At 40.1% G+C, this 120,151-nt stretch overlaps 4 protein-coding genes and 1 non-coding gene across 10 annotated transcripts in view; 3 read left to right on the forward strand and 2 right to left on the reverse strand.

Annotated features, from left to right (window-relative positions):
- itprid2 (ITPR interacting domain containing 2) overlaps positions 1 to 6,398 on the reverse strand; it is a 53,829-nt gene extending 47,431 nt beyond the window's left edge. For 3 of the 4 annotated variants that reach the window (XM_085373854.1, XM_085373852.1, XM_085373855.1), the window contains exon 1: positions 6,299 to 6,398. The gene's annotated coding sequence lies outside the window, so the exon portion shown is untranslated. Of the gene's footprint in view, positions 1 to 6,097 lie in introns of all 4 variants that reach the window. The other variant, XM_085373853.1, reaches the window with a different exon arrangement.
- A 5,255-nt stretch (positions 6,399 to 11,653) lies between these two features.
- Positions 11,654 to 16,451, forward strand: neurod1 (neuronal differentiation 1). The gene is made up of 4 exons (XM_085374432.1): positions 11,654 to 11,758; positions 12,992 to 13,265; positions 14,580 to 14,809; positions 15,889 to 16,451. The coding sequence occupies exons 2-4, from the start codon at positions 13,003 to 13,005 to the stop codon at positions 16,449 to 16,451; spliced, it is 1,056 nt and encodes a 351-aa protein (XP_085230558.1). The 5' UTR covers positions 11,654 to 11,758; positions 12,992 to 13,002.
- A 3,928-nt stretch (positions 16,452 to 20,379) lies between these two features.
- cerkl (CERK like autophagy regulator) lies at positions 20,380 to 52,455 on the forward strand. 3 transcript variants are annotated; one of them, XM_085374770.1, is made up of 15 exons: positions 20,380 to 20,511; positions 21,524 to 21,570; positions 24,222 to 24,331; positions 32,399 to 32,629; positions 39,773 to 39,904; positions 40,668 to 40,731; positions 43,150 to 43,280; positions 43,402 to 43,476; positions 47,297 to 47,474; positions 48,067 to 48,132; positions 48,574 to 48,611; positions 48,711 to 48,819; positions 48,946 to 49,042; positions 50,850 to 51,046; positions 52,377 to 52,455. In XM_085374770.1, exons 1-15 carry the CDS (start codon positions 20,380 to 20,382, stop codon positions 52,453 to 52,455), a joined length of 1,686 nt encoding a protein of 561 aa, XP_085230896.1. The 3 variants fall into 3 exon arrangements, with proteins under 3 accessions (XP_085230896.1, XP_085230897.1, XP_085230898.1); XM_085374771.1 differs by lacking the exon at positions 21,524 to 21,570 and having other exon boundaries at positions 20,380 to 20,519; positions 24,216 to 24,331; XM_085374772.1 differs by lacking the exon at positions 21,524 to 21,570 and having other exon boundaries at positions 20,380 to 20,519.
- Positions 52,456 to 53,595: 1,140 nt separating this feature from the next.
- On the reverse strand, positions 53,596 to 79,980 carry itga4 (integrin alpha 4). Its single transcript, XM_085374186.1, has 29 exons — positions 79,706 to 79,980; positions 78,051 to 78,236; positions 77,517 to 77,635; positions 77,191 to 77,291; positions 75,773 to 75,905; positions 74,370 to 74,437; positions 73,938 to 74,073; positions 66,997 to 67,082; positions 66,795 to 66,857; positions 66,577 to 66,717; positions 66,195 to 66,300; positions 63,954 to 64,048; positions 62,997 to 63,087; positions 62,868 to 62,913; positions 62,451 to 62,605; positions 61,218 to 61,372; positions 60,942 to 61,094; positions 60,179 to 60,255; positions 59,696 to 59,837; positions 58,777 to 58,878; positions 58,396 to 58,472; positions 58,063 to 58,152; positions 57,795 to 57,882; positions 56,087 to 56,194; positions 55,799 to 55,924; positions 55,579 to 55,704; positions 55,398 to 55,496; positions 55,168 to 55,287; positions 53,596 to 54,969 (listed from the first exon to the last, which is right to left on the reverse strand). The coding sequence occupies exons 2-29, from the start codon at positions 78,221 to 78,223 to the stop codon at positions 54,868 to 54,870; spliced, it is 3,078 nt and encodes a 1,025-aa protein (XP_085230312.1). The 5' UTR covers positions 78,224 to 78,236; positions 79,706 to 79,980; the 3' UTR covers positions 53,596 to 54,867.
- Positions 79,981 to 118,344: 38,364 nt separating this feature from the next.
- trnae-cuc (transfer RNA glutamic acid (anticodon CUC)) lies at positions 118,345 to 118,416 on the forward strand. Its single transcript has one exon. It is a non-coding gene; the product is annotated as a tRNA-Glu (tRNA).
- The last annotated feature ends 1,735 nt before the right edge of the window (positions 118,417 to 120,151 follow it).

Raw genomic sequence — 120,151 nt, forward strand, 5'->3', positions numbered from 1 at the left:
AACATTTCAGCTTTTAGCCATTTCTACATGAAGGAATGGGTGAAAAACGTGACTTGCACAGCAGAATATTACATTTCTTAAAACGCTGTTTTAAAAGCTTCCAGACAATAAAGAACTAAACACATTAAAACTCTGGGTGCCAATTTAGTTGTGTTGTAAATCTTAAGGTCTTCACCAGTGTTGGGTAAGTTACTTTAAAATAGTAACTTAGTTACATTACTAGTTACTTCTCTCAAAAGTAACTCAGTTACTTCAAGTTACTCGTTACTTTCAAAGTAACTAGTTACTAGGGAAAGTAACTTTGGTTTTACTCATAATTCTCTTGTTAATGTATTGCTTCCATAACTTTGCCAGTCTTCTAGCTTGCTTACTTGCCACAAGTGCACTGTGCCACCTACCAATAGAAAGGAAAAGATAATGTGCATATTTCCACTAGAGAAATCCCACGCCTGGACCGTCATTGACTGCTGCCATGATTCTAGCCTACGTCACAGTGTCATGTGCGCCTTTTACATCAACACAAAAACTGCAGTCGTGGTGCTTTCGATTGTACTCAGAACTCGGAAATTCTGCCTTCTGAATAGGAAGATGTAGGTAACACCAGACTGCAGATGAGCTGCATACAGGGCTGGACTGGGACAGAAAACTGTCCCGGGCATTTTGACTAGAGACCGGCCCACCATTATAGGAAAAATCATAAAGCCTTTGAATGAAAACAAACACTGTTGTGACAGTGATGTACACTGTTCTGATGGTATATGTATCAATCTATCAATCGTTTGTTGTAAGATTCAGATTATTATTTTTTAAAAGATAGACATTTTAAATGAGAATAAGAAAGAAAAGTATTTCTTTGTGCCCCCCTCTCCCTGTTAATGCCCTACCTGGCCCCCTGGCAACACTTTGCTAGACCCGCCCCTGCACAGTTACCAGCTGTCAGCTGCTTAGAAAAGGATCCTGGTGTTATTTGTCTCTCAGAAACAGTTGATAACTTCAACTCATTCATGTCACCTAAAAGGTAAACCTGTTTCTCCATCACCTGTTCAGCTCTGATGATTCGGTAAGGACATCTCCTGGTTTCATCTTCATGTTTCCCTCTCACCAGATAACCAAACCATATCATGACCAGCAGCTTTTTTGCAGCTGTGGCTCCAGCAAACATCAGCTGATACTAGAAATTAATATTAAATAAATTCTAACAACAGCTGATCAAGCTTAAACGTGCTGCTGTTGTTTAGCGCGACATCCGCTGGTTTCCTCTTTCGGCGCAAAGTGAGCGATAAACAAACAAGAGAGCCGATCAGCTGATCACTGATCAGTTTTCATGATTGAAGTAGAAACGGGAGAGGGAGGGGGGAGAATGAAAGAAGAAGAGGCAGCTGTGCAGCGTAAACACAGAATAACTCCAGCTTTGTGCCTTTTCCATTGTAGCTGAATTACGGGACAAACTGTTCCTTTTCACCTCAATAAGAAACGCGTAATATTTTCTCTGAATACCAGACGGGACGGTTGGCAACTCTAATAACTTATGAACAAAATAAAGTTCAACATCATTAACTTCATAGCACCATCCAGCTGTATAGAAACTCCGTCATGCTAGCTAGCACGCAGTACGGAAAAAGTCAGCACAACGAAAATAAACTCCACCTAAACTCGGTTTATATCTGACCCAGAGAGACTGCAGGTCATAACTTCTTACCTGAAGTTCAGTTCACACTTGGACCGGCGGCCGCCTCGGGTCTCTTTTCCTTCTGCGTCCCTTTTCCTTCATCCACCTGCTGGCCTCCACCACTTGCTAATGTTACTGAATCTGTGGAAGCTCCGCGATAGCCACCACATGAAGTAACGAGTAACGAGCCAATCTAAATCCCAGTAACGAGTAACGCGTTCCTGATTTTGGCATAATAACTAGTTACCGTGCTCGTTACCACAATAATAACGTAGTTACTGTAACGCGTTACTTAATAACGCGTTAGTCCCAACACTGGTCTTCACTAAGTGCTTTATTTGTTAGCTAGCCTACTTAGCAAAACAGCTATAACACCCAGAATGCTAACAGGCAGGTGTGCAGTTTGCTAGCAATGTGGCTAATCATCAACATAGGCAAGTTAATGAACAGCTACCTCTACATTTCACAGTAAATAATACAGCTTCAAAAGGAATTTACTGACTTTCAGAATGTAACTGCATGGTATATGTATCCTGCTGCGCAGCTATTCATTTTTTATTCCAAATACTGACCTGACTTTACTTACAAGAGCCGAGTATTCACAATTTTAACACCTAGGACTAAATTTCTAACAGTTCTTGTGCTGAGTCACTTTTACTGATAAAGTCCACTGTGTAAAAAGTTACCCACTAAAAACTAAAGCTCTGAGGTAAAAGTCAAATAGTGCTCATGGAGTTATTGAAGGGAGGAGGAGAGTGATGGAGAGGAAGAGGCAGAAGCCTGGAGGAGCATGAAGCCAAATCTAAAAGAGAACGTGTGAAACAGGAAACGAGTGTTTAGAATGAAGAACAGAACAACTTCCTGTCCGAGAGAGAGACAGACGGAGAGAGAAAGAAAGATGAGGGGTGAGCGAGGGACAACTATTTTTAGAATGCTCTTGTAAATGCAAAACAAAGTGGACAATCTGAAAACAGCTGCAAGCACACAGACAGCACAGACAGAATGAATCAGCTGCTTTAAAACACATCAGTGACACAGCAAGAGTGACACAGGAGCAGTGGCTAGCAGGTCAACCACTCTCCATCCTCCAAGTCATCTTTAACTCAGAGTGCCCTCAGTTCCTCATAATTTAAAGAAGGTCATGAAGAAATTTTAGCGTTGCCCTTTAGAGATAACAGCAGTCATTACAGAATTCAGCTTTGACATTCGCAACACTTCCAGCGACAGGCTCTTTTGAATTAAGACTTTTCTGCAAATATAAAACAATTCCATTTAAAACTCAAGACAAGCTGATGCTGTGGTCACAGAGCTTCCATTAAAGCAAGTCATACATCAGACTGAACCAGCAGAGCAGGAGTTACTGTTGGCCTAAGCCTGCAGCAGCATTTATGAAGCTCCGTCAAGTCAACAATGCAGTGATCATGACAAAAAAAAAACTAGTAAATGCTGATGCAGGAGTGCGAAGTCTACATTTTCATACACCGCATGTTGACACTTAAGATGCAGAGAAAAGGACTCTGCATCCAATTTGGAATATTAATCACTAAACACAATTTTCTACCTAGAAATGCCAACGTTTTAAAGATTCCAATATCTGACATGATTAATTAATAAAAACTGAAATGTTTCAAAACGCTTACTTTTCCTCATATGAGAGGTTATTTAGTTGGTCCACAGTCTTAAACAAGCCATTGTAGCTCTAAGAGTCACAGCATTTTCCTCATATGACCATATTTGAAATATCGGCTCTCTGTGACATCATACAGATCCAGGAGCAGAAAAAAAAAAGGCCACACATAAGCAAAGGAGGTCAACCAGCGCACACCTCACGCTTATAGACAAAAGACGATCGAGAGTTTGCATGATTGCCGCCTTTTGACGGTCTTCTTTTAAATCGCTGCTGATGACTGATTGTGAAACGTTTTTGTACGTTTTAGCATAGATTTTATATATAAACATCTTTGGCTTAACTCCATCTTTTCTTTTACCTTACAGATTGTTATTGTTGTCTTTAAGATATTCATTATACTGGAATCACACTGTATCTTATTTACATTTTGATGTCTTGACTGTCCCATCTGAATTTAGATGCAAATCCTTTTTATAATTTCCTCCCACCTTGTTTTTTTTTTTTATTCCGTGTTTCTGTGAAGCCCTTTGTAACACTGGTTTCGAGAAGTGCCGTACAAAGAGATGTTATTGCTACTTATTAACATTTACACTTCATTTCTCCCTTTGTCCAAACTAAAGATTTTCTTGGTCAACACATAAAACAAAGAAAAGCAGAGGACGACCATAAGTGAGAATCATCTGGTCATTCTGCTTAAAAAACAGCATTATCAATTAATAACGAAATCATTCAAATGGCTTTATTTCAGCTCTATGTCGAGTTTAAATACGACACTTCTTTCGCATCTGCTTCACTGTTGAGAAGTGACTGCAGCGCAGATATTAATATCTAGTCTTCAAGATCTAGTTTTGAACAGGAATTTTATGTTTTAAAAAATGACTCAAGCACAGGAAAACTGTGAATGAGGAACTAATGAAATACTTAACACACTTAAAAATACTTTAAAAATATAATTAAGTTATTCTGGGATTTATTATCTCTATAATAAAAGTCATTTCAGTTAATATTATTTTAGGGTATTACAAGATCTGAGCTGGCCCTGGAAAAGGACGTTCTGGAAATCAAAACAATGCAGGCGACTGAATAATATACGTAAATTTATTATTGGAGAAAGGAAAAAAGACACATTTAGCTTTAAGAAATGACTCCTCTTTGAGTTGTATTACATTTCAGCAAGGGTAAATCTTGGTTGTCCAATAATCCGTTTAAAATATCAACTTTTTCTGGCTTTTCTGTTTTATCTGAAAGTAAACTAGTCATCTCTGAGAGAAGAGGATGACCCACTGACTGCAGGAATATCGGGCCTCAGTGTTAAGTTAACCTGTCGACTCTGACAGAAGCCAGACTCAGAGGTCGAACTGCAAAACGCAACACAAGCCTCCACTTTTTCCAGGATCGGCGTGGTCAGCGTACACGGCGTAATGATAACAGAAGCATTACTCTGTGGAACGCTCGTGAAGCATGTGAGGCGACAAATAAAGTCGGTGTGTTCAAATTGACATATCTGTACAAGGGACAGTTGAGCACTTGGATTTCATAGACATATTCTGTAATTACTTTACTATATTTAACACTAGTTTTAATGTAAATTCAAATACTGAATACAAACTTCACAATAGTTTTAATATATACTTTTAAAAAATGATGACTGTGGTCATTTTCATGCAAAAATATCAAACATTTTATAAATCGGGGATTTACTGCTTGCCCTGAAATAGATTTACTGAATAATTTCAAGGTTTAATGCAGTGCAGGTGAGAAACTGCCATTTCTTACATGTTACCAAGCAATCGGTGAATGCATTTGGATATTAACCAGCAGCCTGACATTCAACAATGCAGAACCAGAACAGAAACCAGCTCCAACTTAACCACCTGAGTTGGAGCATAATGTGTTTAAACATGAATGCATCACTGCTAATAATAGCACGTCATACCGCCACAGGTACTTTGCCTGCTTTAGACATCTCTAGTTTTGGCACTTAAAAATCTTTTACTCAGGAAGCTTCCACCACTTGTAGCTTTGGTACTTTTACATAACTGTGAAAGCATTTCCATTTTCTAAACTAAATCACATATTTCAACCTGAAGAGCATGATGGTGAGGTTTGGTCTTTTCAACATTATTACTACTATTTGTTAATAAGTTACTATATTAGCCTGACCAACAGCATTTACAGTAATGTGGACATTTAAAAACACAAGATACATTTTTACAAACAAACCCTGAAGTTATTAACATTAAAATGATCATTAGTAGAAAAAGATAAGCTTGGTTTTTTTATATATTGCAAAAAAGTAAGTAGGTAAACCAAAGATCATTTTGGTTTAACTAAACAAAAAGGAACTTTTCATAGATAAGACTTCAACAAGGAGGCTGATGATCAGTTGGTAAACTTTTCTGCTGTGTCGTGTCATAGTGAATTCTGTTATTTTGATTTTAGACTGATTGCATTTCCCAAGGTTCAAAAACACACCCGAAACTAAAACTTATTGATCAGCTCCCTGCAGGCTGACTAATAAAATCATCTGATGCTAAAGTTTCCTTCAGAAATGTAAGCCTGCATTCAGCTATGTGGATTAGGTACACCTTTAAGTGATCACAAACAGCAGCAGCAGCATTTCAGAGCCCGCAATTCACTGCACAGCCCGACAGCTTGTTAGTCAATAAGCATTTTTTAACACGCCACAGTTTGCAACGCACGCACGCACAGATGAAGACCTATCTGTAACCCACTGAAGGGTCACTTTTCTTCAGATATGTGCGGTTTGAACACCATCCAACCGACTTTAAACTCACTTTTCAAGCCTGCGCAGCCTCTCTTCTAAATCGTCAGCAAACTTTCTTCTCCTGCTGTAAAATCAAGCCCCCTTTCTGATCCCGTTCACTCGTTCCTGCTCTGTTATGACACGAAGGACGGGGCTGACAGCAGCCTCACCAAAACTCTCAAACAGCCGCAGAGCAGTGGGCAGCGGCGCCGTGAGCGCCCCGGTCACTCACCTTCATGTTCCTCCGCAGTTTGCGCCTCAAATCCCAAAGTGTCAAAGTTGACCAAACTTTTCTAATAAACACTCCAACATTCCCGCTTCCGCTTCCTGAAACCTGCTGAAGCAGTGACAAGTAGCGTGCGAGGAGGAGGAGGACGGCGACGGGGAGGGCAGGAGGAAGGAGGTGTGTCCTCAGAAGGGTACGGCGGAGCAACAGCGACCCCTGCCGGACCCCCTTTTTCTTCACATATCCTAGCTTGTTGTCGTCTGGCTACTGTTGTCTTTAATATTTACTGACTGCACACATAATGTAATATCAGCTAGAATCCAGTGAGGTTACAAGAATCAAATGCCTTGTTTTTGAAGTACAAACACACACACACACACACACATATATATATATATAAAATTATTTTTTAATTAAAAATATCCCCATTGCTTTCTCATATTTCTTGCTTTGCCCTCCAACCAAAGTGTTATGCAGTCTAATCGCTATTGATTTTTTCCCCCCAGGTTTAGTTTGAAATGTAGTTTTAGTTCACTGTAGATGTGTAGCAGCAATTGAAAGGTTGCTGGTTCGATTCCATCTCAAGATAGCACTCACCTTTGAGGGTGCATTAATAAGTGCACCTGGTGTATAACCCTGCCAAATCAAACATGGAGAGCTACCTGCTGTCGTGACCCTTCGGGGTTGCCAACTGACAAACACTCCAACAGAGAGAAAACCCGTTGGTGATACCAGTAAAATTTGTATTATTTTAGCTTAATAACTGTGAACATTTAAATCAAAACAAAGTGCTTTTATTTTAATTAATCAGCTGACCACTTCATCTCAATTTTTTAAAAGGCTAATAGCAAAAACACCTGCATAATTCTTTCTAACTTCCTAAGATTTTGGTTTATGTATCCAGAAGAAAAATACAACTTTTCCTAACTGTGACTTTGGGCTGCTCCTTCTGGCATGAACACCTTGCATCCACTGAGTAAACGTGCAAAATATCAGGATAATTTCAAGGTGGCAGTTTTATGACACGAGATTTGGGTCATGAAACAAGACAAGGACCCAAAGCATGTACGCAACCAGCAACAGAATGACTGAAAGAAGGAGAAAAAGCAGATTTTCCAGACTTTACTGGAAGAATTTTGCTTTAACTATTTCTGTGACATGACCTGAATATAAGCATTTGCTTATATTACCCAGCTGGTGCTGTGACTGATCACTTAGTGTGGTGAAAAAGAGCTATGAGAAGTACACTTTAATCAGAAAGCATTTGTCAATAATTAGACTTGGCTCAAGATCAGATTGATGAGAAATCAATTCAGATACTTCTCAAGTGTTTAGATTTTTTTTGTATAAAAGTCAGTGTAGAGGCTAAATGTTCACTTCTTGTTTTTATAATTCATAGATATTCTGAAGAATTCAAAGAAATATTTGAACTTTTTAATCTGCAGTACCAACATATGAGCACCAGATGGAAACCAAACACTATTGCAGTGCAGCTGATCTGCACTGAGAGGCTTTGTTGCTGCCTGTTTTCAAGTTCTAACACGTCCCCTCACACGTGATAAGGATCCTAGATTATTTGCATTAAACTATACAGATCAGATGGAGCACACCTACGCCCATTTTAGTAACCATTAGGGTCCGACCAGGTGGGGCATTGTCACCTGTTCTCATCAATTTGTATATTGATGACCTTTCTAACAAACATGAAACAAGCATGATGCTGGATGGATGGTTATTAATGATCCTTAGAGCACGTTTTTTTTTCTCTCATGGAGACTAAAGTCAGATATTTGGGTCACATAATCAGGAATGAGCTTTGTAATAATGATGATGATGATGTGCAATGCACGAGCACTTTAAAACACCTGTTTTTAGAGCTTGCTGTATTTGTGTTAAAAGCAAATGCTTCGGGTGGCATGTGATGACACTTTGAGGATCTTGCTCAAGCTTCAAAGATGAATAAATGGAGTCTGAGTATTTATAACTATACTGTTCCCAACTGTAATGCCATGCTGAGTTATTGTTTGTATAAACATACATGTCGAAGTGATTCTAAAAACACAGCCTATGCTTTAACTGGCACAAGATATTCCTCCTGCCCCTGGAAACACTGTAAACATTGCCCGTTTGTGCAGTGATCGCTTGTGATTGCATTTTTGCATTGCTGTATTCATACTGTTACTTTTTGTGTATTGAGATGCATCAGAAGTAAAGTTTCCCTATTTAAAGTTTTTAAAAATGTCAAGAATTTTTCAGCTACGCCTCCAGCAGGAATCTGCTGTTACTTTGAACGTCATGTGGGAACACGTTGAGTTATGACAGTTTGAGTCACACCTGCCAAAAGAATGAGAAAGAAAAAAACTTTTTAAAAAAATAGTGTAGGGGACTGACTGTGATTGGATGTTTGTTCTGCAGCTACTTCCTGTGGTGCTTCTGCTTTATGTCGCAACATGTTTCTAAAAACCAGTCTTCTTCCTCTTGGTGTCACGTGTAAATATGGAGCGGCCTTCAGTTTGCTTATTTATGACCATCATATTATTTTCAAATGCATTTTAACTACATTAAAGCTGAATGCAGTTCTGCTCTTGCAGAGCTGTTTGTCTTGTTTCTAGAGTTGTGCGATAATTTTATTCTCTATAATTTCTTCATTTCTTTTTTTTAAGGGGTGAACTTCTTCTTTGTTGTTATGTGTTCTAATGAATCTTTGTTGTCTGTTTACTTCTCTGTTTATTAATTCAAGTGTGGCCTGGATACTAGATACTATTGTGTGCGTTTTTTGCATGAATAAGGCAATCTGACCTTCTACATACACGCACAGACGCCCACACACACCTGGCAGTATGGAATATTGATGATTATTCAACAGTGAGTTTCTGTGCTGTTTGTGAGCTTTGCTCCAAAGAGAAAATTCATTCATTTCGGTCGCTTCTGCGTCCTGTGAACATGTCAGGTAAACATAGTACACCTTCTGCATTTAAAATGCAATAAAACTCTAAGCGCGGACCTCACTAAAATACATTTAAAGCAATAAAAATCCATCAAGCAGAAAAAGAGAAAACTTTGATTCTTTTTTTCATTATTATCACTGCTATAAATCTGATCGGATAAAGTTTCATATTTATTTAAAGCTGAACTAAGCAGCAGACAGACTGAAGCATTGATTGTGTGTTAACCATTACCTGTCAGATGGTTCAAACCGGTGGACAGACACAGGTCCTCCACAGTTACTGGGTAACCACCTAGCAACCATTCTATCATCACCATAGCAGCGTCTTTACCGCACAGCAGCCTGGTCCAAAGTCCTCTGCTTTTTTCTTATTGGCCTACTGGTTTCCTCCAGCTCTTCTTCTGTTCTCTATTGACTTTGTCAAGCATGTAGTGGAAACATTCCCTATGATTATGTTTGACCAAGACTGACCTAATGCTAGAAGATACTTTTATGGGCCACCTTTGAAGAAAAAGGTGGCCCATAAAAGTTGGTCTTAAGAACATTGTTCTTAAGACAAAGAGGGGAGACGCAGTAACTGTTTAAAACAGGGATAAAGGCAGAAATTTTTAAAGACATTTCTAATGTTGCTCCAGATTGTTCAAGTGACAAGACAATTCCTCCAACCTCAATACCCGACATCTTGGGGGGCGATTGTCCCTCAAGAGTTGGGAGTTCACCATGTAATCGGAAGGTTGCCGGTTCGAGCCCCGGCTTGGACAGTCTCGGTCGTTGTGTCCTTGGGCCGTTGTCTACTGGTGGTGGCCAGGGGGCCCGGTGGCGCCAGTGTCCGACAGCCTTGCCTCTGTCAGTGCGCCCCAGGGTGGCTGTGGCTGCAATGTAGCTTGCCATCACCAGTGTGTGTGAATGGGTGGATGACTGGATGTGTAAAGCGCCTTGGGGTCCTTAGGGACTAGTAAGGTGCTATACAAATACAGGCCATTTACCATCTCAGCCTCCTCATGTCCTTCTAAGCTCTCATTAAGACTGTTGCATTCGAAAGCACTATCACTAGCCATGAGTCATAATAAACCTCTGACATCGTAGATGAACATGGCAATATTATTATGTTATATTATATTTCTGTAGAGAGTCACGGTCATGTACGTCTGATCAAGCCTCATCATTAAGGCCCTGAAGAACTAGTATAACATGTTGTCCTGATTGAACTGATTGGATCAAGTTCATGTGCCACAGTTGCAGGTCTGTACACACGCCTTTTAAAAAACAATTTTAAAAGATTTCCATTTATACTGAGTTGTATCGCGTTCACTTAGCTCTACAAACTAACTGGCTTTATAGAGTAAGACGTTGACTATGTTACTGAACAGTAATGTGGGTCTGTTGTGGAGAAGAAAGAATGTAAAGTGAACTTGTTGAATGACTCGTTGTGTGACCAAAGGAATGAGTTTACAGATACAAGTGGCAAAGAGGCCCTTTGTTACTTCAGAGGGGTTTAGAGGAGAGCTGCTACTTTTCCACACTGAGCATCTTACCAGGATGCTTCCTGGATGCTTCCCAGGTGTTTCAGGGATCTCCGGCTGCGTGGAGACCCAGGGGCAAATCCAAGGCATGCTGTAGGGAAGGTCTGAGCTGGCCTGGAAGTGCCGCGATGCCCCTCAGTGCAAAGAGCTGAAGGAGATAACTGGGGGGAGGAAATCCCAGATCTGGATAAGTGGCACAAAATGGATGAATGGATGGAAAAGGACAGAAAATTTAAACTCAACAGTAATCTGAATACAAGTAATCCAGGTACAGACAAAATATTTACAGGCACACAAGTTTTGTTCGTTCTTACAGCTATTGAGTCTTTCCTCTACATGTTTATTATATACATAAAGAATCAAACAGCACTAGGACCCATCTATGAGTATCTCCTCAGCAGGAGATTGGAAGTATTTTTGTTAATTATTCATGAGAAAGAGACGGGGTCAGTCACATTTCAACAGCTCAAGATGTTGTTACCTGTCAGACAAGTAAGCTGTGATTCAGAGCCACAGGTGAGAAGCTGTCGCCTAATCATTTACAAATCATTTACGTTTAAAAACAGACAGCAATGATAAGTCTTTGAGGCCTATAGTGACCTCAATCATCACATGCAACACTTGCCTTCCAGCAGTAAGTTTAAATCTACGCATGCGTAGATGTTGTGGCGACAGATGGTCAACTCACCTCACAAAAGACAGAGAGAGGGAGAAAGAGAGAGACTGGATGGCACAAATGGAAGATTTGTCACGTGATCCCCGAGGCCGTTTTAATGACGCAAGCACCATATGGCGCGTGCCAGGAGGGCGGGGCCTCAATATGCTAATTACCCCCACCAAACCCCGCTGCGTGTGTGTACTGAGTATAAAACCAGCAGCATCCCACACACACCTCAGAAACCTCATAGCAGATCACGCACAATCACGCACGGACACGCAGACAGAGCGCGCGGGATGTGTGCGATCTGACATACAGCGGCTCATTACAGCAGGTAGGTTCATAACTGAATAATAATCAATATGCGAATTCCTCTGGTTGCTGGGTCTCGGCGTTGTCTGACCTTGGGAATGATGAATATGGTTTCTTATTTGTGATTAATTTTTTTAAATTATTTTTTAATTAATTATTAGAACGTTAATGATCACTTCACTTACCAATAAAATAGCCTATTTCCTCTCATCTAATGTATAGACAATTAGAAAGGACAGTTTAAAAAAACAAAAGCAAAAGCCTGTAATTTTTGTTTTGTAATAATTAAAAACAGTTTCCTTTTTTCTTTTTTTTTGGTTTATATATTATATATTTGAGTTTTTATCCTGTTTGTTGACCAATCTGTTACACACTTTTTCCTAAAATAAAAAACGTAATTTAATTATTAATCCTTTGAGTTTCGATTGTATTTTATATTCGTGTTAGTACCGAATGTCTGCTCACCTGCAGCCGTCTGTCGGTCTGTTAAACTAAATAATTTCCCCCAGGGATCAATAAAGTATTCTGATTCTGATTAACGGAACCAGTCAGCAGAAAGAAAGTCTTAGTATTATTATTATTTTATCACTATTATTATTGTAACTTCGCCTTATAAAAAAATACACTTTTTATCAATAAGCTGTAACACAATGCCTTTCGCATTTCGCACACTTTGTTAAATACTTTAAATGTTTTTTTAATATATATATTTATTTAGAGTTTCGATATATTTTAAACGCTTTCTGTTAAATCATTAAAAAAAATTCTGAACAGAGACGTGATTGCGTCTCTCTGGAGGCAGTTTGCGATCCTTTGCGCGGGTGTTACCGACACATTCTAATATCTAAATATGAAAACACGCCTTGTAGCTAATTGTGCAGCCATTCTTAACACCGCAGTTTTCTTTTATTACATTCTTTTTTCTTCTGTAGAGATGGTACCTTTGTCTGCACATTTTATGTTTATATTTGGCATTTATATTTAATATTGGATTCGGTTCAATAGAGGATCTTTCTTTGTGTCTTTCGGCGGGTAAATTAAAATGTCCAATTGCTCCTTTAATTTCATCGTCTTTGTTCTGTTTTATTTAAATAAAGACCGTCTAAATAAAATTCTACCCAAATGTTCTAAAGTCAGGGACTAAATCTTAAAATCCCAAACTGTTAATTGTTCTCTGTTCTGTTAAGCTTAAGTGTGACAGCAAACTTGCAGGAGTGTTTTATTATTCTTTAATATCAGCTAAAATTGTTTTCCATCAGAAATCAGCATTATGACGAGGTCTGTGCTGGAGGAGCAGATGTCAGTGGAGTCGGATGAGCAGCAGGAGCTCTGCAGCCCTGCAGAAAGAGAGAGGAGTGCAGAAGGAGTTACAGGTGGAGGAGGGGAGGAGGAGGAGGACCGCCTCCATCATCTAGAGGAGGATGAGGAGGATGATGAAGAGGAGGAAGAGGAGGAAGAAGAAGAAGACGGGGAGAGCAAACCCAAAAGGCGAGGGCCCAAGAAGAAGAAGATGACAAAGGCTCGTCTGCAGAGGTAGATTCTCTTTTCCTCTGCTTGCTCTCAGTGTGATGTGAAAGCAACACTTTCAAGTTAAACATTAAAAATCCAAAGTTGCACTAGCGGAAGTCTCACAAGGTTCAACCTCTGTAAAGCAGGACCCATTCAGTAGAAATCACTTGCATTGGATTAAACTATTAAAAAGACACAAAACCGCTTAACAGGAATAAAAATATTCAAAGGATGGTTGAAATTCTAGTTTTAATTTTGTAGTTTTCTGCATTTTTTTACGATCACACTTGTAGAGATCGATAGATAGATTTATGCTTTATAATGAAGGTTAGTGTTTTGGCTCACATACATGTAATTTTCTTTTAAAGCTCTAACTTAGTCTTAGCTCTAAATGCAGGAAATTATAGACATGAACAGGATTCATCTTTAACCAAAGAATTTTTTTTTTTTATCACATAGTATTAACATTTACTTTGCAGACACAAACACGGCACCGGGAAACTAAGAACATTGGCGTCCTAAAAGTGTGTCTGTGTACAGTGACATCTAATAGAAAATACTTCAAATTTTTCAAACTATAAGGAAAGAAAATGAAATAAGACTCACAAATTTAGTGACTAAACTGTGCTCATTTAAAATGTCCTTTGTAAGGCAACTTTCCAAACGAATGCCGATTCTGCGTTTTCAGTCAAGAGACGTTTCTGTCATTTTGTGCAGTGCTGTTTAGGAGTAAGATAGATGTGGGCATTTGTTAAAACTTACAGGGCCTGTCAATCATCAACATTCATTCTGTATGCACAATAATTGCTTTAGCATGTACTTAGTCTCATCCTCAGCACACACACAGCTGATGTCAAAAGGCTCTGTGTGTGTGTGCTGAATCATTGAAGAAATAGCAACTTATAGCTTACAAATTAAATAGAAACATAACTGGATACATAAATAAATAGGGGGAACAAAGAAATGTGCTGGGGGTCATTTTCACAGGTTCCTCCCACAGTTTAATGAAGTCCCTCACTGAACCTGTCACTACAGGCGGCTCTGTGTTGGAGCTTATATTGAATCAAGCCATCTGCCACAATTTTCTCTGGAAACATGTTTTTGTTCAGATTTTGATTAGCAGAAAATTGTTACGTACATTTGATCAGTAAGTGCTTGCAAAATACCAGAACACAGAGTAAAATCAATGTGAGACAACATGCAACGTTTTACATCTACATACAATTGTTTGCAAACTTATGCAGAAGGTTACTGAATAAAAACGAACACTACTAAGATGTTTCAGAGGAAATGAGAGATAACCCAGCTAACAATGAATCTGCTTCATGTATTTTGGAGGTTTAAGGTCCGTCGGATGAAGGCTAACGCCCGGGAAAGAAACCGCATGCACGGCCTGAACGATGCCCTGGAGAGTCTGCGAAAAGTCGTCCCCTGTTACTCCAAAACGCAGAAACTATCAAAAATTGAGACACTGCGCCTCGCCAAGAACTACATCTGGGCCCTGAGCGAGATACTGCGCTCTGGAAAGGCACCTGACCTCATGAGCTTCGTCCAGGCACTCTGCAAAGGTAAATCCCACCTAACATTAACAGACTACAATGGACTGGACCGAAGGCTGACCCAGTCTGGTCTCTGATTATGAAACATAAAGGGACAACAAGGATTTTTACCCAGGAAGCGTTTTCCCATTGGGCACAATGAGCATGTGTACTCCTTACACTCTTTAGTGTGACAGTTTAGCTGATGGTTGAGACTGTAATACAGCTTTTTTACAACAGATATTTATAAGCGTCACAGTAGGAGCAGCACAGGTAAAATTAATGATGTCTCATGAGTAGGTAGTTTTTCTAATGAATGAGTGTGGTTCAACGAGGTGAAGTCGTCAATACGTGTAATGCAAAATAAGAAAATTCCTGAAAAGTTTTCATAAAGAAATTAGTTCGATAAATGTATAATGTCTCGGGTGAATGTGTTTCGTGAGGTTTGAGGTTTTTTTACAAGCCACATTTAGCTCATTGGTTCATCTACTTATTCATAGTTTACTGGTGGATGCATGCAGATTTTTCTGGGATGAGGTCATCTGATTTCATGTATAAGATTATGTCTATTAAACTAGCCCTGTATGTGTTTAAAAAAAGAGAAATTACTTGACTGCAAACAGCAGTACTAATTAGATTTTTTTAAAATAACCTTGTAGGTGTCATTATGGAACTAAATTTTGGCATAACATCTCTGCGTTTTGTTTGCTTGTGTTTTTTTTTTTACATAAAATAATAAAATTAGTTAATTAGTCACAATTTTAAGATTCTCAAAAAATAGCATTAATTATTATGTACTGGCATTTATTAACAGCTATTACAGCATACAGTTATAATATTTAAAAACAACTTAATAAAAAACAATATTACAGTACATGGATGATTAGTTAACTAGTGCTTCTATTACATTTAATAGCAGGTTAATAGCAGGTTTTATTTATTAACATGTATAAATGAACCTCGTGACAATAGACTGATACCAATAAACTGTGTTTATAGTCATTAACAAGTATTGACAAGCACTAATTATTAACTATTTAATGCTATAAAGAAACAATGACCAGCATGTATTGATGAGTATTAACTAATCATTGTCCTTCTATTGTCAGGTCTGTCTCAGCCGACCACTAATCTGGTGGCGGGCTGCCTGCAGCTTAACCCTCGGACGTTCCTGCCAGAGCAGACTCCAGACCTACCGGCTCACCTTCCCCCTGTCGGTGCCAGTTCCTACCCCGGACATTTTCCCTACCAGAGCCCCGGGCTTACGGCCGGCCTGCCCAGCCCTCCCTACGGCACCATGGACCCCTCTCACATCTTCCACCAGGTCAAAGGTCAACCCTACGGCCCACTGGAGCCCTTCTTTGATGGCGTCCTCGTGTCGGACGGCCCGGCGTTTGACCCGCCGCTCAGCCCACCGCTCAGCATCAACGGGAACTTCTCTTCGTCCTTCAAGCACGAGGCCGTCGCAGCCACCGATTACGACAAGAGCTTCTCCTTCAGTGTGCACTATGGAGGCGGGGGAGCTGGAGGACACCCTGCCATCTATGGCAGCGGGGGTTCCAACCCACGCTGTGGTGACCTACAAGTGGACGGGCTGATGGGCTTTGACGGACACTCACACCACGAGCGGCTGATGAACGCCCAGCTGAACGCCATCTTCCATGACTCCTGAGGAAGAAGAGGACGAAGGACTGAGAGACTGATGAAGACAGAGAGACCTTTGTATGGAAAGACAGTCTTGTGTACTTCTATCGTTTTAAAGCTGTCTTTCTGTCTGTCCTTGCTTTTTTTCTTTCTGTCTGCGTCAGGCTCTGCGACTCATCCTGACAACGGCGACGTCGCAAAGATGTCACCTTGATGTAACCTTCTTTGTAGCACTTCATCCTGCGGGAGACGCTCTCTGAATGTCTCGTTATTATCCATATTATCACTTAAAAATAATCAATAATCAATGAGCAATAATCTGGAGTAAACTATGCAATTTTGTTAAAAATCTGAGTGACCCTCAGTATAATAATTCCAAATGTTGAAAGAATAAAGATTTCTCTATTTTTGGGTCAGTGTGTGAGGCAGTGTTGGGCCGGTGATGGGCCGGTGATGAGCTGAAGTGTTTATGTGATTTTTGCTTTTTATAACATTCCTGTAGTGTTCTGTTAACATTTCATGTGACTCTTGTTCATATTTTATAAGATAGATGTTTATAAATACCTTTTATTAAAAGGGATTCAATGTGATCCGTCTCAGAGACTCTCATTATGTGCAGAAAGACAACAAAACAAATAAACACAATGTCATTAGATACAAATAACATGCCAGTTTTGGTCCTGCTGTTGTTTTAGAGCAGTATATAATACTTAGTGGTTACTTTATAAGGTATATACTGTTAAACTGCTCGTTAATGGAAATATCAGCCATATTAGCAGCAACTCCATGCATCTAGCAATTTAGACATTTTCAAGATGACCTGCTAAAGTTCAAACCAAGCATCAGCATGGCCACCACAGTCACCAGATCTCAATCTAACAGAGCACCTTTAGGATGTGCTGGATCGGGAGATTAATGTCATAAAGATGGATCTGACAAATCTGCTGCAAATGTATGATGCTGTCCTGCCAACATGGGCTAATATCTCTGAGGAGTTTTTACATATTTGTGCCAGTCCTGAAGATAAAAGGGGGGTCCAACACAGTACTAGCAATACATACCTAATAAAAGTGGCTAGTGGGTAGATACCTCAAATGAAATACATCATTATATATATATTGATGTATTTTTAAGAATTTATTCAGCCTAATTAATGTGAATAATCTTTTGTTTTCTTAGTCTTTTCTGTTGGAAACACCCTTCAGTTTCAGAAAGTCTAGACCAGGGGTGCCAAACATAAGATCAGGCAAAAGACTACAACCCAGGCCACTGGACAGGTTTATAAAATGTGTAGAAGTGCATAGATTTGGGACTTTTAACAGTATTTTCACAAGTTATACACATTTTCCTATTGACAAATACTTCCATCCCCCATTGTATCTATACTACATCAAAGTACAAGGCTTCTGTAAATTACTGAAAACTTTATATTTAAAAATTTGGAATTACAGGACTGTCTGAGCAATGACTAACCAGAACCTTCTCTGTAAGGTTATACGTTTACTGTAGTTTCACTGGTTTAACCAACTTTGATGTGAAGTGGCCCACATTTTTAAAGAGTTTGACATCCTTGGTCTAGACAAAAACACTGAAGGTTAAATTTTGGAAACCAAATCAACATCCCGAAATCTGAGTTCTTATAAGGTTGCTGTTTAAGGGGTTTAAACTGAGGTTAGGTGTTTTTTCAATGCAATGTAATGAGTGCTTAGCCTGAAGAGGAAGAAATTGGCTGCTCGCAGCTATGCGAGTATTCTTGAAAAATTCCCACAAGATCTGATGTCATAATAACGTCACAAATTTTGCATTGACCGCTGTGTTTAGGCTCCTTGCACAACACTAAACACACAAGGGAGAAATTCATATCTCCTTCAAGAGGAAATCATGCTAATGACATTATCATGCCAAATAAAGGACAAAACTCAGATTACAGTCTCTCTCTCTCTCTCTGTGTTTGTGTGTGTGTGTGTGTGTGTGTGTGTGTGCATGTGTGTGTGTGTGAAGGGCACAGATGTTCGTTCTGCAAGCAAGATTTTAATTTATGAAAATGATCTTGTTTATGCATGAGAGCCCCCCTCCACACACTGCTGTCCTGCTGAGTATTGGTGTGTGTGTGTGTGTGTGTGTGTGTGTGTAAGTCAACAGGGACAATATGGTGGCCATATCCCACCATTTAGCCTTCCTGTTGGTGGAATAAATGGAATAATAATGAGAGAAACTTCAACTAAAGCATGAATAAATCCTGGTCAGAACTACAGAATTTAAACCACAAAGAAAAGATTATATAAGTAAAAAATATGTTTGGTTTTTTTTTTTACTTTCATTAGACAGGACGATGTAAAAGCAGGTAGAAAATCAGAGAAAGGGTAAAAACATGTGGCAAAGGCTCTTTTCAACAGTCAAACAGTGGAAGCTGTAATTATTGGTACGGATCCTAAATATCTGGAAGCTCTGAAAACCTCACTTCAAAATAATCATGCTTCCAGTAAAGGGACATTGTGAAGGCAAATGTGGAGCTCTGGAAAAAACCTCAATGACGGCTGCTTGTGTAAGTTGCTCACAGTGAAACTACAAATGCGTTATTACACTCAGAAGGTAGCTTTCGCTTTAGCAGCAGCAGCTGTATTATCAGTATTATTAATTAACAGTATTAGCACAAGTCTTTGTGATAGTGGTTTTGAGTTTCAGTCTGTTGGCTGATCATAACACTGATTAATGCAGCTTTAACTCAGCCATCTGTCAGCAACACACACACACGTTTGTGTTGTGGCTCATAATATGGTGTTTATACCAGAGTCACTTTCCTCTTTGATTGGCCGTCTATTATAGCATATAGGGGGACTCATGCCTTGACTATAATTAATTGGATGGATGGATGGATCAAAATGCAGCCAGTCATTTCAAAAGTATTGATGCTTTATGTTCTGTTTGCTGTTAACTGGCTTTTGCTAAATATACTATTTGTCTCTTAGTATGAGGGAGGATCTAAACGCAGCTTTTATTTGTGTCTTTAGTTACTGGAGAAGATGACAGAGTGAAAGCATCTATTAAGAGACGAATCACTTCCACTGGTTCCATTATACATGAAAGTTATATTATCATACCATATTGTGGTCAGAAATTAGCTGCAAATCTATGTTTGTGTATAGATTAAATTAGCAAGATATGCTAATATACATATTAATTAGTGAGTTTTAGAGGTGCTAGAATGTCTGTGTTTTCTCCAAGTGAACTCCAAGTCTGTAACTACAAACACATGAGAATGTTTAGTTGGCTTATTGGCCAGATGTATCACCTGTTTTGGAACAGATTAAACACCTATAGATGTGAAAACACAATAGATTAAAATGCTAACTTTACATAAAATAAAAGTTTAAATCCTCCTTAACTGTCATGTAGTACATTACAATTGCAATCAGTCTAGCTAGCCTGCGACAGTGCTAGCTTACTGATTCCCAGTTTTAAAAACAGTGAAAAATAAAAATCGAAAAATAAAACAACATGGAAACATAAAATACCAAACTCTTGAAATATCTTAACGCTATTTAAGGTGTCAAAGGTAAGGTCTACCTTTTTTAAATAATTGTTCTGCTGTTTAGCCTGCAATGTTAATTATATTTTGGTCTCCAGTGACTCCTATAAATATAATTAAAAAATTTGGACTGCCAATCACATTCACACTAAAATGCAGCAATAAACAAACCTGAGTTTTGAAGCTCACACAGGTGCGCGCGCGCGCTTGTTGATTACACACCAGTGAATCTGCCGCGTGCTCGAACTGTGCCAGTCCGCTAAACTAAAGCCGCTGCCCGTTGCCATAGCGACAAGACCCGGAAATACACCGTCATCAGCTTACTGCGTGTTTATCAGAGGGTATCAAACTCATAACCGGTAGAGTTTTTGTTGTTATTGTTTGTTTGTTTTTTGTTTATTTGCTCGTGCGTAAATAAACAGTAGATATGTCGGAGCCCGAGGAGCTGCCGCAGAGAGAACAGCGAGAGAGTACGAAGAAGAAGAAGAAAACGAAGCGGAGTGGGAAAAAGAAGAAGGAGCAGCGGGAAGGAGAGGAGCAGGTGGAGTTTGAGCAGGAGGTGCAGAGGTGAGTGGTTCTTGTGGGTTTCCTCCAGGGTCGCGTTATACACAGAACCCGTTTTGGACCCACACGTGTCTCGGTTCATACAATAAAGTGACATAGCAGAGGAGAGAAAGAACCGACTACTCGTAGTCAAAACCCGTCTCTTCAGGAAGCTTTTCAAAGTAAAAGCACAGCAGTTAAATCCTTACAAAGTCAATAAATAAATAAACGATTGTGCCAACGTGCAACTGTTACTCTTCCGGTTTAGACATGTTATTGAGGTACTATTTCCCGCAACCCAAATGATACATATTAAACATAAAAAACAATTTAAAATGGACTAATTGACCTTGCAAAGCACATGGCTGTGCACTGTGGTTATGAACAGACTCTAAACTGTTTATGCTCAATAAAATAAATGAAAATAAATTTCTATGAAGAAAAGCGAAATTGCATGCAAGTGACACATTTTAATCCTGCTAGCAAGCTATGATTGATGGACAGCAATTGGTACACTCCCACTATGTTTCATAAAGGGAGATGAAGTATGTCGACATAAATAATAATTGTTTGGCTCACAACTTCACACCAAACTAATTCTTGTTTTCAAAACGTCTTGGTACTTGGTGCATATCTTTGGTTTTCACCACAGACTTGTTTTTTCTTAGTTTTTATTCATTATTGAATCAATTTAGCTTAAGGATTCAAAGAGGAGCTAGAGAGGAAGTTTGATATTAGAGCACTTTTCAGAGAAAGTCTGATAATCAGTCCCCTTGTTTGCATATTTAATCAGGTTACTTCCTCAAACAGATAACATAGAATTAGCAAACACAAAGAAAGACTAAAGAGTAGCTCCTGTCTGTATATACACTCAGCGGGTTATTAAATTAGAAAAGCTATTTTAAAGCAGAGCAGAATGCCTGAGAGTCACACTGCATTATCTTCCATTATATTCTGAACCTTGCCTGATGTTTGTGTTGTCATTTGTAGAAATAAAGAATAAATAATGATGAAAAGGTACAAATAAGGTTGATGAAAAGGTTGATGAGCATTCATCAGAATTTACAAAAATGATGTACAATTCACAATTTCCCGGGGAAGGATCTAGAACGCATTAACAATAAAGTTACAGAATTAATATTGCATTGAAATAGACTTTTTTCTGTCTTTCTTTCTTTTATTTAACAGGGACAAAAATCTAAACATGCCAGATTATAGTAAAACTGCTAATTCACATCTGTATTCCTGGGGCAGATCACATAAAACTTTATTATAAACAATAAAAATACAGATATGTGACAAACACTTATAGAGTAAAATGATATGAAGTGTGCTGTTATGTTTACTAAACATAAACATGTTTTATATTAGAGGTGACACATCTAAAAAAAAAAAAAGAAAGTGCAGTGACACTAGTAGCTTTTCACACTCTGTTCATACATCGTGCAGTTTATTCCCTGGAAGTTGTGTCGTCAGGTAAAAGTCCAGTATGAAGTATGGTTTATACTTCATACTTTGCGACTGGTTCTACGTGACAAATGTAATACATACAAGTAAACTCTATCCAAGATTATTGAAAAAGGTGTATCATAGGGAGGATTGCTTGGCTGTCATGCAGTTCAAATGAACAGAATTTGGGATTGCAGATGTTTAGTTCCTGTAAGGACAGCAAGACATCTGAGCAGAAACATGCTCAGAGATCTGTAGCAGTAGTAATTCTTTTTGGAACCCCGCCCCCAAAAAAACATTTTTCTGTGTCAAATATGAGAATTTTAGGTCTGTGTCTATATACTTAATATCTCTGTGTTCATACTAAAGTTGTCCCAATACTTGAATTTCAAGACAAAAAGACAAAACATTTAGATGCATTTTTAAAAATAAAGGTTAGAAAAATACAAACAATAATATCGGTGACAACAGTACTTGTAGTGCAAAAAAATATAAACACCACTGTACTGTTATGTATATATATTTTTGCTGGGTTTTTAGTGATTTGGCTCCATGTTTTGGTTGTTGAAGAAATTGTTAGTAAGATAGGTTGCCACTGTTTCTAACTCAATGTATACTTTTCTCAGCTTCAAACTTTATGACTAACATAACAGTTTTTAGACACAAATATTATCCTGTTAGAATAAGACCATCTTTTATAAAGTTATAAATGGTCAAGACTGATCATTTCTGCTCCTACATTAATGTTACCATTTTGCGATTAGCCACAGCGGCTAGCTGCTACCTTAATGATAATAGTGGTAGCAGCTAGCTAATAATGGATAATGTGGCTATCGGATAAAAGTACCTTCGGCTGCTCTCTCATTTTACAGAGGTTGACACAGCAGATAGGTCCGCATGTTTGATTTGGTCCTGACACAGCTCTCCCGACTATTCAGGCTTGGGACCAATGTCATGCCAAAAAGTGATCATCTGCTAGCAAGCAGTTGCCAGTTTTTGCCAAAAAATTATTTTCTGTAACTGCTGTAAAAGACTTGTTGAAGACTTGTTATAATTTATCAAATATTTCTGTCTTGAATGATATAAAATAATTTTGAGTCCAGAAAGAACATTTCTGTTTCAAGCAAAAGCTGCAGCCAGTTTTTTGGCAAAGTGCAAAACAGGTATTTAAAAAAAAAAATTTAACTAGTAAACCCCCGTGCTACATGCAGGAGACAGGAAGCATACAAGCATACTTACATATGCCACGATCATTATAGTATGATATATTATATTGTGACACACCATTCTACTCTGACATTACATTCAGTGCTCAGTTGAACAGTGAAATGTACAAATATCTAAAATTGTGGGATTTATATAAAACATTTGTAAACGCAAGACAGATGTTGTCACTCATGGTGCCTGAGGCAATGTGTATGCAAAGTTTCATCAAGTTTTGTTACTTGTCTAAGAGGAGAAAGGGAACGTACAATCAGACATACAGAGATACATCTGCAATAATCACTATAGTGTTATATATAACCTCTTCATAAATCCTGTTTACACAACCTATTTACCGATATATAAAGAAGGTTATTAGACATAGAAAACATATACAAATTGTCAGACGTTAGTAATCATCTTTTGGCGTGACATCGTGTTTGGAGTGCACTTGCTTGAGACCCCCTAAGGTTGGGTTTGTGGCTATCAGGTAACTGCTGATGAAACTAGCTAACAGTGATGTGTGTGTGTGTGCCAGGTTAACGTTTACGATAACTGTTCGGTACCTAAATTTTGTTGAAACGGGAGCCTTACTGACCTTTAAAGTCCCCAAAGTGTTGTTCAGTGTTGTGAACTTCAGCTAGGGGACAGGCTGTGTGATGGATGGATGGACAGTTGGATGAAGTTGTGTGTCAGCTGGAGGAGCCAAAGATGACAATGTTTGTATCAATAGTGTTGCAAAAGTGTCTAATCCAATAGTAATTTTTGGTATCAATTATAGTCTGGGAATCGACTTTTTTTTTTTTTTTTTTTGGACAACCTCATTTTGAGTTATTGGCCATAGAAACCTTTACCTGGGCTATCGTAAACTCTTGTATTCACCATTTTCACTAATTTCCATTTATTTTCTGACATTTTAAAGCCTAACAGACTAAGCCGTAAAATGATGAATCAACTTGTTCTTCACTTTGCCAATTATAAACATTTGTTATATATATTTATTGACATGATTGATATCTATGACTTCCTATTGGACAAAGTAAACTGTGTGTGTTTATTGTGTGTCAGTGTCAGTGAGTGCGTTGTGCTGCACGGGATCTTCAAACTGGGCAAGAAGAGTCACGACGTCCTGCTCACCCGAACCAAACTGACCTGGACGCCTATCATCCCGGAGAACCCCACAGGTCAGTGTCCATGGTGATGGGTTGTCATGGTGTTGAGTAGACGTGGTGGTGGTGTCAGACAGACAGACTGTGGGTGTTTTTCTTTCTGTATCTAGAAGCAGCTGGTGTTGTAATGGAGAAGTTATCTTGTGTTGAGACCACCTAAAACTTGACATCACACACACGCACACACACGCACACACAGTTCCATTGTGACACAATTAACCCCACACCCCCACCCCGGGTACGCTCCCTAATGCTGCAGTGTGCGTTTTTTTTTTTATTTGGAGGAAAAAGTAACATGTCATGCTAACAGACTAAAGCTTTATCTTTTCAGAATTTCGTTTTTTTTTTCCGTGTGAAATTGGCTCTTGTAGTTGACTGTGGAGTATGACTACATCTTATCAGGACACTGATAAATCCAATACAGTTTGCCAGACTGAAATCTGCTGTCTGGACAAGCCTGTGTAAAATCATCAGTGTTTTTTGTGTATCTAACCCCTGTTTGAGCCGTTTATGTTTTAGCTTACATGTGGGTGAGAAAACAAATGAAAAAAAGACCAAAAAAGGTTTTTTTTAAATGTTTACATTTTATTCTGTTTAATTCTGTTTCCTGTGATCTTTTTGCGGCCCAATAGTTGTAGTAGGCTCTTTGTTCTGATTCTGCATTTCAAAGCTTTGAATCTTTAAGGAGTAAACATGACTTGGGATCTGATGATTTTTTTACATATCTACAGATCAGAAATTATTTTAATCAAAACTTAAAAGTGAACCTAAACGAATTACAATTTGTAGAAACATTCTTATTACTAACCAAATCTGAAGTGCAAAGTAAAATTATTTCTAAATTATATAACAGCATCCGGTGGTGTAAAAACGACAGAACTCTGTATATTAAAGCGAAGTGGGAAAAGGAGGGTAATTTGACAGTTACAGAGAAGTGTTGGGCTCACGCATGCAAGATACAGTGGGCTACCACTGGGTCTAATGTTTGGCGTGAATTTTGCTGGAAAAGCATTATGAGATTTTTCATTACCCCTGCTCAACAAAGATATCAAGGAATTGGTGATAAATGTTGGAGATGTGGGGGAGATGGAGCCAACCGTTTCCACATCTTTTGGGACTGTAAAGATATTCGCCAGTATTGGTCTCTAATCCATGATCATTTACAAAATGTTTTTTCATTTGTTTTTCCTTCAACTTTTGAGACCATGTTTTTGTGCAATGCACCAGTGGATAAACTGAATTCCAACGACAGAAGACTCCTGTATATCCTTCTGGCCGCAAGTAAAAAGCCTCTTACGAGAAGATGGCTTAAGCCTGAACCACCAACGATAGAAGACTGGATACATTCTGTACAAGAGATCTATACGATGGAAAAAGTGTCATTTTCTCTTAAACTTCAGAGGGATACATTCTACGGAATATGGTCTAAATGGACAGACTATGTTAAGCATATGAGGTGTGATTTTGTGTATGATGTTACAACCCTGAGTTCTACGTAAACCTACCTGCCCTGCTGCCTCCTAACCCTAGTTTTTTTTGTTTGTTTGTTTGTTTTTGTTTTTTTGTTTGTTTGTTGTTGTTTTGTTTTTTTTTGGGGGAGGGGGTGTTTTTGTTTGTTTTTGTTTTTTTCTTCTTTTCTTTTCTCTTCTTTTTCCGTCTTCTTCATTTTTCTATTATAAGTTAAAATGTGACAGCAAAGAAAATGTAAAAAGGCAAATTACGTGTTATGTTCAACAGCTGTCCCAATAAAAGAGATAATAATAAAAAAAACAATAAATGGAAGGACACTGCATTTCCCAATGAGAAACTGGAGACGTTATCTAATATATGGTATAATGAAGATAAAAGATCATAATTATACATCATGCCCTGTAACAGGAGACATTTTTAGCTTGTATTTATTTACATTTAAGTAAATTAACTATAGCACTTTAGCTATTAGGAATTGACAGCCATAATTAGAAGATTATGATTGATTATGAGATGAAGTGTATCAGACTAATAGGGCAAGAATTGATATTCACACCTATACGAGGTAGCGTCATCGTCCTGTTTGCTTAATTGTAGAGCTGATTAACCATCTTTATCTCACCTTTAATGATGAAATGGGGTTTTATTTATTTATTTATTGTGAATGCAGTTTGTCTTTAGGAGTTCTGTGTCTTCAAATGACTTTCACTGGGCTTTACACATCACTTGTTAATTCACATTTGACTCTGGCTAGAGTGATTGGATTTGTTGTCCTTCTTGTTCATAAATTCTTGAGGTTTTGAGTGAATTTTACCTTTTTTAGACAGTAGCAGTAGCAGAAAAGATGAAATCTAGGAAAGGGAGCAGTGGAATGAAATGCAGCAAGCTCACAGGCTCAGAGTCGAATGAAGGACTCATTTACTGAGGGCATTTTTGACTCTGGGGTATGCACGCTACCCACTCTAGTAATCATGCTGTCTTTAACCTTCAGCTTGCATAACTAAATAAATTAAATGCACCTCAACACTTGACTTAGTAGAAGATCTCTTGCCTCTTTACCCTCCCCCCCCCCCATCTTCACCTGTCCTCATATCTACCATCTATACATCCAGGCATCAGCGCTCCATATCTCAGCTACATCTCCAGTATGCAAAACCAAAAGCCAGCCCTGTGATGGCTTTAAAGCTTAAACGACTCTGCTTTATTCTTGTGTAATATGGTGGTATCATTTTGCTGTGAGATTTCTGCTTGAAAACCGTTCAAACAGAACTGGTTAGTGAAGCAGGATGAAGGTGTAATTTAAATGTGTGTGTGTTGTTGAAGCCAATCTGTTTTGCTGTATTTCATCCAAGCTAATGTCATTAAGCCAGCACTGTGTGTGTGTGTGTGTGTGTTGGCAGTAGTAGAGAGCAGTTGGTTCAGCCCGTGGGGGGTTATTAGAGTCTCTCAGTGTGAGGAGATTAACACACACACACACACACACACACACACACACACACACACACACACACACACACACACACACACACACACACACACACATAGTCAGCCTGTCAGCATGCTGTGTGTGTGTTGATTAGATATTTCTATATAAATGGATCAGCTGTTATTGTTTGTTTCTACACATAAATCCATCCTGTCTGTCTCTCCGTGTGTCAGGGAGGTGAGATCTGAGCGATCAGACAGTTGTGTTGTGTCAAAGCAGGAACTTGCAGCTGTGCTGAAGAATTTAAAGCCCAAAATGCAGTTAGCGCACAAGAAATCAATGCACTGTTGGGAATCATTATACTGTCAAACACCCATTTTTTGTAATATTAGAAACATGTTTACCTCAAGTTGTGTTTCATGTCGTAAGCAGTGAAGTATTCGCTGGAGTCAATCCTGTGCTTCTAAAGCAAGAAAAACAAAAAAATATTCACATGAAGAAACTGAAACAATAGTGTCCAAATGATGGATGTGGTTTTTATTTTAAACAGAGGGAGGATCGCTATTGTTTTGTTTTGTCTTTACAGTGATAAGCGTAGTACGTTCAGTCAATATTACTTATACTTTATTATTGTTGATTTAACTCTTCTTTGAACTTTTTCTGTCTTTGTATAGGAAAACTGTAAATAATAGCCTTTTATAACATCATAATTATTAATTTTACCAATTATTATATTATCTAGGTCTCCATTTGTTTGCAGGAAAAGAACAGTATCTGGTTTTAAATAAATCTGTACAGTGATATGATGATACACACAGTTTAAGCACAGATTTATGTGTTCCCACTGTTTGTGAATGTGGCCCAATAATGGGATGACCTGTGTTTGACCTGATGTCAGATGTAATTTGTGTATTGGTCTCTCGTCTCTCTTGTTTGTTTTTGGCCCACTTTGCACCAGAAAGAGGAAACCAGCGGCTGAACAACAGCAGCACGTTTAAGCTTGATAAGCTGTTGTTAGAATTAGAAAAGTTGAATCAAAACGTGACAGTGAAAACAAACTTTTTGAAATCATGAAGCACAATTTACCAAAGGGGAGACAAAAACGTTAGAAGTTAACACGAGACGTGTAGAGTATTGCAATCTGATTTTGTAGACACTTCCAGAAACAAATGCAATCTTTTAATCACGTCGCCTCATTCTACTCACTTTTTTTTTTGCAAAGGTCAAATTACTCCTGACTGAGCAATCAAAGTAACTCCCTGCTTATCCCAGTACACCCAACAGTAGTAAAAATGTGGCAAAAACAGTGGTAAAAATGCACATTAATTTCCACTTCTTAAAATTGGTGGAAAACTTGTTTAAAATTTGTTGTAATTTGACTGGAAAAACACTTTAACTCTTCCCATGATACTGAAATGTCAGTTGACCAGAAGAAAGAAGATTGTAGCTGTTTAGGATTATCAAATTCGATGGTGGAGTAATGTATATTGTAGGACTCCAGGAAATGAATGTAAGTCAGTGTAATGTTCTCTGAAGTGATGGAAGCATGACTCCGATCCATAACTCCCCACAGTTACCACATGGCCTGGTCACCATGAGACTGAACTGCCACTGAGAGTGTTTGTATGTGTGTGTTTGGGCCACGCACAGGTGCTAACAATTCATTTTTCCCCATTTAAAATTATTTTAAGAATCAAATGATAGAATCCTCTGGGAAGTGAGTGGATAAATGGTTATTAAAATTAAAATTAAAAGGAATAATTACATGACTAATGGCACATAATTTTTATATAAATATATCTGCGACTGTGTGTGTGTGTGTGTGTGTGTGTGTGTGTGTGTGTGTGTGTGTGTGTGTGTGTTAGCACAGCAGGATGTGAGGACCTGATGGGAATCTCATCTCCATCTGGGAATGAACCAACGTGTGCGTGCGTGCGTGTTCACAGTGACTCTGTAGGTCCTGTCAGCTCAGATCAGAGTCATCTTTATCGGGTTAGATGGAAAATCATCTTCCTACCCCTGACAGTGTTCTGCTGTATGTTTTTCTATCCAGGTATGCTTTTACTGCGTCGGCAGTATGTTTGGGATCATTGTCATGCTGAAAAATTTAACCGTTTCCAATCACATGCCTTCCAGGTCATATTGCATGGTGGAACAAAATCTGATGGTACTTTTCTGTGTTGATAATTAATCAATTGAGACACAATCTCCAACACTATTGACTGACACAAATCATGACAGAGCCTCCACTGTGTTTTACAGATGGTTGTAGACAAGAACTCGACTGAAAATGAGTGAAAAAGCAGCCAATGTCCAAAGAAAAACTTTGAAAGACCTTCAGAAAGCCTGTTGCTCAAGACCACTTTAAAAATTACTGACTCTGTGGAAGTAAAATCTAAAGAAATGAGTGGTTACTTCTGTATGTATTTTAAAGTTATATGTTATGTTGCTATTTTTTTTAAAATTTATTAAATGTCTGTCTTTCTTAGATGTGAAGGAAACCGAGGATAGAGGGTGCTTGCTAATATGTTAAAGCCCCTTTGAAATAATTTACGATAATAAAGTAATTTGCCTTGACTTACTTTTCTGCTTTCAAAATCCACTTGTGTTTTTTCTCAAATTTAAAATGCATAAATGATAAAAATGGTTTTGATTCCTCACCTTTAACCTCTCGTTTGACTCAGAAGACAAATACTTTAAACGCAAATAATATTAATTGGACACAATGAATGAAGACTGAGCAACAACAACCAGATAGACTGTTGTTACACACAATGACCCTGACATATGGATGCTGGTCTCTCTGGGGAACAGGGGAGGGTGGCGTGGGCATATTTGGTGTTTGATAACAGCAGGAGGTATTTCATAGAGAAGGGGGTTAATCAGCTATCATTTATAAGCTTTATGAGCTGTTTACACTGTACTGTACAGGTGCTTTGCATCAAGTTAATATCTCTTTTTGTCTCTTTGAGCACAGAATTGATTTTCCTACTCTGGGTTTGTTATGGGGCTGCACATTTTCCTTCATGTTCCTTAACCTGTTTGAGTTCAAATTAAATGAGATGCCAAGAGGCCCCTGTTTTGCGATTGTTAGATTATAACAGTATTAAATGAATACTGTTTAAGTGCACCATTATAGGTTTTAAATCTGGGAGGATTAAAATATTCTTTTTTTGAAAATATCTCTGTAGATCTGAATGTTTCTGGTGATTAAAGTGGAGTTTGTTTTTGTTTATGTACATCTACCAGCTGTGCCATGCGTTTGTCTCTAAAGCTACACATCTAATATGGCCATTTTCATTATTCTCCCCCCAAAGGGAGGGAGTATGTAATTGGTTGTGTTTGTCTGTCTGTTTGTAAGCACAGACTCTCTCTGTGAATTATTACAAAGGTCTTCAAGTAAACTTTTATAATTCAGGCTGATAAAATGTCTATAAATTTTCTCTGATGTGACGACTTTTGAAAATTTAAATGATGCTTAATTTTAAGAAAACTAGCCTTAGTAACTGACAAAATTGGTACTGTAAATATTGGATTTTGTTTTGGACATGTCGATTGTTCTTATTTCATTTAAAAAGTTTGTTATTTTGAATTAAATATCAGTATAGACAATAAATTCTCATCAACAAGTGTGCAGTTGTTGAGAAGTTATTAAAATTCCTGCTATAAGTTCCAAAAAAAACCTTCTGGATGTGCTTGAGTTCTACTTTTGTGGAAGAAGAAAGATGTTTTAGTGAGGTGTTGCCAGAGCAGCTTTACTGCACTGTGACACTGTATCTCATCTCTGGACGTCTGCTAAAGTGAGGGAACACAATCCTTTAAAAGATAATTCCCCATTTGCTGTTTTGATGATGGTGGTGGTGTTTAACGCAGGTGTATACATGATCAGTCCTAATACTATGATCACTGACAGGTGAAGTGAATGACACTGAATATCTCTTCATTGTGGATGGAATATATTGGGTAGCAAGTGAGGATTTTGTTCACACAAAAGGAAGGAACAGTGGTGAAACAGCGACAGGGTCATTGCCGGCCAAGGCTCACTGATGCATGTAAGGAGCGAATGCTGGCTCGTGTTGTCTGATCCAACAGACTTTTCTGATAGAGAGGTACTAGAACACACAATGTGTCACAGTTTCCATGTTTGTTGTTTGAGTATGCATAGACGTAGGCTAGTAGTCCTGGAAGTGACCACTTACATCAGGATAGAAATATTTTATCATAGGATGAAGGTGATCACATCTTCTTTTAACACTAAGTATAAAAGGAGGGCTGAATCGATCATGAAAAAGGTGTTCCTTATATCCTCATCTCTTATCTGATAAATCAGAATCCAGGGAAATTGGCAAATTCTCACATTTTTTAAACTGAAACCAACCAGTTTAATTTGGTGTGAAAGCAAAAGTTTCCATAAGTTTGTTTAGAAGTTTACATACTGTAAAAGGTATTTACATTTAAGTCAAAAGCTCCTTGTGAAAAAACAACAACAAAAAAAGCACAAAAAAACTCCAAAGTACTTGCACTACTGTCATCTGCAAATGAGCCACGCACAAGCTCACTCAGACACAAAGTATTTTCTTTGTGTCTGAGTAAAATGTGATGTAACTCTGAATGGACTGTCTGAGCTATGCTAATATTATCCTCGGAGGATTAGAAGATTAATATGATGCTGGCCAATCAGGTTTCAGAATTCTTTCACGATTGTACTTGTTGATGCTGTACTTTACATTCTGCTGATAGCAGCAATGTGCAGCGTTCATATTTGATTGACTATTCAAAAGAATTTAAACATACAGTAAAACATCAATCAGACAAACTAATCACAGAGTTTGTTGTTAATGGTAGTATCCTTTTATACACTTACTTTTTCGCAGTGGATTTGAATGTTTTATTTAATAAGACTTTAGTCTTAATGTTTATAAAAAGAAAAAATGGCATTTTGACATTTTGGGTAAATCTCAGCATTTCATCTGTTCACACTGGTCAAGGATGTTTTTAGCTTAGCTTAGCACAGAGACTGGAAGCAGAGGGAAACTGTTAGCCTGGATGACTGAGAACCTTCACAGACATACAGCCTGGTCCCTTTCAAAACGTACCCAAACCTCTCAGATGTCCATCATGTACCTTGTTCATTAAACAGTGTGCTGTGTTCAAGTGCTGTTTGTTAACTACTTTTTTCTCTGCAGGTGAGACTGGTGTCCCACAGTCAGGTGAGGTGCTGCTGCAAGACATATTTGCAGTGAAGGTGAAGCGGAGGCGAGCTGCGGGCCAGGAGTCAGGGGGACCCGTGCTTGGTGTGGCTCTCTTCTGGTGTAGGAGGAAAGGGAGAAGGCTGGAGGAGGACACGCTGCACCTCCACAATGCCTCCTCAGAACACACACACACCTGGTACAACACCCTGAAGGAGCTGCTCACAGGTAACACAGACATTCAGACTGTCATGCAGTTCAAGCAGCAAGCACACAAAAGCAAACCAGGAGTTTAAAGTATTTTTGTCAGTATTCAGCATCTTTGTCTTAGATGGTGGAGCTGGTCAGCCATTAACCATTTGGGGTTCATGGTTTCTGTTGTTATCCTGTTAAAATGTTGAAAGTAACACCCAGATGCTGTGAAATTGCTATGGACAAAACAGTGGAATGTAAATTTGACCAAGCTAATGGATGAGACCCAGTTTGGAGGTTCCTTGGGCCCACATTGAACATCCAACTGTGACGGACTCACTGAAAATGTGACTGGCAGTTTGTGTTACATAAGAGCTGAAACAGGAGAAACGTGAGTCAGTGCTTCAGTGAGTGTCATACTCTAAGATGATTAAACTGTACACACACACTGCTGAGTAATACTGTTATAAGTAGCACGCTTAGCATCTGTCCATTAGATGGTTTGATGAATGGAGACTTATTTAAATGGAGTTTGTCATTAAATTCACACATTACAAATTTAAACTCATATTTTTATTTACGTCATAGCTAATACAGCTGTTAAATGAACGAATAAATACATGGATTCTTACTAGACATACAACATCTGTATTACTACATGTTTTTGTGCAAATGTTGTCAGTAAGGTATCCTAAAAATTGCCACACCCACAACTGTAAATAAAAGGCAACACTTTTTGTAGCATAACAAAATTCTGATGCTGGACTGTATTCTGGGCTCTGATTATTTGGTATTTTTGCTGATGACATGCTACCATAGCAAATAGTTGATTTTGGAGTCATAAAGTCTTGTTTTTGATGTTCACTTTCATTAACAAGAATGTTCTGTTTGGAAAAGCTGAAAAAGAAAAATCAAGTAGTAAAGTGTTGGAAATGTTTGCATTGTTGGAAGATTGAATTATAATACATTTTTCATTAGGCCAGAATTTTAATTTGTTATAATATCTAAAAAACGGTCATCCCCATCAGCCTCAGCTGTTCTTTGTGTTGAGTGCTCATTCAGTGAAGTCCCATTGTAACACTTCAAGCTTAGCTTCAAGCTAAGATCTTAGCTTTTTAAAACCAGACGTTGCCTTTGTTGGGTGTCTGACTTTGAAACCAAACAGTGGAGGATTCTTGTCATGTTAATCACAAGTCATTACCAAGTGAGATAACCGTGCTTCATGCTCCTTTCTGATAATAATGGGGATCATAATTTACAAAATCAATGTTTTATTGAATAAGACTTGAAACTAGCTCGTAAAATCATCAGTGTTCACAGAGGTTTCAGATCATGGAAACAGAGCTTCCCCCCCCCCCCCCCCCCCCCAGAAACTTCTGTATAACTTAAAGTGTTTCTGCAACCACAGGATTTGTCCCTTGCTTGGGGGGGATCCAGGGTTAAAACACTTGTGTGTTGCCTACAATTGTCAAGTCCAAAAGCTACAAAAGCTTTTATATACAATCTGTTTTGCTAATTAACAAATGTTAGCATGCTAACACACTTAACTAAAATACTAAACATAGTAATTAAACATGTGGTTTACTGCAAGTGATTGCATTAAAACTTTGGCTTGCAAGTTAGTCTGGACCATAAACTGTTTAGATTGATAAAGCAGTTTTTTCTACAGTCTGTGGAAAGGTTGCAGTTTATTTTACTGGTTGTTCTGCTTAGATGTGCTGACACCCTGCCATTATTATAGTTCAGGGGCTTTAATGTATAACATTTCAAAACCTTATGTTATTTGGAACAAAACTGAGCTGAAATCTGTGCTGATATTTTTCTAAGCCAACGTGGTCAGTCAGCACTGCAGCTGCCCAAGATATACCAGGATTTAAAACGCACACCTTTGTGTTTTGTACGTCTGCAGATGATTTGCATGATGATGCAGTGCTAGCTGCTCAGATTAAAATTTCATTGTTTTCTATCTGTTCATCACTCAGTTTAATGAGGTGAGTCACAGTTACATCAGACCAGAGAACTAATCTGCTAATCCACAGGAACAAAGGATTACACACACACACACACACACACACACATTTAGCAGTACTCAGTAAAGTGCTGTCAGCAGTTAAATCATGTTGTCTGCAGGAGAGATTAGTTACTGTCTGCATGAACACGTGTGTATACAACCACTTCATATTTAGTGCATAAGAAATATCTCTGAGGCTTGGAGCTTTAGACAACACACACTGCAAGGCTGAAAGCATGGAGACATGACTTTTTTCTAGTTTCAGATTTTCAGCAATATTTCTGAATCTGCAGCTGCAATAGCTTTAGCGTGGTCTTGTTTAGGGGCTGGGCTGTTGTTGGTGTTCAAGTTCAACCAATGGTGTGCAATGTGTTTGACGTCCGAGCCTTGAGTTCAGTTCTTCTTCACCATGCTAGGAAACCCCCCCCAAAAAACAATCTTATGTCTCTGACTCAGTCTCAAGTATCAAATAAAGTGCAGAAGATGTCACAGTTGTTTAGTTTCTTTAGACATCAGTATATTTTTTCTATAGAGCATAAAGTTTTCAGAAGAATAACCTCTTCATTGCCCAACCACCTGCTGCTAAAGCTCTGGATGTTGCTGCAGTCGGACGTTCCCAGACGCTGATTTCCCAGGTGCACTGTAGTGGGCGGTGCGTGGCTGACAGTTAACACACAATAGAAATGTTGAAGTGCTTGTTGTGTGGATTTAACTCACATGGACACATTTTACATTTCAGTTCTTCTCTATTTGTCCAACCACGCCAACTGCAACAGAGACATTACAAGCTATCCATAAATGAAGAGGTCAGAGGTCACACACACATTACTGTCCTTTTATCACCATGGCATCAGTCTGACATGTTATCGCTGGTCACCTGTCTGTCTGTCCATCTGTCTGTCTATCAAACCAGATTACCCATGAGGCCCTGCAGCAAAGTCACAACTTCTTCAAGTCTTTGTCTTATGGGCTCGCACTCACACTCACAGACATGAATGGCCCGCAGGTCGTGTGTCAGCTCAAGTGGTCACACTGCACATCAAGCTGTGATGGCTTTTGTGACTTTACACACCGCAGCAGAGGAGTCTGTGTGCCTGTGTGTGTGTGTGTGAAAGGTAAACACAGTCAGTAGCTCTGCCGCTGTGCGGACATTAAGCCTATTTTCCAGCCAGAGGTCAGTGTGAAAAGCGTATTGTTGTGCGAATCATGGCGTCACCGAGTGGGCAGTCCCGCCGCAGCCGACGCCGGCACCACTTCTTAACCTTCGGGTCTGAACAGTCATCTGCACAATGGTGTGCACAGCGCAGACACTTCCTGTTTCTGGAACCTCATTTTTTGTTGTTTGCTGTGTGAAGCAGCTGCAGAATGCTGTTCAGAAAGTGAATGGTAGTCAGTGACAAAAGGCGAGAACTGCTGCTGTATAGACTCCAATTCCATACTCACAGTCAGTCTGCAGGATCGACTGACTGCAGTTGTTTAACACCACAACAGACTGACAGGTCGGTGGAAATTGCAGGACAACTGAAGTGAGCGTTCATAGGTCACCAGGTGCCACAGCGACCCCTCCCAGATCTTTTGTCTTGCGGTTGCTGCTTGCTTACAGAAACCTCGGGGTCACAGTATCAGAGTAAAATGGGTGTTGTTAGTCCAGTGGTACTGTAAGTTGTCATATGGTCAAAAGGACAACATCAAAATGCAAGGTTTTACCTTTAGAAATGGAGTATTGTTGTGTTTTATTAAATTCAGGAACCTGCTACCCATGCACTGTATTTTCCATCGCCTTTTATTTATATATAAGAGCTCCAGGGACTCCCAGGAGGATGAGTGTTACCATCTGAGGTGGCTTTCCTTACACTCTTTTAGAAAGGTGTTTTCTAGATTGTTCCTCCTCAAATCCAAAATCTTGAACTAGTGAAGCATGTCATCGTGGTGGACAACCAGATATGTGAGTGTTTGAGCTGCATACTCCATGGGTGCAAATGCTCTGAGCACCATGTCACTAATAGTTTGATATTGATACCCTTCCTCCCTTTTCCTATAACCTCTGTCAGCCCGCACTGTCCACTGTGACTATCATTTATAATTAAAACCTCCTTAATTGTAAAATGTTTCAACTTGCAGTGATTTTTTAAAAAAAGTGTAAAGTAGCACATTTTCACACTAGAGAAACTGATACAGACTGAGACTGATCTAATGACTGCATGTTAAATGCTTCGCAGAAAACTTGTGTAGGTAATGAAGCTGTGAACTAATTAAAAATGATCTAAGGATCGAAAGATTTGGATTTCCTTGGGTTTGCGATGACCTGGATGACTGAGAACATACACAGACAGGAAAAATGATGTTTGAAAGCTATAATAAGATGGAGTCTGTTTGTAAACAACATGCAGCAGTCCAGTCTTAAGTGCTCAGTCAGAAACTCAACACTACTCCATGGTAAACTACTCCACTACGGGGATTGTTTACCATGGTAACATTTCAGCAGCGCCATAGCAACCTGTCACTGGTCAAGGCTCGGAGATGATCTGATGGATACTTGACCTCTTTATATCTGTGAGTCTGTCGTCTTCTTACATTTGTTGTGAAGATGGTTCCTTTATGACAGAAAGCATCTGTTTATGCATCTTTTTTCGATGGAAAATCTAGGTGTTTTATCAGGCTTATATTATATTATAGAATTTTTTTAATGAGTGTACGTGATGTGTTGGTTGTATGTTTGTTGTTTGTTTTGTTTTGACATACTGCGAATCAATTTCCCATCAGGGACAATAAAGTTACCATTGACCATTGACCATTGACCATGCATCAACAGTGTGAGTGATTTCTGTCATTTTTAACACATTATTAGCTTTTATAAGCAAGTTGCTTATAAAAGAAGTGTAACTGGTCTAAGTGTTAAGTCTTTCTTTTTCAACACTCTGGAAAACCCACTCATTTTCAAATGTACAGATCCTTGTTTTGACCACGCCTTTGCGTGGTCAAAACAGCTGCTCCTGTGTTTTAAATGCTCAGTTTAAGAAACACTGGTCAAAAGAGATTTCACAAGTATGGGACAGAGGATACTGCAACAATCCTAGTTTAGGGTTTCCTGGTATTGAACTTACTGAACTAAATACTGACCTGATCGGCAGTTTCATAAGCCACTTTAAAAGTACTGCCAATCCCACCAAAGAATACTTCCAGATTTCAAAATAAAGGTTTGTTTGGTTTCCATTTCTCTTGTTATTAGCAGTTAAAGAGCAGAATAATCCATGCTCGTTAAACTGAAGGAGAATCAATTACAGCACACATGAATAAATATTGAAAACTAAGCAATCCAACTTTGCTCCTGATGATAGTAATGAGACCCTCTGTTATCATCACAAGGTCCTTTCTTATAATTATAAGATCAGTAAGAGATAAGGTGTCTTTTGAGGCCTTTTTTAATTGATTGCAATTTCCACATAAAACCAAAAAGAAATGTAGGTTTATTCAGGCTTGTTTGCTTAGTGCTGCAGCACAGATGTGTTGCTTAGAATGGAAATAGGCCTGAGATTTGTGGGACAACGACAGGGTGGAGATTCTGGTATTTGATGGGGGACCACTAGAGAGATGTGGAGGTGTCGGGTAGCTCCTCACAGGAGCTCCGGAGAACCTGGTCAGAGCCGTGGGGTGGAGTGATGGCAGGAGGTGCACATTGTGTATATGTGTGTGGGGGTCATTAACAGGGCGAGGTCACGGCCTTTTGGGAGCAGATTATAGTAATGAGAGGGATAATGGAGCTGGTGTGTGTGTATTGATCTGAGATGGTCCAGAGGGATTCATAATGCGGTCTCTAAATCTGCCTAATGATGCGTCATACAGGGGGTCTGTGTATGTGTGTAGTGTGTCGATATTATAAAACAACACACACACACCCATCAACCAGTGTTGTAGATGTAAACAATATTCTGATGTATCAAACAGGCCACCTCCACATATACTGAAGCAGGTGTACAGACACGTGTTATCTGTTTATTTATATATCTCTGGGTTAATACTTTAAATTTAGGGCATGTGGAAGTCAGTTTCTGATCCATGCAGAATTTTAAGTGAAGATGTTCTTCAGTTTGTTCAGATACTTAATGTCAGCCACGATAACAAAGTGTGTTGTGATCAGCGTTCAAGTAAGGACAGTTAGCTGTTGGGCTGTTTGTCATCACTTGGTAAGTTGATTGTTGTTTTAATTAACGCATTAAGAGCTCATATTAAAATTTTAGTATTTTTAGAAAAATATTTGCAGTCTTCCAAATCTTATTGTCCAAAATGAAAAGTTATTTAACTTCTTGAGTACACATAAATAAACATACAAAACTGCTTCATCTATCAGAACACAGCTGCAGAGGAACGTGAAGTGGAACGCTCAGCTGGCTATGATGAAAGATAGTTCATAGACATTTTATAATCCAGAACTTTATGTAATCAGCAGCAGTAATTTTTCTATTTTATCTTTTTTGTTCACTAAAAGTGGCACATGAACACATTTTTTTTCTTTCATTTTTGACTTTTAAGGGCACTATATTGTGGACCAAAACACACAGTGGCATGTGGTGTAGTTGGAAATATTACCTACAGCCAAGGAGCTATGCTAGTAGCAGTGTAAAGCCGCCAGTGTATCCCACTGCAATGGTTGCTTCACATGCTGCCGGTAACGTTATCACACAGCCACTCCTGAAAAGCAGGTGTCACTACTCAGATATTTGTTAAATGCTAATAAACATGAAGTGCAACTGAGTCTCAATAAAGGAGACTCAAAGGATCAAAAACTCATGACTGTGAACCAGTTTGCCACCAACTGGTTTGCACATCTGGGCAAAATCTCTTAGTAATGCATGGAGTCGTTTTTGATCCTCTGAAAATGGGGGGACTCTGCATGAAAATCACTGTAATTACTGAAGTGTTAATGGAGAGCTTTTGAATTAAAGCTGTGTCTACTTCACATCTACATTGTTTTGTTTAAAATTCACTGTTGTGGTATTACTGTGCTAAGATGTATGGACCTAACTATCTTTCAGTCTGTTGAACAATAACTGGCTCATAGCCCATCACTAGTGTAGCTAACCAACCATTGCAGGGTTTCATTTTCTTTCAAAATCCAACCTATGATGCACCTGCTAAATGTGTGTGTGTGCATGTGTGCATGTTTTCAGGGTTCAGCAACCGTCCTACAAATCTGAAGGTCTTCATCAACCCTAGCAGCCACAAGAAGGAGGCCGTTCACATCTACAGAGACCACGTGGCTCCTCTATTCAAGATGGCTGACATCCGAACTGACATCACAGGTTAGTCCATCCAAGTGTTTATTTTTCTGCTCAGTAGAAACACTGAAAAATTATAATTATAAAAATATAAATAAATGTACGTATTTTTGTGTGTTTATTTTTTAAATATAAAACTATGTGAGGCAGGGTTTTAACAACTAGATCTTTACTGACACCAGACATGATACTGAAATCTGTGTGCGCGCGTGTGTGTGGAGGGAGTCCAAAGGTCAGAGTTAATGGCAGCTTCTGGTCGCTAGGTAACCTGATATAGGGGGCGGAGCTTAGCCCATCTGTTGTGACAGAGGGAGACAGCCTCCTCTGCACTCCTCCCCTCATCTTCTCCATCTTTTTTCCTCTCCTTTCCTGTCTCCTCCTGTTTCCAATCATTTGCTCTTGTCTCATTTCCAGTCCTTCTCCTCTCTGCTGTTTTCTTGTTTTCTTTCCACCTGTCCTCTTTTCACCTTTCTGTTTTCCTCTCCTGCCTCATATCCTTGTGTCCTCTTTCCTTCTCATTTCCTATCTTCTTGTCTCATCACTTTTCCCATGTTTCCTTTTTCTCCTCCTTTTTTCTTGATTCCTCCTGTTTGCTTCTACTCTCCCCCTCTCAGCAGATGGTGTGATATCCGCTGTCCCACTTTTTTTTTTTGGCAGTCATCAAACACACACTTCATCTGACCACACATATGCACGAACACTTTATCTCTGTCCATCTCAATGTCTCTCCATCTGCTTACTTATTTTTTCCCCCTCTCTCTGTCTTTACCTGTCTTTCTCTCTCCAGTAACAGAGAGGAAGGGTCATGCTCTCTCAGTGATAAAGGAATGCAAACTGGATGAATATGATGGGTTAGTCATCTATATCTTTTTTGCTTTCAAAATCATTGCTTGGTTGGGATTCATCAGGATTTTTCCATTAAAAAATCCAGAGTAAGAAATTATTGTAAAAATAATTTACAGTTTAAATGTAGTTTTGTTATTATTCATCCATAGATGTTCAGTATCATAATATGTTGCTTTCTGAACCAATGTGTGACTGATTACAGACAGGTGGAGCCACCTTTAATTGTGCTGAAAGTAGTCAACGCACTTGAAGATGATCAGATGATCTGCTGTATCGTGTGTAGAGGTTTCTGTTTGTTAAGCTTAAAGCAATCCGCTGTCAGCACTGTGAGATCGATGAAACTGTCTGTAGCTTTTAAACTGGATGAGTCTAAAATATGCACTTGAAGGCAAGATAAATGATCTCAGGTCCAGGTTAAAAGAAAGCCAGCTGACGATCAGCTGGTCCCTATTCCTCAAGAGGACAGGTGATAGTGGAATCTTACAGTTGGAAATAGTTGACTGTTTAATGGTAAGTGCGTTGACATGAAAGTTACCATGTTTAAATTGTGACATCATCCTGCTGCTGAACTGAGGTGAACTGGATAATCAAATAGCAGTTTACTGTCAAAGGCGGACACTGAAACACACTGACCATGACTGATCTCACACACCTCATGCACACACACACACACACACACACACACACACACACACACACACACACACACACACACACACACACAGGTAAGATGATCAAATACCAAACATTAACTGTTCACTTTGTTGTTAAAGTTAAAATAACTTTTCATTCCAATGATAGAACAGCAGCTACAAGTACAGAAACAGCTATCAAATTCTCATCAGTCTTTTTCTGATGGTGTGTGTGTGTGCGTGTAAGCAGCTTTTGTGCTCAGCCCTCATAAAGCTTAATGTGCTTAGAGAAGATTAGCTCCGCGTTGCTAAGCTAGCTGCTGAGTGTGGGTAGGTGGTTGGGTGTGTGTGTGTGTGTGTGTGTGTGTGTGTGTGTGTGTGTGATTTGGTTGAAACCTACATTTGCCAATTAGGTTGGCTGTCACCGTGGCGACTACAGCTCCAGGTAATCCCATACTCAGGAAGAGGGGGAGGGGGCGGAGACTGTTCACCTCCCATTTACTGCAAATAAAGACTCGGAAGATGAACCTTCTCACTTTCTCACTTTTTTTTTATTACTTTTTTTCATTAATACTAACAAACAATAACTGCCTCCCACCCTACCCTAAAATAAAATACAACTTTTTTTTTTCAAAAGCGATCAAAATATGAGTTTTATCTTTCGTGTGACTCTGTATGGGTCATTAGTAGAAATGTGACTGTAAATGATTCCCTCTCTGTCTCTTTGAGCTTACCATATGATAGACTGTCCAGAGTGTATCCTTTTTCTCACCCTGTGATTGTGAGTTCTTTCTTTTTTTTTTTCTCTCCATCTGTTATGGTTAAAATATTGCTCGAAAGCATTTCACACCATGAGTTAAATATAATATATTTGTTTTAGTTTTATAGTCAACTTTATTCTAAACTTACGATTTTAACACTTAACTTAAGATTCTAAAACAAGACATGGATTATACTGCTGCCTGTTAGTGTGTAGACCTTTACAAAACCCCAGCAATCATAAATATTAAAGAGTTTATGAACTTTGGTGACTGTAGGAGAGCAATTCACTGGAGCTTTTCAAAATAAAACCCATCACAGTCATTCTGAAATCCAGTTTCTGTGTGTCTACTAGTTTAGTTGTAGTCTAATTCTAGTATCAAAACTTTGGTACTGATGTTTTTCTACTGAACAAGAAATGTTGAGAAATATTTGTGCCTATACCTAGAGTATTTATAAATATCCATTCACCATCCTTCGCTATTCATCTATAGTTAAAGAAATAAGTACTCAGCATCACACATTCAGGACCACCCTGCACAAACATTTTAGTTAGTGCCCAAAAACATTGAGGTTACTTACCCTGTTGTATTATAAAACAAATTGTCAATTTTACTAGAAAAGCCACATCCTCTGCTGGATGGTTTTCCTTTAAATCATCAGGAGTTTGAGATCTGTGAAATGTCTTCTAGGTGTATTATACTTTTTGTGGCTGTGAGTTTGTTAAGTCCGCTTGGGTCCAAATAATGTAAATGTTGTCATTAGGTGCCAAGATTGAGTCTGTGACAATTTTTTGTGACCATGCGTTTATGGAGACTTCACATTTCAATGAGCCAACAATGGATCAACACTTCAAGCAGACCTCAAAAGTGCTATAGAGGACTATAATGTCAATGAAGTCTGTGTCCTTGACTTAGTATAACCACCTCATTTAGCGTCACAATAAACCCTTATTTAGATTTGGATGATTGAGACTGACTTGTCTAAATGTCTACCTGTCCTCACACTAGTTTTTTTCCACCTGTCCATCAGGGTGGTGTGCGTCGGTGGAGATGGTTCAGTTGCAGAGTTGTGTCATGCTCTGGTCCTCAGAGCCCAGCTGGATGCAGATTCCCCAGAAAAACCAGTGAGAGCCACACTGCCACTGGGAATCATCCCAGCTGGTAAGCAAGGGCATTCTCATATAGAACCACTGCTTTAAGGTCTCATAAGGTTTGGTATGCTGGTATGCAAAAACACGACATGAAGTATTTTTATTAACGGTCTGTCTTCACATGTTTGCAGGTTCCACAGATGTGGTTTCCTGTTCTGTTCATGGAGTCAGAGATCCAGTCACTGCAGCCCTCCACATCGTCTTGGGTAAAGCTTACATGTTGTAGATCTGTTACATAGATTGGGGTTGGTTGGAATTGTCTTTAGTAAATCTATATTTGGATCACCTAATGTCGTCTATGCCTTTTTATAAATCAGTCCAAGATTTTACATTTTCAAGGACAAAAATCTGTTCTGTTTTAATATTAAATCTGTGGCAATCATAGCCAGGTTCTTTGTGTAACAGACTAATTTCCTTAAAGCATATCACACCAAAGCTCAGCTTTTGCTAAGCTTTGGTGTGATTGGCTGAATGTCAGTCCGGCAGCAGGGACAGTGTTTAAGAACAAACAAACATGCAGACAGACGGTGAGACTGGACTCTGGAGGGAGTGAACAGACAGATGTCTAACAACAGGGTCTGTTTCACTTGAAATCACTAAATCACAGGTTTACACTGCTCGCAGCAGCCCCGCCCCCTTTGTCTCTGACCACCACACTGTCAGGTAAACACGGTAACCAATCACCCAGCAGCAGGGCGGGCAGCTGTGTTTGATTGACAGCTTATCGTGTGATGATGTTTCATTGTCACTAATTAATACTGCAAGCTGAGTTTGTATGTGTGTGAGACAGATGGGAAAATTCAATAGCCCTAATGAGACTACTTCCTGAACAATAGAAAACTGTTAAAATTCCCAGGTAGGAAGCTGTTCCCACGGACACCAGGTGACTGCAGGTGAATTTTCCTGTCTTCATAACACTGAGGTGTGCTCATTCACAATCACATGATCTCCTTGCTGGACGTTAAACTACTAACAGGGGCGGAAGCATCAGTGCTGTTGCTACGGTTACCCGAGCCTGAGCATCCCTTGAAAATAGCGGCTTAACTGTTGACCTTTTATCAACTTATGTTTGGGAGTTGCAGCTGACACTGAAAATTTTCTGTATGTGAAATGGCCTTAGCTTGTTTATAGGTGTGTGTCAGACCTTTTGTATTTCTGGCTGTTTTTTTGTATCTAAAAAAGCATTTCAGCTGTAGAGATCTACAGGCGAAAACTACAACAAATGGCTGCAGGCTGCTATCCAACAAAATAAGCATCCAAAATTAAACTAATGTTTGGAAAAGCTGTTTTTAAAATTCATTGCTCTGTTTAACAGAGGCTGGAAAATCCTTCATAAGGGGGCCAATTCTGTCCTGATCTCTAAACATAAATATATAAAAGCATGACATGGAAGTCACCACCTTGACCACTTTACAATAATCTCATCAATGATCACCTTACCTGTTTAAAGCAGTTTGCCTCGTTCATTGTTGTACGAAAAACTACTTGCTCACAGAGTTTAAATTTTTTTCCAGAAGTTCAAAACCTGCTGAGTCTTTTCTAGCCTGGCTTGTTAGAAACCTTCACTGCAACAATGAGTGGGACAAAAATAGAGACAATTTTAGCAATATGTGAATTTCTCTTTTCTGATATAGGAAAAACCAAAGCAATGCAATAGCCTATACACTGAAACTTCAGCATACTGTATCTCTAGACTCACAAACAGATTCAATATGATATTGATTAATACTCAACGGTTGGCCCTCCTGGTGTTTGGAGGGGTATCTTTGTTGGCACCGTCATCATAGCAGTAACGAACAACCAGAAGGCAAGCTGGTCGAGGTTCAAATAGCAATTAGGATTAGCCAAGCTAGCTGTCTGGGAGTAACAACGGCCTGATGTAACTCATATACAACAGTCTGAATAATTCGATTTTTTAACATTTTGATGCCAGAAGTACAAGCAATATGGCCCATTTACAAGTGCATAAATGAAGCATGAAACTGGTACATGTGAACCCTGCTTTACAAAAATGTGAGTCTGCATTTTTACCTGCATTTATCCACAAACCAGTAATTTTTGTGCAGGTCATCTACTAATTAGTACTGGGCAGTGTAGAAATGTTGTAGAAAGTGTAGAAAGTTTTTTGTTTTGTTTTTTCATTATGAACACTCTGTTCACTTCAGGCACATTACAGTGATTTCTGCCTTGGCACAGAATGACTATAAATCTACCTTCATTAATGATTTACTCAAGAACTTGAACATTGGAAGTTATAAGAACTTCCACAAGTCCTGAAAAAGTCTCCAAGCTTTCTTCATGAGGATGTTTCACAGCGTCAACAAACTCAACTCACAAAGCAGATGCACTAACCAGCTCCTCAGACACTGAGTCGACTCCCTGCTCGCTGTTTGCTCACATGAACTCAATAAAATAAACAAATCATTCAACTCTTCTAGAGTTTTTAAATGTTAATAGAATGAATGTTTCAAATTCTGATGATAATAGTAATTAGAGTCATTTCACTGTGACATATTACATGACAGTAATAATTTGATTTCTATGCTATCAATCCAAAAAGCCCAGCAGCCTTCTCATACAGTGACATAACAACATCTCCACAGAGAGTTGGGGTATTTTCAAAGTATGTTTTAGAAAAGCTCGTTTCAAGAGGGGGGAAATTATGGTTTAATTCAATAAAAAACAAAGTTTAAAGTTACAGCCTTGGAGCTGAGCAGCAGCCCTAAATCCTCCTACTGGTGGTTTCATGTGTCCATTTTTAGCGGTGCCCTTAAAAACGAGATACTGCATCTCAAGGGGCTATCCTTTAAATAAATTAAAATTCATTCATGTTGCAGTTGTGCAGCAGTCTGTTACAGGTGCCATTTTAGATATATGACTTCTGACGGATGTCTTTTGTCTCCTCCCTAAATCCTTGTGTGGGATAATTATTGGTTGATTTGCATTTATTTCAGCATTTTTTAAAAATGACTTGTGTGAGCATTTTACTGCTAACAGAAACAGTCATCCAGCTCATGTGATGCTAACACAACTTTCTAATAATCAGTTGGTTTACTGTTGAATTAACTCAGTCATTTTGGTGTTTTTACTTTCACTGATTATTATATTTGTACTTAATATATATAGGATATATTAGGTACAAATATTTTTTTTACATTCAACCACTTCATCCACTATATTTTTGAATAAGAGCTACCAATATGGTATGGAAATAAATCCTAAAGGTGGATTAGGAGCCAAACAGAAAGATAATGACTTTGTGATGTAAATGAATATTGGTTGGACCTTTTAAGACGCGCCGCAGGTTTGATCTCGGTGACACACTGACCGTCTCAGCTTTAATCCTGCGCAACACACACTGACACACAAACACACTGACAACACGCCATATGGTGAGGAAATCAGATTCTGTCCAGAGAGACAGACAGGCAGTCAGACAGACAGGTGCGGAGACAGCAGTTCAGTTCAGTAGGTTACAGCAGGTATGTGGCCAGATGGCCCGCTTAGTGCGTGTGCCTTTGTGTGTATCCATCTAAAAGCTGGTGGAGCATCTCAGTAAAGGAGCTTGATGGAAAAATCTGGTTATTTTAAAAATTATTTTAGTTATTTCTATGGTTTGTGCTGCGTTCAAAGGCTGTAGAAAAATAAAACCGTAAGCAGTGTTTAGCGTGGAAGCCATTTTTTACCACATACATAAAAAGAATCTGAGGAAACGTTGATAATGTTTCCTCAGATTCATTTCAATCCTCTGAGTTATTAATCGGCTTCACACATTCTGTTAATTAGCCGTATTTTAGACTGTGTGTATTTGTATGTCTCATTTTGTATGGATAAAAACCACAAAATGTACAAACGCATAGTAAGGTTACAAAATTATTCATTTTCAGTGTGAAGGCTTGGAGCAAGAGTTGTGTGATGTCCTCTGAAGTGATGGAAACACAGCTGTGTGTGTGCTGCATCCTAACTGTTTCTAATGAATCGTTTAAAGGGTCTTCTCTCAGTGTGCTGGTGTCTCTCTGCCTGCAGGTCACCTGCAGCAGGTGGACATGTGCAGCTTCTCGTCTCATGGCCAGTTGGTGTGCTTCGGTTTCTCTGCCATGTTTGGCTTTGGCGGGCGGAGTTTAGCGAGGGCAGAAAAGAAGAGATGGATGCCATCGTCACGGCGGCGAGAGTATGCTCTGGTTAAGACGCTGGCTAGGCTGAGGTGACACACACACATATATAATTTTTACTTTTAAATGTAAATGTGCGTTCCTAAGGCCTCAGTCACACAGACATGACTGACTGACCTCAGTGACCCCATAGCAACCACTAGTCACTAAGGAAAACTGTATTCCATGACTGTTTGGTTGCTGGAGGTTGTTAGCTGTTGCTGAGTGAAACTGGTCACAGTGCTCCACGGTGCTTGTGAAGCTTTTGATTGCTGGAAGGTTGCTGAGGTCACTCGTAGTATGTATGGATGACACTGATTTGTCTGCAAAAAAATTGTCTGTTTCCTATTAGCATCCCATTTTTATCATTTCGCTAAAGCTAGAGTCTGTGTCTTCCATGTGGCAATCTGATAGCAACACAAGTAATCACAAGGTGATTTTTGGTGCATCACTTTCTTTGCCACCATTTTCACATGCTTAAAGCAAGCATCCTCCAGCAACCACTCATCACTCATAAAATACATATTTTTCCTTAGTGACCGGAGGTTGCCAACGGGTTGCCAACTGGTCTCTAAGTGTGACTGAGGTCTAGCTAGGTCTAGGACTAGCTGGTTTCTTATTTCTTTTTTTCTCTGTCTCCCTCAGACCGGAGGACTGTCAGCTCTCCTTTTTATCAGCAAGGAAGTCAAACAGCAATTTGTTTGTACAGCGGTGAGAAACACGCGCACACACAAACACGCACATACGCTCTGTGATGTTGGATGGTACATCTAAAGTGTCTTCAGACCACCATAAAAAACAATATGCATTTGTTTAAACAGGTTACAAGCACTCAGAGGAGACTGTAATTGTTCCACACCAACAGTGTTTGTTAGTTTGCTGCGCTGTTACATTTACTCAGCAGCTGAACCAGAAAGGCAAACACACCACGTAACAGCTTGTCTACTACAGAGACTTGCAGCACAAATCTACCAGAAACAAACTCAACGCAAATTTATTAAGAACAGTGTGGAGGAGAGCCTGTTTGAGTCAAAGCTGTTGTTTTACCATGATTAGTTTAATAACTGGCTCTGTGTTTGATGATATTGGTCCGTTATATAAATTTTCTCTTCTGTCATATTTGAAAAATTAACTTGATTTCTTGCTTCTCAGAGATAAGGACCAGGACCAAGACCAGGACCCAAAGTCCGGTAAAACCACTACTTCTCTATTAAAATGGACAAATCAGATTTTAATCGCTACCAGCTACTCTCTGTCTTACTTTTTCTTTCTTTGATTTGTGTGTACAGAGGGGGAGGAGTCCTGGGTGACCAATCAGGGCCTGTATCTGAGCATCAGCATCATGTCTATCCCTTGCCTGAGTCCACACGCACCTCAAGGACTAGCTCCAAACACCAGGTACACAGTGTACGAAGATTAGCTCGATCTTCTGCTCTTTGGCCTTGAATGCATCACAGTGCACGTTAATACATGATGATGTTTCTAATAATGCTAACAGTCTCCACCACTTCCTGTTTTTGACAGTTTGGCAAATGGCAGTGCAGCGCTGATTGCGGTCGGAAACACCTCCAGGTCCGAGTTTATTAAACACCTAAAGAGATACAGCAGCTCTACTGGACAGGTGAGAACACCTGCCAGAGGTGAAAATAACATGAATCAATTTATTCCATTCAAATCCTCACTAAAACCTTTAGCAGATCTTTTAAGGCTCAGGAACTGAACATTTGCAATCTAAAATCTAAAATATTCACAACTAAGGAATGTCGGAGTACGATAGCAACCTTTTTTTCTTTACAAACTCCCAGTTTACTCAAACAAATATCCATTTTTTTCTGTCTGGTGCAGTTAAAGTTCAAGTGTTTGCAATTTCTCATTGTGAAATTGCAAATGATTTATGGATTTCATCATCTACAGTACATATTACTATTAAAAGAATTTTTAAAAATGGGGCAAATCTTTGTACACAAGAAAATAAACTAAAAACACAGAAAAACCTGCAGAAATCAACACTTCCAAGACTGTTCTGAGTGGACATTGTGCGTCTGTTAAACTCTACTGTGCAAGAAAAGCAAAGACGACATGTTGATGTTATCATGATGGGCTTAGTTTAATTGCACAGAGCTGGTGCAGTGTGTAGATTATGCTGATGACAGCCTCAGCTGTTATATATGTTTCCACCCAGATGTTTTCTACCGAAGAGAGCAATTTATTGTCGTGGGAACTCACTCTTGACTTCAGGGTCACACAAGCACTTTGACTCGGGACAATTTTGTGATTGTGTTACAGTCGATTAATGGCTGTTGATTATACCACAATCCCTCAACGTTCACAACACCTAAAGACTCTAGAAGATGGGAAAGTAGGTCCCAGTTTTAAAAATACCGCAGTTTTCCTTGAAGTTAGTGAGTAGATTAGCCTGGTTCAGCATGACCTGGTCTGGGCAGAGAGACTGCACACTAACCCACTTACTAAATATACGGGCAGTGTGGTGTTCAGACTTGGAGTAAACAGGCTGTTTACTGACTGGCCTACATCCTGCTAGCGTCCGTCCTGACATCTCAGCAGAAAGCACAGCAAAAGTGGATGCTCAAGTGGAGCTGCCCACATGTGACCCTTACAGTTTATGTCCTACTGTGGACTTTAAACCTCTCCTGTCACTTGTGTGATGTAGAGTGTGTGAAAAACTGAATACACCTTTATTAATCTGATGATTTTATCAAAATAATTTTAAAGTTTCAGTGCTTTTTGGTGCAAATCCTCCTGTGTGTTGGTATTGAAGCAGCATTAAATTGAAGTGGAGCTGCAATTATACATTAAGCTGCTGGATATTTCCATGATCAATTAATCATATCCTTTGTTTGCTTTGATCTATTAAAAAAAGCTGAAAATGTAGGTCTCCCTCTTTAATGAGATGCAATAAATTCAAATTCATATGATCAAATAGACAAAATATTAGAAACTGCTAGAGGAAAATTTTAAGCCATCAATTAGGCGTAGTGGAGTTGTAAAATATTTCTCTCTACAATTCACAGTCTCGTGAAGTTAAATCAAGTGTGTATTTAAGGACAGTACTGGAATCCTCTGGGCTCTTGTTTTAAGATAGATGTTAATCTGTCCTATAAGAACGGCTTTACTTTAAGAAAGCGCAAACCTGCAGGAGAGGACAGCAGACAGACAGACAGACAGTGGGACAGTCAGCTGGTCTTTGCTGCCCCCTGTTGGAGCCTCACAGCAGAGGACAGTGGACCGGAAGAACCACAGACAGATCCTGCTGCTCTCTAACAAGCTGCTTAACGGAGATCTTAATGGCTCTTTCTGACCTCATCAGCTCAGCTTTAACACACACACACACACACACACACACACACACACACACACACACACACACACACACACAGACAAAGCTCTGACTGATTATCTGTGTGCAGTTCAACTTCTCCTTCGTGGAGACGCATGCTGTGTCAGCAGTGAAGATCCGCCCCTGCTCACTGATTGGCTGTTCTGAGGATGAGAGTGAAGAGGAGGGTGACTTGAAAACCACACCCTTCATCCACGCAGAAGGAACAACCTTCCCCTGGAACATCGACGGAGAGCTGGTGGAAATTGCTAATGAAGTGCTCATCAGGTGGGACGCTCACGCCTTCGTTATTAAAAATATATCCAGATAATACAATCATTACAGACAGAGGAATTACTCTGAATTGATTAATTCAAGCACTGATTATTGATGATCAAGGCACTATTTTTCCTTTTAGTTCAGATCAATAAAATACAGCAAGAAGAGGTAAATATAGAGGATAATAATAATGATAATTATTATTAATATTATTTTGGACAATGGCTGCTCTTTCATTTATTTTCAGTCCAGTCCTTGTACCTCATCCTTTTCAGAGGTATCTTGTTTTGTTTATTAAAACATTAACAGTGATTTATGAATCTTTCAAACATAAAAAGGGACCTAACACAAGGGCTGAACCCATGTTGTGTCTACACATAACAGACAACTTAGCACGAAATAATATTTTTGCACCAACATGATGATTGTCAAAGACATATTAGCCACAAACTTGGTATGATTGGAAGAGGATTAGGGAAACTGGAAAAAATTAGGCACTTTTTTTCCCCAGAATTCTGAAATTAAAGTCAGAATTCTGAAAAAAAAAGAAGAAAAAAAGACGAGCCTACTTTTTTTTTTTTTCCAGTCGTCCTAATCCTCTTCCGTAATCTCAGTATGATGTTCAGTGAGTTCTTAAAAGATTTGAGGAAACTGGACAAACGGAAGACAAAAGAAGAAGTGACCGGCCTAAAAAACAGATAACATGATCTGAAAGTCATGTTGAAATTCTTCGAAAGAAATGGAAAAATTTAGCAAAGACCTGAAAATGCATCCGATCCATCTGCTGCTCACTGAAGCCTCATTTGAAATGGTCTCAGTTTAAGTGTGGTTGTTAAGAAGCCATTCTTCGTGAATGGAAACGTGGCTGAGTTGTGCCAAATTACACAAGAACTGGATTAAAAATCAGTGACAATAGATATTATAGGGGGATGAATTCATATTTGAATATTTGGATCAAATTTTTTTTTGTGTGTGTGTGTGGAGCAGGTCAGGAGAGAGGTACAACAGTGAGTGTCAACAGCCATCACTAAAGCAGGTGGAGGCTCTGTCATGTTTTGGTGCTGCTTTTCATCCAGTAGTGCAAAAATTGATGAAATAATGAAGAAAAGTACCAGCAGATTTTGATCCACGATGCAATTGGTTTCATTTTTCACAGTACCAAGCGACTGACTGGTCTCCTTGTCCTGGAGCTCACACTGTGTTTGTTTTTTTACATTCTGTGACATTTACATCAATACCAATCAGGCCATGCTCCTGCAACCATAGCAACATGTCTGAGGTCCTTAATATCCACCTGACTGTGTGTCTGTGTTTCTGTATGTCTTTGTGGTGCATTCAGAGTCCACCCAAGACTCATCACTCTGTACGGCGAGGAGGTGGAAGAGGCCGAGTCATCTGTCTCCTGCAGCTGCATCTGAGAACAACAAGGGGGCGCTGATCTGTGTGACACTCACCACGGTAACCAAAATGACTCAACAGTGCTCTTTGTACAGACTCTGAACTCACAATTTGAAACTTTGGTCATCAGCCCATGATTTTAACGATATATTCATAGAGGAAAAATAAATAAAATAAAAAAGCTCCTTTACTTTAAAGCCGTATTAATTTTATATTCTTTTTATCAAAGTATAATGTGAATATTTTGTAATTTTTATTCATGTATCAGCTGCAGAACTGACCAATGCACATAAAAATGGTTTAATGTTTACAATTTACTACAGTTTCATTACCCATTTCTCTCAGATCATGCGACTTTAATTTCATGTTGCTTTTTTACATCCAGTTTTTGTTTCTGTGGCAGAGAACAAACTTGTTTAATTTGTGTTCAAAATCCAGTTTATTTCACTTCCCAAAGGGTTCATGTTTGAATAAAGGTATTAATAGGTGACTTTTCTATCTGTGCAGACGATGGTGAAGCAAAAACAGACCTGATGTATGCATGTAGATTCTCATTTTGACTCAAATCATACTGCGACTGGAATAAAGTATAAAAATCAAGATGTTTAAATAGAAAATCCTTTATTTTAATAGAAAAGTGTTGCTAAAAGCAGTGAGACTCTCCAGTGCAGAACAACTTCACATAAGAACATCAAAGTCACTTATTAAAATATTAAAACACTCTGTGTGAATCTGTGAGGTGCATTTGTATTAAACACACACCGGAGTGGAGGGCAGCAGCTAAGTGAACAGTCTAAATGGAGACCGTTAACACAATGCTTTTTTTTTTTTTAATGTATTACTTGAACCAACAAGTTATCAGTTTAAAAAGCCCAGGTGTCAATTTTAGGAAGTATGACTGAGAAAACTGACCACATCAAACATGTTTACTTAGTGTTTGTGATGTGTTTGTTCAGAAGATCATTAGGCCTCCCACCTACCTCACACTGGTAGGAGTGGTTAACCTTAAATGTGCTTTATTTAAAATGCATCACGTTTATGTTTTTTTCCTCTCTTGTTTTATTTGTATTAATTTTAATTTAAAGAACTCCCACAGGACAAACTTTTTCATGGGCATCACATTGTGATTGTTACCACATTAAAAGAGCCTTCATGCCTCATTATGTTTGATTCTGTGTGTTTGACCCTCCTGGGCCCAAAAGGAGGAGGAGTGGAGGAGAAATGCTCATTTCTAGCTGCCCTGCGTGGTGCACTTGTGCTGATCTGGCTGTACATTGTTTTCATTGTTTTTCCCTCCACATACCAGCATGGCTTCCTGTTTTCTTCTTCCCTGAATGGCTTCCAAAGCGTCAGAGAAACTGTAAACAAGTGTGAAATCAGGCTCACAGGAAGGTTAAGGAACCATAGCACCAGGAGGCAGCACAGTGGAGGATTCACTGTAGAAAGATCCTGCATTCTGCTCATTTTTCAATCCTCTGCCCTGAAATTTCTATTAATCCTACATCAAAACTGCCCTCAGGTTCCTCTATTGTGAAGCAGTTTGCAAAAGCAAAAGGGTAGGTAAAAACAGATAGCGCTAATAAGCTGATCATGTCCTCCACGTTGGAGTATCCAGCCAGTGGTCAACATTGCTGGCTCAGTGAACTAACTTTGTGCAAAACAAAAATGTGTGGATTTGCATCAGATGAGCTGATTGTGCCATAAAAATTTGCTGGTTTAAGCAGAGGAGACACATCCCAAAACAAATAGTGGGAGCCAAAAAACGGAGTGATCACCCCTGTTACCAGCAAATCCCAGCAGCCATCACCTTCTTCCTCCAGCTGGACGACATCCAGTGTGTGCCACAGGCGTCAAATGATGCAGCACTGCCAGTGAGTTAGCTCTTTGTGTGTTTGTGTGTGTGTGTGTTGGTCAGCAGGTGAACAAAATTCAGAAAATAAGTTACACAGACAAAAGGAAGGTTTCCCAGAGCTACGAGCCAATCAGAGGCAAAGTTTAAATCACCTGAGATCATAGAAAGTGATGTTCTTTGTTTTGTTTTCTCCTAAAAAGAAGAGTCAAAATGAAGGTCATTAATCCCAGGAAGCTCCGAGGCTTTCCAATTGGTTCAGATTTGATGACTTCCGGTTCACTTCCCTTTTAATTAATCCTCTATCCATCGAACGCTGCAGTCTTTTTTCTTTCAGGTCTTTGGATTTCTCTGGTTCCTTTTTGTGAAAGCATGTCGGCAAAATAGTTTAAAAGGTCACAGTCAGATTCAGGAGGCGTTCACTGTCACGTGTTAGACTCAAACCCTCGGAGCGTAGGCGGATTTCACTGACCGATGACGTTCACAGTGCTGCAGTAAGACCGAGGCATGATGAACACTCTTTCATAGGTACAATGTGAACTCCACCTTGGGGTCAGATCACGGGCAGAGAGAACAATCTGGGTTAGGTAGTGCTTTCTCTTTTGCTGTGCTTGGGAACGAAGTCCCAGCTGTCTCTGTTGAACTCATCCTCCTTATGATGTAATTCTCTCTTGAAGAATCCAGCCTGACGGACAAAGAGAAGAAGAAAAGGTGAAGCCTGTGTATCAACTGCAAACATTAAACTGTAACATAATGTGGTTGGTCAGTACCGCAGAACTGAGCCATGATATTTTACAAGATGGTAGATTGTTAAAATACACCAGTTATTGCTGGGAGAATTGTCACAAAAATGAGTTTATGTTGAAAGACAAAAATTGAGTACCTTCCACAGACACCAGATGAGAGCTGCCAGGATTGTTAACCCCACGGCTAAACTGACAACGACAATGAAGATTTTCACCATCGCTGAGGGTTTCTGGGTAAAAACTGCTTCCACCAATACCTGGAAATGTGCAACATACATCTTTAACATTGCTGCACCACGGCAACTGTGAAGCCCAGACTCTCGGATCACACAGCAGTGTGTTCTGATTGGCTGCAGGGGAGTTTTACCTGTGCTACAGGATGATCCTGGATCAGGATGGTGTTATTATCTTGTTTAGGTGATGACATCACTGCCATGCTTTCCAGGATCATGATCCCATGGCGACCCTGAGACACAGAGAAAGGCATCAGGGACCAGAAACTCTGGCAAAATGCAGTGAAATCAGTCACCTGCGTGCGAGTGTGTTACCGGAGCTTGCCGTAGTACGGCAGGATTCAGGTTGGCTTCCAGTTGGATGGTGACCTCTCTCCCCGCCTCCAAATTACCAAGGCGACACACTAACCACTCACAAGCCTTATCGGTGCGGCCACAAAACTGAACATAGAGAACAAAATTAAAGTTTGCACCCTTGCATAAGCTATATCTGAGAGACTACATTTTATGTGTGTGTGTGTCTGTGTTTGAGTACCATTCTACGGGTGGAGGTGGGCGAAAAGAAGAAGATGAGTTGTTTGATGAAGGAAGCTTGAGGGGCGTTGCAGTCGTCGATGACTGAAACAGTTGTGTCACTGATGTAACACACGCCTTGAGACGACTGCAGAGAGAATTCATGTGTTAGTACGGTCTGTTCTGTCGCCATTTACGAATAACTTTTCTCACGCTCTTGGCTTGTTTCACCTCAATTCCAGCCATGACACATGAGAAATCACACAGAACCTAAGTGTCAAACCCACTGCCGATGTTTGTGTTGATGTACCTGCCAATCGACCACTTGCAACAGCCTGTGACGGTAAGGTGTGAGGATCTTCGGCAGCGCAATTTCAACCACAGTGTCGACTGACCTGCTGGGACCGGAGTTTAACACCTGCAAGGAGATGGAACAAGATGCTGAGACTCTCTAAGGCAAGGACGTGTTCATATCAAGAGCCCTGTTTATTTACCTTGCGCTTTTTCACCTTTTGATGTGTGCGCACCAGTGAAAGTAAACCAAATGAGCACAAACATAGCAACAACTTCCTGTTTGGTTCTGAACACTTCCCTTTAAAGAGTTGCTAAAAAATTGTTGATTGGCTCCAGTTTTATGATGTGCTACTACTACTAAGACCAAAGGTTCCTAATTGAAACCAGAAATGACCAACTTACAGATGACCACTTTCCTAAACTCTCCAACCAGTGTTGATGAAATTGGACTTGCTGTGAAGTTTTAGCTTCACATATGAAATTGTATTTTTGGACAGCTGCATATATTTTTTATTTTGGCCAAACTAGTCATTCTTCTATTCCATTTTCTTTGACTATATGCTGTTGAAAGTGCCGTGACACACAGAACTCGCACCGTGATCTCTGTGTTTCCTCATTTGCTGACCTACATTCTTAAATAAATAAGTTTGGTCATGCAACTAATGTCGTGACACTTCTGTGTGTCACAACATCCCACCTTGACACATCTAACTCTTCATAAACTCAGTACATAAGTCCATCCATCCTTTTCCGCTTATCAGGGTTGTGTGTGTGTGTGTGGGTGGAGATGGTGGAGTCAAACTCAGGACCTTCTTGCTCTTCTTCTTGGCATCAGTGCTAACCATTATGCCACCGTGCTGCCAGTACACATATAATATGTCATATTTATATAGTTTTTTTAAATATATTTATATATATAATATTTACAATATTTCTGCTAAGTTCTGCTATGTTATTGTATTTCTGCCAATATTATGTTTTCTTTACGTTATTGCAGTTCTGCTAAGTAATTACATTTTTGCTAAGTTCTTATGCTTCTGCAAAGTTATTACAATGTTTTGCTACTTTTCAGCTTTTTCGGCTATTTTTAGCAGACAGCTTCAGCGTTACAGCATCCACACAGCATTTTTGCAGGAAATGCAAATTTTTCTAGTTCTCTTTAAACTTTGCGTTTGTGATCAGCAATAAAGCTTGTCATGGTGTAGTGGTTTAAATTTGCTTAAAAAAAGATCATTGTTTGCTCTCACGAGAAGATCCGGCATTAAAAATCTGCCTAAATCAAATACACAGAGCTGCACTGTGTGACGATCCCTTGTGAATATGGGAGCAGCCGAAAGTAGCTTTTTATTGTCCTGGTCACAAAATCAAATTTTGACATAAACAGTATCATTTATGTGCTCTCTGTTGTTTAATCAGGATAAAATGGAAAAAAATTGGAAAATATCGTATTATAATGTTATACTGCCTCAGCTCAGTGACATGTTTTAACAGAACACACTCAATATTTTTAGTATTACTATAACATACATACAGGCAGACATACACATAAATCAAACTGTCTGCAAATGTGTACAAGTCTACCAAAGTCAAATGTTAAATTTAACCTCAATGAGCTCCATCTGTTACTGTTTTGCTTGTTTGGTATTTAAAGCATCCAGAAGTGTGTTTGCATCCTGTCTGATCACATATGAAAAAAAAAAACCCTCTGAATCAGGCTGACCTACCTTGTATGTGTAATTGAAGCTTTCTGAATAGCAGTTAGTGGAAATCAAGTCTTCATCTCTAACTTCAAAAGAGGAGGGAGTCACAAAACTGTAAACAGGCAGACAGAAAGCATTGGGATTAGTTCTCCGGAGTTAAAGATATCCTTTATTTCTGCACTCTGAGGAAAAAATGTTGTTCACATGAATTTCACTGACATGGTTAAAAAAAACACCCCAAAAAAGCCTTTGACAAAGCAAATAATAGTAATGCACAACAAGGTGAGCTCACCCGTGGATGTTCACATTGACTCCATATTTGAGAGGAAGGGTGAGGCTGATGGAGTTGTCATGGAGATATTCCCTCCTCTCATAGTTATCACTGCAGAGAAAATAAATTTCACATATTTTTACTCCCTGATGGTTTGATTCAAGGTTTAAAAGTCTATAAAGCTATTTCATATTCATTATTGTTTCTTCTTCTTCTTAAATGTTCACATTAACCTGCATTCTGCATACTCCTTTTTCAATAACACTTTATCTTCATACATTTGTTTGCTTTACTGTCATAGGTGAGGTGCCCACTCACCTCAGAAAAATGATGAGGTGAGCGGAGGAGATTTACCTGCTGGTGTTGACGTGAATGAGGTTTTGTCCAGGTGTGCTGTTCTGGTTGACATCCAACAGAAAGCTGATATTCAGCTACAAGAAAAAAACATTACTTAACATCTTCCTTCTTTATGATTTTTGCTGCTAGAACTTTTTTACACAATACAGGAATCTCTACTCAGCTGCGGTCCGTTTCACCAGATCGTTTTGCAATATTTTAAACAGATAAGTCGAGGAAAAATAGAGAACTGAAAGCACAAGAACCCGCTTTGACCTTTGATATGTGGACCACAGGAAGTTGAGGACCCATAATAGCTGGCTGGAGCACGACATTCAGGTTCCTCATAATTTTAGTAAGTGATCAGTGTGTGATTACCTCCAATTAGCTCGGGCTTACCTGGGTGTGCGCTGGAAGGAGGAAGCTGGTCACACTGCAGTCAACACCCACTGTTGTAGCGTTGACTTCCTGTGTGACATCACATCTGACCACATTGTCCTCCTGGTTGAAGAGAAGCAGACTTGTTTTGGTTTTGTTATGTATTATAATTTTGACAATGATCATTTAACAGTTGTGTGACTACCTGTTTACACAGCAGTTTTAACTGTAAGACCAGCCATGAAACATACTGCTGTCCATTGTATCTGCCTATGGTTGCTGATGACACTATCTAAGAGAGCAGCAGTCTGCTGTTCATCTTCATGTAGGTTCTCAAATAGAGTTCTGTTTTTCTAAGAATGATGGCACTTTTTTCTCATTTTACCCAATCAGCATCCACCTCTGGCAGCTTACTCAGCCAGGACCATTTAGGAGTACATACATGACGGTAGGTATGTTTTTCTGCCCTAAAAACAGCCCTGAAAATGACCCTGAAACACACAAGCTACACACCATTTTATCTATTGATTCAGTTTAGTTTTATTTATATAGCTTCAAATCACAACAATGGTTGCCTCAAGGCTCTTTGTGAGGTAAAGACCCTACAGTAATAGAGAGAAAACCGAACAATCAGAACAAGAAATCAGACTTGGCGACAGTGGGAAGGAAAAACTCCCCTTTAACAGGAAGAAACCAGGCATAAGAGATTAAAATTAGTAACCGATGCAAAATTGTGTATAAACACATAAAGAGTGAGAGAGGTGAGGTGTGTAAAGAAAAACACTTGGTGCATTATGGGAACCCCTCCCTAAACCTATTGGAATTTAACTAAGGGAGTATTCAGGGTCACCTGATCCAGCCCTTACTATAAGCTTTGTTAAAAAGGAAACATTTAAGCCAAATCTTAAAAGTAGAGAGGGTATCTGAAAGTCTGACTCACATTTTGCAGTACTTTAATGTAGTGGATGTTGCTGGGCAACCGTAGCGTCAGTCGTGGCAGGAAGGCGTCATCTCCAGAGTTCAGCAGTGAGGCTTTCAACATGATAGTCTGCCCGGATCCCAGCGCAAAGTACTCCTGCTGACTGAAGACAAACACGACAAACAACAAGCATCGCTCAGAATCAAACTTTCTCTACTGTTGAAATACTTTTGATTTCTTTTTTGGTTTTAACTTGCAGATTTTTACAGTTTGATCTCAGGAGCCCAAAGTGTGAAGCTGAATATAACCAGCAACTCTGGCACTTACTAATTACAACAGCATACAGCACACATTCATTCTCTACACAAAAATATGCAAACACAACAGCTTGATATCCTTTTTTCTTCCTTTTTTTTCACGTATATTCCGGTTGTTTCCCTGTTGTTGTTTTTTTTTGTCATTCACACACAGCTCCCTGCAGTGTGTGTGTGTGAGAGATCTTACTGTGGGAGCACTAGATGAGCTGACAGCTGCATGTTTGTCGAACAGTTCACCAGGGAGCAGGAACGAGCAAAACGAGTCTGAGAGAAAGAAAAGAAGCAGCGGGTTAGCGGCAGCCGTGAGAATAAATAAACATTTCGATCGTGTTACTTCAGTGATAAATGGTAAATGGCCTGCATTTGTATAGCGCTTTACTCAGTCCTTAAGGACCCCAAAGCGCTTTACACTACATTCAGTCATTCACCCATTCACACACACATTCACACACTGGTGACGGCAAGCTACATTGTAGCCACAGCTGCCCTGGGGCGCACTGACAAATAACATCAAACAACTTGAGAGGTTCAATAAAAACCCTCTGATGACTAACTCCACCTGTGAATTCCTACTTGTAAACTGTTCCTGCACTGCTTTATGAGTGTGAGCAACATGTGGGGGACGCACACAGCAGGAGGGTGTTAATGTGCTGAGATGCAGCTGAAAGCACATCTGGATAGGCAATACACAAAGTTTGTTGATACACAAAGGTCGAACAAAGATAAAAAATAATAATTTGCAGATGGCTTAATGTGTTAGTTTAGCAGTATGCTAAACCTATGCGTCTATGCTTTTATAGCTGATTAAGCTAATTCATTGTGTTGTAACTGCAAGTAGAAATTTTTCATTTTTATTTAGAGCAGATTTATAAATATAGATATTGATTACTGTGTGCATGATGGGCTGTTCTAGCTGTTATTTGCTGGGTCTTTGTACGTTAGCTTGATACCTGGCTGGTGATGGTGTTGCGGTGTCCTGCGCTCCGCTGCAGAATGGGTTTTAACGGAGGGAAGGATGTGGAAGAGGCTCTGCGGCTGTTTGTCTCCCTGAGACTGTAAGAAACCACAAACTGAACCGGAGTAAAAATGTCCCTCACATCTTTCTGTTGGAGGAAAGAAAAAGGGTTCAGAGGAGGAAAGATGAACATTTTAGCATCACTGCTGTTAATCCAATCAGTGCATCATATGTTAATATGACCAAAATAGACAGTGGGTGAGTATATTACCCTTTGGTAAGCCACATGGGCCACACAAGTGAGATGCCCCTGTCGTGCTCGTACACGCTCATTTGTGATATTGGACGATCCGTTACCGTGGAAATAGAACCGAGGTGGGAAGGACGGTTTATGGAGGAGGTCAGAGGTCAGATTATATTGAAGATCTGAAAAAGAGAAGAGAGAAACAACCTTCAAAAATCAGGCTGTACACTTTATGCAAAACAAATGTTGCCATTTGGAGAAGCTATCATCCAATCCCAGCACTGAAACTGCAATTAGGCACATTGCTGTTGTAGAAGAGGATAGAGGGAGAAAGAGAAAACGGCTGGAAGGTTGCATTTATGTATTTTACGATAAGGACAGTAGGAGTGTGACTCTGCAGCTTTGGCTGACCGATTACATAAAGCTGACCACTACATTCTTTTATGAGATGTTCAGATGAGTGGAAAAGCAAAGCTGTCAATTTACCAGTTAATCTATGTCCCCACCCTCACCAATGGTCACAAGGGCTGCACAGTGAAGGAGACGTGACGAAAATGAGACTGGCCTCTCCCTTAAAGATAAGGTCAGGAATTCAGGCACTCGACAGTGGCTCAGAGTAGAGCTGCTTCTCCTCCACACTGAAAGGAGGCAGTTGAGGTGGATTGGACATTTGACTAAGAGGCCTCCTCAGCGCCTCCCGGGAGAGGTGTTGCAGGCATGTTCTTCCAGGAGGAGGCCCAGGGGTAGCCCTAGGGCATGCTGCACAATTATTAATTTAAAAACTGTAAGGTAAAGACTCTACAATAATAAAGAGAAAACCCCAGCTATCAGATGCACTTGGCGACAGTGGGAAGGAAAAAATCCTTTTTAACAGGAAGAAACCTCCAGTAGAACCAGGCTCAGGGTGTGGCAAGCATTTGCTGTGACCAGTTGGGGGTGTGGGGACTAAAGACACGCTGCGGAAGAGAGCCAGAGATTAATGTACAGTTTATATCTCTCAGCTGGGCTGGGAAACCCTCGACGTTTCCCTGGATGAGCTGGGGGAGGTGGCTGGGGAGAGGGGACATTTGGATTTCTCTGCTTAGGCTTTGGGTGCCACTGGGGACAGTTGCTGCTGTGGAGTGTTTCGGTGAGTAACATCCACCTGCTGTCACTGACTCTAATGATGTGCTTGATTGGTGTTTACTTTTAAACATAGGTAGCTTTTAAATTTTATAAATTAACAGATAATACACTAAAGAGGTGCAATTAGGGCAGTACCTATGTGCCCCCTGAAATGTCTGGACTGGACACTGAAGCAGATGGTAACGTTAAAGCAGGGAGCTGGATGCTTGAGCTCTCGGCACAGCGCCATCCGATCGTCGATCTGCTCCGGCAGGATCAAAGACGCGTTCACTTGAATCACTGGACGGGTCCTGCAGCACAAGCACACAGTCAGAGAAATTATCACAGCATGCAGACTGGGGTTTATGAATCACTGAAAACAACTGAAAACAAATAAAGCAGGAGGATTTTGTTATTTTCACCTTATTTTCCACAGATGTTGGGACACTTTTGGTTCTCTTGCACACTACATACATTAAAAAAACATTCCTGTTCACTACTATGAGAAGACGGTAACTACAGATGGAGTCTTTTTGGGTAAAGTTTCAACAGGAAGCTTCAGTGACGACTTACCTGAGAACCACGGCTGAGTCAGAAAGGAACGCACCAACTGCCACATCTGCAGAGACAGAGCGGGTTCAGCCTGCTTAAAACGATCTAATGAAACAAATATGGCAGAAGTTTTGGCACAGAATTGTTTACCCTTGTAACCGTTATCGTCAATGTCAATGCCAGAGCTCAGTGACTGCCCGAACATCCTGAGGTCATGGCCAAGGGTGGATCCAGTAATCCTCTGAAAGCACAATGTTAGGTATACCATGGTAAATGGTAAATGGCCTGTATTTATATATGAACCATATATACCATGAAAGCTGGTGTAATGATATTACTTAAAAGCACAGGAGGATATAAGTACTAATGTAAGCATGTGCAGGCAAGTATGCCAAAAGGCCAAATATAGCAGCCAGTGGCTCTTTGCTGCATTTCTTCCCCTAATCCATTTCTGTGTCTGTTTTCCCGTCTATTCTCCTCTGTGCTATTAAAAAGGCCAAAAAATGTCTCATAATATTCTTATACTTTGGGGGGATTTATCATTAGTATAACTCCCACACTGGTTATTATTCTGTTAATATCTTTTCTGATTTTTTACTGATCTCAGTCTTAAAGAAAGAATAGATCATTTGTCTTGGTTTGATTTGTCCAAATTCATAGCTTTAACTCTTGGATCTGTGCTACTTTTCTCTTCTATTTTTTTATCTATTGTATTTAATTATTTATGAATCTCTCTTTGAGCTATGACTGCAAGGGGATCAGGTCAGATTTTGCATTTTTGTTAGACGTGTTATTGCACTGGTAAGTAAAAAGTAAGTAAGTGACATTTTTACCTGCACGTCATCCTCATTATAGCCCTTGCCTGTCACTTAAAGACAGGTAAGTCCCCCACATACACGTTATTCTCTAAATTAAACAGGTGAGTTATATAACAATTTGCCCAGATACATCTTGGGGGAATTACATTTAGAGAACAAAACCTTGTTTTGTACCAAGCTGAAAACATGTTTACTTCTGTTGTAAAATTGGGACATTCATATCTTGTTTCATTTGAGAACCTGCAGTTTTTCTTTTTTTCAGCCCTGGAGGTTTTTGCTCAGTTTGTACCTGGGATGGAGTTGATGAGATGCCCTCTTTTCTGCCGTTGTAGATGTACACAGCTCCTTTAAGGTCGTCTTCATGTGGAGCACCAATCACCACATCTATACACACACACACACACACACACACACACACACACACACACAATTTTGTATTTATATACTTGAAAGGATTCTTGTTTTCACTTGTCACCAACCTACAGTGCCATGAAAAAGTGTTCATCCCCTTCCTGATTTCTGTCTTTTTTATTTTTACACTTTTGTACTTAACTTTTTCAGATCATCAAAGAGATTGTAATATTAGTCAGAGAAAACCTGAATAAACCTAAAATATAGTTTGTTTTTAACATAAATTATGATTTAATTTAATAAAGGAAAAAATTTATCCAAACTTACTTTATGTGAACAAGTAATTGCTCCCTAAGCCTTATAACTGGGTGTGCCACCCTTGGCAGCAAGAACTGCAGTCAAGCAATTGGCAATGAGTCTTTCACATCAATGTGGAGGAATTTCGATCCACTCTTCTTTGCAGAACCTCAAAGTGTCAGATTTATTCAGAATACACTGCAGGGTTTTGAAGCACGAACAGCCAAAGCATCTCAATCAGATTTGAGTCCAGATTTTGGCTTGGCCACTCCAAAAAGCCTCGTTTTGTACTTTTTGGGTTTGGTTTAACCAGAGCTGGACTTCCTGCATGTAACCGATCGTTGTCAGGCTGTGAAATGAACCATATTTTAAAATCTGCATTTGTATTTACTCTGGTTATCTTTAGGATGGGACAAATTGTTTTTCACAGCACTGTTTCAGCCTAACCTCATCTTTGATTTCTTTTCTTCAAAGTAGTCGTTGGTTCTTGTGACTTTTTACATAAAATTTTCACACGTTTTAACAAACTAATTTTTAAATTCACAGGGTAATTTTTGTCCTTTCTTGTTTTTTCAGATGGATAAAAGTATGCAAGAGTATATAAACATGAGTAAACACTAGTATGGTCTTTTAATATTTAACTAAAGTATCCTTAAAATATTGAGGTCATGGACACACTAATGCAGTCAGAGATACTTCCATTGTTTCAGCCATCAGCACACTGATTTACATTTATTTCTTGCCTTACAATATTTCCAAGTTTACTGTAACGCTAAACTTGAAATCAGTCTTCATAGTAAAATTTCATGACTATAACTTTTCCTTTTTTCTCCAAAAGTTAGGTGGGTCCACCGTGTGAGTGTGTGTGTGTGTGTTAGTGAACAGATACAGTGTGTCCCCAGACCATGGGTACACACACACCCTTTTATCTAGCTGTGGCAGATTAGAGGGCATGTTCAGTTACAGAGCAACAACAGTATGTCATTAACGTTTAATGAACATAATAACACCCTCCACCCCTCTCACAAACACACACACGTACAAACACACACACAGACACACACAAACACACAGAAGGTAGGGGTCTTGATGTATGTGTTAGGGCGTTGTGTTACTTATCAGGAAGTCTCAAGTAGTTGGTTGGCTTGTAAGGCACCTAAAATACATCATCACTACATGCATGTTTTTCTGTTATGTAGCTCAACAGCCAGTTAAGTAATGTAGTAGCATTTCTAATGTTTGTTCTAATGCAGTAGATCTGTGCAGAAAGTAAAGAGAGCAGCTCTCTAATTACCACTCTCAAGGTGCCCTGGAGCACACAAGTGAACCCACAGCTGCTCACTGTGGGTTTTTGTGCTACTGTGACAGCTACTGAAGCAACGGCAGAGCATGTGCTGTTAGCAGTAGCTAGAGCAGAAACAGTAAAAGCAGGAGTCGTTTAAGTATAGTACTTATTTGCAGTACAAAATCTTCTGTTATTTGTAGTACTAGGAATAGTTATAGTACTTGCAGGCAGGTTCACCAGCAGTAATATTAGCAGTGGGACTAGTAGTATCTGAAGCAACAGTTACTTAGACTTCACGTTTTTTGCACTAAGACAGTTAAGGGGATATTTACATTTTGCAATAGTACTGCCATCAGGATTTATCTTTATTTTTACTGGTATATATATTTCCTTTAATGTATTTTTAATACTAAAAGTATTTATAGGAGAAGTAGTCTTCAGAAGCATAAGAAGGAAGATTTTATAAACTTCTAGCATTAACTGTCACATATTCAGTACTTCTGGTTGTAGTAGTATCAGCAGTGTTGTGTATACCAAAGCTTGCTCCAATAAAAAAAAAAACAACAACTTCTAGATCAGTCGGCGTGTGATCCCTACCAGGGTAACCATCGTCATCCAGGTCTCCCAGGTCTGCGATGCTCTCTCCAAATCGGGCGGCGTAGGCGTTGCTGCCAGTCAACTGAAACTGCTCCTCTAGCTTTGCCTGAGAAAGGACACAGGACACGTTAACAGGTCATCTCAGAAAGTTTAAAGAAAGAAAGAAAATAAAGTCTGTGTTCACGATCAGGTTCTTTTATTTTTAATTCACAAAGACCCGTCCTCATAGCATCACATAAATCAGATGTTTTCATCTCTTCAGGGAAAGTTTTACTCGTTATACATGGATGTATGGAACTGTGAAATTAGGATCGACAGCAGAAACAATCAACACATCAGAGCATCACAGTAAAATAATACCATGCTCAGTGTTCCTGCCTACCTGCCCCTGGTTGATGTACACGTGGACTCTCCCTTCTTCTCTCACGTTGCCCGTTGCCATCGGAGCACCGACCAACAGGTCTGACAATCCATCGGCATTTAGGTCCACCGCACAAACACTGGAGCCGAAGTAGGATCCCAGCTACACAAAGACATGAGCTAAGTGCTAAGCAGGCGGTTGCTTTGAATGGGGAGCATTAATGCTAAGGAGCTTCATACCTCTTTTCCAGAGACTTGGGCGACAATCTGTAGCACACTGTTGTCTACTGTAAAGATGAAGACCTGCACAGTGTATACACACAGTCACTGAATTTAACATCACATCTGCTGTACATAACACAATTAAGAAATCTTTACATCACTGCACCAAAGATGCGCCGAAGGCTGGCGGTGCAGCCCTTGCAAGTCAGGTAGGTCTTACCTTTCCCTTCTGATTGTATTGTGGAGCTCCACCCACCACCTCCACACTTGCAGGACTCAGGAAGTGACCAGCTCCAACAGAATAGCCTGAACAACAGCATGGCACATGATTAATTTAGGTAAACTTTAATTTGGGTAAAGTTTCCATTCATTCTCATCTGCTTATCCTTATCAGAGTCGCGGTGGGGCTAGAGCCTATCCCAGCTACAGGTCACCAGTCTGACACAGGGCTAACACAGAGAGAGAGTGCCTGGGTGAAGTTTACTTTAATATTAATACTCCACTAAGTTTAAAAAATGTTGATATTCTTATGTTTGTCATACTCTGCCTGATAATAACAATTCTGTCCTTTTACTTAAACTGCTATTTGCACAGTGTGGCGCTTTTTCACATGACTGAGGCGTAGCTGTGGGCACAAGGATCCACACGAGTATGCAGGCATGTCACATAATTCACAAGTACACTTGTACAAGTACACATTCACTTGGTAAGTGATTCTAGAGCAACCGATTCAGGAAATGTCTTGTGAAGCAGGGAAGGAACCATTAGAGCTCTGCTCATTCATTTGGCACAAGCCTGTGTTCACAGCTAACCTATGTTGTTACGTATTTCCACCGCACAGGTGGCTGCTGGACTTCCCAGTTGAAAACTTTTACCAGATACTGTGCTTCCTGACTAAAATGTTTTCAGTATGGATCTTTAGAGAAAACTGGATATTTCTTTTACTTGTGAATAGACCTCAGCTAGCTCCTACCCCATTTATAGACTTAAATGCTAAGCTAATCTTCTGCTTCTCAGTGTAAATAAATAAATCCTTATGTCATTCATATTATTAACACTGTATAAAAACTGTTTACAAAGTGTACATCAACCTGAAACAGCAAAATAAGGTAGAAACTAGTCTGTTGGTTGACACAATTTTACCAGCAGTGGTGAAAATTAGATTTATTGGTTAAGGTTTCAGATCAGGTTTGGCATGTGGTCGACCTATACTGAGGTAAACCATTTGTGTGTGGCAATGCACAGACACGAAAAAGTCAAAAACAACCACAGGCTTAAAAAAAAAAAAGTTCCTGAAACTGTTTCCTGTGTACACACACACACACACATAACCACATACACCAGTGGCCTGAAGACAAAACTCAGTAAAGTTTCTACCCCCATCATAAGTGAGAAGAAACCATTTTGCAGTCTGAGCTTGTATAATTGTCATTTCAGCAGCTCCTCACCACTGGTAATTGTGGTTTTTACGTCCCGTGAGAACCTTGAAGATGCTTTCACCTACAGTTTTCAGAACATAGCACCTCTCTGCTTGGCTTCCTGTTTCTCATGAACGCTGAGAGGTGATGCATATGCTAAAATGCGTTAGTATAGTTTTTTCGAAGTTTTTTCTCTTGGTTTCTTAAATGAAAACACGAATAAATATGACTTATGCCATGTCTATATGTACCCTTTATCCTCCTTAACACATGGGCCAATCTGCACCAACATCCTTACAGATTAAGATCTATATGTTATTAGAAAAATATATAGATCTCAGTTCCTTTGATTTTTGTATTTACTATGTTCATCTAATCACCCCCTGCAAATGCAAATGCGATGTTATGATCTCCGTTTTCAGTTGTTTCACCTGTCAGTTTCAACATGCGTAACTTATATTGTATATTTGTATATAATCTTGTGTGCGAGTGTGTGTGTGTTTAAGTTTTCGTCATCAGACTATATACACACCTAAATTGCTCAAGGATTAATAAAGTATAGTGATTCGGCGGTATAAGGCACATATTCAGAATAACAAGATAAACTAACCATACATGTCTGTGCCATACAGGAATGATGCTACAAAGTGCAAAACAATGCATCAACACGGGATGTAAATGTGTACATGCAGGTGTCATGACACGTATTCCTGCCAATCTTTTTGGATAAGTCTGCTGATCTAAGAGGCACAAACAAAAGGAGGAGTCTACCAGCAAAGGCACTCAAGTTATTAAGCCAACATCAATGTAATAATTAGACTTTAAATTTGCTTTGCAAATATTTTACAATAAAGAACAATCAATAAATAAAATAACGTTTGGGCTATGCACACTTTTTTTATACAAGAAAACTCCACAGGGCAAGTTCTCAGTTTCTCCAAAAACATGTTCACTGTGAAGCCGTGAGCTTTTTTTAGTTCCTGCAGCTATCAGCAGTGACAATGTTTGCTTTAAGTCAGATAACGTGGCGTGCCGATAATTTAGCGCCAAAATGCAAAATCAAGACTTTAAAACGAGACTCTGCAAACCAATGGGTGGCGACAGCGTGGTTATCTCTGTCGTTTATGATTATGAGGATGAGAGCACACTGTATATATATATATATATATATATATATATATATATATATATATATATCTCATTAACAAGACTGGCTACGGATACCGACTACGGAACGGAGCAGTTGTCAGCCACCTCCTGTACATGGATGACATCAAGCTGTATGCCAAGAGTGAACGAGACATCGATTCACTGATCCACACTACCAGGCTATACAGCAATGACATTGGAATGTCGTTCGGACTGGAGAAGTGTAGTCGGATGGTAACAAAGAGAGGGAAGGTAGTCAGAACTGAGGGGATTGAACTACCAGAAGGCAACATTGCAGACATAGAGGACAGTTACAAGTACCTGGGGATCCCGCAGGCAAATGGGAACCATGAAGAGGCCGCTAGAAAGGCTGCAACCACCAAGTACCTGCAGAGGGTCAGGCAAGTCCTGAGGAGTCAGCTGAATGGTAAGAACAAGATCCGGGTCATCAACACATACGCCCTGCCCGTGATCAGGTACCCTGCTGGGGTAATAAGCTGGCCAAAGGAGGAGATAGAAGCCACTGACATAAAGACAAGAAAGCTCCTGACCATGCATGGAGGGTTTCACCCCAAGTCCAGCACCCTGAGGCTGTACGCTAAGCGGAAGGAAGGGGGCCGGGGACTGGTGAGTGTCAGCACCACAGTCCAGGATGAGACAAGGAACATCCAAGAATACATTGGGAAGATGGCCCCAACTGACCGAGTGCTCAGTGAATACCTCAGGCAGCAGAAACCCAAGAAAGAGGAGGGAGACGAGGAACCATCATGGAAGGACAGGCCCCTGCACGGTATGTACCACCGGCAGATAGAGGAGGTGGCTGATATCCAGAAATCCTACCAGTGGCTGGACAAAGCTGGACTGAAAGACAGCACAGAGGCACTAATCATGGCAGCACAAGAACAAGCTCTGAGTACAAGATCCATAGAGGCTGGGGTCTATCACACCAGGCAAGACCCCAGGTGCAGGCTGTGTAAAGATGCCCCAGAGACTATCCAGCACATAACAGCAGGGTGCAAGATGCTAGCAGGCAAGGCATACATGGAACGCCATAACCAAGTGGCCGGCATAGTGTACAGGAACATCTGTGCCGAGTATAACCTAGAAGTCCCGAGGTCAAAATGGGAGATGCCCCCAAGGGTGGTGGAGAATGACCGAGCTAAGATCCTGTGGGACTTCCAGATACAGACGGACAAAATGGTGGTGGCTAACCAACCGGACATAGTGGTGGTAGACAAACAGAAGAAGACGGCCGTAGTGATCGATGTAGCGGTTCCCAATGACAGCAACATCAGGAAGAAGGAACACGAGAAGCTGGAGAAATACCAAGGGCTCAGAGAAGAGCTCGAGAGGATGTGGAGGGTGAAGGTAACGGTGGTCCCCGTGGTAATCGGAGCACTAGGTGCGGTGACTCCCAAGCTAGGCGAGTGGCTCCAGCAGATCCCGGGAAAAACATCGGAGATCTCTGTCCAGAAGAGCGCAGTCCTGGGAACAGCTAAGATACTGCGCAGGACCCTCAAGCTCCCAGGCCTCTGGTAGAGGACCCGAGCTTGAAGGATAAACCGCCCGCAGGGGCGTGCTGGGTGTTTTTTTTATATATATATATTAGGGGTGCAACGATATTCGTATCGATATTGAACCGTTCGATACAGTGCTTTCGGTTCGGTACGCATATGTATCGAACAATACAAAATTTGTAATTTATTTTATCAACTTTCCTTCTGACGATGCTGTCTGTGTTGAGCGCTCAGTGAATCTGCGTTCGACTACTCCGCCTAGGGTCGACAGTGCAGCCTAGGCGGAGTAGTCAAACGCAGATTCACTGAGCGCTCAACACAGACAGCATCGTCAGAAGGAAGAGCGCAGGGCAAGCTAGCGAGACAGAAGTTAAGCTCTTCTTGCAACATGGACCTCCCCCACCCTCATTCAGATCTGGCGTTTGGAATTATTTTGGTTTTCATGTGACGTATGACCCTGAAGGTAAGCGAGTCATGGACTAAAGTAAAACAGTATGTTGGATGTGCCACGCAATGCTCAATTACATGGGTGGGAACTAGTGTGTTAGCGCAGTTAACTCGTTAACGTGCCCCATGCACGGGGCTATCAGGGGTAGCTCGTTAACGGAGATTTGCTGTGTTGTGGCGTTAAGGTCATTTCAACGAGATTAACCTGAAAGCACTAGTGGGAACACAACGAATATGACTGCACATTTACGCCGACATCATCCTAGTGCAAAGACAAGTGGAAGCAGAAAAAAAAGCAAGCATGCTACTAACTTTAGCCGAGTCATTTAGACAGCTGTTAGCACATGATTCTCCTTATATATGTTTAATATGCTGCTGAGAATATAGCCCAGAAGAAGCGGATAGTATAGCTTTTATTTTGGAAAGAGACATTTCTCTGTAATAAACTCTCTTTTCCAAAGATGAGTGATTCCTCAATCAGATACAGGGCTCGCAATATCGCTAGCCCGACGTCCTGGGGCTAGCGATTTTTTCAGTCGGGCTACCAAAATCTATCTCTTCCCTGCCTGTCGGGCTATTGTAGGAAGGAAAAATATATGTCAATGCTTTTGCATTCTTTCAGAAATGTAGCTGGGTAATTATGTCATTGGCATCGGTGAGCCACTGTCAATATGTGACATATTGCAATCGCGTTTGAATTTGCGCTTGTTTTTTTGCTTTCACTTTGCAATGTGCGAACTGTGTATAGAGAGCGACAGCACTGATCTGTGAGTGATGATCATTTGTGCACCAATTCCTCTGACATCGTCTTATTAATCGTTAGCTTACTATGCAAACATGACAAGTGAAATCTCCCGCAGCAAGCTTAAACATGTGAGAGGTTGATCGCGCAGAGAATCGCTGAGCTTATGTGAGTGCGTGTGTAAAAGCAGCAGGATTTATATTTGACTACGATGACCTGGATGACTGAGAACCTTCACAGACAGATATATATTTTAGTTCTGCTGAGCCAGGTCAGGGTGAAGAAGTGACAGCCAAAGAAAAGCTTACCACAAAACGGAAAAGTTATGACAAATCAGACTATAAGGCAAAAAGAAAGTGCAGCTTTATGGTTTCATGGACAAAAGAATTTCTGTGTCTGCAATATGACGAGCTAAATAACCAGGGCTGCACATAAGTGGTCCGCAGGTGCGCATTCGCTGTCAAAATAAAAAACACGCACAAGGGTTAGGGTTAAATTTAAAAACTGTACTTTTGAGTTAAAATATATATTTATAATTTTAATAAATGACAAATTAAAAAGGCATGAACATTTTTTTTGTATCGAAAAAATATCGAACCGTGACACCAAAGTATCGAACCGAACCGAACCGTGAATTTTGTGTATCGTTGCACCCCTAATATATATATATATATATATATATATATATATAGGGCCCAAAACGCATATAACCAGATGACGTTGAAACCAAAGCTACGTGTTTGTCCCCAAATACTTAACAAAGCTTAAACTTGGTTCTCCCGGGAAGCAAAATACTGAACGCATAAAGTCTGTTTATATCAACTTACTTACATTTCCAAATTTAACTTCCACCTGGAATACTTTTATTGACTTTAGCAAAGCTAGTTCGACATTTTAATGAATGTGCAGGTTAAGTGAACTCACACTAAACTACGGTTTGTGTTTTAATCAGCTTTTGCTGTTTGGCCACTTCCTTTGCTAAAGCTGTTTACACCAACTTCAGATCTCACAAGAGAAAGAGAAAAAGCCAGTGTTCCTCTCTCTTAAAGCCAAAAATGCTTTAATTGTTAGTTTAATTTAATGGTGTTTTCTTATTGGTAGTAAGGAGGAATCATTTTAACAGGTACAGTAAAATAATGACCAGATAGAGTCTTCTCAATGTTTTTGTTTCTATTATTCACGTCTCTGTGAAAGCTCCATAAATGATGGAAGGAAATCTATGACAGTAGCTGTAACTAAAATTAAGTTGGACACTGAAGTGAAACTAAGGTGAGTATCATATTCACAGACAGAAAAAGTGCTACCTCTGTGTGACCTGTTATGATGTCTCCACAGCACACAGCATAGCCATGAGCAGCTGTACTAGTGATAGCATATCCTGGAAGCTGCTTCTTCTTGCTTTTTTTTATTTAAAACTTATCCTTAAATCTGTATAGGTTTGTCTCTTATAGACCAGATCAGACTATATTTAACAAAGCACAGAACATTTCCTTTGTTTGAGTCTCACAGCAAGGAATGAATCCCGGTGTTCAGCGGCGTTGGTGTGAAGTGGCAGGAAATGTTTGCATGAACAGGAACTAAGGTAGTCTTCTGACCAACATCAGCTTTATGTGAACACCTGTCAGTGAATCTCCTTTTGGGCGTGAGACTTTTTACCCCCACATGGTGGCTACAGCATGTGAGTGAACAGCAATCAAAGAGCTTCACCTTCACATTTTGTCAATCCAAGCCGCAGAAGGAGAATTGTGTTTAAAGGAAGGGACAGAAGCACAGACCGACTCTCTCTGATGAGGCTTGTGGTGAAAGCACAACACCGGTAGGTAACAGCTGTATTCTGGAAGCGGGCTAACATCAGCAGTGCTGGTGGAGGGCCGCGTGGACTACGTACCCAGGTAGCTTCCAAATTTGACGGCTTCAGTGTTGTCATTATCGAGGTAGGCTGAAATCTTCCCGCTGGTGCTGTTATAGACCAGAACTGAACCAGTCCAGTAAGATGTCCCTGGTGCCCCCATGATGACCAGATCCTGAGAAAGAGAGAGCCTCTATATTATAATGTGATGACTTTATTTAAGCTGCATTATATGTATAGCTGAATATCTTAGATTGACTCTTACATATGTTGCTTTAAAATTGTACTTCTGATTTGATCATGTCACAGTTTTGCTCTTTTTTTTTTAAAAAAACTTGAATTTATACATTTTCATAGCCTGAGGAGCAGCAAGAGGAGAGCAGATGGCTTTTTAAAACATGGATGGACCACATTCAGTCTGCAAGAGGAAACGGGGATGACACGATTTTAACAGAGGTTTATGTTACTAACCTCTGTCAGGAAGTTGGAAATACCCGCCTGACATGATCCATAATCCTCCCCAAACTTCCTTTGGTGGTCTGTAGGAGACACACAGGCATGTCAAAAGGTGAAGGTGAACAAACGAATAAATCCCTCTGCAGCTGAACAGCTGCTGGTTTCACATGCACACACATTCATATCGCTACAGTCACGGTCATGGTTTTACATATCAGGACATTATTTAAAAATAACAAGCAAAATAAAAAATAGTCCTTACCAGATGTTAAAATTGGGTACGTATAACCTGAGATGTACAATAACACAACATACTGGACTGTCACATTACTTATTTAACAAAAAATGAAGACAAAATGCAGAAGCAGTGTGTGAAAAACTAAGTAAAAAAGACTTCATGAGTCTTTTTGTCTCACTCTGCTTTATAAGATGTTTCCCTTCATTGAGGTTTGGGGCGGCTGTTCATGCACAGCTCTCTTAAAGTCCTGCTACAGCGTTTCAGTCGGCTTGAGGTTTGAACATTTGGATATTGTAACACTATGATTCTTCTCCTCTGTCAGCCATGAAGCTGCAGATTTCTGTTGCGTTTGGGACACTACATGATCCAGTTTGGTACAGGCTTTAAATATAGGACAGAGGTCCACACGTTTGACTCTAGAATACTCCTACGACGTGTTTGGGCTGAAATGCTGTTTGTTTTTGCCAAACTCAGCACTGTCCCATTTTCTCTCCCTCCAAATAAGTCATCCTTGTTCAGTCTTTTTTTAATTGCACTGTTATGAACTTTTAACATACTAACTGAGGCCTGCATAGTCTGACATGTAGCTCTTGGTGTTTTTTGTAATTTCTTTGAGCATTGCACAGTCTGACCTTGGAGTGCATTTGCTGGAACGTCCACTCCTGGGAAGTCTGACAGCTGTCATGAATGTTTTCCACTTGTGAATAAACTCTCTCAGTGTAATAATAAATGAACCCTTCCCTGACTGATGGGCAGCTTCTCTAAAATCATTGTGATGTCTTTTCTCCTGAGCATTGTGTTAACACACACCTCAAAGCTCCAGACCAGCAAACTGCCGACGTCTGATGCATCTGGCTCTTAATTACCTTCTGAATTCCTATAAAATCAGGACTGTGTCTGTTTTGACTTAATAGCTGTTAAATAATTAATATCACTGTGTAATTTTAAGACGTGCCACTTTATTTGTATTATGTCCTGATATGTAAAACCACAGAAATGTCAGCAGGTGAGTTTCGTTTTACTATGACAACTGTATGTTTGTGACCTTTATTGACATCATGTAATTTGTAGTTCTTTACCCTGTTCTACAAAAGGTTGCTAGGTCAAAAAGTTGTTCTCTCTAGTAGGAAGAGAGGAATAAGTGTAACCATTAGAGCAGCATGTGTGCGTGTGTGTGTACCTCTGTAACAGGGGGTCATAGCCTTGTAAGTTTTCATGTCGCTGCCAAAACGATAACACACCCCATTCGGAAGCTTGTTGTTCTGACCATCTTTCTTTGAGTAGAAGACGTTCTTCCAGCGGTGACCACAGGCCTGAAAACACACAAACACACACACACAAACAACATGTGACATGCACTCATTACTAAGTCACACGTTGGCAGCAAAGTGTTGTTGTTCCCATGACCTAAGTCACTGTAACAAAAACTGTGTGTGTGTGTGTGTGTTGAACATTATCATTTTCCTGTATGTTTCTTTGCTTCTTTCCCCCCCTGTGCTACACAGACGATCACAGTGAGGAGACATTTGGTGCTGTAAATACTTTCTCAATCACATCACTGCCTCCATTGTGTGTAACAGAAATGCCTTCAGGCTTTTCAAATGTTGCTGTCTGTTGTGCAAATGTTTCAGGCTTTCTAAGTGACTGACCTGCTGTTTAATGACTGCTGACTCTTTGTCATAAAGCTGGATGTAAAATGGATTTTTGTTTAAAAAAATAAGAGTCCATAACCTCTGAGTTTGTTTATGATACTGTTCTAACGTGCGTTGACGGTTTCTCTACAGTGACCCTGCACCTTGGATTAGTTTCTCTGAGTTCTCTAACTCCCTCTTTTTGCTTCATGTTGTGAATCATAATAGAGTAAAACAGGGAGTGCAAAGGATATTCATTTGTCACTATAATAAAAAAGAGACACATCCCTAAGTGTGCAGGATCTGCTAATAGCTCAGTGAGCGCTGAATTGTGGACATCATTGGTAATGTTACTAATCTAGTCTGACTACCTACCACTTTCCCAGCATCAAACAAACCTAACAGCACAATGGCTCCTCTGAAATGCTGAATGATACAGCGAAGTTATTTTACATAACCAGCACTAAAAGGGATTTCCATAAAAATTGTTAAAAAATACCTTTTTTATATAATTATATGATGTGCACCATGCCTTCAAAGCACACCACCAACCATCGCTAGCCCTGAAATATTAAGCACTGCGAACTCTTATCTGCTGGCATTTGCAGTCTTTTAGATGGTGTCTGTTTTATGGCATGCTGCCCTACCTCACTGGAAATACCAAAAGTTTACAGCCTTTCTGAACAGCCACACTGTAAAAACCACTCTTCACCCAGAATGGTGAACAGCATTTTGTTAAAACTCGAGGTTTGTCTGACAGAACTGCCACAGGCCACGTGTTTTATGTCCAAATGGTGTTTCAGAAAGTCCACCAAGAACACCAAAGTCACAACAACGATCATGTTGAGGAAACTGCTGAACCAACGAAGATGATAAAACTAAGAAAAACGTGTTTAGTGTCGCTCATTGAGCATCAATAACATGGGGGAAAAACCTAAGTAGCACAGAGAGAGTGTGTGTGCGTTACCAGGATGTGTCCCCCTTCCTTTTCAGGTTGTCTGGATAAACTGACTCCCATCCACTGGTGATCTTGCTCGGCTTCACACGTCTTTCCACACCAAGACACATCTGCATACACATGGATACGTGGTTGACTGTCAGCATATCACCTTCACTCACCTTATATAGCATCTACAGTACATCCAGACTTATTAAATATATGTGTTTATAACACTAGCACAATAAAGGATGTTTTGGCTGAACTTGCATCTCTCATCTGAGTTTCATCTCCATCAACAGCTGGAGTAACGCAGGGGGAAAAGACTAAACGCAAAGGCTGACAAAAACACACACCAGCAGTCATGTGGTGGCATTTCCGGGGTCCAGCAGCAGTGATGCTGCAGCGGAGAACAGCTCCTGGAGACACTGAATGATCGGAGGATGTGTTTGCGACTGGCGCTCCAACTACTAACCTAAAAGAGGGAAAGAGAGGCATTTAGCACTGGTTTTGTCTTTGTCTCAAGTATCTAAATCGCATCTGTGTGTGAAGCATCAAAGAGCTGCTCTCATTGGCAAGAACTGGCTAACTGGTGTGGGCACACACACACAAAGTGATACTGTGTGAAGATGGCAGCTTACGGAGCGTTACTATGGCAATTAAATCAATTAGAATAAGACTGTAAAAACAGCTGTGAGTTATTTTACAATTTAAACTGCATGAGTGAGGTACTAGCATGTAGCATTCTTTGAAATGTAGTTTACGATGAGCAACGGCACATCAGTGGACAATCAGTAGTAGATAAACAGACCAAAAGTCAGGGTTAGGGTTGGAGGGGGCTGGTGAGTTGTTAGTAGACCAATAATGTGAATACTAGTAGTGATCCAGACCAGCTCTCTGTGTTGTGGCGATACAGCAGGACTGAGTATCCGAACATGGAGGAAGGCGGGCCTTTAAACTCCAGACTGTGGTCCTGATCCAGACTGTATCCTGCAGCAGGAGGAACCAGGGTCTGAACTAAGACCATGACCAGTGCAGACACACTGGCCGCGGAGACCTTCATGATGGAGGGCAAACTGCGAGAAGAAAACAGAGGTTATGCTGAATGAGTACGGCAATTTACATTTTATCGCTACACAGTTGGTCATTGAAGCAAATCTTTAAAGTTTCCTTTAGATTTTTCCCAGATTTTTCTTTTCACAGTTTAGTTGTGTCTGAGTGGGATTTATGTGACGATTGCCCAAAATGTGGCATTCCACAAGTGTGAGGTTATTACCAGCGTTTCCACTGTAGGACATCAGTAATTCATTTAACTGGACTTTATTGAAAAAAGGGGAAATTGCACAGGTTCATCCTCTCACTCACTTCAAATGACTTGTTTGTTGTTGTAATTTCCCAACAAATAACAGAAAATGTATTAAAAAAAATAATAAAATCAGCTTCAATTTACTTAATTCATGAGCAGTTAATCAATCAATACCTTAGATGAGAACAAAGTATGTTTAATTCGAGCATGCATCACTTTACTTAACACCACAGTACACAGACTATTAGCACGCTAAGTATGTCAGCCTGAGTTTTGGCATATGTAAATAACAAAATGCACTCTAATTAAAGGATGAGTTTTTGATGTTTAAATGTTTCACTGAGTCTAGACATGAGATAACCGGATGATTAAACCAAAAAAAAAAACCCCATGCTGATATATATCTACTGTCAGACAGTCTCAGAGTTACTTAGGAGACACACCCTTGTGAAGTACTCTGGTGTCTGGTTTTATAAAAAACCACAGCAAGTGGTTGCTTATATCCAACCACAGACTGAAAGCAGAGGAAATCACTTAATTTGTTCAGGTTAAATTAAAGAAAAGTTACATCTACTTTTCCATCAGTGCAAAAAATCTAAGTGTTTCTGCTGTCTGCTCTGGCTATGAGTTTCCCCCTGCTTCCAGCCCATATGCAAAGCTCAACTAACTGTCATCTGGCTGTTTCCTAATCTATACAGCAGGAGAAAGAGTGAGTGAGAGTGCTGCCAATCTTTCTTCCTGTCTAAAAGTGAACAAAAAAATTCAATCAAGTCGATTTTCCAAAATTGGAAAACTGCAAAATCTATTTTTCATTGTGCTTTTGTTTCTCTGGATTTGTTTATTCATCTTAATTTGCTTATTTTAGCCTGTTTGAATCATGCTGGGCTGTGGTTGCTCTTACAGAGTAAAGTACAAAGTTACGCTTTTCTAAATAAACATGAGCTTAATAACAGCTAGTTAAAAACTATAAGTAATGGTCCCAGACATTCAAACACACTGTTGTCAAGTTTCCAATGTCGAGGACCCCCAAACTTTTGGGTCATATGAAGAGTTATGACTTTACCGACTGCTGCCATTATTACCAGTTTATTTAGAGACTCATTGAACCGTTAACAAAGAAATATTTTTTTCAGCCTGACTCCTCAGCATTGTTTGATTCTTCATCAGCTCTATCAGTCATTCACTGTATAAACGGTCCACATTTCGCTTACTGTACCGCTCAGACAGCAGAAAGCCTACCCCGGGTCAGACAGCTGTTATCCCGGGTCAGACAGGTCCAGGGGCTGACAGACTCAGGAGAACCGCAGCGCGTGAAAGACGTCTCCGTTAAATCCACTTTATTATTCCCCGCGGGTCTCGCTCGTGCGTAAATCCTCCTGTTGCTCCCCAAGTCTCCTAAAGAGTCTCGTGCGTGGACCGGCTTCGCACGAGACTTGTGTGTTCTTATTCGGGCAAACACGTGCAGTACGAAAGAAGAACTAAGACGAGAGAGTTTGAATGTTAAAAACAGAAAACAGAGTGAAAACTTGAGCTGAGCAGTTTCACATGGAGTCAATGAAACTGAGAGATGAGCGCGCGGAGACCCTCCCCTCTCTATTTGCGCGCGTGCGTGTGCAACGGTGTTTCTTCTTCTAAGCCACGCCTGAGCGCGCGCGGTGTGTGAGTGTGTTAGAGTCGTTTCGTCTTCAGTTGTCACTGAAGTGTGAATGAAGTTAGCGTTGATCTAATGTGACTGTCTGAACCGTGCAATGCGCGCAGGAAATATTCAGAAACAACAAATATGAGAAGTCCTTCTCTTAAAGTGTGAAGACAGAAAACACAGCAGTCGTGGCTCTAAAGTTTAAAAAACTCCTTTATTCTAAAAAAAATCCATCCTCACAACGGATGTTTCTATTGTTTCTATTGTTTTCATTTGTGAAACACGTGAAGCTTTAAGAATAAAGCACTATGCGGCCTGCAAATTCATATTCATAAAAGGTTGAATTTGAATTTTTTTTTTAATTCAAAATTCTGAAAATATAAATGAACAGATTAGATTAGATACTAGAAATTGTTTAATTAAGTATAAAAGTATAAAGTACAAAAATTAAGTATAAAAAATAAAATATCCACAATATGCATTGTTTCAAGTGCTATTAAAACCCGACTGAATCCAATGTGATGTTCGTAAGACTCACAATAATAAGGCAAAAAATAAAAAATAAAAAATCACTATTTGGAATTTGGATCATTTTTGCAGTACAGGTTGTTTTCCTGCCAGAAAATATAACTAAATTATTTAAAAAAAATAAAATAACATTTTCACACTTTAAAATGCAGTAATATAATTGTGAAACAATTTCTACAATACTAATTTTACTTTATAGATCTGAGTATTTCTTACTCTGCTACTGAATTATAACCTCGTATAGTTTCCTCCAGGACTCTAACTTAGTCTTGAGAATTATAATGAAGCAACATAGCGAGTGCAGTGGATGCAAAACTCCTTGTTGTTGTGACATTTTTCACCAGACACAGAAAAAAAGACCTGATCTGCTGATCACTCAGAGTACAGCAAGAAATCATCTAGTGGACATCATTGCTAATATTAACAAGCTTATCTGAATATGTTTCACTTTCCCAGAAGCTTTCAAACGCATGGAAAGAGGATGTTACATTTTCCTAATGTACTTTTTGCTTCTATTTAAAGTAGTTTATGTCTGCAGTGTGAGCACGGTGGAATGTCTCAGCCATCATGTGGTCTCTAATTCTGGTCAGCTGACCATCTAAAGTATTGTTAACGCTGTGTTCAGAGAAGCAGCACTTCAGGCAGTGTCCAATTTTTTTAAAACAACAACAAACAAACAAACAGGTTGATGGTTGATGGCTGTGTTAGTTTTGCAGGATCTTGGTTACAACTAAAATATGGATCCAATGTAGGATAACCAGGATTCACCCTCGGGGAACTCTGTAACAACTTTTATCTGGATTAGCTGTTGGAAATCTGTTATGCTTGACCAAAATGGTGTTTGGAGCCAGCAAAAGCAAAAAATGTGTGCAAAAGAACGCACAAAGTCCATCTGTATTCAGGTAACTTACAACAGTACAGATTCTGGTGGTCAGATTTGGATACATAACGAGGGATTCCTTTAAATAGCAGCCGGTTATAGCCTGCTGTTTATAGCATGTGTATATTACAATGATAAGTGGATGATAGAAAAGGTCTCTTGACAAGAACCTTGTGAAATCATTAGCATAGTTCCTTCTTCAGTAAAGGTCACTATTTTTGCACTGGGAGAGCATTAACATGCGGATAATAGTGTGTAGCACTTCTGTAATTCCCCTTTCCAGATTTTTAGCACATCTGTAGACTTTCGGCTTTGTAGTGTTGCCTGTTGGTCACCAAGGGGACAAAAAAGCTCTTCTAAAAAGCAGCCTTTCATCTGATCCATCCGGCTACTCGCTAAAAATAAATAACTACATCAGAAGTACTTTGTGTGACTCCAACTGTTTAATTCACTGTTACTGGACTCAGTAAACAATGACTGCATAAGTAGTGTGAAGTAGTGATGAACAGCTGGTGTTAGCCATGTTTAGGTGGAGATTGGGTAGTGGTGGGGGGGTAGATTTCCTAGCAAAGTCACTGAAGATCTCCAGCCAGTCTGTGATTCAATCCATACTTTCAGCCAGTCGTGATTAAATAAACCAAAGAAAAGATGAGAGGATATGTTTGCAGAAAGTCATAAACATGAGCAAAAGGCAGCACAAACGTTTTAAGGGAGTACATTAAAACTCATCCTTTAAGTTTCTTTAAGTAACAAACTTCTCCCGTTCAGCAGAAAAGAGGACTCGGAAAAACTCGCATAAAATCAGCCTGATTTTGGCCATTCAGATAAAAATAGCTACAGCATGAAAGACAGTTATGGAGCAGACAAGCTGCTTTGGTGAATGTCAGACAGGAACTCGGCTTCACGCACACATACACATTCACTCAGTGTGTTTGTTGGTATTTCCTGTTAATGACCCTGCAGTTATTATGTAGCTTCTGTTCCCACTATTCTGCACACTCTGAGAGTCCATATGTTTAAAAAGTAAGAAAGAAAGAAAGTCATGCAAGCTTAACACAGAATAATAAGGTTAGCTAACCTCTACTGGTGGCTGAAGCACTGTTACTGTGGTCACACAAAGTTTTATATACATTTAACACTAGTTTGATCTCAAATGCTTATATACTGGTGCATGCTATTTTATGTGCAAATGTGCATTTAAAGTAGGTTGTGTTAGTGCTTTGGCAGACTGGCAAACTGTCTCAATTGAACATCACAAAAGCTGGATGGATGGATGTGGATTCATACTGACAAGAGTATGGCTACATGTAGTACACTATGAGTGCGCAGATGGTGTAACCATAACAGCTAAAAGAAAAGGAACTTTGTGCACTCCTCACCAATCTTCACCCTGTGAACACTGTAGCAACCAATTTTCTGGCAGCGGATATGCCTAGCACCAGAGAGGATGTTGGCTGCTAACAACAGAAGATTGTTATTAGTCACTGAAAGCATGTGGTTTGGGGTTTATCTTCTTTGCTAGAGAAGCTTGTGGCTTTATTGTAAAAATTGCAGAATCACAATCAAATGCTGAACCTGCTTGAGCGGACACAAAACCACTCTGGGAATTAACACTGAATAGGTTAATATCCAGCACACAGAGTAAATTGTGGAGCTAAGTGAAAGTAGCGACAGTAAATAACTTTAACCACATAACTCCAAGGATGTATCATGTTCTCACTTTCTTGAAACTTATCAGGGGAAATACTTTGTGCCCGTAGGTGTGTTTTCAAATGTGTGCACTTATTCTTTTCTTATTTGTATTGTTGTCTCAGCCTGATTTCCTTGAGAAGCCTTCATATTTTCTAGGCTGCCTTTGCAAATAAAAACATGTGAATGTCATCGATGCCATTGAATCGTTACCGTCTTGGGCTACAAATTGATGCTACAGAAAAGTGCGGCCCTGCTACATTTTAACTTGAGTAAATATCTCGTCAGCTCAGTGTTTTTTTGACAGTGGTTTTGTTGTATTGGTTGTCTCTTTAACCTCTGTTGATAGCTTACGTTAATTTTGCTCAGTTTGAGACAGTAGCTAAACAAAAATTTACAATATGTACCTTTAAGTCCAACCTGAAGACAAAGCCACTGATTAGCATAAAGTATCACGTTCCTTAAGGACAAACTGAACTAATGCTCTTTTTTTTCCCGCAGAGTGTCCATGTGAGGGAAAAAATATCTTAGGAATGTTTTGCCTTCTGGCTGTTGTAGATTAAGACTCATTAGGCACTTTCACCCATACTGTTTTCATTTTAAACAACAACTTATAAATAGGCAGTAGAGTCCTCTGTAGGGCTGTTTAGTAATCCGTACATGGTTGGGGTCACATTAGGGTCCATGTTACACAATATTTCTGTCAGATAAAGCTGGGAAATCTCACATAGATTTTTCAAATATCTCAGTAAAACCACAGAAATCTTTATTGTAAGCCAGACTGTCTGATAAATGGAGTGGAGTAGTTAACTAGTTGCTTTATTTTGAACCGATTCATGTTCTTTTGAGCTCGGGAAGTCATGAAATTAATGACACTGGTTACATTTAAATCATATTTATGCCCAAAATGATTACTATCAAAAGTAATTTGATAACATGTAAATTGTCCATATAATTTTGTTACATGGAATATAAAATGTTACATTTAATGGAATCTGTAAATGGTATTTACCAAGCAGTGATTCATGAATCATTAACGTAATCATTACATTCATTTAAATAAATGAACTTTTGAAGAATAAATTTTTGAGTTTTAGTTTATATAAAAGATACTTAAGGTTTGGGTTTGTTTCGTTTTTTTTTTTTATTATTATTATTACATCAGCAGTGCAGGTGTCACTCTTGTGACTTTTGTCAGCTTCAGCTAAAATCTCGCAATCACTGTCATTGTTTTCTGCACAACACCAACTTCCCGAAAAGTTGGGGTGTTGTGCAAAAAAAATAAAAGAAGAACATTTTATTCACAATAGTACATATCAAGTGTTTAAACTGAGTCAATGTACAATTAGAGAGGCAGAGTTTCTCAGAAGTAAACGAAGATAGAGTTTCATCAATCTGCAAAAATCATCAACACATTGTAGAACAATTTTACAATAATGTTTGATAAATTGAAGAAGAACAAACTGCAGCTTTGGGGTGGGGGTCTGAATAACCAGTTCAGTTCAGTTCAGTTCAGTTCATTTTTATTTCAAACATTTCAAACATGTGCCTTCACAATCATTACAAAATATCATTCCATTATTTGTTTGAAAAGGAGTAGGCTGAAGTATTTACTTATTTGTCCCTACCCCCTCAAGTTTTACCTCTTGAGGGGGTAGTACAACTCACAAACCAGTGTTTGTGAGTTGTACTGTGCAAATATGAGAAATTCAGGGCTCAACATACCTGCTGTACCAGGGGTGGATCTACAGGGGGGCAGGGTTGGGCAACTGCCCACCTGTTGTAGAGCCGTGGATATTTTGTTGACTCTGTTTACATGTAGGAGATTTCCACATACTTCACTTGAAGAGGGATGTGCCACCCTGCCTAGATCCCTCGCCCCTCCTTTGCTCCCACATCTGAATTTTTTAGATCTGCCACTGTGCTGTACCTAGTTTGATTGTTGCAACGTATATCTCTAAAAAACATTTATATACTGCTGGCTCTCACGTGACTGATAGACACAAGTAACAGCTTTCTGTGAGAAGTTTAAAGCTGTTATTCCAACAGTATCTGAGGAGGTGGATTGTTCTGATACTTCTCAGAAGATGAGGACGAAGAGCAAAATCAGATGTGAATGAAGCAATAATGTGTTATCAATTTGACAAAAATGCACTGCAAACACACGCAACACATCCAAATACGGAAACTCACAACACAACAGGAAGGCACTTCATTCAGCCCAGAGGACAACACAACGTCCTTCCAGGGGTCACAACAAAGTGATGAACCTGGCTGGAGTTCAGTGCTTTGTGACGATAACACAGCCACTGGTGAGCAGTGTGTTTAACTTAACGTTTTTTTTGTGTTGCCTGAAAATGTTTCCATTGTCATTTGTGCAACTTCTTTTTGGTTGTGTTTATTTGAACCACATGTGTTCACAGAAGAGGTTTTCCTGATTCACTTTGTGTTTGGTTGTGTTGCAGTGCAATGAGCTCTCTGGCTCTCTGTGTTTCAGTACTCTTTACTGAAACGGGGTCTGACATACTTGCTCTACCAGGGGCCTGAATGGCCTTTTAATCATTTCTAACTCACTTTTAGCATATTTTAGCATACCACAGCACTGCTTTTGATACCATAGATCAGTGGTGTCCAAACCCAGGCCTCGAGGACCAGTGGTCCTGCAGGTTTTAGCTGTGTCCTTGATCCATCACAGCTGATTTAAATGGCTAAATGACCTCCTAAACATGTCTTGAAGTTCTCCAGAGGCCTGGCAATGAACTAATCATTTGATTCAGGTGTGTAGACCCAGGGTGAGATCTAAAACCTCGAGGCCTGCAGTTGTCCAAGGCTGCCATAGATCATGGTGCCCTCACCTCAGTTAGACCACTTGGTCAGAAACAAAGGAATTTCTTTCCTGTGGTTTAAATCTTATTTAACCAACAGAGGCTTTACAGTTAAGATTGGAGAACCATCGTCCTTTAAAAAAAATCCACTCACATGAGGGGTCATTTGGGGATCCACTGTTGGCTCTTGATACTTGCTATGCTCCCGATGGTTTTACTTTTTTTTTTTTATAAAAAGCCATGCTTCATAATGCTGATGATTTAGCTGACTGTCTAGAAGATTTTAAGATACGGATGACTTTGAATTCTCCTAAACTGACTAATGATAAGAATACATGACTCATATTGTTTGGAATCACTGACTTGCATGACCTCAGCTCTGTATGCAAAACAAAACAACCAGGAAGAGATATTTTTTGGAAAAAAAACAACAACAACAGCAACATCATTTTGGTGTCATTTTTACCTGTATTTGTAAGGACAGTGAAGACTTTTCACACAGGAGACTAAAGATCAAGATTGGCACGGACATTCAGCAGGGGACGATTTAATACTAACAGCAATTAAGATCCTCTTAGTGATTTGTGAGTACAAAGAGGGCTGAAGAAGGCAACTGAACTTCTTTAGGTTTCTGAAGATGTTTAATTTTTGTGGTTGCACAAACATTTCCTAAGAAGTACTTAGCAGAAAAACTACAGCTAGCATACTGTAAGCCTCTTTTAGCATCTTGATGATGGTGACAAATAAACTGCTGCAGAGAAAAATCCCGTTTGAAAACAAAACAGGGCAAAGACAGAGAGCCCATACACACACAGCCAGTAAGCATATAGGTTCTCTTTGTCATATAGAGAGCAACAATACTGGTTGTCATGCAGATACAGTATGATGGTGGTTTTGTGCTACATGTGAATGTGCTGACAGCCCACTGCTCCGACACTTCCTCTGTTCTCTTTCGTTTCCTCTTTCTTTTCACTCACTGTCACAGTTCTCACAGTTTCTGGGGTATGTGAGACCCTTTACCTCCTGATTTTTGTCCCCCTTACCCTACGTAAAGCAAAAAGGAGGAACAAGAAGAGGCTTGGTTGTTGTTGTGATTTTTTTATGGTCGTCAGGTGTTTCACTGAGTGATACAATGACCTGAATGGCACAGAGAGGTGAGCTTGTAACAATGCAGGAGTAATCAGACTGTTAAAACTTAAAACTCAGCTCAACATTTGCCAGAATTACAAAAGACAAGTCTTCACTAACTAATGAAGTGTCAGCACACTTAATTCTCATTTAATTCTCACTAATTTCCTTTCAGAGCAGTGTGCTGCAGGCGGGTGTCCCTACTTTTCAGAGAAGCCCAGAAACAAGCCAAAGAATTAAAGATAGTTAATCACTTTATTGCTTTTAGAGCATTCTTCAAAAACAGTTCACAAAGTCAAAAAGCCAACATGCACATTCATCATAACTGCCTCTCTGGCATTAAAATGTGCCACACTGACAGTGATGTGAACATGAATGTTAACTTGTAGTTTTGAGGATTTGGCAGCACTTCATTAAATTGCACTGGCGTGAAGTGGAAACAGTGTGTGCAGCAGTGCAGGCTATGCTGCTGTGCAACTCTGAGCCAAACTCCATCAAGTAAAGTCTTCATCCAGTGAATTTGATAAGTGAGCGGCCTTTCAACGCTGCTTTCTCTCTTCTGCTTCCTGAAGCTGTGACATGTCTCAGTGTTTACAGATACAGAAAAGTGATTTGGTATAATAGCAACAAAGAAGAAGATAAAAGACCTACCGGTAGTTTCTTCATGCAGCTGCAGCAGCAGCAGTGCAGAAGTTATCTGCAGTTAGCATTCAGCATTTTTAAGCAACCATCAGATCAGGGAGTCATGGCAACAGGAAAGCAAACATCAGCAAGAAAATCTGTGTAACATTATACTGAAGCACGAATTCAGAGGCCTTACCTCACTAACAATCGAAAGCAAATGTGTGAGTTCATCAAATGCTGCTGAAAGTAAAAGTTTTCTGAAGGATTTTGATCGTTCCTATTCATGATCCATCACGAGGCAGCTCCAGTTTACTTTGAGTTATATTAAGCTCAGCTGTTTAGCTGTTTAATTGTGTGTACATGCTCATTTTATTTAGTTTTAATCAGCATTTTTTTATTTATCCTAATTTAGTTTTGATGTTTGTTTCTTTATTTTCAGTTGAATATTTAGTTCCAATTTTACACATCTCTTTAGTCTTTTAGTTGATTTTTCATGTTCTGCCAAATAAAGACCAAAACCTGCAGGTCTATAAAATTTTTTTTTTTTTTGTTCGCCGGCTCTCTCCACACAAAGACAAAAACAGTCACAGATTAAAGTTCTGCATGCGCGCGTGTGTGTGTGTGCGTGTGTGTGTGTGTGTGTGTGTGTGCGTGCGTGTGTGTGTGTTATCTGTGGTATGCTAATGACAGCAAATTCCTGCTGCGTTCACATGAATTGATCACAGATCAGTCGAATAAGAGCCAGATACAGAGCTTTCATCTCAACGACTCTGTGTGTGTGTGTGTGTGTGTGTGTGTGTGTGTGTGTGTGTGTGTGCAGACTGCATACAGTCAGGGTGGAGGTGGGTGCAGCTGCTGACATTACTGAAAATAGAAGGAAATGACTGTTTATTCCTCCTGTACATACTGAACTACTGTCTGCATCCATCCACATTTCCCTCAACACTGACACAGTTTAGAGAAAAAGACACAGAGAGCTATAAATAGTCATGGCTTAAACTGTTTATTTAATCTAAAGAAGTTCTGCTTTGCTGCTTCGTTGTTGCTGTAGTTAATAAAGAATGATTACATAGCAGCTGAAGTCAGTCAAAATCATATACAGCAGAATTTGCTGTATGTGAAGTTGCATGGTGTGTTTTTATTTGTATTTTACCCATAATTAGACACTCACAGAATATTTAAGCCTGGTCTGACCCTCTCTTATAGAAAGGTAATGTGGGAGTTAGAGTAAACCTCAATCAGAGGAGTCGATTGTGGAGATACAGAAATTCTTTTATTGCTGCCATATAATCTGCATCATTATAACTGCATTGATAACATTCTTTACAGCATTGTTTCATCTAATAATATTTCTCACAGTATTGATATTGCATTAAAGTTGTTTATTGAAGATGTTCATTTGAGGATCCTTCCATCATGTTAACAGAAGTATTTCATACACATTGCATAGTATTTGTGCTCATTAAGAGTTGTTGCTTAGTCTACAGAGGGTCTTAAGCTTTGTGAAGCGCGACGTCTTCACAATCTATTGTGTTAGAGACTAGAGCATAGAAGGATAACTGCAATACATGCTTACAATACATATAACACATATAATCTAGGAATGTGTCAGGCCTGAGGCCTTAACTCATTTAGCTTCTAACTATATTTTAGTCAACTTGGCAACAGATGACCAGAGTCAATAATTAGCCCCAGAGACCCTGAGGGCTTGAAGTTTATTACCTTGTATGGAAGGTGTTATAGAAAAGAGAAGTTCTATGTCTGTTTATAGCCATTAAAGATGTACAAGATGTACCATTCACTGTAACTAACGTCTTTAACCTATTTTAATCTGTAATTGACGCCATGGGGGGGCTTATACCCCACTGCTTTATAAGTGTTCTCCATATGTATTTTTGTCAGAAGACATATGCTGATGTTTTCTCCTGGCTGTTAATAAACTCACCGTTTGATTGCACTTTTCTGGGGCCTCCGTGGTTTGTCTCACTGCTCTACATTGATCGATTTCGCGACACGATATTCTGGGATAGAGTTAACAGAATCAAAAAGCAGACGGCGCTGAATTATTTCCAGCAGGTTGCTGACATGACACCAAATCCATGAAGCTGCTCATGAGCAATGACGAATAAATGATAATCAAATAGGCACTTACAGCTTTCATTACACAGACTGTTGTGTATGGAAATGCTGTGGGTCACCTTAGTGTCTCAGGGTTTTAGAATTTGAATCTTGAATCCATGCTTTTGTTCCCCATGTCTTTAAAGTTAAATGGGGCGCTTATTACATTTTCCATTTTCAGAGGCGGTTCCACGGTAATTCAGACCATGCATGTTAGTCATATGTACTGATGACTGAACCGGAAAGGATGTGCTCCGACAGTGAGTCATGGAGCATTTTGGTGGAAAAAAAGTGACATTTCGAGTCTGTGTGATTTTTAATGCCCACGCAGTCTCAACTCTCACTGAGCAGCTCATGGATGCAGTGAGATGTAGATTTGGTGTGGATGGAGGGCTTTAATGTGGGAGACAAATGTAGCTGAGTGTGAGGAACCTCTCAGACAGAAAACTGCCTGATGTTAAACATGAGGACACACAGAGTATTGTGAAGTGTGTTTCCAGCCAAATATGGTGATGTTCCTGTGACTGAGGTCATTGACAGATAGCCATGACATCAGACGCACACACACACAGATTAATGTAGGTCAGTAATATAAACCGTAACACACAGAGGACTGTAAATATTTTAGGAGTGATGTATGTGCTGTGACACACCCGCACCCGCACACACACACACACACACACACAAACACACCCGCACACACACACACACACACACACACAAACACACCCGCACACACACACACACACACACAGAGACCCCCCGGCGGGAGGAGGGGAGGATGGGGGTGTGTGAACAGCTTGTGACGTCTCCAGGCCATGATAACGTCTGCTAATTGGTTCCATCAGGCTTCAGTGTGTGTGTGTGTGTGTGTGTGTGTGTGTGTGTGTGTGTGTGTGTGTGTGTGTGTGTGAGAGAGAGAGAGAGAGAGAGAGAGAGAGAGAGAGAGAGAGAGAGAGAGTGTTCCAGTCAGTCACATACATCATGCCAGTTTGTTTCAGTTTTAAGCTACTTTTTCACGTCTTTCAAAAGAACTATGACAAAAAAAATCCAACATCTTTACACTCAATACAGTCTGAAAGCACATCAAATCTGATTTTCAAGTAAACCTGGAAATAATCAAATGGTTTAAGGATGTGGAAACTAGAAGAGGTGAAATGTAAAATAAATATTTGGGAGCAACAAATCTGAAGCCTTCTCCTTGCTAACTTTTTTTGCACACAAGATTGCAATTCCTAAAATATTCCTAAAATCTTCTGTTGATCCAGATGTCACTCGGGTGGATTGAGTGGACAAACCAGAAGTGAGTTCAATTAATAAATGAACTTGTAGTTTACATTATGTCATAAGTAGGATGTGATGGTGGAAAACATGGGAACCTGAAGTTAGTTTATTAATTACAGCAAAGAGATCATTCCTCAGCATGAAATCATGATCCGACTGAAGGTTTCTAAGGGAGCAGTGCACACAAAAGTGAACACACACTCTGCTCATTGAGAGATTAAAGAAACCCAACATTTACTTAATAAGCACAAGAGTCAAAATGTAACTCAAGACTGAAAATGCTTTGTCAAAAGAAGTCTGTCTGATAGTAACCTCAGTTTTTGGGTTGGGCTAAGGAATAAAGGGTTTTTGAAGTGGAAGTGAAACACGGTGGTGAAATATTCAAGTCTGGGTTGGGGTTTTTTGATACCTTGGAGATGGACAACTCCACCAAATGGACCCCACCCTGATCAAGATGAAGTGCTTCTCCATTCTTCAGAGATGTGCTCCACCCTCGTCTTTGTATCTTCATGGGGATTCATATTGTACGAGGTTTGTGAGCTCAAGAACAGCTCAAAGCTTTTCAAGACCTACTCAAGGAAGGTCTGACCGTCATCGACGCACCTGTCATGGACCATCTGTTACACTGACATTATAATACAAAGTTGGAAGCAAATGCAAAAGAAGTGGAAGTAGAGGGCATAGAAGTAGAAGTATAATAAATTGGTCTTCCGGACGCTGATGGAAGAAAATCTGTGAAGAGCAACATTTGCTGTCAGCTTGTACAGTGGGGCAAAAAAGTATTTAGTCAGCCACCGATTGTGCAAGTTCCCCCACCTAAAATGATGACAGAGTTCAGTAATTTGCACCAGAGGTACACTTCAACTGTGAGAGACAGAATGTGAAAAAAAAATCCATGAATTCACATGGTAGGATTTGTAAAGAATTTATTCGTAAATCAGGGTGGAAAATAAGTATTTGGTCAACAACAAAAATACAACTCAATACTTTGTAACATAACCTTTGTTGGCAATAACAGAGGTCAAACGTTTACTATAGGTCTTTACCAGGTTTGCACACACAGTAGCTGGTATTTTGGCCCATTCCTCCATGCAGATCTTCTCGAGAGCAGTGATGTTTTGGGGCTGTCGCCGAGCAACACGGACTTTCAACTCCCGCCACAGATTTTCTATGGGGTTGAGGTCTGGAGACTGGCTAGGCCACTCCAGGACTTTCAAATGCTTCTTACGGAGCCACTCCTTTGTTGCCCGGGCGGTGTGTTTTGGATCATTGTCATGTTGGAAGACCCAGCCTCGTTTCATCTTCAAAATTCTCACTGATGGAAGGAGGTTTTGGCTCAAAATCTCACGATACATGGCCCCATTCATTCTGTCCTTAACACGGATCAGTCGTCCTGTCCCCTTGGCAGAAAAACAGCCCCATAGCATGATGTTTCCACCCCCATGCTTCACAGTAGGTATGGTGTTCTTGGGATGCAACTCAGTATTCTTCGTCCTCCAAACACGACGAGTTGAGTTTATACCAAAAAGTTCTACTTTGGTTTCATCTGACCACATGACATTCTCCCAATCCTCTGCTGTATCATCCATGTGCTCTCTGGCAAACTTCAGACGGGCCTGGACATGCACTGGCTTCAGCAGCGGAACACGTCTGGCACTGCGGGATTTGATTCCCTGCCGTTGTCGTGTGTTACTGATGGTGACCTTTGTTACTTTGGTCCCAGCTCTCTGCAGGTCATTCACCAGGTCCCCCCGTGTGGTTCTGGGATCTTTGCTCACCGTTCTCATGATCATTTTGACCCCACGGGATGAGATCTTGCGTGGAGCCCCAGATCGAGGGAGATTATCAGTGGTCTTGTATGTCTTCCATTTTCTGACGATTGCTCCCACAGTTGATTTTTTCACACCAAGCTGCTTGCCTATTGTAGATTCACTCTTCCCAGTCTGGTGCAGGTCTACAATACTTTTCCTGGTGTCCTTCGAAAGCTCTTTGGTCTTGGCCATGGCGGAGTTTGGAGTCTGACTGTTTGAGGCTGTGGACAGGTGTCTTTTATACAGATGATGAGTTCAAACAGGTGCCATTCATACAGGTAACGAGTGGGGGACAGAAAAGCTTCTTACAGAAGACGTTACAGGTCTGTGAGAGCCAGAGATTTTCCTTGTTTGAGGTGACCAAATACTTATTTTCCACCCTGATTTACGAATAAATTCTTTACAAATCCTACCATGTGGATTCATGGATTTTTTTTTCACATTCCGTCTCTCACAGTTGAAGTGTACCTCTGGTGCAAATTACTGACCTCTGTCATCATTTTAAGTGGGGGAACTTGCACAATCGGTGGCTGACTAAATACTTTTTGCCCCACTGTAGATGACAGCAGAGAGGATTGCGCCTCACCACACGAGGAAGGACGATACTCTGACACCACATCCTGAAATCACTTCATACTTTTGTGTGTGATGACACATGCATGTGACCTCACACGTCCTTCAAAGTGTGAAGGACACAAAAGCCCCTTTTCCATTAGTACCTATTTGGATCAACTCAACACAGCTCGACTCGGATTGGCTGGTTGTCCTTTACAATCAAGTACCTCCTAGTGTGCGTGGTTGTCAATATAGCCACACGGCCCATTATCCCGTGACGTAATTAGTATGTGAAACAAACGCTACAACAAAGGTGGACGTTGAGGAGAGAATATACCTGCTCCTCGATCTGTGGCTTTTCATCAGACCCGGGAATACAAAAACGTGGTTTTTGTAGCCATTTCCCTCATTAATGGGTTTCAAAAAAGGCTGATTTTTGATATTTGTAAACGAGACGCTTTGATGACCAGTGTTGGTCAAGTTACTTGAAAAAAGTAATCAGTAACTAAATACCGATTACTTCCCAAAAAAAGTAATCCCGTTAATTTACTGATTACTTATTTTCAAAAGTAATTAATTACTTAGTTACTTAGTTACTTTTTAAAAACATGACTTACAACCTGAAGAGGTGATAAAGCGATAGATCTTTCAGCCCAATTCTACTTTTTCTGCATAATCCATCATACAAAATGTAATCAAATGGAAAAGTCCCTTTTTAAAACTTCTTTTTATTCGTTTTAATCTTTTAAAAAATATAATTATATGCAACATTCTCTGACTGGAAGAAATTTGTTTAACATTTAAACCTATTTTCTGCACATTCCAGCACACAAAATATTTTTTTTGTGTGTGTGTTTACACTCACTCTTTCAAATAGATGCAAGTAAAACACAGCAGAATATAAATAAAATCAAAGACTAGCGGTCCTGTTGCTCTATTTTCACCTGTAAAGCAGGAGTGGGGTAGGCGGAGGTTTACCCTGGTGCAGGTGTGCCGCAGCGGTCAGTGGAAGAATCCACGAGTTTCTCTGTGAATTTCCCATTACGTGGTAGCGCACTCGGTGCTTGCTTGGAAGTTTAGGGGGTACTTCCACGCTTTAAACGCTGCATGCTCATACTCTCGCCCGCACTCGATATATGATCCATTGTTGATCTGCACACAGCTGTTGTCACTAACGGCGCACTCGCTTACTTCACTTTCATGAGACATTCTCGCAAAAAAATCACGGTTTTAGTAACGCAGTAACGCAGCGTTCCTACGGGAAGGTAACGGTAATCTAATTACCATTTTTGTAACAGTAATCCCTTACTTTATTCGTTACCTGAAAAAAGTAATCAGATTACAGTAACGCGTTACTGCCCATCTCTGCTGATGACTCATCGCTACTGACCAGCCAATCAGTGGCATGCATTCTGATTATATTTCATTGCCTTGTATCAGGTACTATGACCAAATGGAAAACCCTGAAAACTGTGATGACCCGTGGTGAGTTGATCTGAGTAGATGCTAATGAAAAAGGGGCTAAACACGATCATGGAGGTTCATGGAAGGGTCCAGTGATGCTCCCAGCATTGGTCGATTTGCATTCAAACAGTGCAGTCCTGCACGTTTTATCGACCTTTCATAGGAGTGAGTACTTGTTGCAGTGTTCCCCTGGATGAAACATGCCGCCACTCAAATAAAACCTCTTTCCAAACAGTTTAAGCATCCTTTCCGTATAGTCTCTCCAAGCTTCTTTTCTGATATAACATAAAAATAGCAGTAAAAACCACCACGATCTCTTATCTAAAACCCAGCTGTGGGGACAGGGGGATTCACACAAAGTTAGGCCAGTCTGTGCCAGCAGATGTGACCTCACTTGTAGTACACTGCTCCTTTTCCCCCAGATGTCAAACTGTCTGATCTAGGAGTGACGCAACAGCATACTGGCTGTTTCTTGTTATTTTAAGGGGGTTTTGTTTTGTTTTGTTTCTCAGATTCACAGTACCTGGTCTCTGTATGGCCTATTTAACAAGTCACAAATACACAGTAGTGGTTGTAAAGGTTTGCTGCGCTGGCTCTTCCATGTGTTACCAACTTAGAAGTCTGACTCGAGGAAGCGTTCCAGCTGAAATATCACACCGGAAAGTTTTCAAATGGAAGACAGCCTGTGACTACATGCAGTGCACCAATGGGGTAAAGGAGAATTACTACTGTGCAGAAATATGAGTCCAAGTAAGGCATTAAACATTTTGCAAAGCATCTTGACATCCTCCAAGGATCAGTTGGTCATAATAACCGATTCATCAGTGTGGAAAGATCATTTTGCTGTTGCAGACATGAATTCAAAGATGAATGTTAATTGTCTTGTGACCAGAGCATATTTCAGGGTCTGTCCTGAATCATCTCAGTGCATGTCAGGGTCTTAACCTGGGCGAGGACTGCAGCGAGAGAGGACTGGATGTTACAGACTGGGCGGAAACATGGAAAAAAGGCCAAAAATAGTTGGACAAGAATAGTTGGGCTATAATTGAACTGAAGAAGAGAAACATCTTCAGGAATAAACCAAAGAGGATCCAGCTGTCTTTGACTCAATGCTGCGAGCGGAACGACGCAGGAGTCCCAACTGTGACACACAACGTAAATAAACTCGGTCCAGCAAAAGTGGGTCAGAGTTCATACCATCTGTCCGTCTGTCTCATTTTAATACAATAATACAGTAATTAATAACAAGATCACAAGAGTTCAAGTGTTTACTGTGTGTGTTTGTGTATGCATGGCCATGTGTTTAATTTTTAATGAGCTACAGGCCTGAAGCAGAAGCACTGTGTGTGTGTGTGTGTGTGTGTGTGTGTGTGTGTGTGTGTGTGTGTGTGTGTGTGTGTGTGTGTGGGTGAGTGCGGATGGGTGAGTGTTGTCCCACAGGCAACACAAGCTGTTACTGAAGAAGATGCCTTCGGACACACACACACACACACACACACACACACACACACACACGTATGACTTCGTCAGTTTCAACTGAAACAATTTCAGTGTTTCAAACTATTCCAGGGTTTTTAGTTCACCATTTATGAGGTTTCAAGAAGAAAAAAAACAGAAAGATTCAAATGCTTGAAAATGTTTCGGAAAAATTCTGTAAAGATTAGATGAAAATACTCAAAGGATCAATTGGTTGGTAAACAAAGAAACAAGTAAATAGAGGAACAAGCTAAAAACCAAAAGTTAAACAAGTAAATAGAGGAACAAGATTAGGTGATGGTGTCCCTGTTTTGTTTGTCAAAGCAGGCGAAGAACTGGTTTAGGGCGTCAGGTAAGGTGATGTCTTTAGTACCCAGTGAGTGTCTTGATCCCCTGCCACATGTTTCAGGAGTTGTTTGCGTTAAAGTGTTCCTCGATGCACTGATTGTATTTGCCCTTGGCTTGTTTTATGCCCTTCAGCAGAGATTGGCGTGCCTCTTTGTAGACTTGCTGGTCTCCTGATTTGAAGGCTTTGTCACATAGAGCATGTGACAATGTGTTCATGTGTTCAGTATGTGGGTCGGAGTGACTGTGGATAGACAAAACATACGATGACTTGTGAAGGCAAAACGGGTTAAATATTTGTGGTACATTTAAATTAAGTACCAAAGACAAATGGTCGGGCATGAAATCCTCACAATAAATCAGGTAAAATACTGCAAACAATTATTTCTGCATTTGTGCGATTGAAATGAATTAAAAATGTGTATGCAGTGACACCGTTTGAAAGATTTGGCTGAAATAAATTTGGAGTGAATGAGCCTAAACATGATGACCTGACTAGTGACACCGTGTCACCTGTGACAGAAGAGTGTACACAGTAAAATCTCTCTTGGCGTGAAATGATATTCATAATTAACTTTATCAAAAAAAAAGTATAAAAATATTCAAGGACATATTTTAGTCCCATAACTCCAACTGGACAAAGCACAAATGTAAGCAATCAGTGTCAGACTGAATGACATCAGTTGTCACAGTTTGCCGAGGCAAACTGCGTGGAGTGAAGAGTGGACCCAGGTGCAGACATTCTAAAACTCAAACTTAACTGATGAGCTGTTTATTAAGGCAGACAGAACAGTACAAAATAAAAGGGCAAAAACAATGCGAACTAAGCAATAACCTAAACTGGGTAAACTAGAAAGGAAACACGAACTATGAAAAACCATGGCAAACAGAAAAACAAACAAAACTCTAAACATGGCAATGATGATGAGCACATATATATGAAAACCTGAACGCAGGACTTGGCATGGGAACAACACAGACGATCCGAGCAAGACTGAATGAGAACGCACAGACTAAATACACACAGGAGGCTAATGAGAGAAGTGGGAACACACGGGGGACAGCTGACACACATGAACACAACGACGTCACAGTGGAAGAGTAAAACTAAACACGATGAACACAGGAACACCAGACCTCTTCAAAATAAAACAGGAAACATAAGACGCAGACATGACAACCTGAACTTGAAAACGTAAGACACAGACATGAAACACATGAAGGGGAAGGGAGACTTGACATGGGTGGAAGACACAAGGGGAATCTAATAACAAAGAACTAGAACAACCTAGGCATGATAAAAAATGCACTTAGAAAACCTGAAGGGCTTAAACATAAACTAAACTCAAAACGCTGGGTCAAAAGACCCAGGATCGTGACATCAGTCTCAGGGAAAGACCATCACTTTATAGGATCTTTATTTCATGATCACAGTGGTTGAAAAAAAAATCACAATGACGTCATTGGGGAAAAAAAAAAAAATACTATCAGCCAAATTAATCTGATTTCATTGCACGTGAATCGTTTTTGGCACATTCAACAAACTAAAGACACATATGTGCATGGAGACTGAAAGAGTTTCCAACCACAAGTGTACCAAAACCTAAGAAAAAGAACAATTACGCAACATTTTTGTGATTATCTTAAGTGTAATCAATCTAAACTAGTGACACACAAATACCCATGCAAAAATTACGTATACATAAATAAAATACAGATACAGATTTAAAACATAATCCACATATCCTCCTGATGAACCGAGGGGGGAAAAGTCAGTTGACCTTTTATGTGATTGGACAGAAGCGAATGGGAGTTTCAGGAGGGTAAGCACTGCAAGGATGCATGCATCACATCCAACACAGACGTAAAGGTCGAAGGACTTGATTCTAAACTAAAAACCCAGCGTTACGTTTAGTTTTCTCCCAAGTTTTGCAAAAGAGAGACGTCAAACTGTGTATTAAATTTCTGGTAATTTTCAAGCCCTACAAAAAGAGTCCAAAGAAAACTAATCAGCCAGCGTGACCTGTCTGCAGTTACTCTTCAAAGCTCCTGCAAATAAACAAGGTTTTGGCCACAGCGGTGAAAGTAAATACTTAAAAAAATAACAATCATCATTCATTGAATTTTTGAAGCTTTTGTTTTAGGACACTTCCTCATGAACACTCAGAGAGAGAAAAATATAAACTTTCAATAACATAGTCTGATATCAGACTGCAGCGGACCCACAACAATGAACAAACGCCACTCTGAGACCTCTGCTGTAACAACAGTGCACATCAGGACACAGATGGGCAGATACGCTGCCTCCATGTTACAGGAGACGCAGAGTTTCAACCACATCCTCTGGCAAAGTCCTTGGTTATGATGTTACATTCTGTCTGAAACAACTGCCATTGTGATCTCCAGGAAGTAAGCTTCCCGTGCGGAGCTTGTTCTTCCCATTTTGGGGAATCAGTTCAGTCTCACACTCATGATGCTGCTGGACAGGAAGAGCATGCAAGGCAGTGTTTATGCAGTTTTAGGTCAGTCAGACCTTTTTCCCATTCAGAAGCTGGACAAGTTCATGGCCTACATTTCACATCAATAACAAAAAACAAGCTTTTCAACTGATATTTACTTATTTGACTAAAAATCAGAAGTCATTCACCTCAGAACCGCTGACTGAAGAAAGAACAGTTATCTCATGGTCTGATGTGCACATGGATGCTACCTAAGATTAACTCTGTGCTTTTCAAACATTCTGGTTTACAAGTTAAAAAAACAAACGTGTGGGAGATTTACAAGTCATTAACAGTTCTACTAAACAGTGATTTCCCCTCTAAACCTCCGTTTCCTTCCACTTAAACAACTGTAATTACAGTGAGGGAAATAATTATTTGAGCCGCTGTTGAATTTGTAAGTTTGCTCACTTAAAAAGAAACAAACTCAAGGCATTAGCTCCCTCCACTGATTTTTAATAGGACTAAGGTCTGCTATAGAGGACACTTTATAACCTTAATGGGCTTCTTCTTTAACCACTCCTATTATCGGTATCTTTTGGGTCATTGTCTTCGGTGTCTTCAGTGTTCTTGCTAAAGGAAGGAGGTTCCTGATTTTACAGTACATTGCCCCATCAATGCAGTGATGTCATCCTGCACCCTTAGCAGAAAAACAGCCTCACATCATAATGTTTCCACCACCGTGCGTGACTGTGCGTACGGTGTTCTTTGAGTTATACAGCAGTGATGGAGAAACTGGCATCCAGGTGCTGAGAAAGTTTGCCGCTGCATTTGTCTGATTATTCTGTTGCAAGATGTTTATGTTAAGTGTTGTGAAACTGTGATTTAATTATGGTTTCATTTATATAAAGGATATGAGTACTTTTTCTAGCTGACAGTAACAGCTGCACGCTGGTCTTCTGAAAGCAAATGGAAAAGCAAAGCATTCTTGTAGCTGGGTAACATGCAGAGCTCACAGGGGTGATGCGGTGATGATGGATATGATCAGCAGACTGCCTGCAGCACCAGAGCCTCGGGGTCCATTCCTATTTCTCATTTTCCCATCCTCCCGCTACATTTCCTGTCTGTGTCTACTGTTAACAACAAATTAAAGCCATAAATGTCTTTAAATATAAGGACACAAAATTTTAAAAATAAAAATCCTGTTAATCTTTTGTTTCCATTCTCTTCAGTGGTAATGTCAGCGAAATCAAATCTAATAGAGAAAAAATGCTTATGTCTGCCCTTGTAACTACACATTTTCTCACACACGATTACCCGAAATTAAGATGAAGTTACCTTTATATTTAGTTCATGTTTTTTGCTGTTGGCAGAGAATCTCAGCGGTTTTCTTATTCAGCAGTTTATCACTGTAGGCGAATTTGGGATTTTTTTTTTAGCCACAGAGTAAAAAAAGATCCTTTTCTGTGAAAGTCACTCAGAATTTGAGCATCAGTGTTTAACCCTCATTAAATAATGAGGGAGTTGTTTGTTTTACAGTCACACACCAATATGTGACTGAATTAGCGTTGCTGACTTTCAGATGCACTTTCCCCGACAACTGACCATGTCCTGTTGAGTCCATTTGGATAGGATGAAATAAACTAGATACCAGTTACTAAGTGTTTACATTGGAAACAATGGAGGGAGCAGCAGCCACCTTAATAGACAAAACATTCCCCTTTCTTGTTATTACACTGCACATGAAATGATTCTGCATATGGGAAACTTTCATCTTATACAGGGGTTTTTCCCAAGTGTTAACCTGCTCTGGAGCCAGTTATATTCAAGATAAGGCAAAACAGTCTGTGTACAAAATCAGCGCTCACTGACCAAACGGTTTCCTGTAAAGGTCTGTGGACTTCAGTACACAGGGAGGTGGGGGTCTGTGGGTTTTTGTTTTTCTCTGATGAGCATCGATCAAAGAAAAAAAAAGTTAGGAGCAGATTGTCTACCAACATGAAGGTGGATGGGGCGATCCCTGATGCAAACATTGGTGTGTGATTGTTAGATACATATATAAAAGCACCGTGTAAGTACTGGTCATTTACTTGATGGTGCCATTTCCTGATTGACTCCAACAAGTTTAAACCAATGTTATTGTTCTGTAAGCTTTAATACAGTAATATGATCCTAAAACAGACACCCAAGATTTATACATTATACAAAAAACTGCCAGTAACTTCTTCTCAGACCATCTTTTTTTTAATTAACAGAAGATGTTATTCTAAATCTATTCGTACCCCAGCTCCTTCTTTGCTAACACAGCAGTCATACAGCAACTTTTAATCCTTTACTTACTGGATAATCTCACACACTGCCACTGTTGCATTCAGCCTGTATTACCTGTTTAACCTCTCCATGTTTTTGTTGTTTGATCATCTCTGCTATATGTCCTGCGAGCAGACCTGCTCATGTTTCTGACTGGCCGTGTGCTGCTAACACTGACTCTTTCTTGTGGACATGCTCTTGATTGCGAAACCCCGGTTTGACTTATCCAGCTGATAACTTATCCTTCATGTGAGCCTTAGCCAGATTGCTGATGTTAGGAGAAGTGGAGCCAGATAAGGAAAATCTATGCTGGGCATCCTGAACCTGATTCATAGCACAGGCTCCTGGCACAATGCTGCATTGTTCGCTCTCTAATATTGCAGCATATTTGCTAGTATGTTCAGCCAGAACAAGACAGGCTCATGGCCGTGCAACAGCATTGTCAATTATACAAAGTGAATAACATGTTCCTTATTACATTCATACTACTTTCTGTTTTATTGTTCATTCAATTTGTAGACTCCACCTGCCATGCATCTCTTTTAATAACAGCAAAGCGCAGGAGCCTTAAATGAACACCAAGGACTTTGTTCTGTCTGTTAGCCTGCAGTTTCATTAAGCTAACGAGCCTCAATTAATTATGTTAATGAGCTACAGTTAAAATCTCTCCTGGAGGGAAACAGATAGTCTGTTAACGAGCTGATGGCTGGTTTAAGCAGTCGTTAGCGGCTCTGTGTGTGGTGTGTGTTTGTGTGTGTGTTTGTGTAGTAGTAGTAGTGCGAGATAAGCAGGTCAGGGCTACAGAGAGATAAAATTCAGGATGAAGCCCCCCTCCTCATTCACAAACACACGCGCACAAACACACAGACCTCTTCCTGTCTGGCAGGAGACAAGGTCTTGGGTGTGTGTCTGTGTGCTGGATCCAGCTGTTGGCTTCATTTCTGTGGCCTCCTGCGGTGGGCGTGCGTGCGTGTGGGGGTGTTGGGGGAAGGAAGCGATGAGCGGCTCCCACCAACATCGTCTCTAATGAAGGCTGAGCGTGTGCGTCTGAGCGAAGGTCTGGCAGATGGAGGACATTTACCAAACAGGTTAAGCGAAGTCAGATTTGTGTTGACAAAATGCACAATTTAAACCATTTATTTTATCGCTCATTTTCTAAAACCATGTAAATCCTTTTCTGTATGGGACCTCACTTTTCTAATTTAGTCTTTTTCTGAAAATGGTCACAGTTATACCCCTTTTTTAATTACTCTCATGCCTCCCCCCCCCCCCCCCCCCCCTCCCTTCTCTTATTTTATGGCCCTTTGAATAGTCTTTAATAACTTTAATTACATTCCTTTGACATGGCTCAGTGGCACTTCACAAGAACTAGGTGCAACAGATCACTAGGTGTGTCTTATGTAGACTCTGTGCTCAGGAAGTAAGACTTATTCACTGGCAACAAAGGGGGAAGTTGCCTGTCATTATAATACATCAGTAGAAGCTGGAGGTCAGGGTGGAGGGATGGGTCAGCAAAACAGCAGACCTTGACAGCAGTTGGAATATTCCTCTAGGGAAGTGGTGCTCAGGGGAAGCTAAACCCTAACCTTTGTTCACATCGTGAAACTGATTTATTTTTCAACAATTTCTAATCATTTGTGGCTGACTGAATGTTAATAAAAACACTATTCCTCTAACTGTGTGGGCCACAACAATGCAAAAACCTAAAAATTCATACACTGTTGAGACATCAACAGCAATGTAAAGCGCCTTGAGGTGGGTGTTGCTCTAACTTGGCACTATACAAATAAAACTGAAGAGAACTTTTGATGAAGAGACGTCAGTGTTAAATTTAGACATTTTAGCGTTCACTCTGGTAAAGTATACTAACTTAGTTAAAGAAGTTGGTATAACTTGCCCATCTTAAGCTGACATTATTTAGGTTTTTATAGGACACATGTTTGCATATTTTTAAAGTAATATCTGTTTTCCAAATTTTACATTGGTCTGGGTGAGGTTTTATGAAAAGTACCTGAGTATCTGTTTGCTCTATGCACAGTGTGCACATACTTTCCAAAAGGTATTTCTGCTGAACCCTCTAAAAGTCACATTTTTGTGGTGTCACTAAAAATAAAAAAGGGAGGTGAAATATTTGAATTTTCAGGAGCATCGTGTCCACAGGAGCTGAGTGAAGATTTTGCATCCCTGCGTCCTCTGGCATCATGCAAACATTGATAAGCACCGATAGCCTATCAGCTCATTGGTGGCTGCATGTTTTGAAGACAGTCAGCTAAGCTGCTCTCCACTAACTGCATATCTACCCCTTTTCAATAATTTAAGTTTAAATCAGTCTTTTGATATCTTTCATTGAATTTTGACAAAAATAATAATCAAAAACAGTAATAACTAACCTTTTTTTAATCTATAACATGCCAGCAAGTTGATTAATAACTACTATGTTATCACATCCAAGGCATTTCATTATCCAGTGGTGGACGTAAAACTGGATTGTAATCCAAACCAAATGTATAAGAATATTCCAGTGTATAAAAAGGTAATAGTAAAAATAATAGCCGCTCCATAGCAAAACAAAAGTATTGTTTTGCTATACAGTGAGCAGCTGTTTGATGGTGTAGCTTGTCTAAGGATTTTTAATATTGTTGTGTATATTAATCGTATCAGTATATTGTAATGTGGAAGACATGTTTTAGATCTCATGCTTTAAATCTGACCTGAAAAATCAACTTAAACAAGCTGAAAATTGGACTCAAGCTATGTAAATTAAGCACTCAACACAAAACCTCAAACTTATTGTTTTTATCCTCATCTCAGTTCATCCTGGAGCGAGGTATTAAGTCACTTGAGGATTTAAAGAAGAATATACCAGTTATAGTTTAGGTTTTTCTGATTTGGGGGATTCATGAAGGTGTGATGTCTAATCTAACAAACCTTTTCTTCCACAGCTAGTATATAATTGTCGAAGCCTTTTCTCTTGTCTAGTTAAGAGGAAGCAAAGATGGGGCTTTACTCATTAACTTCTGCTTTGAAGAAGAAAGATAAAACAATGAGCGGCTGCTTAGGAGAGATTGAGGGAGGCAGGAAAACAGAGATACAGGAATGTGTGTGTTTTAGTAAAGCATGTTCAGGATGTTGTTTTTCTCACTGACAAAAAGATGAAGAGTTCAACTCTTATTCTGACCCAAGGTCGGCATGTCGTGCTTTTATTTTGATGTTGTTACAAAGGGAAGACCTTGACATAGACGAACATCCTGTGACAACGGGAAGAGGGCGAGGCACAAACATGAGCCATCAGCTGTCCAGTGTTGCACCAAAACCTCCATCCCTGCTGTGGAAGAGCACAGAGGAAGTTTGGTGCAGTCGCCATGGTTACCGAGGTATTTACAACCAAAATCAGCTGAGGGGAAACAGTGGTTAGTGTCGTGAACTTTGACCTTGGGTTACTATGTAATCACAGACCTTTTACTGGGAGTTTCTCTGAAAGAACTAAAAGTGCTTTAAAAACAACTCCCAGAATGAGTAAGACTGAGTAAAAATAAGTAAAACTAACCAGTCACTATGGTCTGCCAGAAGTACGTACCTGACAAGTTATTGGACACGGACATAAACAAAAATGTTTTTGTTTATGGAACAACCACACTGGTGAAGACAAGGAAAACTGTCTGATGGGGTTAAAGACAATTCTAAGGCTTCCTCATTCCTCAGAGTCACATGACTCTCAAAGCACCCTAAAGAGGGACCAGGGCAGCGAGATCTCTGGAGGATTTTGACTGAACTGGTTCGACACTGAGGAAAAAGATATCTCAGATTCCTGCTCACACTACATGAAACACAGACCATAGCCATATACTGTGTCATACGGGTACTATCATTATTAGCAGTAGATGTGCTTGGACAAGACACTTCACCTGTTGCCTACTGATGGTGGTCAGAGGGCCTGGTGGCGCCAGTGTCCGGCAGCCTCGCCTCTGTCAGTGCGCCCCAGGGCAGCTGTGGCTACAATGTAGCTTGCCATCACCAGTGTGTGAATGGGTGGGTGACTGAATGTAGTGTAAAGCGCTTTGGGGTCCATTGAGACTAAGTAAAGCGCTATACAAATACAGGCCATTTACCATATTTGTATTAAAAATGCTCCCAAAGGCACCAAACACCACAGAAGTTGAGTGACACACCTGTCAATCAAAGTGCCCACGCCCCTAACGCCAGTATATGGATATAAAAACAGTTTTTATCCCTTTGTAATGCTGTAATGTGGAGCATTTTAACACAGGAGTCTTAGGTGACTGACTGCCTTTTGGTTTGGGAGCCAGCCTCTAGTGGCCAATAAAGTAACTGCAGGTTTTGGGGTTTTTTGTTTGCTTTTGTTTTGTTTTTGTTATCTTCAGGTTTAAGTAGATTTTTTCAGCCCCAGGGCCCTATTTCAGGAAGCCGGTTTAGAAAACTCAGAGTGAAAAACGATACTCAGGGTTGAGTAACCCCGAACTGTCCAACTCGGAATATTCGGTTTCAGAAAGGCTGATAACAAGTAGTTCAATCAACGCGGAGTTGCTCTAACCCCAAGTGAAGCGCGCGGACGAGGATACTAGGGGTGCAACGATATTCGTATCGATATTGAACCGTTCGATACAGTGCTTTCGGTTCGGTACGCATATGTATGAACAATACAACATTTGTAATTTATTTTATCAACTTTCCTTCTGACGATGCTGTCTGTGTTGAGCGCTCAGTGAATCTGCGTTCGACTACTCCGCCTAGGCTGCACTGTCGAGCGCAGATCCACTGAGTGCTCAACACAGACAGCATAGTCAGAAGGAAGAGCGCAGGGCAAGCTAGCAAGACAGAAGTTAAGCTCTCCAGATCTGGCGTTTGGAATTATTTTGGTTTTCATGTGACGTATGACCCTGAAGGTAAGCGAGTCATGGACTAAAGTAAAACAGTATGTTGGATGTGCCGTGCAATGCTCAATTACATGGGTGGGAGCTAGTGTGTTAGCACAGTTAGCTCGTTAACGTGTTGGCCGTCTAGCCCCATGCACGGGGCGATCGGCGGTAGCTCGTTAACGGAGATTTGCCGTGTTGTGGCGTTAAGGTCATTTCAACGAGATTAACCTGAAAGCACTAGTGGGAACACAACGAATATGACTGCACATTTACGCAGACATCATCCTAGTGCAAAGACAAAAACAACAAGCATGCTACTAACTTTAGCCGAGTCATTTAGACAGCTGTTAGCACATGATTCTCCTTATGCTGCTGAGAATATAGCCCAGAAGAAGCGGATAGTATAGCTTTTATTTTGGAAAGAGCCATTTCTCTGTAATAAACTCTCTTTTCCAAAGATGAGTGATTCCTCAATCAGATACAGGGCTTGCAATATCGCTAGCCCGACGTCCTGGGGCTAGCGATTTTTTTCAGTCGGGCTACCAAAATCTATCTCTTCCCTGCCCGTCGGGCTATTGTAGGAAGAAAAATATATGTCAATGCTTTTGCATTCTTTCAGAAATGTAGCTGGGTAATTATGTCATTGGCATCGGTGAGCCACTGTCAATATGTGACATATTGAAATCGCGTTTGAATTTGCGCTTGTTTTTTTGCTTTCACTTTGCAATGTGCGAACTGTGTATAGAGAGCGACAGCACTGATCTGTGAGTGATGAAAATTTGTGCACCAATTCCTCTGACATAGTCTTATTAATCGTTAGCTCACTATGCAAACATGACAAGTGAAATCTCCCGCAGCAAGCTTAAACATGTGAGAGGTTGATCGCGCAGAGAATCGCTGAGCTTATGTGAGTGCCTGTGTAAAAGCATTTCAGTTCTGCTGAGCCAAATAAGACAGGTCAGGGTGAAGAAGTGACAGCCAAAGAAAAGCTTACCACAAAACGGAGAAGTTATGACAAATCAGACTATAAGGCAAAAAGAAAGTGCAGCTTTATGGTTTCATGGACAAAAGAATTTCTGTGGCTGCAATATGACGAGCTAAATAACCAGGGCTGCACATAAGTGGTCCGCAGGTGCGCATTCGCTGTCAAAATAAAAAACGCGCACAAGGGTTAGGGTTAAATTTAAAAACTGTACTTTTGAGTTAAAATATATATTTATAATTTTAATAAATGACAAATTAAAAAGGCATGAACATTTTTTTGTATCGAAAAAATATCGAACCGTGACACCAAAGTATCGAACCGAACCGAACCGTGAATTTTGTGTATCGTTGCACCCCTAGAGGATACATAAAGCCCTGATAAGAGGAGCACAGAGTAAGTGAGTCACCATGGAGACGGAGGGAAAGAAGGCGCGGTCAATGTATTTTACAGCGCTTGAGGCCGAAATTCTGATGGCAGCATATGCCGATAACATGCAAATTTTGCAGAAAAAAAGGTAACACAGCCTCAGCTGCAAAAGAAAGGGAGCATGCATGGCAAAACATAGCCGACAGAGTCAATGCGTGAGTGTTAATTTAAACATTGATCTAGGGATTTCCACCCATTTAACACGTTATTTTATCATATGTTATTTTATTTGTTATTTTATACATTTTATGTTGTGATGTGATGTGAGCGCAGGTGCAACCCAACAGGCCCCAAACGTGCCTGGCAGCAAGTAAAAATGAAATATAAAAATATAGTCCAAACAGGTAAGGTGTAATTGTATTATGAGCCATAGTGCTTGGTCTGTTTGTCCGATGTAAATCAATTGCAGTTAGAGGCTACATTAATTTTCTTTCTGTAAGCACTTGCTCTGTATGCTCAAATGTGACCCCGTTATAGCCAACAGAAAAAAAGCGGAGGCCCGAAAAACAGGTGGGGGTCCTCCACCACCACCACTCACAGAGGCTGAGCAGTTGGCCCTCAGCCAAAACAGTGGGCGCCCTGTGGCTGAAGGCATCTCTGTGGGGACATCCTCTGAGTCAATAACCCCGCAAGACACAAGTGCCTACATAGGGGATAAATTCAAAATAATACATGATGTGCATACATCCTTTCTTCACAGTCACCTTTGCAGTGCTGCTCATTCATTTGATAAACTCTTCACCATAATGAATTTGTTTGTAGTGAAGTTATTTTCCTACTGATTTTGCCTTCCCTCAGTCTTGGTTGTCTTTGAGAGCATAATGACAATGAAGTGTAAGCTGAGTGCTATATGTTTGTTAATTGCCATTTGGTCCCTTGTAAGTTATAAGTGACCTGTGTAAACCTCATATTCTATCAGTTGATGGTGGTGGTGTACTGCATCTGGTGCAGCCTCCTGTTGAGCCAGACCAACATGCAGTTGTGAGTAATACTCCACAGATTATATGAGTTTACAGTAGAACAGCAATGTTGTTTATTTCTTTACTACAGGAAAATAATGAAGAAACATTGACAGCTGTTACAGAGGAGGAAGCAACAGAGACACTTTATGAGGTTTACATCTTTTAATACTTTGTGTACAGGAAATACAGGCGACCAATAAAGCCAGTTGAACAGAAAATCTGTTTATTCGTCTTTCAACATGTTGAGGTGATGGGTCAAAAGAAATGATTGTGACATATGGTGTCTCTGACTGCGCTTCCATCTTGTATGTCCGTGGGAGGGTCAGGATGTTCATGGTTTGGATCACTGCTGATGTCTGGTTCAGAAGGACAGTGTTCTCCTCTAATTGTGGCAATGTTGTGAAGAATCACACATGCCACAATAATGTCACATGCCCTTTCTGGGGTGACCCTGAGTCTTTGCAGGCACTGGAACCGGGCCTTAAGCATTCTGATAGTCATTTCAATTCTGGCTCTTGTCCTGCAATTAGCCAGATTATATCGCTGCTGTGGGCCCGGTTCAGGGTCAGGGTAAGGGGTAAGCAAATAGGGTAAACATGGATACCCCCTATCACCAAGCAAGTAGCCAGTGAACTCTCCTAAGACAGAAGGATACACTTCAGTTCAAATGTCCCTGTAGCAATTGGTCTTTATATATTTTAAAGTATTTTCAACTCACCATGTCCAAATTTTGTGCTCAGTGTACATTCACAGAATATTTGTGAGTCATGGACAGAGCCTGGCCACTTGGCTTCCACATTTGTGATAATGTTGGCAGCATCACATATGATCTTCACAGTGCAGAGAACACAAATTAGCATTCATTACTATAATGAAATAATTTGTTAGTTTGAAATGCTACAGGGAACTATGTACCTGTACATTAATGCTGTGGAAAGACTTCCTGTTCACATAGTCTCCTTCATTTACTGAAGGAGCAATGATTGGAATGTGAGTGCCATCTATACAGCCAATCACGCCTGGGAACCCTGAAAATAAATGTAAAATTTAAGTAGTAGTTCAAGTATCACCACATCATAAATTAAGTTTTGTTCATCCTGCTACCTACAACTTTGTGGCATCCCTCTTTGATAAATCTTGTGGGTCTGTGACCGGGGAACACCACAGACGAGTACAGGAGACGTTTCAGTGCAACTGTAACATTCCTGACTGCCCGACAGACGGTAGCCTTGGAAACGTGCTCAGCGTCACCAATATTATACAGAAAGCTCCCGTTTGCAAAAAACCGAAGTGCAATACAAATAATATGTACAGAACTGAGAGCATGTCCGCGATGTGTCACATGCGTAATATATGGCCTGAGGATGTTATCCAAATAACTTATAGATTGTGCTGAGAAACGGTAACGTTCGCACAGAAAATCATCAGGAAATGATAAAATGTCCAAACGCGCTCTGATCACTCTCTCCCGGCGGAGAGCTCTGCGGAGAATTTGGGCTTCACGATCTACTGGCTCTTCAAGGAAGGAGCAAGCCATGTCCGACACTTCCTACTGTCAGGTTTCCGACAAAGGGGCGGAGACAGTCAGGGTTAGTTGTAGTAAACCTGCTAGGGGGCAGGTTAGCTTCACGGAGTGTGTCGTCATAGTGACTCACTGAGGCTTCATCTGAACTCGCTTTGTGAAACTGAAAACCCAGAGTTTTCGTTAACTCAGGGTATACTTACTCAGTTTTTCCACTAAACCGGCTTCCTGAAATAGGGCCCTGATGTTTCCCTTTGATAGTTTTACTTTTGAATTGCTTCATGACACAGAATTACCCGAAGTTTGTGTTCAGTTAAGGGTTACAAGTCCTTGAAGTAGTTGAAACCTACCAGAAAAAAAACGATATAACCAGACTGATTCTGTCTCTAATGTAAAAGTCTTAAAAGTAACCAACCTGCTGTTCAGCCTCTGTTCAGTAAATAAACAAATGATCAATTGTGTGCTGGACAATGAATCTAATTGTACTAGCAAAGCATGGCAGGAGGAATGCGTGTGCTTGACAGGTTAAGTGATACATGAAGCTATTAGACATGCAGTCATGATGGCTGCCAGGAACATGAACAGATAGATGGTTAAAATTAAAAAAACATAAGTCTCTACGTTTTGCTGTTGAGCTCTAAACCTTCAAATCAAAAGCACAAAAACTGTATGTTGCCCTGCCAACAGCGGTATCGTGCCGCAGGTCATTTACTCATTTACTAACTCACTGTGGTGGATTTGGAAATATGGAGAGTAGTTAGACTCTTAAAAAGCAAAAAAATAGCCAAAGCAAAAACGGTCTAAGATGAGCTGTGTGATGTGGCCAGAAGCCTCGTGGCACTTCCTCTGACTTAGATCAGATTTCCTGATGAAGTAAGGCTGTGCGCATCTCTGTGTGACAGTACGCGACGACCACAGCGTAGAGGACAAACAGTTCTCCAACACAACGCTTCGCATCAGGAGAGAGAGAGAGCGCTCCATCTCCAGCGGAGCGTGTTAATGAATCAACAGTTGGAAACCTGTCTGTGGGAGACGACACAGCTGCTAACATGAGATTATTTTTGCAGTGAAAACATCCCACTGCAGTGTCTTTAATACCTTTAACGCTGACATAATCATTTTCCACCCCAAGAAAGCTGTAGGTTGAAGGAATAGAAGAGGGTCCCAGTCAGTGACGAGACCCTCTAATTTGTCAAAGTGAAGGCTAATTTAATGCACCGTGTTCCCGTCCCCACTCTACATACTGACACTGTAATCTGCACGCTGCGTAGCGTGGCAGTTAATTAACATCTTGTCCTATGTGGGTTGTTTTTTTTTTTGTAAATCAGCAGATTATACAAGATGTCAAACTGTGGAGTGACAATTTAAAAATGTAACCCCTATCATACAGGAAGAAAAAAATAATCAATCAGTGTCAAGACATTAAACAAGAGGCAGGTTTAAGTTGAGTGCTGAATCAGTATTCGTCAATGTGATTGGTATACACTCAACATTCAACACGGGGCTTATGTTGCTTTAAACTAAATGGACCTGACTGGGAAGCAGCCTAGAGGAGGCAGGTCGGAGACAAAAAACCGGAGTCCATGTGGACGGTCATCAATGAGCTTCAACCCTGTTTAATCCGTATTTATACTTCACTCCTTGCTAGTAGTGGGTTGAATCCCCCTTTGACTTCAAAATTGTTTTAAGTTTTCATGGCTTGCATTAAACTAGGTGCTGGAAACACTCCTTAAAGATTTTGGTCCATCACACAGTTGCTGCAGATTTGTTAGCTGCACATCCTTGATGGAATTCTCTTATTTGAGCACAATTTTCACATCAAGAAACCAATTTTAGATGATTTGAGCTTTGTGAGTTCAAGATGGATACACTGTGATCATACAGGACATGGGCAACTACAATACTCAGGCTGTGGAAATAAAAACAAATGCACAGGTAGTAAGAGGCCAAAGTGTGAGAGAAGCATCTTGATCATGTGTACATGATTAAATGGACTGAGTTGCTGTCCTGCGATTGGCTGCTTAGATATTTGCCCTAACAAGGAGATAAACAGGTGTATTCAACAAAGTGGTTGGTGAGTGTATAGTTTTTCTATAATACACCCTAATATAATTATATACTTGTAGAACACTATTTTCTAGTTCACCTACCCTGGGGATTTGCTGGCCTGCTGCTCTGACACTAAAAAACACGGATCTCTCAAAGTGAAGCTATAACTGGTCATAATCATCTCTAATTACAGCTCGTGTGGCTCTTTCCACTTTATTGTCTGCGGATGAATATGCAGGTTTCTATTTACCCCTCATTTCAGTCCAAAAGACAAGTGTTTAAAATGATTTCATTTAGAAGACTCCTGTCCAGAATATTATATCACAGCAGCACAATTTAGTTACAGTTTGAGGTCCATGGGTGGGTGCTGGGTTGGTGGAGGGGCTGAAACAGCAGACGGGGATGCAGGACAGGAAAAGCACTGACATGTCAGAGGAAGGGATGGAAAATTCTGCAGTTTAAATAGACTCCCAAACCGGGAGGTTGTGCTTGGTGTGTCGTGTGAGGAGAGAGGCATGCTATGTGTGTATGACACACAGCATCTTGACTTGTCTGCAGGCTTTTCTCCATCCATGGAAAAATTCACGTTTGTTGCAGTGCTGCAGGGAGCTTGTGCTAGTTTTGTGCCATTTTGTCTGACTCTTTGTTTTCCTGTGTCTCCAGAGTGCAAAGTTGGCTAAACTCACAGTCATGATTGACAGGCACATTAATGGGAAATAAGGTAAATTGAAATAAACAAGAATTATCCTTTGAATGTTATGTTTACTTGATTGTTTTCTTGACAATATCTCCAGTGTTCATTCATCTCTCCCAAACAAGGAGGAAGTCTTCTCAACCAGCTGACAGCTGCACTCAGAGAGAGAGAGAGAGAGAGAGCGAACAGAGTCTCCATAGTAACCACTTTGCACAATCTCCATCATGCTGTTTGTCTTCTCGGCTAAACCCCCTCAAAACAAACAGGAAGTGAGACAGGATGGGGGGAATGGGATGTCCTGTAAGAGGACAGCCTCAGTATTAATCCAATCCAATCGGAGACGGGAGCTGCAGTGAGGTCACTTCCTGTCAGGTCAGTGCCGTCACATGGTAAACTCTGAAACAGCTTTGTGAAGTCAGCGTGTATAAATGCTGCAGCAAGCAGAGAGGAAGGCACACACCACACACACACATCCTCTGTTTGTCCTAATGAAATTGTGTTGTTGTTTTTTAGCTTCGTGGCCACTGTGTTATTATTTTCTTTGGTGTTGCCAGTAGCGATATTGACATAAGGAAATAGAACATCTGCCATAACTGGAGGCATCGCCACAGCAACCCAGACCCACAATGCCTCTGGAGCAAAGCAGCTGTTCTGTCCAGGGGCGAGAGACCCAGAAAAAGACAGAGACTGTGCGAATGAGAGAGACAGAGAGAGACACAGTTTTACTAATATGGGGGCTGACATTGGGGCGCACGAGTTCCCACACACAGTGGAATGCTGACAGCATCACTATCTGAATTCCTCGAACTTCACTCTGTCCCAAACTGTGAGTTTCACTTCATTAAAGGCAGCTTCAGTGGACCTTTAGTTTATTTAGCTACACTTAGCCTGAAAGCTCATCTATCAGTTCTCACAAACATTCATACTTTTGTTTTATCTAGTGTCATGTTACATCAGGTAAATTTGGGGTTCAGCAACCTGTCCACCCCCGTGCAGACTGTCAGAGCTGGGAATCAAAAGAACTTTTTTAAGGAAACCTTTATTAAAGCAGAAACTGTTTCACGAGGTTAGAACGATGAAGCAAGGGGAAATGAAGAAGGATGGATGCCAGAATTTATTTTATAATTCACTCACACCAGCCGCTCATTAAAAGCCATGTCAGACAACCGCGCCACCCACCAGCATGTCTCCTGATGTGACACCATGAAGAAGAAAGATATGAAAAACCTTATTTAGACCTTTACTTTGATAGGAAAGCAGAGAGGAAACTGGAAAGTAGCGAGAAAGCTAGATTTACTAGCAAACAGGAAATGTTCCAGGGCGGTTTCAAACTCAACTCTGCTCTATTGGAAACAAGCTTTTTTCCCTATTCAAACAGCAACCTGCAGGCTGGGAAATTCAATTATGTACCAAAAACTGCAGTTCCTCTAAAGGCCACTTGAGGCCGGGTCCAAAAGTAAGTCAGTCTAAAGCAGGGATGGGCAACTCCAGGCCTCAAGGGCCGTTGTCCTGCAGGTTTTAGATATCACCCTGGGTCAACACACCTGAATCAAATGATGAATTCATTAGCAGGTCTCTGGAGAACTACAGTCGTGTTCAAATTTATTGGCTGCATCCTCCTGAGGACCCGGCCTTCGTGGTCTACGTGGGTCGGGTCCTCAGAAGGTCGGGTAGGCCGAAAGTAAACGGCTGTGAAATTGGACGGTCTAGCCTTCAGATTTGCGTCACCGCTGTCTCGGTGGAGTTTAATAAACTCAGCTGTCTGCTCCTTGCTATCTAGAATATAACAGGACACTGGTGTAAATTCTCGACCATCTCACACTTCTGTTTAATCAGTTTTCTGTTTGAAGTTTATTCAGCTGTGTGAAAACCAAGGAGGAACCCACCCGGGGGATTAATAAAGTTTTATTTTATCTAATCTACTAACTTTAATCTCAGCCAAACCGATTTACTCACGAACAAATAAAACACTGAAAAAAGCCCAACAATAACATTTTTAGATTATCTAAGTGATTTATATATTACGTTTAACCTGAGTAGCGAAAGACCGCGGTGATCTGAAAATGATGTGCCGAGAGTTTGCCGCTCTCGCCGGCTCTAGTGACCCTCGAGCTCCCGGCTAGCTATCGAGCTGGTGGATAACAGACATCTCCGACAACATCGGAGCACTTTTGCAAATATCCGATGTCTTGATAAACCAAGCAGATATTTGAAGTTTACACAGCTACATTCTCGCCTGAAAATATGTTAAAAGTCTATTTTGTGACCCAGAAAGAGTAATAAGAGTAATATTAAAAACTTAGTAGCGGCCGCCATTGTTGAAAACTGGAATTGGCTGGTCCGCGCTATGAATTCTGGGATATGGTGGGCCACGAAGGACACACCCGGCACATCCTTCAAATTCGGGGAAAAGGAGGACACATTTGTCAGTTGCATTCGGAGGAGTCTACAAGTTTGGACAGCCTTCATTGCGTCGCTGTGACGTGATCGGCCTCAAATACACAGTTTTGTTTATAACTTAGTTCATAAATCTTAATATGCTCACTTCTGGCTCCAAAATCCTAACCACGAGGCTTCAGAACAGAGCTTCACAAACCAGTGGGTGACGTGAATGTCACTACCTCCATCTTTTATATACAGGCAATGTTTCTGCTGTGATTTCTGTTTTTTCTGTGATTGGGACCACCAACAGCTTAAGCATAAACAGAACAATGTGTGACAGAGTTCTAAGAAGAAATATTGTTATATGTTATTTGATGTTAACCCTTGAAGTCCAAAATGTTCAGTTTAGTTTATTTTTGGGGGAGAAATGGATTATTAAATTCAGAATATTGACACTGGCAGAGGTCTGCGCTGTCGTAGTGCACGTCCAGTTTTATTAAGTTAAAGGGCAGCTGATTCCACTAAATTCCTCTAATATTTTATTCATTATTTGTTGATCTACTGGTTGAGAAACATTTCAGTACCCTCTGCAAAACTGCAGAGCATTTACAAAGAAACAGTGGCAACACTGACATCCGACCTGAAATATGAATCACAACCATGTGTGTGTGTTTGTATGCATGCACATGTGTGTTTTAAAGTTAATTAAAGTTTAAATTTGTACTTCCTGTCTGTAGTTCCCATGGAGACTGTGGGAGAGACCGAGGATGTGTTTGATTGTATAGCAACGCACAAATACACACAAACGTCCATACGCAGAGTGAGCAGATATGAACTCCACAGGACAATAGGAGCCTCCTTGGTGTGCAGCAGTATACAGGGACGCATAACTGTGCAGCTGCAGTGGAGGAGGAGAACCACTGCTGGACATTTTCTGATTAAATTGGAGAGAAACAGGACAGCAAACAGTAGAATATACAGAAGAGTCTATGTATGTTATTGGGGTTTTAGCTCTATTGTTCTGTTTTGTCCCAGATCTGACAAAGCTAACTGTATTAATGATGAAGAGGCTAATATACACACACGCACGCCGAGGCAGTGCAGTGTTTAGTTGTTGGACAGCAGAATGGAGCTCTGTTGTCACATCTGCAGCTGTGTGCATTTTCCTTCATACAGAGGCCGAAGGTTATTCCACCACTGGGAGGTCAGAAGTCAGAGGTCACCTCCTCCTCCTCGTACCCGCAGCCGCTCCCTCCGTTTCGGATGTCCTGAACCTTGCTTTTTATGAGGAAGCAGTTCATTTTCATTAGCAAACAACATGCTACAAGGATCAACTACAGTCACGGACAGTTTATTAAGCACACCTTACTTTTCCCTACTTTTGCCTTCAGAACTGTCTTAGCTGCCTTCTTCATGGCATAGACTCAGCAAGGTGCTGGAAACATCCCTTGGAGATTTGGGTCCACACACACATAGCATTATGGGAGATTCCCTGATGTCAATCTCCTGTTCCAGCACATCCCAGAGGTGCTCGACTGGATTGAGATGTGGTGACTGTGGAGGCCATTTGAGTACCGTGAAGCTATCGTCGTGTTCAGGAAACAAGTATGAGCTGATTTGTGCTTTGACATGGGTACACTGTGGTCATAAAGGGGGTGAAATGGTCAGCAGCAATTCTCAGGTAAGCTGTGAGGTTTAAATGATTATCAGTTATTACTGAAGGGCCCAAAGTGTGCCAAGAAAATATCCCCCACACCATCCTACTGAGCAGAATAGATCCATACTTTTATGTTGTTCATCCCAATCTCTGACCATACCATCCAAATGTGACTGCAGAAATCGAGGCACATTAAACTTGCAGCGTTTTTATAATCTTTTCTTGTCCAGTTTGTGGTCTTGCGTGAATTGTAGCCTCGGTTGCCTGTTCTTAGCTGATAAGAGAAGCACCAAGTGTGGTCTTCTGCTTCAAGGTTTGACTTCTGCATACCTTGGTTGCAATGAGTCGTTATCTTAGCTACTGTTACATTCCTAACAGGTCAATGCAGTCTGGCCATTCTCCTCTGACCGCTGACCTCTGGATATTTTCTCTTTGTCATACCATTGTCTCTAACCCCATAGATAGTTGTGACGAAAAACCCAGTAGATCAGCATTTTCTGAAATATTCATACCAGCCCGTCTGACACCAACAACCAAATTCAAAGTCACTTAAATCATAGTTTTTCGCCTGTTGATGCTCGGCTTGAACTTCAGCAGGTAGTCTTGACCACGTGAGCTGCTGCCGTGTGATTGGCTAGTTAGATAGTCAAAAAAACAAGCAGTTGAAAGGGTGTACCCAATAAAGTGGCAGATGAGAGTATAATGTAGAGTGTATTAATTAGATACCAATGAGGAGCAGTGAAGATCAGCAGGTATGTGAAAAGTTGGGTTTTAAATGCAAAACCACAGGTTCTTTCTTTTATTTAATGGGCAGGGCTTCTTTCTACTTCCACTCTTTCCACCTAAAAAATGTAGCCGCCTTTAAATCTGTAGCATTTAGAGTAGAGAAGTAAAAAGGTTTAAACACAACATTACCACCTCATAAAGCTCAGACATCTGCGTCCACCAGATGATTACGAGTCCGCACTCACTCTTTAGCTTAATTCTTTTGTCTCTGTGGTGTTGATCCTGTGTGCTGCTGAATGCTGAACAGGCAGTTCTGGTGTTCACCGCTGTTCCTCCACTGCTGCGGATCAAACGATGAATATTTTGACAGTTTTAAAGTTCATGGAAAAACTTCTGCGTTTGGATTGCCACCAAGCTCAACAACGCCATCTGGCGGTCAGGTGTATTAAATTCTGATTGTAGAGGTTGCGGAATTTGTCGCAGGTCCCTGGTGGTCTAGTGGTTAGGATTCGGCGCTCTCACCGCCGCGGCCCGGGTTCGATTCCCGGTCAGGGAACATCCTTTTCTACCAACAGTTAGAATTTTTCCCTCTGTCTTTTTATTTTTATTTTTAAAGATTTTTTATATTTTCTTAATTTCTATTCTAGCATCTATAAGTACTAAGCATGGATTTTCATCATTTGTTATTACATCAATGTTTTTGTACCAATGCCTATATTATATGATATATTTCATTTCTGTATCACAGGTTTTTGCACAATGACATCAGGACAAATTCCTCATTTGTGTACAAACTTAGGGATAAGTCAAATTCTGATTCTGATTAAGACACATCAAGTAAAAACCTTGGTGTATGTATCCTTATGATTGGTGAACCATTCTTGCACAAACAGTTACCGTGAGTGGCAACATCTATATGGCGTATTTTGTACAAATACCACAATCGTATATATTTGTGTATCTATATTTGACAGTTCAGTTCAGCAGTTGACGAATGTCAGGTTAGACTGGAGTGTCACAATATAATGTATCATAGCATCATACTGTAATGATCATATGTATGTATGTACTTTCCCTGCCTCCCACACATAGCTTGGGAATTTGTTAGTATATATAAATATAATAAAATAAGGATAGGTTTTATCTTTTAGTGACACACATAGATACAGATTTTATTAGCAGAAGCCTCAAGCAAGGTAACCTTGCAACCCTCTTACTGTAGATGAAGCCATGAGAAGTGTGATTGAATGATATTTTTCTTACCTTTTTCTTATTGTTGTCAGGGTTGCGTGGCTCCAGCCAGGTGGTTGAATTGAACTGTTCTTGCTTTGAGACGGTGCTAATCACCGTGTTGCTGTGCTGCCTGGAGTTTCTTACCAGTGATGATAAATATTCTTTCATCATCTTTCTCACTTTAGCATCCAGGTAACACAATAATACAGAAAGGAATGCTTTGTTTCTGAGCTTGTATGAACTCGCTTCTCGCTTTTGTTACAACAATTTAAAGTGACTGCTTTATTTCAATGCATTAAACAGTGAACAGAAACAATGAAACACGGATGTGACTGGTAAAGACATGAAGATCTGAGACTGCAGTGTATTAAACAAACATCTGCAGGGTCATTTGGAGGATCTTAATTAGGATGACTCCTGTGTCCTCAGAAGAAACAAAAACACAGTAACGTGTAAAACCTGTGTGCATGTGTGCAGCATTTATTCATGTTAAGCCTGTGGGACTTTATAAAACAATGCAGCATCACAATAAGTGAACCACCTATTTATCATGGACACTGTCAGCTCTGTGGGTGTGTGCATGCCCCCATTAATCACAGTGGATTGGTTCCACCAGCGGGACACTCGGATCTCAGAAGGGGAGCCAACTGTTGCTCTCACATCTTCTTCTGTGGTGAGAAAAATCACAGGGGACTTGAGGTGAATTTTGACTTTTGCACTAAATTTACACTTCCTGCTAATTTTCCCATTAAGAGTTAGTGCATCTCGATTTCAGCTGTCCGGAGGTATGCGCTAATGCACTAATACCACCCTGCTGACTTTCAATGGTGAAGCTAGAGGACAAAATAACAGAATCCCAGAGTCCAGTGGCATTACTTCAGGGGCCACATGATCTTTTAGAACTCGGATGACTTTACCAAACATCACTAGAATGACAGTGCAAGCACATTTCACACTAAAAGTACTGATAATATCCCTAAAACATAATTACCAACATCATTTAACGCAGGCCAAAAATTCTGCTTAGTAGTTCACATGTCACAAATGTCACGATTCTG

Source organism: Diplotaxodon limnothrissa, linkage group LG16 (assembly GCF_057381915.1).
Source record: "Diplotaxodon limnothrissa isolate DT_005_m linkage group LG16, D_limnothrissa_male_GT1.1, whole genome shotgun sequence".
NCBI classification, from domain to species: domain Eukaryota; kingdom Metazoa; phylum Chordata; class Actinopteri; order Cichliformes; family Cichlidae; genus Diplotaxodon; species Diplotaxodon limnothrissa.

Bases quoted from the DNA above. Each gene is read 5' to 3' on its own strand.
- neurod1 (XM_085374432.1), top strand. From the start codon at position 13,003: ATGACGAGGTCTGTGCTGGAGGAGCAGATGTCAGTGGAGTCGGATGAG. The intron at 13,266-14,579 runs GTAGATTCTCTT...TGTATTTTGGAG, and splicing joins ACAAAGGCTCGTCTGCAGAG to GTTTAAGGTCCGTCGGATGA. The intron at 14,810-15,888 runs GTAAATCCCACC...TTCTATTGTCAG, and splicing joins CGTCCAGGCACTCTGCAAAG to GTCTGTCTCAGCCGACCACT.
- cerkl (XM_085374770.1), top strand. From the start codon at position 20,380: ATGTCGGAGCCCGAGGAGCTGCCGCAGAGAGAACAGCGAGAGAGTACG. The intron at 48,133-48,573 runs GTGAGAAACACG...CTTGCTTCTCAG, and splicing joins AGCAATTTGTTTGTACAGCG to AGATAAGGACCAGGACCAAG. The intron at 51,047-52,376 runs GTGGGACGCTCA...TGGTGCATTCAG, and splicing joins GCTAATGAAGTGCTCATCAG to AGTCCACCCAAGACTCATCA.
- itga4 (XM_085374186.1), bottom strand. From the start codon at position 78,223: ATGAAGGTCTCCGCGGCCAGTGTGTCTGCACTGGTCATGGTCTTAGTT. The intron at 67,083-73,937 runs GTACGTAGTCCA...GCTGTTGTTCAG, and splicing joins CAAATTTGGAAGCTACCTGG to GCTATTCTGTTGGAGCTGGT. The intron at 60,256-60,941 runs GTATCAAGCTAA...TCTTTCTCTCAG, and splicing joins GCAACACCATCACCAGCCAG to ACTCGTTTTGCTCGTTCCTG.